The sequence below is a fragment of the Sander vitreus genome, chromosome 2, assembly GCF_031162955.1.
Source record: "Sander vitreus isolate 19-12246 chromosome 2, sanVit1, whole genome shotgun sequence".
In the NCBI taxonomy this organism is placed as follows: domain Eukaryota; kingdom Metazoa; phylum Chordata; class Actinopteri; order Perciformes; family Percidae; genus Sander; species Sander vitreus.
Window position 1 is genome coordinate 11,450,449 of NC_135856.1, and position 144,179 is coordinate 11,594,627.

General features: G+C 41.2%; 5 protein-coding genes across 7 annotated transcripts; 2 read left to right on the forward strand and 3 right to left on the reverse strand.

Moving 5' to 3' along the window:
- Positions 1 to 7,206: 7,206 nt before the first annotated feature.
- On the reverse strand, positions 7,207 to 16,711 carry nherf2 (NHERF family PDZ scaffold protein 2). The gene is made up of 6 exons (XM_078277696.1): positions 16,130 to 16,711; positions 15,495 to 15,812; positions 9,524 to 9,715; positions 8,703 to 8,856; positions 8,401 to 8,621; positions 7,207 to 8,290 (listed from the first exon to the last, which is right to left on the reverse strand). Exons 1-6 carry the CDS (start codon positions 16,334 to 16,336, stop codon positions 8,123 to 8,125), a joined length of 1,260 nt encoding a protein of 419 aa, XP_078133822.1. The 5' UTR covers positions 16,337 to 16,711; the 3' UTR covers positions 7,207 to 8,122.
- A 1,633-nt stretch (positions 16,712 to 18,344) lies between these two features.
- Positions 18,345 to 22,988, reverse strand: nthl1 (nth-like DNA glycosylase 1). Of its 2 annotated transcripts, none has more exons than XM_078277706.1 (6): positions 22,715 to 22,988; positions 20,026 to 20,267; positions 19,769 to 19,939; positions 19,519 to 19,678; positions 19,123 to 19,228; positions 18,345 to 18,887 (listed from the first exon to the last, which is right to left on the reverse strand). In XM_078277706.1, the coding sequence occupies exons 1-6, from the start codon at positions 22,968 to 22,970 to the stop codon at positions 18,581 to 18,583; spliced, it is 1,242 nt and encodes a 413-aa protein (XP_078133832.1). In that variant the 5' UTR covers positions 22,971 to 22,988; the 3' UTR covers positions 18,345 to 18,580. The 2 variants fall into 2 exon arrangements, with proteins under 2 accessions (XP_078133832.1, XP_078133841.1); XM_078277715.1 differs by lacking the exon at positions 22,715 to 22,988 and adding an exon at positions 21,422 to 22,696.
- Positions 22,989 to 23,558: 570 nt separating this feature from the next.
- tsc2 (TSC complex subunit 2) lies at positions 23,559 to 51,406 on the forward strand. Of its 2 annotated transcripts, XM_078277740.1 has the most exons (41): positions 23,559 to 23,739; positions 25,146 to 25,324; positions 25,445 to 25,531; positions 25,626 to 25,736; positions 25,820 to 25,967; positions 26,179 to 26,296; positions 26,404 to 26,452; positions 27,493 to 27,618; positions 27,781 to 27,854; positions 28,203 to 28,329; positions 29,017 to 29,160; positions 29,269 to 29,406; positions 29,512 to 29,615; positions 29,739 to 29,820; positions 30,042 to 30,197; positions 30,374 to 30,493; positions 30,987 to 31,109; positions 31,217 to 31,323; positions 31,422 to 31,587; positions 31,816 to 31,938; positions 32,044 to 32,178; positions 32,373 to 32,562; positions 32,708 to 32,801; positions 32,887 to 32,989; positions 33,689 to 33,783; positions 36,373 to 36,513; positions 39,080 to 39,241; positions 39,363 to 39,521; positions 42,437 to 42,543; positions 43,224 to 43,466; positions 44,322 to 44,570; positions 47,671 to 47,816; positions 48,316 to 48,923; positions 49,392 to 49,470; positions 49,557 to 49,643; positions 49,724 to 49,910; positions 50,043 to 50,182; positions 50,269 to 50,347; positions 50,438 to 50,529; positions 50,610 to 50,708; positions 50,798 to 51,406. In XM_078277740.1, the coding sequence occupies exons 2-41, from the start codon at positions 25,190 to 25,192 to the stop codon at positions 50,963 to 50,965; spliced, it is 5,601 nt and encodes a 1,866-aa protein (XP_078133866.1). In that variant the 5' UTR covers positions 23,559 to 23,739; positions 25,146 to 25,189; the 3' UTR covers positions 50,966 to 51,406. The 2 variants fall into 2 exon arrangements, with proteins under 2 accessions (XP_078133866.1, XP_078133873.1); XM_078277747.1 differs by lacking the exon at positions 36,373 to 36,513.
- Positions 51,407 to 51,505: 99 nt separating this feature from the next.
- On the reverse strand, positions 51,506 to 108,640 carry pkd1a (polycystic kidney disease 1a). Its single transcript, XM_078277728.1, has 56 exons — positions 108,138 to 108,640; positions 97,054 to 97,125; positions 96,857 to 96,925; positions 95,821 to 95,892; positions 94,014 to 94,177; positions 93,229 to 93,479; positions 92,535 to 92,795; positions 92,224 to 92,392; positions 90,034 to 90,211; positions 88,248 to 88,465; positions 86,784 to 86,905; positions 86,521 to 86,671; positions 85,443 to 85,705; positions 84,820 to 85,200; positions 84,088 to 84,564; positions 83,792 to 83,923; positions 82,659 to 82,834; positions 81,292 to 81,422; positions 78,487 to 81,110; positions 77,598 to 77,795; positions 77,195 to 77,494; positions 76,615 to 77,060; positions 76,134 to 76,284; positions 74,359 to 74,511; positions 73,798 to 73,938; positions 72,962 to 73,283; positions 72,562 to 72,778; positions 71,812 to 71,971; positions 71,556 to 71,699; positions 71,261 to 71,405; positions 69,426 to 69,740; positions 69,164 to 69,252; positions 68,670 to 68,988; positions 67,961 to 68,138; positions 67,530 to 67,794; positions 67,252 to 67,447; positions 66,267 to 66,437; positions 66,022 to 66,165; positions 65,722 to 65,929; positions 65,504 to 65,630; positions 65,265 to 65,375; positions 64,952 to 65,001; positions 64,322 to 64,536; positions 64,094 to 64,172; positions 63,815 to 63,930; positions 62,061 to 62,254; positions 61,198 to 61,392; positions 60,925 to 61,064; positions 60,358 to 60,488; positions 59,954 to 60,062; positions 59,685 to 59,810; positions 58,753 to 58,924; positions 58,333 to 58,623; positions 56,671 to 56,805; positions 55,529 to 55,846; positions 51,506 to 55,332 (listed from the first exon to the last, which is right to left on the reverse strand). The coding sequence occupies exons 1-56, from the start codon at positions 108,410 to 108,412 to the stop codon at positions 54,262 to 54,264; spliced, it is 14,028 nt and encodes a 4,675-aa protein (XP_078133854.1). The 5' UTR covers positions 108,413 to 108,640; the 3' UTR covers positions 51,506 to 54,261.
- Positions 108,641 to 118,112: 9,472 nt separating this feature from the next.
- Positions 118,113 to 126,246, forward strand: LOC144535341 (somatostatin-like receptor F_48D10.1). Its single transcript, XM_078277761.1, has 5 exons — positions 118,113 to 118,694; positions 119,753 to 119,893; positions 120,043 to 120,315; positions 120,906 to 121,052; positions 126,046 to 126,246. Exons 1-5 carry the CDS (start codon positions 118,113 to 118,115, stop codon positions 126,244 to 126,246), a joined length of 1,344 nt encoding a protein of 447 aa, XP_078133887.1.
- Positions 126,247 to 144,179: the final 17,933 nt, after the last annotated feature.

Genomic DNA, 144,179 nt, shown 5'->3' on the forward strand with positions numbered 1-144,179 from the left:
TCTCTGGATCTTTTAAATAAATTTTGTCATGCATGCTGAAGACCGGGTGTTAGAGTTGCCAGTCTGTTGTCTTTTGTAAGAAAAAAAAGATTTGGGGTGTATACCTTTTAGAAAATAACCAGGCCTCACAGTTACTGTAATGCTGCATTGTGTAAACCTCCATTAATGACCAACTTAATTCCATACAGGCACACATAAATCCTCAAATTACACATATTTGATATTCCCTTAGTTTTAACTGTAACTTGGAGGCATAAGCATCAGATGGGTTTGCGCTGTACTGATGCACCAAAGAGGCTATCTGTGGACAAAGAAGAGTGAATGTGTGTGTGTGTGTGTGTGAGATTAGACAATGTACATTTTTTACACATGCTCAGCTGCAACTGATTTATCACCTCCATCTGCATTTTAAAATACTGTGTGATGTGACTGTGTTTTATCCCAAAACTGAGCTGCCAGGTCCAGCAGGTCCAGTCATGGGATATCACTGGAAATATGACTGAATCCTGAATGTGCCCAGATCACCTTCACTGGAACTCTGGACTGACTAATAAGCTCATGTTAGAGAAGATGGTCAGAGTACATGCATTTCATACAGAAAGGCTTTGACAGAGTTTCAATATGCAAAGAGCCAAACAGACCTGCTGTCTTTACATGCACATTGTAAAACACTAATTAAACGTAATGGTTTAGTGTTATGGTGGATAAATGTAGAGGGTACAGAACAGAAAAAGTGAACCATCCTGGATTGTCGAACAGATTAGCACAGAACACATATTAACACCACAGATTTCAATAAGGAGAGATCAATTGGAAGATAACAATATATAGGAGGACAGGATTCCCCCGGAGTCTAGACGCTGGTGGTGGTGGAAAAATACATGAATGGAAAGATAGGCCTATAGTAGCATAAAATGGAAGTACTCAACTAATGTACAAGTATGCTACCTCAAAATTGTACTAGTAGGTTACGTGGCCGGGTTGACTCGGTTGGTGAAGCGGGCGCACGTGTGGAGGTGTGTTCCTAGACGCGGAATGTCCGGGGTTCGAGTCCGACCTGGACGATTTTCCTGCATGTCTTCCCCTTTCTCATCTGACTGTCCTTTACATTGAAGGCTGAAATGCCCAGAACAATCTTTAAAAAAAATAGTAGGTTACTTGAGTACTTAATTACATTCCACAACTGGTTACCTGCCGGAAATAAGCAATACAATGCGAATGGAACAGACTGTAAAAATAGGAATGGAATCCGAGAATGGAATATTTGAATTAACTAACGCCATAATGTGACATATTCCTACTACAGAATGTGCGATACAATGAGAATTTAACAGAATTAGTTCATTTCACCAGCAGACTTCAACCTGTGAACCACACATATATTCAGTGTGACAAAACTAAGGAAAGTGGGACAATTCTAACCTCAAGAACAGTTTAAAGTTAGCGAACTGAACCGTCAGTGAAAGCATTAACGTTTACTAGGTAAGTATCTAAACAGATAGCTTTTAACTGATATTTATTTGCAATAACAGATACATTATTATAAATAGGCTTACTGATTAAAACCAGCATTTTAATGTTGGAGATGGTCAATGAGGATACTTTAAGGATACAGTATAACTTACTGTCATTGTAAAATAAACTTTTGGGAGAATGTGCGCAAAATCTTAATCTGCAAAGTAACTTGTAACTAGAACTGGTAAATAAATGAAGTGGAGTAAAAAGTATAACATTTCCCTCTGAGATATGGTGAAGTCAAAATATAAAGTGGCAGAAAATAGAAATATTCAAGTACCTCAAAATTGTACGTAAACACTTAAGTAAAAATACCCTACTTCTTTATACAAGTAAATGTGTGTAGCTGCCTTTAAAACTTACTGAACTAAAGTATAAAAATATAAAAGTAAAAACACTCATAATGCAGATTGGCCCCTTTTAAAGTTTCAATGTTTACATTTTAATTTTGGAGTATTGTTATTGATGCATTAACATGATGCATCTAATGTTGTAGTTGGTCCAGGTCAAATTAGAACAACTGTATATGTTGTTGAGTAGTTAAACCTAAGACAAATCATCACAATTTCTTAACCAATCATATATTTTGTATGTGAATCCATATCTGCAAAGTAACTGTCACATACATGTAGTGAACTACAACATACAATATATCTCTAGTATATAATATATATCTAGTATAATATAATATATAATGTATATATTGTGTGACAGGAGTCGTTCTTCTGGAAGAGTTCAGTGACAACAAGCTGTAGGGAGACGGCACATCTCTGACACCAAAATGGATGTTAGTGCAGAGATAGAGCGTGCTATAGAGGAGATGGAGAGGGGAGAGCTGCTTTCCACTGTCTGGGCGGCCATAGATGAAATATTGGCTGACACACCCAACCCTCCATCTCCTCCTCTTGTCCCTGCTGAGCTGGAACTCAACACCCACCCTCAGCCAGTAGAAAGTCAGGCTGAAGGATATGGTGCGTGTATCCCCATGATGGCAGATTCTCATATGTTTGAGCAGCAAAATCCACTGATGGCTGCTCCCACCATGTACGATGGACTTCTGTGTCAGGGAGACATTATACAGCCAGGTCACCTGTATAGTCAGGCAGGTGCATATAGCCAGGGACAGGTAAGATACTAAGTAAAGGTTAGGGATAGGTATCATTAGGGGTTGATTAATACCTGTAGTGATACAGATGCTTGTCAATGGAGGATGCTTCAAGCTCACTCTGTTGTTCCTTCACACGTGTTCACTGTGAGGCTCTGCTGATCAATAAACTTAATAACTTCCAATTTGTCATGATTCAAAAGTAATAATTAATGAGAGATCAGGGTAGTGAAGCTACCAAGTGACTGTAACTTTGTCCTAGTTCAACAATTTTCTGGATAAGAAACCAGAGAAGAAGAAGATGGCACACATGGTAATGGTGACTTTCCATTTATTGTGATTGTTTCTTGAATTTATTTTTTTAAAGTCTCCTCATTCTCTTACAAGTGATTTGATAAAGATATTTCAATACTCAAGGATGACACACACATGAACAAACACAATCTCTCTGCCCAGTATCATGTTCCTGTGGTGCTCTATATGATTTTTATTGGACAGTCTGATGAAGTAGATTTCCAGTATTGTGTTTTTGTGTTCTGTGTCAGATCACAGTAAATATTGTGTGCTTACATGCATGAACGATGCTCAGATGTGTCTCACATGTTTAGATAAGGCTGTGTGTTTCTGATGTCAGGCCAAGCTTCAGGACACCTTACAGTTAAACTGAATTGCATGATGTATTGAGTGTGTGTATTTCGGCTGATTAACCTCCCCTCTCTCCCCACAGTGTCTGCCGTATCTGTGGCCTGTAGCTGACGTCCCGACAGCAACAGCCGTCAGTCACCCTGCTGCTGCTCCACAGCCAGTAAGACCCTGGTTAACCTCACACACTCTGACTGGGAATTGTTTTCACTTAAAGCATGTAGCAGAATTTTACTTTCCTATGCTTCCCACTTGCTCTCAGTGACTCGAAGATATCATTTAGCATGAATGCATAAATTAGGCCCTTGTTCAGCTGTTTGCGCCGTGGTTACCGGACCTTCTGACCCCTGTGACCCTCAACAGAAACCTGTATGTTGTAATTTCTCCAGATGTGATTTTACTCCACAGATGTCATTCAAACAGTAATTATAATTTAAAGGGAGGACAATCCTGACACCTAGTGGTCATATGACACTATTGCAGCTTGTCTCATCACCTGTTCTGTGTGTCTTTGTGTCTGCAGTGTAACATTTTGCCTGTGGTGAAGCTCTCTGAAGGCCAGAGCCTGCGTTGGGTTGGAGTGTGGTAAGTAACACACACACAAATGCAAACAAACACACACGAGTGTACACAGCTATTGAGCTTTTGTTTGTATCATCACAAACTCTCTTTCTATTATCTAATGTGTTTTTCTGTCTTTATCTGTGTAGGAATGGAGAGATGTTGTACGAGGTCATAGCAGAAGATCATTTTGCTCCTCCTGTCTCTACTGCTCCTCCACTGAACACCTCCAAGTCAAGGTAAGTTTTGGTCAAAATGTACTTTTCTTTTTTTCTGACTTACTCATGATCTGTGGTCATAAACATGGCAGACTCATTATCAAATCACAATCCTCTTATATAGTTATTTTTTCATTTAACAACACCCGCAACAGCCCACGTCTTGTATTATTCTGCTTTCTCTCTAAAATACATCTTTCCTCACACTTTTACACAGTGCTAACATGAGATCTTACTTTGTTTTTTCCCGTAGAAAGAGAAAGTGTGAAAGCCAGCAGGACGAAAACCGTCCGTACATAAAGAAGCCGCCAAATGCCTTTATGCTCTTTATGAAAGAGCAGAGGGTGAATGTTGAGGCTCAATTAAACATCAAAGGCATAAGGAGTGCGGCCGTAAATACAGTCCTGGGACAGAAGGTAAGTGTGTTTGCTCTGTATGTTTGAGACAATTAATCAATGTTTGAAAAAAAAAAAACGATTTCTACAGCCAAGCTTTTAAAAAGTCCTCCAACTCTAAATCTTCACATCTTTACAGTGATTTTTGCTTTTCATGTATTGTCTCATGACACGAGAACAAACCAAACTTTAAAGGAATTTCGGTATTAATGTGTTTAATGCTTGTGTTTGTGCATGTGCACTATCCAGCCTGTTGTTGTGTGTCAGCTGTGTCTTGTCGTCTCTCCACAGTGGAAGTCACTAACAAAAGAAGAGCAGGCCAAATATTACGACAAGGCCGAAGAAGAAAGACGGCTCCACGCCCAGCGATACCCCGAATGGACCACCAGAGATAACTATGTAAGTAAACCCTCATACAGTACATGTTTCTATCACTAAACACTCATTACACTAGAGCTGATGAAACAGTCACTGCAAAGAGATTTTATCAGCTGATATCAGATGTTTGTTTTTGTGTAGGGCAAAAAGAGGAAGAGGCAGAGAAGAGTTAAAGGTAAGACGACATTTCTGTGAAGGGTGATGAAAAAAAAGGTGACAAGGGACAACACTAGCTCATATTTGACTAATTTAAATCACAGATTGTTAAATTACATTGGTTTTACAAACAAGAAATATATATGTTAAATTATAGAAGTGAGGTAAACTAGTTCAAAACTTTGAACATTTACATGAATACAGGAGACTGTGGAGGACAAGCTAGCTTACTTAGACTTTTAAAATGAAGTTAAGGTTCCAATTGTATATTTTATCAGACTTAACATAAATGACACAAAACAACTTCCCCACAAAGTGAAAAATAACACTACGGTGCAGATGGCCCTTGTATTTTCTGCTGAATACTGAATTGTGTATTGTCAAGAAGTTATGACCTTTTCAAATAAATGTCTTTTGATCAAATACTAGTATTAACATGTTGTTTAATGCAGTTTTAAGGAGCAGCAACTTAGTAAGAAGCCTGATCAGTGTTTTTTGTTTGTTTGTGTTGCTGCATCTGCATCTAATCCTGAAGAGGACACTCAACAGGCCAAGAAGCTGTGTGTGACACCAGTGCAGACAGCAGTGATGGAGTCTTCCTCCTCACTGACGGAGGCCCCTCACACAAAGACAAGAATGATGGAGCCACGTGACCTGCAGACAGTCCTTGGGATGGAGGCTCCACAAACGCAGACAGTCTTGGTGCAGCTGCCACACACACAGACTGCCGTGACTGTGCATGTGTGCGACATGTGTCACCTGCCACAGGTGTATGAGGTCAGCCCTGCCTCATGGCTGGATCCTCCAGAAACAGCGTCCACGTCGCTGGCCTCCCCTGGTCCACTGACTCTAACGCAGATGGAGTCCACCCACTCAGAGGATGTCAGAAGACAGGTGTCACCCAGTGACAGCCAGCTTAAGCCACCTTCCTCTCCTCACTGTACAGCTTCAGCTGCCCTTCTCTAGACATCTGCACTCTGGAGCTTAATAAAAAAGAATCTTACACAAACAGAATCACAAACAGTACTTTGACATGTGACAACTAACAGAGCACCACAGAGCGAAACAGTTTTGAAAGCTATTATATTATTGGTTAAACACAGGAAAACAGGATCAAGAAAAAGGAAAAGCAGCCACATGTTTAAACTATTGAACAGTCTACTCTGTATAACGTAATACAGATAAACAGCACCACAACCTACACCCTCCAAAATGATCATAGAGTTAAATCAACACCTCTAAAACAGCTTCAACAAAAACATATTGCAGAAATATTGGAGGACTGTTTGGTATTGTTTTTTTTGTGTGTGTGCACTAAAACCATCTTTCCAAGAACATGGATTCCTTTTCAGACATGACAACATACACAATGTGAATAAGCTATTAGTCTGTCAGAAATCTCCCACGAATCACATATCTGATTCATCTCCAGCACCATAATTACAGGCTTCTGTTACAGTGCACATTATCCTTTCATTACTACCATAATAACATAATAATACCATAATAACCCTGAGGCTTGGGGTAGAGATGGGGCAGAGTGAGTTCAGGAAAATCCTTGAGTTGAGACCTCCTTCCTTCTCTGTCACTGTCTCCATCCCAATATATAACGATATCACCTCTGTATTGAGATAATTGTATAAAGCAAACACCATCACACACAGTGTATAGAGCTTTTGGTCTGGATTGTTTGTGACAGACAAAAATGCTTTTTATATAAACATGTTTGAAAGCAGGCATTGTTTAGAGAGATAAAAAAAAAAGAGGACACAGGAGTTGAAGATAACTGTTTGATTGTGCATGTCCCTGTTTTATTGCTTCTGTAAACTGACATGAACAGGTATTTCCTGTTCTGTAGCCATCCTTATTTGGCCTTTTGTTCACATCTCAATGTACTGTTGCAGTCTGGGAAAGGGATACATTTAAATAATGGTGCTCCTGGTGGCCAAAGATGATTATATGATCTGATATGAACTAAAGTTCATAATGTCTACATTTGCAGGTCACTTGCAAACATGGGCCCAACTCAACAAAACACTAGTCATTGAGAGGGTGCCCACCTGATGACCCTGCAGCTTAAGCAAGTGGCTGGTTAGCTGAAGTAAGTTAGCCTACTATGATAGATTGTAGATATAAGACCAGGTCAAGCCACTGAGTATCTGCTCTTTGCTTTGGTGAGGCAGTTAAAAAGTCTGTTAGGTCAGTTGGTGCTACCAACTGCAGGGCCTAATATCAGCTCAAAACGACATGAGTAGTGGGCTTCCGCTCATCAAACTTATGACACATTCTACGATGTGTTGATAACTGACATTCTACTGTGGCATTTACACATACTTGGAAAGTTTATTTCACATTGTGAGAAGAACCAAGTACATTTGAGAGACACATCCTTAACAACCATCATCCATTAGTCAACAATTTGCTTAAATATTTTCCTTTACAGATATCATTGAAGAGAAGCACTGAGGTGATCCAACATAATACATTTCATAACTCAGCCTCTATACCATTTCCTCTGTATTTACATCTAAAAGTGATATGATACATTAAATTGACAAATGAAAAGTTAATATAACTACTCCAGGATTCAGCTGTGATGAGCTCATTGTAAATTGAAAAGACATTAAACAATTACTTCAAAAAATTAAATCTACCAAAGTTACAACAGTAAGAGTATCTACAGAAAATACGGCCTAAAATCAGTCATGCATATAGGCTGTTACAGACTCATAGTTACTATGGCTCTGAAATGACTATGATTTAATGAAGAGAAACACTGTGTACTGACCAGGCACCATGGGCCTCTCAGTAGATGGTCTGCCAGTCATTAATGCCATTGTTTAATGCAGTGTATTGTAAGATTTCTGACACATCCATAGAATATGTCTTTGTTCTTATAGACACTGTAAAATAAGCATCTAGAAAAATACTATTTGATATCTTTATCTTATTTTTACACAGAGCAGAATTTAGGAATATTACTATGAATGTTACTACCTGCACCTTTTTCCTTTTCACATTACTCTTTCTTTTACCGTGCCTCTGCAACATTGAGGTACAGTACTTAAAATTACAATATGAACTTTGAAGAATCACAATATTATTCTTTGTTCTATGCTGTTCTTCTCTTTTTGTCTTGTTGCATTCTGGGGTCAGAAGCTGCTGAAGATCTCATGTTTCTTATTCCAGTCCATAACAGGTGCTCTCTTCTTGTTGCGGCTGGCTAGGGCCTTTTGTTTAGCCTCAGCGGCTGTGGGACTCAGACGGAGGCCACTGTCCACGAAAGGGTCCGAACCACACCTGTTGTCCTCATTAGGGACCTACAACACACAGAAACGTACATGTTTTATGCACACACACACACACACACACACACACACCAATGTCTAATTTTCTGACTGTTTTGTTTCTCTCCTGCCTCCTCTCTCACCTGGATGCTCATGTCCGAGCTACTGATCTCTGATTGGGTGGTGGAACTTATCGAGGAATGAGATGCTGAGCTCCCATTGACCCAGGATTTTGGAGACGTATTTGTGATCGGGGAGTCTGTCAGCGTGACGTTTATTATTGGTGGATCTGTGGTGGGGAGTTCAGTGGTGGGAGAGGGGGTGGGTGGGGCGCTTTCTGTGACTGATTCATCCAGATGAAGATCTGTGAGAGAGTAAACAGAAACACATGAGACATTTTGTTTGGAGAGTAAAGAGAGTTGTGTATGTGTGTGTACAATTTGACCTTTAACATGGCTGGTATTGGGTGTGATCCCCAGTCTGTGGAAGAGCTTGTCCGTCTCCTGATCGACCACTAGGAGGCGCACTTCCTCACCTCCTGCTCTAATGAGTAGCACCACCTCTGAGTGCTTCAGGCCCTCTATGTTCACTCCATTCACCTGAGACGTCAGAGGACACAGAAACAGTGGAGGAAAGTAAAAATGAAGAGATGCAGGAACAACAGTTGAGAAGCTTAATGAGACAGACAGGAGACGGGGCAGATATTAGGAAGTAGCCATTACACAAGCAGAAGGTACAGTACTTTATGCCTCACACACCAAAAACAGATATCATCTGTGATTTGAGTAGAAGCAAGTTTATTTGCATGAATTCCCTTCCTGCCTCTACATTCTACCTCTACACAACATAAACTGTACACTTCATACTGATGGAAATAGAAACAAAGTCTCACTCATGCAAGCGCACATATCAGAAAGCCTGTGATGTACATGCAGGTGCGCATACATGTCCACATGAAAAGACTGAAACACAAGCCCCTCTTCTACACCTCCATTCAAGATTGTCCCACGTTGTCTTTTCTTCCTTTCCCCCTTAACACCTCTCTCCCACCCACACTAAACCCAGCTAATCTGATCCAATCACACCTAAAATCAGTACAGACCTGATTAATATGGGAAGCAGTTGGCATTGTTTTTCCAAACAGTTGCCTAAAATTGACCTCTGACAAGGGCGCTGCATCGAGCCTGCATATATACTCTGAAAAAGGAGATGGGGGTCATTCTTCTGCCCCATTTATTTCAATGTGTGTGCGTTTTGGTGTGGTACCTCCACAAGTCTGTCTCCAGGCCTGATGTCTGCACTCACAGCGGCTGAGCCGGGGTCCACTGAACGCACAAACTGTCCACCCTTTTTCTTATCGCTGTGCAGGTTGAAGCCGTAGCCGTTCTCCCCCTTCACCAGGTGACACAGACGGGGAAGGAGCTCAACTGCCGACTGTGGTGAGGGCTGCACCTGTAGCTACAATGGGACATAAATGAGAACTTTACAAAAACACGGGGGGAACAAGTCTGTAATTTAGAGTTAAATTTAGTTTATTAGGTACATCTGTACAATCTAGCGACCACGGGGTTTCCATTCATTTCATGATATAAAACTAACAGATCTGAAGCTTGTTTGAATTGTGTAATCTATCACAGTAGACAACAAATGTGCATTCATGTTTTTAATCAAAGTGACATTATCAGTTTGTGCTGTGTGGTAAAGCATTTTAAGTGCAGCTTGATCTGAATAGTCTGCACTGCTTTGTCCTGCAAAGATAATATGAGCATGATAAAACAAAAATCAATGCGGACTTTGTGTTCATTTTGATGGATTACACAACTCGAGCGAGTTTCAAGAGCCTGCAGATTTTCACATTGGACAGAAATGAATGGCTGCTTGTAATAGTATGAAGAAAACATCCAAAAATATAGTGTGTATACAGTAGCATACATTTGAAAATGTTTGGCAAATATGTAAAGGTACTAAAAACATGTAAAGTAACCTGTCTGGTCCTTTAATATATGATCACTTTTTAGTCTGTGGTGATGTTGACTGCATTATACTGAATGTTTTGTCCTCTAATAACAACACCACCACTAATTATGGCCTCAAAAATGACCATAGAGTTTAATCAACACCTCTGTGACAAAGTGTCAACAAAAACCGAACATGAAAAGCTTCACAACAGCTGGAGTTACTGCAGGGCTATTGTGGTGGATTGCACTAGATTGTGCAGGTTAGGGCTGTGCAATAATTCAATATTGCATATCAGCTTTCAGTACAGTCACATCCAGACAATATGATCATATCAAATGATCTCTGTTGTCTGAATCAGTGATTCCAAGCAAATTGTAATTTTAAATAAACTAGTTGTGTATGATGTAATGCACAGTCTTATACTTAATTAGCATACATTTGGCATGAGGTAATATAAAATGACATTGGAAAAAGTTTCTCATTCATTTTGTAATATTGATTTCAGGTGTATTGCCCAGCCCTACCGTAGGTGTACTATGAGCTAAGCAGGAGAAAGTGGCTGCCAGGAGCTGAGCACAGTGGGTTAAGTGGATATGGTTAAGAGACATTAACACCGATTCTGAGCGTAATGGCCAACGACAAGAGCTGACACATTGCATGACTTACCTGCTGACCGGACCTTTGCCTCTACAACATGGTACATGCTGGCTATTTGTGTGTGTGTGTTTGTGTGTGTGTGTTTGTGTGTGTGTGTGTGTGTGTGCGCTCCGTGACATGACCACGTATTAGTCCCTGTCCTGAGGGTAGCCCATGGATAGTGACTGTTTAGTGACACTGCTGTGACCTGACAGATCTTTCTGACCTTTATGCTCGCTCCATCCACACACACACACACACACACACACACACACACACACACACACACAGTGTTGTCCACCATTAGTTACACAATCCACAGGGTTGTATGAATAATACTGTAATATGGAAAAATAAGCCTCACTATTTAAATTTCCCCATTGGGGATCAATAAAGAGTATAAATTAAATAAAAGTATTTTATGTAATCCATACAATCAAGTAGGTTTGAATGTTCTTGATTTCCATACATCTAATATAATTTTCAAGGTTTTAACATTATATAATAAATAAAGATAAACTGTGTATATCATTCCAAATCGTTCCTTTATGTTGGCTTCTTATTTATTAACACAATCCCCACCCCTCCCTCCCCACATAAACATTTGATATGGAAAAATAAAAATGTAAAGATAAGAACAAGTCAATATGTTATCTCAAATGAGTCCAAAACAATATTTTAAGGATTTCACAATTGATTAATGAGAACAGTCACTTTCAGAATTCTTAATGAAGTTTAATATTTCAATAACTGCATGATTATATAGCATAGTATTTGATGCTGTACCCATGTGTTTTGTAAGACTGTTGCAGGGTAGTAATGTGTCTAATGACCAGTCTACATTTAGAACTGATGTTTTATTAAATGGCATAATTTTTATTTATTGGAATAACCACTTTGAAATATCAATTGAAATGAGATTTTTACCTATTATAATAAATATTTTGTCAGTAATAAAGTAAATGAAGTGTATTTTAATATTGTCCATTACATCTACCCAACAAACCAATATATATTTTTTTTTTTAAGATTATTTTTTTGGGCTTTTCCGCCTTTAATTTTTGACAGGACAGCTAGGTTAGAAAGGGGGTAGACATGCATGAAATTGTCACAGGCGGATTTGAACCCTGGGACGTCTGCGTCGAGGCATAAACCTCGAAGCATATGTGCGCCTGCTCCACCACTGATCCAACCCGGCCACCCAACAAAACAATTTTAAAGACATATAAATCTGATCTTTCTTGAATGCTGCATATATTTTGGTGTTTTCACAGAGACGACTGCACATTTGATTTTTGAGTGTATTTATGTCAGATTGTTTTGGATTGATGTTGAGAATGTATTTAATGTATTGTGTGGCTCTAAGATAAAATGATAAAGTAGAGATATTATTTTTTACTATGAAGGACATTATTTGGATAAATACCATGTTTTCATTTGGAATCTTTTAATTCTATTTGGAAAATGTAATATCCATAAAGTAAATGGTATGAAAGAAAACCGAATAGTCACCAATTAAAAAATTACATTAAATTATATTTTGAAACTTTTAAAGGAATAACAAGAAAGCCGTCCAGACTCTAAACATCTACAATGCCTTACGTCTTTAATGTAAATATTATACACCCCTTTTTGTCCATGTTTGTTTCTATGTATTTACTGTATTTCTTATGTTATTAAATATTTTTTTTTTTTAAAAAGGACGAGTGCGAGCCATAGTGATTAAACAGAACACCTTGGTGACAGATCACCATGGTGACAGGTCAGGTCGCTGTGGTCATCATGTCTCCTGCTGGTTTTAAAGGTCTCTGTTTCATTTGTTGGCGTGTTTACTATATTTATCATGTCCCAAATCAATTGCCACACACACACACACACACACACACACACACACACACACACACACACACACACACACACACAATTAGTTAATTTGACTTTTTAAATCCATGTATACAAAACAGAATAACATGGGGGACCTTTGTATTACAGTTTTTGCCGATTGCTTACACACTGAAATCAAAAGTATTACACAATTATCAAAACCTTACACTCAATGAGCAAAACATTGTCCCATATGTGCACCAATGTCAGCCTCACACCTTTTGCTAAACAATACACACAGTGATTTGCAAAACACTAAACACACTTGCATACATTAGACACAGAAGTATGTCATGATGTCACTACCTTGCAATTCCAAAGCACTGACAAATTACTACACCTATGAGCCAATCTGTGAAACACAGCCATCAGGTGCGCAAACACATTTGATTGTTTAATTGTAGACACACCAATCAGGTTTAAGCACTATATAAATGCAGCAAGTAATAACGCTGGTCCATTACGTGGTACCTGCTCGACTCGCTTCGACTCTACTCGCCTTTTTTGGTTTTCCATTACGAAAAAAAGTCCCTGGTTCCTGCTAACAGGTACTTTTTTTTAGTACCACTTCAGTCGAGGTTCCAAGAGAGCTGAGCCGATACCAAAAGGTGACGTGAAAGCGACAGACGGGGGTGTCTTGAACAAACACGCTATCTTTAAATAGTTTAGCCAGCTGTGGGTTTTTTTTTTGCTGCCTCCAGCTTCATTTGAAACTAAATGTGTCTTCTGGCTGTGGCAACAACACACCTTCCACGTTCTGTGTGTGTGTCGCGTTAGGTCACGGCAGTTTCCTGCGGCGCCGCTTGTTTTACAGTTCTGCTGAGGCTCCAAGCAGAGCTTTCGCCGTAGCCTAAGTATACGCACACATGGCCGGCTCGATGCACGCACCAGCGCACAAGTATAAATACCAGGCCACTTACATAGTATACGGCGAAAGCTCTGCGTGGAGCCTCCACAAGCTCAAGTGGCCTGATGTTTATACTTGTGCGTGCGTCAAGCCGGCATATAACGACCAGCCACGCTGAGGCGGTACTAAAATCTGCAATGGAAAACGGACGCACAGTGTGTCGAGTAGAGTTGAGGCGAGTCGAGCAGGTACCATGTAATGGAAAAACGCCATAAGTCTAGTATTTTCTGTACTGTATTTTCAGATTTTTAAAAAACAGTAATTGTAACCTGTACTGGATACAGTATTTTATGTTTGTCTGTTGTTTGCTGAGCTAACAGTGTTATGCACACTACTGTAGTAGTATGAAAATTGGGATTTGTTTTGTTGTTTCTCCATGTTGACTGATTTGGGTATATGGAGAGAAATAAATTATATTTTCCTCAGTCTGCAGCATTGGTCTTGTGTAGGGTTTGGTGAACTTATTCTGTAATTGCACTTTCTCTGTGTACTTCAGTTACAGTACTCTAATCACTGAGAAGTAGAATTGCTAAAAGTGTTTTAGGTTAGCAACAGCAGTGTGTAACTGGTTCAAACAGAACTAAGTCATATGAAACATGTGTTTCATATGGTAACAAAATGTTTCACTAATTCATGTTTTTTATGAATTAGTGTATCGTTTTTGCAAGAGTATTTCATTTAGCAAAGGGTCTGAGGTGTTCTGCTAATTGGGTGTGTGGTTGTGCTAATTGTGTGTAGTGTTTTGAAAAACCGGTCTCGGTTTTCAAAATAATGCTCAAGCAATCGAAAAAAAACCTGTAAGGCAACTCTCAGTGAAGTGAGTATGTGGTTTTCACCTCCACCTAGTGAACACTTTATCACACTCTTTCATTTAAGTCGACTAAACAATAAGTAGCCTACATTCTATAGGTTTTTGCAGGAAACATGATCAGGTGAGCAGGGAAGAATCCTACAGCTGTATGTGTTAACACTCGGTATGCATAAAGGGCCAGCGCTCTTTAAATACAATATGCATTTTAAATGTTCACACACCTTAGAGACAACAGTAGCTTGTAAAGCAGGTGTTTGAAGTTAAAAACGGGACAATAAAACCCACTGTGGCGTAGAGAAGATGAGGAAGCCTTTTAAACCTGCTGTTTTTACACTATCTCTACTCAGTTTTATCCAGTCACTGTTTAATTTCCCTGCAGACTCTTTTTTACAACGTGCATGTGTGTGCTCTCACACTGACTTTACTGCCTAACTTTTGCTGGAAGAAGAGGGATTGTGCAGTGTGTTTTGTGCACATGTGTAGGTATTATATATGTCCAAGACATCCATCTGAATGGAATAATAAATTCAAACCAAAAATAGTGATTCATTTCCTTTAAGCCAGCCAATGTTAACTTGCATAAATGTCTCCACTTTTGTGGCTTCTTCAGTTCATTTGATCAGTTTGTCTCTCCTCATCTGGGCACTTGTGGTTTGTGCAGGAATACCAAAAGCCTGTTTTTTGTTTGTTTTTTTCAGCCCAAAGTCACTAGACTCTTTCAAAAGGCCCTGCTTTGGGACTGAATCCAACCGGCCTAACACCCAAGTGCTCAAGTCAGATTAATGCTAGACAGACATCAGGTTAAAGACTCTACGCTCAGTGTCACACGCACTCTTGACACAGTAACACATTGGCTCTCTGCTGCTAGCCGGAGACACCAACGTACCACTTCAATTTGGACTCCTCTCTCCCTTTATCTTCTATTAAAAACTATGCAGATAATCTATAAAAGCCCTCTAAGTTTTTGACATTTGACTATGTTGTTAGTGTGTGTGAGAGACCCACAGACAAGGGTCTAATGTATTAATGCCCACTCTTACCTCTGTGTCTGTCGCTGTACTTGATGTCAATAAGGATCTCTTGTCATTAACTTGTGTGGCTGTGTGTGTGGACACGTCTGCAGCAGGAGGGGAAAATGAGTGTGTGTGGTTTGGTTTGGGTGACAGGGGTGAGTTCTCTCTGGGTAAGGGAGAGTTAGAAGGGGTGGACCGGGGCGAAGGCTGCGGGGAGAGGGTTCCCATTTCAATGGCCAGGTCCTCGGTGCAGGCCAGTCCACGGCTGCGGAAGTAGTCATCTGTGTCTCTGTCGATCACCAGCAGCCTGGTGCGGTGCTCCACCTCACGGATACGTTCCACCACCTGCAGGGAGGAGAGACGGTAACAGAGAGGAGCTAAAGACACATGGAAGTTATGAAAGTAGTGTGATGTCATTCAGGGCATGTTGTTCACTCTGAACTGACCTGCATATAACATAGTTTGCATAACAAAGACACCCAGTGATTCCCACAAGGCTCACATTGACCCATTTCAGTACACCCCCCCTCAGGCAGGCAAAGGATAAAGTGGTCCAACAGGTATAGAACTCATTGTTTGTACCTCAGAGAGTGTATCTCTTTACCACGCAAGCACTTGTCTGTGATTCTTTAAAACATTCATTTTATTGAGCCATCACTCACTTGATGGTGGCTTTCGTTCTCCACATTCTCCCCGTTCACCTCCACCACCCGGTCTCCTGGTCGCAGCCCGGCCAGATCAGAAGAGGAGCCGGGCTCCACTTTGCGGATGAACTGTCCGCCTTTATTCCTCTCACCGTGCAGGTGAAACCCATAGCCGCGCTCTCCCTTGGTCAGGAAACAGAGCCTGGGTCTCAGCTCGCTCTCCATCCCAACGTGTCAAAAGAACAGGTCAATGTGTCTCAGGAGAATAAACAGGTAATTGTCCCAAGAGCGGTGGGAAGTCTCTGGCTCTTAATCCAATGTACGGCTGCGCGCTCCAGTGACCAAAAGACCATCATCATTTAGCATCCACAACTGTTCTGAGAGCACACATCAAAAACTAGGCTAAAACTAACGAGTGTGTAATCCATCGTGCAAGTGCTAGGGGCGCAAAAATGGTGCGCACGTGTACATAAAATAGAGGCCAAAATCGGCGGACAGGGGCTAAATCCCGTCCATCGGAGGAATAATCCAAGAGATCAGAGATTAGAAAGCTTTTCTCGCACGTAACACTTAATTCTCCTCTCCAACTGGGCGTGTGTCCTCCTGTCCGACCCGGTGAGAGAATAAAGAGGCGTGAACAACAGATGCCACTGTCCACTGCAGCGCACACCTGACGAAGCAGCGCAGCAATGAGGCTGTTGTTAGGAGTTACAGTAAATCAATTATTTGTTTAGTAACTAAATAAAGTTCGCAGCCAAGATGCGTTTTAAATGCGGCCAAGGACATTTGCTCCTGATACAGCCCCTCTAGAGAGGCAGAGGCTTGCCTCGAGTGGTGGATGTGAAACCAGACTGTGTGACCTGAGAATCCTAGAGTCCTTCTGTCCCTGTCTTCACTGGCGATCAATAAAGGGATTTAATGGTTCATGAAATATAAACTCAGGCTTACTTGCATTTACCCATTTGAAAAGGAGTCTATGAACTACTCCAGGACAGCCAAGTTTTAAATTGTTTTATAGACAAGTATTAAATATACTGAAGTATCAAAAGAAAAAGAAAATAATCATAATACAAAGTGGCTGCTGTCTGTGTTATACTAATATATCATTATTATTGATGTAATATGTATGTCAAATCTCAATTTGAAAAGTAAGTAAGCTTTTAAATAAATGCAGAGAAGTGAAAAGTAATAGTAATGTTTCTCTCTGAAATGTAGTAAAGTAGAAGTATAGAATGGAATACCTTAAAGTGGAAGTCGGGGAAAATCCTAAACACTGCTGATGTGCCCATGAGCAACACATATACACAAATATGTAATGATTGCCTCTGGATCCCTCCTGTCAAGTTGCCCATAAGCATTCAGCTGCCAAGTAGCCAACAGTAATTTGTAAGCTCAGTGTATAAATGTACAGTATACATGTGAATGCTCAGTTAGCTCTCCCTTAGTTAAGAACATCATTAAGAATTAAAAACCAACACTAAATAACACAAATAAAAGCTACAGCATGCTGCCAAAAGACAGCGTGGCTAGTAGCGAGACAAACGCGGGTGTAACTATTAACATTAACAAAGGCTTTGTTCCATTTAAGTGTCCCAGTAAGCCATGGCAGTCAGCCAACATGCAAAGACACACCTAATGAGATGCAGTTAATATTGCTATTAATTACACCTGTGGTTTTCCTGCTATGACACACCTTTTAATCTGTAGGGAAGTAACTTACCAAACAAGAAGTTATGTTCTAGTTGTGATGTATTTTAAGCAGTAACCAACAGGCTGGCTGCAACAATTCAATCATGTTTTTATGAATCTAGGCTGTGGTTGAACTAATGTAATTATTGTGTTCCTTCCCAAATTGAATGTCCTATTCATCATGCCTTTAACATGTTTATATCTGCCCTTTCAAATGTCTTAGAGTCGGAAGTGTTTAATAAAGTGCACTGAATGACTAATGTGGAACAACTTATTGCATAGGGTAAGATGTAACCTTAGTTATTAAATTGATAAACACAACCAGCTTTCAAAATTAAGGAATTGAGACTCCTTACTGTCTTTAGTACATTGTATATTTCAGGAAAAGTATTTATAGAGGATAATAAAAGGCTATACATGAGTTTACTGATGATGCACTGACATTTGTCATGGTTATGATCTTGTTATTTTTCCTCCATATGCAACAGACAAACTCCCTCTGCTGGAATCAAAGGCAAACTTGAAACATAACCTTCACATCCAGTTTCTGTACATACATTTTTTTTATTTGGTAATAAAAAAATTAAGCACTAACAAAAATATTTATTCTCATATAAAGTGTAAAAGGTGTCGTTATAGTGTCAAATCAAACTATGATGAAAATATCCTGAACCACATTCACATTAATGTTTAGCTGGGATGCATGTTTTCAGTGTGTGTGCATATAGTTGAACTTTTCTTGTCCAACATTTGGTCACGGCTCAGACAAAAACAACTGAATCAATGTTTAACCTTGCTTTTTAGCCTCCTTCTCTGTGCGGTGGGGGAAACAGGTGCGGGCAGTGGCTCCTTCTTTGTCTTCTCGTGTTTAACAGAAGATTCTTGTTCTGGTTCAGTTTTTGTTGTAAAGGAAGAGGTTGGATTTGGAGACCGTGGGGATCCAGCTTTAGGCCTCTTTGTTGGAGAGATTTTGTGGGTGGATGGACAGCTGTGCTGGTTCAGACACACAGAGCAGAGAGGGTTGACAGGGAGACAAACCTGCTGTCCGAAACCCACGAGAAGCCAGTTGATCTCACTCCACAGCTCCCTACGACAGAGTGAGAGAGGAACATCACAAGCTTACTTTAAACCTGTATTCATAGATTTTGGATTTTCAAGCGTCGCCTTATATATCAGTCAACACATCGTACGTTGAAGAGTTCCTATCAATCCTGATGTGCTGTATGTACCTAGGTCAGACTGGGTGACTCTGATCTTTATAGATTTGTTTGAACATGTTAATCGGGTTGTACGGTTCAGCAATTAATTAGTTATACTGTTACCTGGGTAACCATTCCTCCAGGGCCTTGCGCGTTTCTTCCGGGTTCTTGGTTGGTTTCTTGAGCCAGCCGAGCCGATTAGAGATACGATGCACATGTGTGTCCACGCCTAAGCAAAATAAGTCACAATTTAGCACACACACACATGTACAGATTTGCATTTTTAGAAAACAGTAAATGGTGATGTGGACTAGCCTACATGTTGCAGATTTACATGTCTTCTCGAAGATTTCCATGCAAGCTGTTATTTTTCTATGTTGCAACTTTATCAACCAGACCGAAGCTTGCTGTTCAGTTTTTCAACTATGTGAATTCACGCTGCTCTGTTAGACATCATTTAGGTATTTTATTACGTTTGATTTGTAAGTGATTGTGCATGCTTCAGGAGTGTGTCCCTACCAATGCCGGACACTTGGTCCCAGGCGATGTCCATAGCCAAGTGAGCCATCTTAGGTCCAACTCCTGGAAGGCGAACCAGCCCCTCCACGCTATCTGGGATGTCCCCTCCGAATTCTTTCTGCAGCATGGCCGATGTCAGTTTCAGATACTTCACCTTAGTCTAGAGAAAGGAGGTGCGAAAACCATTCAATAAGATGCAAAACTCGAACAAAGAAGGAGGGTGAGAAGGGTAAAAAGACTTGTGTATTACCCTCCAGAAACCGACAGGGTAGATGAGTTTTCCCAGTGCTTCATCATTAGTAGCGAGTATATTTTCTACAGTGCAGCCGTGAGCTCGGAGCTTCTGCATGGCTGCGGCTGTCACCTGGTCCTTGGTCTGACTGGACAGCATGAGTGAAACCAACACCTGGAAACGTCTCACCTGTTCGGACAGAGAAGACAACTAGTGAATTGTGTAGACATACATGTTTTTTTTTTTTTTTTTTTTTAAATCTCAACCACACTTACATGCGCAGGAGCCTCTGTGTCGTAGCATGTCTTGGCTCCCATGTTATCTACAGGTGCATCACGGCTGCTCCTCATCTCACGGATGCATTCTAACTGTTTCTTCCAGTCGGGAGATTCCCAGTGTTCTATCTTCACCGGCGTAACACTTTCATCCTTGTCATATTCCACTTTTAGCTGTTTCCTCCTGCGGCTATGTGAAGACAACGGTAAAGTGTCCGTTTCTGTTTTTGGATGGCAACTGCCTGAATGAGCACAGGGGAGAGAGAATGAGAAACATTATACCCAGCATAGCAATACAGGAAGAAAAAACACTACATGGCAAAAACTATGTAGACAGACATCTGAACAAAAGTATTGGCATTAATTTGCTGCTATAACAGCCTTTTACCTTTCAGGGAAAGCTATCCACCAAAGCTGCAAAACCGCCGACTTATTGGGACTTTGTCTTATTCACCGTATCCCCCAGAGTTTGATAAGTCCATACATATCCTTCTCATCTCCGTGCCTGTCATAACTCTGTCTGACGCACCCACCTCTAGCCTCGCTTAGCACAGATCCTGGAGATAACCGGCTCCATCTAGCCTACTGATCCCAATACGTTTTTTAAAATTTTTTATTTAACCTTTATTTAACCAGGTAAGCCATTGAGAACGGGTTCTCATTTGCAACGGCGACCTGGCCAAGAAAAGCATAAGCGTGCAGGACAACATATAGTTTCACATTAAATACAATACAGGAATACAAAATACAAAAGGCTACATAAAGTGCAGATTAAGTAGGCATTACAAAAGCCGGTGCAGGTGAGGTGTAAGTAAGACGAAGGATATGCGAAAGTGATATGGTAATAACACAGTATACATGAATAGACAGTCTATAACACTGCTGAGATGTAGTGAAGAGCCAAACAAAACAAAACAAAAACAGTTAGTGCAAATTATGATCTAGTTAGTGGTGTTGAATCAGTTATAACGCAATATATATGAATAGGCAGTCTATGTAAATGCTGAAATGTGGTGAAGAGTCGATATACAGTTAGTGCAAATTGTGGTCTGGTTAGTGATATAGGTCAGTAATAACACAGTTAACTGGAATAGACAGTATATTGATGTTGAATGTAGTGAAAAGTCAATATACAGTTAGCGCAAATAGTGGACTATAGTGAAATAACACGATATGCATGAATAGACAAGTCTATAAAATGCTGAGATTTAGTAAAGAGTCAATATACAGTTGGTGCAAAGTGTGGTCTAAATGATGATGTAGATCAGTAATATCACAGTATACATTAATAGACAGCATATATAAATGCTGAGATGTAGTAAAGAGTCAATATACAGTTAGTGGTGTACAAAAATTGTGTGACAAGAAAGGTTGGAGGAATGACAGTTGAGCATACCTGGGCGGATGAATAGGCTTTTGGGGTGACCAAGGAGATGTAACTGCTAGAGCGTAGGTTGCAGGTGGGTGAAGCTATGGTGACCAGTGAGTGTAGGTACAGCGGGGCTTTGCCTAGCAAGGATTTGTAAATGAGTTGGTACCAGTGAGTTAAGCGACGAGTGTGTAACGAGGGCCAGCCAACTAATGCATAGAGGTTAGAGTGGTCGGTGTTAAGAGGGGCTCTAGTCACGAAATGTATTGCACTATGGTAGATAACATCTAGCTTTTTCAGGAGAGAGTTTGAGGCAGTTCTGTAAATGACATCACTGAAATCGAGAATTGGTAAAATTGTCATTTTCATCAAGGCGAGTTTGGCAGCATGAGTGAAAGAGGCCCTGTTGCGGAATAGGAAACCGATCCTGGACTTAACTTTAGATTGAAGGCGAGTTATGTTGCTGGAAGGAGAGGGAACTGTCTAACCAGACACCTAAGTATTTGTACACTGCCACGTTTTCTAGTTCCAACCCATTGAGCGTGGTAATGCTAATCGTGTGGGCAGCGAACGATTGAAAAGCCTTTGCCAGAGTTTAGCAGTAGTCGGAGGTTTTGGAAGCAGTGCTGAATGGCGTTGAAGCTCTCCTGGAGGTTTGATAGCACAGTATCCAAAGAGGGGCTGGATGTGTACAGGATGGTGTCGTCTGCATATAGGTGGATTTGAGAATTCCCAGCAGCAAGAGCCACATCATTGATGTATAGGGAGAAAAGAGTTGGCCCGAGAATCGAACCTTGTGGCACCTCCGTAGAGAAATCCATAGGAGTCAGACAAGTGACAAAACAACGCCAACATTTTGCTATTTACATGTTGTGATTTGTATAGTCACAGCATGTACAAATAACAAGGTCACATGAGACACAGCCATCTTCTAACCGTATACATACTGGGAACTATTCTCAGAAGGCGAAGCACTGCTACTTCTGCTACATGCAGTGTTGACAACTTAGCGACTTTGTCGCTAGATTTAGCGACTTTTCAGACCCCCTTAGCGACTTTTTTTCAAAAAAGCGACTAGCAACAAATCTGGCGACTTTCTGTAGAGAGTGAAGAGAGTGATTTTCTCGCAGCACCATAGACGCCCCGTGGTCAGGAGCAGAGACTAACAACGGTGCTTGTCAGGTGTTGCGCTAATATTGCCTAAAGCGATGCCTACAGTGCCCCCCTCCACACAATTTGGTCACATTAAGCATGCATGTCCTCTGAAAGGTGACCTGCAGCAGTGTCTGTGTTCAGCTAGTAGCATAACGTAAACATTACCCGTTGAAAAGGGGGCAGAGGAGGGTCTTTGCTCAAAGATCCTCGCCTCCTCCTCCTCCACCTTCACGGCCACAGAGGAAACTGGATCCACACTTCTGTTGGTAAGTTTAGACCTGAGAGAGTCCGCAGGTACACAGCCAGCATTTTGACCACCACTCCGAGTGATAACAGACCTCTGCATGAAATAAGGAGAAGACATAGTAAAACACTGGACTACATAGCCCCTCGTGCTGCTGCTGCAGCGGACTTGAATCATTTAGATTAAGCTAAAGTTGGTTTCTCATTCGAGGTTTATGGTCACGAGGGGACCAGAGAAGTTGAATCCACTTTTTAAATAAATGCATGAAGGAAATAATAATATTAATAATAATAATTTAAAAAAAAATTTGCCCCCTCCCCGCCATGCCAAAAGGATTAAAGAAAATTTAAACTGAAACATTGAAAAAAGATTGTCATTGAAAACATAGAATGCAAAAATATCAATATTGCATATAAAATAGTTTTTAATGCCGGTGTTTAATATTTAATTGTTGTTTATTTTCAGTGCCAGTGCTTCTCTTTACAATGCCAAAACACTGTTCTAGCTTACGGCGTATGACTCCAATGAAGAACTCACTTCAGCACCATGTTATGTTATGGTAAACTTGTAACTTATCACTAGCTACCATTCGAGTAGTAAACGGTTTTACGAAACAGAACAGTTACTATTGTGTAGATGTTTCGCTCTTCATTTGTCATGATATAAACCCAGACTAACGGGCTTTTAGCATAGTTTGGCTTTAGCTTGCTCAGAACTACATTTCCCATCAGCGAAAGTAACAAACGTGTTTTTGTAGGAAGTGCTCCTTTACAGCATTAGTGTGTCATCCGGTTGAGGAGTGGAGGAGGACTGTGAGCCTGGACGAGAACAAGCTTTCAGCAGCAAATACTGAGTTATATCAATGCACAGACGCAGACGGCTCTGTTGGCGGCATATGGACGAAGCTGTGAATCTATGAAACCGAAAGCGACTCATTTACAGTAAGGTGAGAGGATAGGGAGGAGTTGTTTTTAAAGGTACCAGACCTTGAATGCCACAGAGGAACGCTAGCTCATGACAGGGAATGTAACGTAAAGCGTAGCTAACGGTTCTGTAGCGCCATTGTGCATTTCTCCTGATTATACCATGTTTATGTTGTCAAGTGTACACAGATATAATTTGCTCTGGTCGGAGGCTACCTTGCACCGATGTGGTGGTAGTAGTGGTGGTGGTTGTTGTTGTTGTTGTTGTTGTTGTTGTTGTTGTTGTTGTTGTTGTTGTTGTTGTTGTTGTTGTTGTTGAACTAAAACAGAACAGTCGTTGTCTGTCTGCTCACTTCCCCTCCCCCTGACTCTGTCAAGTCCACATGACAGCAGATTGTCCAAACCTGCCCCCCGGGTTTACTTATACATTTACAGACTGGGACTTCAAACTTTACTTCAGCAGTGGGTGGGAGACTTAAAGGGTCTGTTCACGCCCAGGTTTCATAAAAACATACTCCTTTACATCCAGTTGTTGTGTATTCATCCATGCATAGTGTAATAAAAGTTTGTTTTTGAAAATGTAAAGATAGTGTCATGCTGCCACCAACTTTGTCTGGTCCGGTGTCAGAGGCAAGACAATATCCACCACACATAGTAGCCTATAGTATGCAACCCTTTAATGAGAATACACAAATTGAGAGGTAAATAGTTTTTGTGCTGCCACCCGAAAACACCATAAGGAAACACACAAACAGTCGTTGGTTTTTAGAGTGGATCACCTCATCCGAAGTAAAGGCCATTTCTGCAAACAATATTAAAAAATTGAAGCATTAACCTTTACTGAAGAACAGCAGAGGGACAATTTCACACATTAAATGCCACATATTTATGACTGTGTCCATTGTTTAGTCCGGCATCTGCTAATTACATCGATCATGAAACGATGTCTCAAGATCTGCGTGTCTGGTCACCTCAGCTAAACAATGTTTTTTTTAAATCCATAAAAATGGCTTAGGAGACAAAATGTAAATAATGGCAAAATGCCAATATTCATCAAATAGAAAACCTATTTCATCATAGATAAGATACACTTCAATAACATCTTTATTACAACTCCACACTGTCCAAATGTCAAGGAATTTAATTGTTGTTTGTCAACATTTTACCATTGTGCCTCTAGTTTTATTTTATTGTGATGTACAGTGGTAGCGTCTTTTTAAAGGCTCAGTGCAAATTGATTTAACAATTGCAATGGGTTCTGGTTGTTACTGTGACCATATATCTAATTGCTAGCAGGCAAGCCACATCAAGCCACATTTAAAGAATGTCCGGTGCTTTAGTTGGCCTTAAGGTATTAGGTTTTGCATTGTAATAATAATCTAAGCTAACTGATGCAAATGTTCCTAAATGTGTGTTGCTCTTTCTCCAGGCAGCCTTCAGCCTGTTTAGTCTATCACTTCTCCAGGTTGGGCCATGAATAAACAACCCAGCAAGGAGAGTCTTAAGGACAAGGTGAAGGGGATCTTTGGGCTGGGACCCCCACGGCCACCGAGCAAACAGAGTGAAACCAGACCATCCGAGTTTATCATTACGACTGACATCATCAAGGTCTGCAGAAGATACCGAGCATCTGTGCACGTTCATACACACTCAAACTCACCATGCTTTTTTCCACATCATGTTTTGCAAGGTGTCATGGCCTTTCCTCTTCCCCTGGATGTTTTTCAGGAGCTCCAACCGGACTGCGGTCTGAGTAACCGTGTTCGAATGATGAACCACGTCTGTGATCTTGCCAAAACGAAAAAATTTGAGGAGGTGAGTCTGCAACGGGTGTGCTGTTTTTGGTGATGCGGTACATGTAATCTTCTGTGTTTGTCAAAACGTGTGTGTGTGTGTGTGTGTATGTTAGCATGCAGTGGAGGCTGTATGGAAAGCTGTGGAGGACATGCTGACTCCAGAGCAGCCACCTGAGGCCAGACATGCTGTCCTGCAACTGCTGAGGGCCATTATACAGGGACAGGTATATAGACAAACGCAAGCAAATACGAAATGTGAATATAGTTTCTGGCATTTCATAAAGTCCTGTTCACTGTTTATGTGAAGGGTGAGCGGCTCGGCCCTCTGAGAGCCTACTTTTTCAAGGTGATCCGAGACTACCAACCGTGTAACGAGGACCTCTCTGATAGGCTGGAAGTCTTCAAAGCCTTAACCGAGAACGGGAAAGACATCACTTACCTGGAAGAGGACATAGGTAAAACTTAAAAAAAATAAGCTTGTAAACGCTGTGAAAAAAATGGGTTGTATTAGGTTGCATACTAGACTGTTGGGTTTGTTCAAGCTAATATGAAACAACTTTGTAGTTATGTTTGTAGTTGTAACTTGTAAAGGCATGACTGGTCTTTTGCACACCATATTCACGGGTAATGTTTTTTTCTGTTCTTGCGTTTTCTCCTCTCTCCCAGCACGCTTTGTCCTCCTGTGGATGGACATAGGTCTCACCTCCGACTTTCTCCACGTGCTCGTAAACCTGGTGAAGTTCAACAGCTGCTACCTGGACCAAAATGTCTCCATCATGGTCCAGTAAGTTAGAGATACAGCCTGATATACACACTTCTGTTTGTTTGTTTTTATCCCAAAAATGTGGTTGACATACATTTTACATGATTGTTCTGTTGTGCTCTCTGTAGGAAAATCTGTTTCCTGTGCAATAGAACAACATCTTCAACAGATATTGAGGTGGGTATTTGTTCTTTTTTTCTTATTGTTACTTTTAGATTTCTGTTAAACTGAAGCAACTATAACTGCAGTTTAACATTTAATTGTCAACCGAGAAGAACAATCAACACATTCTTCGTTCAAACAGCTAGTTAGCATTCAACAGTACACGCTGAACTTCCCTGCTCAAAAGTTTCTGTTGTTCTGGGGTGCCCTCTAGCTCACCCAGTAAGAGCGTTCGCCCCATGTTGGCTGAGTCCTGCAGCGGCGCACGGTTCAAATTCGACCTGCTGCCCTTTGCTCCGTGTCATCCCCCATCTCTCTTCCCCTTTCATATCTATCCACTTTCAAAAATAAAGGGAAAAGCCCCCAAAAAAATAATCTTAAAAAGGAAAAAAAGTTTCTGTTGGTCACTGATAGTAAGACACATTATTGAGCCAATGAAGTCATCTATATGGTTTAGAGGCTCACAGGTCCAACAAATAATGTGAGTACTTTCTCATTTTTCCTCAAATGTGCAAAATCCGTGGTCCAGACCATTATATACAGTAAATTAGGTAAATGTGAAAAAGGGTTAATAGCCATTCATTTCACCATCGTTGGAAAATAAAAAGTTTGATCTTGGAATAAATTATGAAGAACCTGAAATCAAACATTTTATTCTACTTAAATTGTGTGGACGCAGTGGGCCTTGCTTATCACAATGAATACTGTGTTTGCTCAATGTGTAATTTAAAAGCACCATGTTGCCATAGCAAACTGCGGCACGCAGGGAACAAATCTTATTTTAAATGATCTGTACTTTCCATATGGTTTTATTGTAAACAAACAATGATTACATAAACATAATCAATACTTATTAACTACATAATTAACTATGCCAATCTATTAAAACCTACTCTGTTGCATTTATAAACCTCAGAGTTGTATTGTTTCTGTGTAAAGGTAATGAAGTTTGTTGGTTTGTGTTCAACACTAGTCTCAGTTGAGGTTGGACTGCAGGCCTTTGCATATATTCGATGCTGATCCGCTTTTGATCCGGTTGTGTGTGATGTGTCCAGGTGGCACTACAAGTACTGGATGCAGTGGTGTGTTACAACTGCCTGCCCTCAGACTCTCTCACTGTCTTCATCATCACACTCTGTCGTACTGTCAACGTCAAGGAGTTTTGTGAATCTTGCTGGAAGGTGAGCGAACACACACACAAACACACACACACACACACACACACACACACACACACACACACACACACACACACACACTTTATGCATTATTCATAACCACCTCCTCTGTTCTTCTCTCCTCTTTGTTGTTCCCCCGTGTTGTGCTGCTCTGTGCTTCTGCAGTTGATGAGGAAGGTGTTGGGGACTCACCTCGGCCACAGTGCAATTTATACCATGTGCCGCATAATGGAGGAGAGGTATAGACCTTTTTCATGGCAGACATTTTGACTTGTCATAGTAGGAAAAGCACAGCTGAAATTGATAACCTTAACGATGGCTCAATTCCATCAAGTGTCCCAGTAAGCTATTTCAGTGAGTCAGCATGCACTCAATACCAGGGCCTCTCCTAAGTGGAATGCAGCCATCATTAATGGTTTTGAATACACCTGTGCTTTTCCTACTATGACATGTCAACATGTCTGCCGTGGAAAAAGGTCTATTATCCCTGGTTTAAGCAATTTAAGCATATTTCTGAGCTTGTGGTGTGGGGGGGGGGGGGTTCTCCTGTTATATGTGTCTCTCTAACTACCTGCAACATCCACCAGAGTGTACATGGAGGATGCACCATTGTTGAGAGGAGCTGTATTCTTTGTTGGGATGGCACTGTGGGGCGCACACAGACTCCCCGCCCTCAAAAACACACCTACACTAGTTCTACCATCTTTCTACAAGGTAACGCATACACATACAGTACATGTACTGTACACTGTTCCCAATGTGTGTTGATAGTAAAAGTTAATGTTATCTGGGCCAGAATTGTCTTATTGCTTACATGAAAACAAAACTAATGCATTCTTGGCAAAAAGGCTGTTTTTCTGGTCACTTTGCGCTGTGAAAAACATATATTTAAATGCATGCTGCTTTGCCAGGTACAAAAGTGTGTGGCATAGGTTGGCTCACCCTTTGTTTTATTATAGTGTTAGTCATACTATAGATATTTCCTATCAAGCAGTATCCAATGTGGCTTTATTAGCTGTTCCCCTGTCCCTACTCTGGCATTGCCAGACGAGTCTCCTCAGACCTGTGTCAGTGCTGGAGTATGGTCTGGCTACACCGCTTATCTATTCTAGGATAGGGCTTGTTTGTATTTCTTTAAACAATCTCAACCGTCCTGGGCGGTACAAGCCCCAGATGCAGCAGTGGTGTCCTTCCAAAATAGATAGCAGAGATAGTGGAAGGACATGTGAGAGATTCGCCGGATGTTTTTTGTTTGAGCCGAGATTGAACAACAATGAGTAAAGATACATGAGAAATGACTCAATAGAAGGTAGTCTGAAAAAAACCCCAAGAATATACCTGATACTATAAACGTAATAAATCAATTGTGATGACTGTTGCTGTCTCACCTCTGCCACTCAGGCCATGTCGTGTGCCAATGAGGTGGTGTCCTATGAAATCGTCCTCTCCATCACCAGACTGATCAAGAAGTACGGCAAAGAGCTGCAGGTGGTCACCTGGGACATCCTGCTGGGAATCATAGAGCGACTGCTGCAGCAGATCCAGGTACACACACACACACATACTGCACATGTACACACACACACACACACACACACACACACACAGATTCAAATACCAGTGCTTTTTTTGACCAAGTGGGCTGTCTCACAGACAATAGGCAGTGCGGAGTTGAAGGCCATCGTGTATGAGCTGTTGACCACAGTAGAGGAGCTGTACGAGCAGAATGGATACCACGGCTCCACAGAGAAGTTCTTCATTCTGGTGGAGAAATGTGCTGACAAGAGACCGGTAAGTGCTTTTGAGTTTCCATCCCGTGGTGTCATCCTGTGTTCTCATTTGGTCCTTTTAACATACTGCTTCTTCTATTCTAACTTAATCTTGTTTGTGCGACAGGATGCATCAGTGCTCACCCTCATTTCGTACAGAGCCCAGTCTATCCAGCCAGCCAAGGACGGCTGGATTCAGAGCCTTCACCGCCTCATGGAGAAATTCTTCAGGTAGGACGCACATAAGGAGGACGTTTTATTTGTTAATCACCATCTCGATCCCTGTCTGATCCCATCTCTGCTGTACCATAATCTTCCCTGTCCCTTTTTGTTATCTTACTGACTCTCTGAAAGGAACGAGACTCGCAGCGTGATAAGGATCAAGGTGCTTCATATCCTGTCCTTCGTTCTCAGTACCAACCGACAGCTCTACGAGGTCTGTACGCAGACATACAGGCACACCGGCACATTTGCTTTCATACTAACTTTCAAGTCCGCTGTTGTACACTGATGTGTGGTATTTAATGTGTGGTGAACTTACATCAAAGTTTACCACAAATGAAATGACACACATCAGTGTACCGAATCGATGTATAGGCCAATAAAATTCAACAACATAAAACACTTTCGCTTATTTTCTTCTTTGACTTGTTCCAGGATGAGTTGATTGAAACGGTGGTGATCCCCCAGCTCAGTGGGATAGCTGAAGACCGGGACCTGGCCGTCCGAAAACAGGCCACCCAGCTACTGGTGGACCTCGCTGAGGGCTGCAACACACACCACTTCACCAGCCTGCTGGACATTATTGAGCGGGTACACACATATATTCACGCACGCACGCACGCACGCACGCACGCACGCACGCACGCACGCGCGCACACACACACACACACACACACACACACACACACACTGTCTCACTTTAACCTTATGAGGTCATTTAGTTCGGTCCATTCCATTGAAGTCATTCCTGTGTTTTTTTTCTGTAGGTGTCCAGTCGCTCTTTGGTGTGTTCGGGTTCCCTGGAGGTTTCTGAGAGAGATCCCACAGCAGAGTCTCCTATGGAGGACGTCAGGACTGCTATACTGGGCCTGCTGGAAATCCTGCAGGTACACATGAGGGCTGGATAAAAAAACAAACATTTTCTGATTGTGAAGTTATTTCAGAAAAAGATACAGTTTAAAAGGATCTGAAATTTGAATACTCGATAATGTTCTTATCTCTCACAAACTTAATTTGTTTTGATATTTACAAACGTCTTCAATTGGCCGGCAGCAGAAATAACAATGTATTTTCAGTCATTTTACATAAGCATGTTTACAGATATTAATGCAGTCTGGCTGATAGCTATCTGATGCTGTTTAAGGTCTCTTCATATCAGTAATGTTTGTAGAAATAGCAGAAAAAAATATCTTCACTATTGATTCTGGTAGTATTAACTTCTCTTAAGTTTTATCTTTAACCTAAGACAACCAAGTGCTAAAAGAAATTGCACTAATAACATTTTTACCTGTGTTGCAGTTTTTTTCCCTATGAGTTTTGATGTTTTCTGTGAAGGTAATGAATCTGGTGATTAACCTCCATCTTTTTCTCTCCTCGCAGAGCAAGCTTTACAGCCTACCAGCCAGTCACGCTAGTCGCGTGTATGAGTTGCTTATCAGCCACTTGCAGCTTCACTACAAGAGCAAGTACTGTTCAGCTATCGCCTCCAGTATTAGACTACAGGTAGGGGCAGGATTAATTTTTTCTGTGCACATTTGTGCATCTTTTACTCTTTTGTAACATACATGTATGCTGACCTCCTTTTCTTTCACTTGTGTTCTCTCCTTCAGGTATTTGACTTCTTCCTGATGATGAGAGCGGACTCTCTTCACCGTCTCGGAGTTCCCAACAAAGACGGGGCCATGAGGTTCAGCCCTTACTGCTACTGTGACACAGGGTGAGGACGCACACATCTTATCTGCATCAGTTTTGCTCATAAAAATCCAGTCAACTAAATATTGACAGGACTGTTAATTGGGTCCTTTGTTGTTTTAGAGATCCAGAGAAGCGCGTCAGTGAAAAGAAGCCTGCAGGTTCAACATCTCCTCCTGCTGGCAACACTGCTCCCCCCACTGCTCCTTCCACTTCAACAGCCTCAATACGCTCAGCCTACCTGCCCTACGCACCCGCCTTCAGTGTTCTCCTGCAGTGCCTCAAGATGGTACACACAATTATTGTATCCATCTCACAGATAAGTGGCATACATAGAGTACGTCTGCGTCAAAATGTGTCTGCTGTAAAATACTGAGTATTGCTAACGCTCCAGGCTTTATTTCCCATTTGTAGCAAATTACTTTGCATAGCACACACATACACTTGTAACATATGGTTGCAGTGATTTTCCTGCTATTTTTAAAGATATCAGACATGGTTTATTTTTCTCTTGTAGGAGACCGATTGGAAGGTGCTGAAGCTGGTTCTCGACAAGCTGCCGTGGACGCTGCAGTACAAAGTGCTGCTGCTCACGTCCCCATGCAGCTTGGACCAGCTCTGTTCTACACTCTGCTGCATGGTAGTGCAAATAAAGACAAGCATGCAAATCTATACCTACAAGTCTGGACACGTGAATTTGCTTGCGTACAAATGTCAAAATACATCTTTGTCTGTGTGCTCATAGGTGACGGATCGGCTGATCTCAGAGCGCTTGAAGAAGACCCCAGAGGGATTTTCTCGCACTGATGTTCAGCTGGCAGTGGTTCCTGTCCTCACAGCGATCACCTCCTACCATAACTACCTGGATCAGTCGAGACAGGTACAACCGATTGTCCGTAGAAAGTAATAGTCAACATTTTTAGGATGTTCTTAAGCTTGCATGTCGGGTTTACTGGCTGCCAGAAGATCCACATTTGGTGCTGTTGTCAGTATACCAGCCCCTCCACACAAATACATGGAGGCAGTTATTTCCATGCTGGAATGACGTTCGTTAATTTCCTTTCCCCTGTACAGAGAGAACTTGTTCAGTGCCTCGAGACCGGCCTCATTTACCGCTGTGCCAAGCAGTGTGTGGTAGCTCTTACAATGTGCACGGTGGAGATGCCTGACATCATGATCAAGCTGCTCCCTGCCCTTATCGTCAAGCTCACCCACATCTCTGCAACTGTTGCCATGGCATCTCCTATGCTTGAGTTCCTCTCCAGTGAGCACTGAAAGCTTTTCTGAAAACTCTTTCAATAAAACGTTTCTTTACCATTGTTGAGTGTTCAAGGTCAGTTAGTCCCTTCAAAGTTTTCTGTAAAGAAAGTGTTTGGTCGATGTGTTCTTTCTTCTATTTTGTTTCATAGCTCTGGTGCGCCTGCCCCATCTATATGCCAACTTTGTAGCCGAGCAGTATGTCAGCGTGTTTGCCATCTCTCTACCCTATACTAACCCTTCCAAGTAAGTGCTCACATACACACAACACAAGCATACTCTCAAACGCACAGTCACACTCTGACCTATTTGTTTCTTCCATTCCTATCAGGTTTAACCAGTACATCGTGTCCCTGGCCCACCATGTGATTGCCATGTGGTTCATACGCTGCAGACTCCCGTTCCGCAAGGACTTTGTTCAGTACATCACAAAGGTGTGTGCTGGTTCAACTTCCTTCCTTTGTTGACTTATTTATGACATGCAATTTCTATTTTGAACATCAGACACATGTAAACACACACAAAAACGCATGTGAATACTGAGAAAAAAAAGAAGAGAAACAATGCAGTACTGAGAGAAAGTACAAGAGAATTACTCTCACATGGACATCAATGTGCTCTCAACTCATCCTTGGGCTTTTTTTATAAAAGAAAATTTAACACTTGAGGAAATGGTTCTCTTTTATATGCAGTAACCTTTCTTAATTGTCTCATCCAATCCTGTAAAGGAGGGATTCCAGGCATATTTCAGTTCCTGAGAAAAAATTGTTATCCAGTCATTATCAAATAATACTTTAAATTGAATTAAAGGAGTCTGAGCTGTAGCTTCATATTTAACTGACAGACAGAGTGGTATCAATCTTCTAATCAAATTCTTGGCAAGAAAGTGAATACGTGCATTTAAAAAATGTCAAACTATTGCTGTTAAGTCCCCTGAAAAGTTTAGACAGAATTCAAACTGCAGACCGTTCAAACTGCAGATACACTATCACAGTGAATGCTGTCTATGCAATCATATAACATTTTACATTGAATGAGCCTTTAATCTTTTGACCGTTTTTTGGAGTTGTGGCAGACCCTGTATTGACGTTATCTCTATTTCTTTACATTCACACCTCTGTCTATGTCTTCAGGGTTTGCGCTCCAACGCCCTGCTGCCTTTCGATGACGGTCATGAGCAAAGTTCATTTCGTGCCCGAAGCACCAGCCTCAACGAAAGGCCCAAGAGGTAAAGCATATGTACACACACACACACACACACACACACACACACACACACACACACACACACACACAGCTGCAAGTGCTGACGTACAAACCAACAGCAGCACCAAAAAGCCCGTGTGGCCATTGTTGTGTAAGAGGGTGGGGTTGCCAAGGTAACAGGGGACTCAGCATGACTGGTACTGTGGTGTGATGGTTGCAATGACTCCTCTCAGGTTGCCAGTGTGACCATTAGTTCATTTTATTTATTGTTTGTGCGTTTACATTTTGAAATGTGTTCTTTTTCTGCCACGCTTAGTTTTTAAAATTTTAAATTCACTTCTAGTATTAAATGACATACAGGGGGTGGACAAAATAACACGAACAACACCTATATAATACAATTTTAAGGCAAAAGCCCTATATTCGATAGCCAATTTTTGTTGGCACTCAGGTTTACACACAGGTTGGCACACAGGTTTTCTCCCTGTGGCGGTAATTAAAGCTATAGTGTTTGCGTGGGTGTGCTGTTTTAAGGGATTGTATTATATTGTATATACGGTATGTTTGTGTTATTGTGTCCACCACCTGTGGCATATAAAAGTACATACAGAGTGATAGCATGGGGAAAGAACTACCTGGTTTTCTTTCTCCTGCTGTCACATCTCACCATTTGACTGTTGTTTATGACCACAGTAAATACAGACTTTACATGTGCACAAAGAGAAATACACACTTTTCTCTTTCACACAGAGGTGTAAGGAAGCTTTTCTCAACAAGGCGCCATTCCCATCTGTACATGGTGGGAATGTTTGTCGGTTGTTCGTGTCTTTATCGCCCACCCAACTACCTGCGATAAAAACTTCCAAAGTAACTCATTACAACATAGTCTAGAAGATCAAAAAGAGAAGAAGTGGACTAAACAGAAGTTTAATCAGTAAACTAACTGGGCTGTGTCTGTACCACTCTGTAACAGATGTTTGTTGTGATGCACAGTTTTGCCGCCAACTAAAAAGAGGATGAAGAAGAGATGAAGCCATTTTCCTATTGTTTGGGTGTGACCTATGACGAAAAGACACAAGTGTGGATGCACGTGTTTTTCACATGAAAGCAGTGCTTAAAAAAGATGATGTCTCCCTGTTAAACCAATATTTCCACAGTGCATCACGGTGCACATTTCAAAGATCCAAAATAACTATAAAAAGAAATCAATATAGTTTGAGACCACACTACACTCTCCGGATGGGCCGTTCCCTAAAGAATCTATACTCTCAATAGATAATCTATCTAAATAATCTATATACACTGCTTCCCCATAGTATATCTTATTATTTTTTGGCTTTTTTTGCCCAGAGTTTCACTGTAGCATTTTTATTTATATCCCCTCTCCTCCTCGTTGTAAAATGACATATGCTTACATAGGAAATAGTGGGCGCAGCCTCTTTGTATACGTATTTTTCCCCGTCTTCTCAATCTTGGTCGGGTCCCCTCACCTAATGGTTTAATTTAAAAAAAGAAAAAGAAACTCCTAACACCCTTGCTGTCATTGCAACATTGCAATAGCTTTTCATTGTAACACATAGTGCCTCTGCTAACATCAGTTACTACTGATCTTCCATATAAACCCACTTTCAGTGTTCCATATTGTTACCATCCATCCCGTGATTTGTCCTTGTGCTGCTCATTGCCCACTGTTGGGTTGGAGGGCAGCATATGAATAATATAGCCTCTTCTCTTCTCCTCTCTTCCAAAAGCCTTGATTACCTTTTAAATCGATTGAAGTACCAATAATTACAATAATTAGAGTCTAGTACTTCAATGGCTTCCTCAAAGTATTTAGTCCAGAATTGTTGTGCTCCAACCCTCTGTTTAACCCTGCATTTCATTTTCAGTTGAATGTGATGTTCTTCTGTTTTAACTTCCATTATGTCAGGCCTGTGCTGAGTCCATCCCTACTTTACTTCTCCTGTACTAGTCCTTGGCTTCACTATATACCTGCTGTGTGAAATAATGTTTATTTTGTTGCTCTCCTGAATACGTTCTGTGTATATTTTGTTTTCTGACTAGCAGAAGCTGTTTTACCCTCTGCTGTAGCTTGTCTGTTTTTCCTTTTAAGTTGATGTTTATCCTTTTTTATTTTTTATCCTCTTTTTCTTACTACGCTCTCCTGTAATCTGATTCATAGTGTTCACAGCTGTTAATTTTCACCTTGTTTTTGTTTTCCTTCAATTCTTCATTTGACCCCCTTCCCTGCCTCCTGCGATTGGGTGCTACGTTGTGGTTGTGGTTTTGGGGGGTGGTCGTATCATCCTGGATCCTTCCTACATTGCTCCTGGCCCCTGCCTTCTCTTGGGAACTCTGCCCTCTGACCTTTGTGGCCCTTCCCTCCCTACCCTGACAACACCCCTCTGCGTGACGTGTGCCCTTTGCTCCGGTGCTTGGGTGACAATTCCTGCTGTCTCCTGATACACCTCAATGCACCACACTCTTCCCCCACACTCCCAAACCACCGCCACCCTCACGATGACCCACCCCCTTACTGCCCACCGCCACCATATCGCCAACCCGGGCCCGTTCCCCTCACCGTTCGCCATGGGTACTCATCACCGCCCAGTCTGCGGGCAGCAAAAGTGGCGAAGGCGGCAGCGGCGGTAGCCAATAGCAGCAGCTCTCCAGTTAAAGAGCTGAGGGACCTGTCGGCCATGGATGCTTTCCGTTCCCGCAGCATCAGTGTCTCCGAACACGCGGTCCGCAGGTTAGAGAAGAGCTTTCTGGGTAACCAAACAAAAAAAACAACAACAACCTAAACACTTGTTGCTTCCTCCATGGGATGGCTCATGGGGGTGTAGGGTCATTGTCATGTTGGTCCGTTGGGTGGGCGTTGGGTGGTTTGTTGCCAGGGACACCTGGAGCGGGTGGTGCATGCTGGAGGAAGGTTTGTGTGTCGACCTTTTTGGTTTGTTTTGGGCTGTGATCATACGATTTTATTTTTATGGTTTGCTTTTGCATGCAGTGTTTGCAGAAGACATCGGAAAACATTTGATGTTTTTTTTTTTTTTTTTGATTTTGCTCTAACACAGGTTTTACTTTTATTTTCATTCAATTTTAATTTGTCTTTGACTTTCTTTTTTGTTTTGCTGGGTCTATTGCTATTTTGTTTGGCCTAACAACAAATGAATGGCAGGAGGGACTGGTGCAATGCATGTGTATCCAAAGTGATGGGATCTTATCCTGATTGACAATAACCACAACCTACAACTCTGCCTCCCTACTCCTGGTTGGGGGGGGCACTACTGCTTCCTCGGCCAGTGACAGGGACAACAGCAACACAACAGCTTTGTTTGCTTGCTTGACATAGTTTTATTTTGCTCCACTGACAAACATATACTGTACTGCTATGACCATGGCAATCTCGTAGTGTGGGATTTTAAAACTAGCTGGGCTGATGTGAACTTTCACATGTTTGATTATAGACTCAAATCATTCATATCACCACACATATATAGACCCAAACACTCTCCCCCTGACTTATCTTCACATCATTTATGCTTATCTGTGCTTGGCTGACTTGCTTAAGTGACAGATGTATGATCTAACATTGCAGTTGTCAGAAGTGGCTGCAGTGCCACTACATTGAATATGTCCTACCCCTCCTGTCCAACAGATGGTAGCAAAAGCCCAGAGCTTTAATGTTTAAAAGTTCTATGTTTTTTTTTATTTCAGAGTAAAACATAGAACTTTATCATACCAAACAACTGCAGTGTGTATCTGTTTAACCTGCTTCAACTGCTAAATGGCCGCAAATCAGCTTTTTTGTCTCTTTTGAATGGCTGTTTTCTGGTTGAGACTTGTTTCACTTCAGACAACATGACCATGTTTGAAGGTTTTAGACTTTAAGGTTTAATTACCCTAAACACATTTTGTTTTATTCTTCTTGTTTAGCTGAGTTTGTGTCGTGACACTCATAAATCCATATTGAAAAAAAGCAAAACCTTGAATTCTTATAAATGCCATATCATTCAGCTTTAGTCTGAATTGTGTACTTGCATTGAAATAAAATACAATAGATGGGATTGTGAAAAACAGTATTAAAAAGCAGTGAACACAAGTTCTGTTTGTCGTGAGCAGGTCATGGTCGTGTTGTTTGGAGTACGTGTCCACTAGACAAATTGAAAAATGAATCATTGTCAGTCGACGAATGGTAAGTACAAAATGCCTGGAGAAGTTGTTCATTCACACGCTGGGACTTGGTCTGAGTGAGCTTCTTATGGTGTGCACATATAAACATTTTAATTATATTAGTATAATAGTATATAATATATAACTGTCTTATGTAAACTGGAGATAGTTACAGGGCTGACACAAATAAAACTAAACCTGTTTACCATGATAGATCCACCAAGGACAGATTTGCATTGTTCTTTTTCTATATTCTTTGTTGTCTTCTACCCAATTTGTTACTTTCTTTAACTTTACTGTGGTTCTCTCTATGAGTCTGTGAGGCATTAAAACAATCTGCCTGCCTTGTATACTCCTCACAGTGAGGAACAGAGACATCACAGTTGGGCTCAGTCATCCCAGTGTTGTTTGTTTGTTTGTTTGTAAATTGCTCATTTTGAGTGTGTATACTTTTGAGAAGCGAGCCAGCGTGGCTTTCATTTTGACTAAGTATCTCTCAAGCCCTTATTGACACTGATGTTAGCATCTGTAAAGGTGCTTTTAACCTGATTTGCCTGTAGAGCACGCAGTAATGGTTGATGTGGATACAAAGAGGTGCTACTCATTCTACAGTGAACACTAAAAAAGAGATTTGGCAGCAGCGGAGACATTAGCGGACAGTTAAAAACATTTACTCACGCACAACTTCTACCTGCTGGTTTCTCTGCAGTCTTGTGGCTTACTTAGCATCAAAACATGTTACACCATAGATCCCGTCTGCGTGCTATTCAGATCTTATCTGCATCTAGGGAAATAACCAGTGTGGTATCACAGCTTATGAAGCCACTTGTACCATGTCCCAGTGTGTGTCTGTGATTCGGTGCTGGAGAAAATGTAGTTGTGTTAGTGCATTTGCTTATATACACACATGGAGACATGTGTGCATATAAATGCTTGTGTTGCATGTGATATAGACTTGAAAGTTGTGGTGTGTTTGTGTGGTTTTTGTGACGTTCTTCAGTTCTCTCCGTGTCTCTATATCTAAGCTTGCATGTCTCTGCGTGCACTGATTACATGTTAAAATATATCTGGAGCCTGCGTGCCTCCCTCTTCCTCCTCTGCCCTTCTCGCTGTTTTAACTTTTTCTCCGTTTCCTTCTGTAGGATGCACACCTCAACCACCACCTGCAGTCTGGGCTCTGCCGATGAAAGCGCGGTGACTCAGGCAGACGAGGGGCTGAAGACTGTCCACCTGGAGCTCACAGAGACCTGTCTGGACATGATGGCACGATATGTCTTTTCCAACTTCTCCGCCCTGCCCAAGAGGTGGGCAAGAACTTGTTTTTTGTCTTATCAGTGTGTTTCTATGGTGGTTGGCCCTCCACAACGGTGGTACCGCAGTTGTGAGAGGCTGTAGCAGTCATGAAATGTACCTCTTTTGTCCTAGGTCTCCCATCGCAGAGTTCCTTTTGGCGGGGGGTCGCAGTATGACTTGGCTGGTGGGAAACAAGCTGGTGACCATAACAACCAGCGGAGGGGTCAGAACACAAGCGCTGCTGGGCCTGGACATGGCTGAACGGCTGGGAGGAGGAGGGGAAATGACGAGGTGAAGCATGCTCACACCCACGCAGATAAAAAAAAAAAAATCTTTGAGGCATGCCAAGGTCAGTCTGTCTGTCTGTTGCTTGGTCGGTCCAGACTGAAATGTCTCAACAACTATTGGATGGATTGCGATGAAATCTGGTATAGACATTCATGTTCCCCTAAGAATACATTTTAATGACTTTGGTGATTCCCTGATTTATTATTTAGCACCATCATCAGGTCAACATCTTAATTTGTCCCAACACTTGCAAATACTAATGACATTCATAATAATAGCCAGTAAACATAATAGCCTCAGCTGTACTTTTTTGTTTAGTACTAATTAGCAAAGGTATAATGCTTATCTAAAACTTAGGGAAACGTTGGAGGGTACAGGGACAGTGGAAGAGAGCACACAGGAGACAGTGGAAGAGAGCATACATGAGACAGTGGAAGAGAGCATACAGGAGACAGTAGAAGAGAGCACACAGGAGGGTCTTTGGTGTTTTTTGCCCCCAACGTCTCCTCCCAGGCAGCGCGGAAATGGTTATGTTTAGGGTTAAGGTTAGGGTTAGCTGCCTGGAAGGTGCCGTTGGAGGCAAAAAACACCATCGAGCACACTGGAGACAGTGGAAGAGAGCACACTGGAGACAGTGGAAGAGAGCACACTGGAGACAGTGGAAGAGAGCACACTGGAGACAGTGGAAGAGAGCACACAGGAGACAGTGGAAGAGAGTATATAGGAGACAGTGGGTCAAGAGTCAATGGACAGGACAGGGAAGAGGAAAGCTTTAAGTGGAGCAGCCACTTACAGTTGTACTCAAAAGAGTGGTCAACCAAATGGCCATTTATCACCAAAGGCACTACCAGCTCCTATTACTGGTGCTCTGTTTGCAGACACGAGAATTCATGTGCCCATCAAGGTTTGACTGATGTCAACAGGCATGTTAAAAGCAAAGGGCATCAGGCCAAAGAACAGGCACTTAAGTCAGCAAGGTACCACCTATAAGTTAACTTTGTATGCAGATGATATATTGTTGTACCTATCAGATCAGATTTTGAATATATTGCAAACATTTAGTATTTTCTCTGGTTATAAATTGAACCTAACTAAAAGTGAGTGCTTTCCTATAAATGCCTTGGCCCGGTCTCTTCAGGACTCAGAGTTACCCTTTTGTATGTCCAGAGATGGGTTTAAGTATTTAGGCATTAATTTGACTCAAACCTTTCCTGAGCTATACCATAAAAACTTTACTCCATTAGTAGGTAGATTAAAGATTTTCAGAGATGGAATGCCATTAATTTGTCATTGGTTAATAGGATTAACTGTATTAAAATACATGTTCTCCCTAGATTTCTTTATCTTTTTCAGTGCCTTCCAATTTATCTGCCTATATCATTTTTTCAATCTATTGATAGGTATATAACATCATTTATTTGGGCTGGTAAAGCTCCTAGACTTCAAAAGAGATTCCTTCAGAGACATCGTTCCAACGGAGGCTTGGGTTTGCCAAATTGGGCGGCTAACTGCCAGAAAATACTTTATTGGTGTCAGTCATCAGATATGTTCTGGTGTGAATCTGAAAATAATTCTTTCTTTCAACATCACTCCCAGCTTTAGTAACTTCTAAAATCCCTCTGGCTATTTCAACACATACTTCAAATCCAACGGTCATTAATACCTTATGTATTTGGCAATAATTTAGAAAACATTTGGGTCTCCCTAATTTTTCCATTCAAGCCCCAATTTGCTATAATCATACATTTATTCCAGCTAGAATAGATGCAACTATCCTGGAATGGAAGAGGCAAGGCTTTGTCAGATTTAAAGATTTTTATAAGGATGGTGTATTTGCAAGTTTCAATGACATATGTGAAAAATGTGATCTCTCCTGCTCAAATCATTTTAGATATCTACAGATTCGCCACTTTATTCGTAGTAATAGGACAGATGTTCCAAATGAACCAGATCCTTCTGTTTTGGAGGATATCTTGGAAGTGTCTTCTAATTTAAAGGGGCTTATTTCCAGATATTATGACATCATCACTTCCCATGGTGACAATATTCAGGATAAGATTAGAGCAAAGTGGGATGATGAACTGGGAGAGACAATACCAGATGGTATATAGGAGAAAGCTGTGCGTAGGGTACAATGGGACTACATCCTGTGCTTGTCTAAGCTTAATCCAGTTCAAAGTTTTACATAGGACGCATTTTTCTAAAGTTAAATTGGCAAAAACATTTTCAGGCGTGGATGAAAATTGTAGCAGGTGTCATAGCGCTCCAGCAACCTTGACCCACATATTCTGGTCATGCCCACGCTTGGGGTCTACAAAACGTTATCTGAAGTTATAGAAACAGAATGTGAGCCCAATGTGTATACCTCAATTTTTGGAACAGTGCGGAGCAACCATATAGCGCTTGCTAGGTATAAAGATATATTAGCCATTTCAACTTTGATTGCCAGGCGGCAAATTATTTTACATTGGAAATCCCCACACCCACCGAAAGTATCTGTATGGCTGACTGATCTTATGATGTATCTGAAATTGGAAAATATAAAGTATGCACTTAGAGGGTCCAATGACCTTTTTTTATGGTATCTGGAACCCATTAATAACATATTTCTAAAAACTTAAGTCCCTTCCTGAGATTCCCTAATGAAAATTTGATGGCTGAGGCCTAAAGAAGTTTGCATTATTGTTTTATGTACTACTGGTTTGGTTTATTATTACTGGATTATGTATAAGAGTACAGGTGACTCTAACGCATGTAATCTCACTCCAAACTTTTGATAAAACTTGAGAACCCTGTTGTGAGAATGTTAGCATGCTTACATTAGTATCTAGCTCGAAGCAACACTGTGCCTAAGTACAACCTCACAGTAGATTTCTTGTTGGCTGCTTTGCAATCCTGTCTCTTATCTGGTCCTGCAGGTCAGATCCATCACTACACACCCGAATCACCAAAGAGGCTCCAGCCAAACTGGAGTCACAGTCGAGCCAGCAGCACAACAGACGCATACGGTACCGCTCCATGTCAGGTAATGAATATTCAGCTGCATGGCTTGTAACACTTGGCCTCAGAACTTAGAGCATCCCATGATACACAGCCTTCTCTCTCATTATTAATGGTTTTGTTTTTAAAGAGAACTTTCTAATGTTTGTGGTACAATACTAAAATACCTGAGACTGTGCCTGTGTACTGTCTGTTAGCTCATGCTTTTTTACTGCAACCCACTCTACTCCTGTCTACTGCTGGTACACATCATGTAACTGAAGATTAGTGGCATTATTTATCATTATTCCATATCGAGTCAGAGTTTATTCAAAGGAAAATGGGATGCAAAATTAGACTTTTTGGCTGTGATCTGCCAAGCATTAATGTCTGTCTGTACTTTGTGTGCTTTGGATTTTGTGTCTGTGGATCTGGAATCACATAAGGAATCATAACTAGATCTTGCTGCCTGTGTGTATTTTAAGTATGTCATTCTTTTTGGCGTTGTCAGTCTACCTTAGCGTGAACAGTACATCGCTTGTCCTTGCCGTGTCTCTTTAATTAAAGCCAACCTGTGTGATTTTAAAAAAAAAAAAAAAAAAAAAGAATCTAAATATCTTAAAAGTTGAGGTTTCTGTTTCAAACTGGGTATAATGTGAGGTATGTTTTATACACTCTATGTGAGAAGAGCTGGATGATGACGATGACCTTCCTCTCTTATTCCAGGTGGCCACGCGCTACGTGCCAGTCCCGCTCAAAGTCTCAGTCCTCTGGTGTCCCCCTCTGAGGGGGAGTTGGCTGCTCCGCTCTCTCCCCCCTCTGCTTCTACCCTGGATGGTCTGGGTCCTCCCTCTTCCACCTCAGCCACACCACATGCTCCCCAGCCACTCAAAGACAACCCCAGCCTGGCTGAGTTTGTCCCCATGCTCACACAGGGCTGGGCAGAGATCTTCATACGGAGACCGTCTGGTATGCCAACTGCACGTAACAATAACAACAGCAAATGAACACCAAGAAGATTTTAGTCAGTTAACTACAAATTGACTATAAGTTACAATACGAGAAACTATTTTCTGAAGCACACTATGTGCTTTTATATTGTTTTTTGTACCTTTCAGTGCATCTTTGGGTTTTGTTGCTGGACAATGTGAAAATAAACGTGCAACAACTTGAAACCTTGAAAACATTTTTTTAGTTATTAAATTAAATAAAAAATGTATCAAAACAAAATATCTTTTTTTTTGTACAAAAAAAAATGCTGTGTTTTTCCAGCAGAGAAGTCACAAGCCCTTTTCACACTGCATTCTCTTAGCCCAGGGTTAACCTAAGCCCAGGGCTATACCATTCGCACTGCACTTACTGCACTACTAGCCCTGTGTTAAGTGTTAGTTGGATATGTAACTAATGTTTACATTCTAGAATGATGTTGCTACGTCTTGCTGTTAAAAGCAAGCAGCAACGTACATTCCATTAACACCATTTCACACTGGAAACATTTAGCCCTCAAATCAGCCTAGGGCTAACAGCTCCCTTAGCCTGGGGCTAAATGCAGTGTCAAAAGGGCTACAAATGGTGGATATCTGAGCTTGCTTGAAGACACTGGCAATGGAGATAATGACAACAAAAACAAAACAAAAAATATGACAAAAATAACAAGGCAACTTAATGTTCACTGTGGTGTACCGTCTATCTTGTGCACATTTTATCCCTTTGCAAGTTGATTGTCATACTGTTTTGATGGTTAAGTGAGTGGTTGCCGGGAGGAAAATGATCCCAAAATCTCTGACATGCTTTGTTAAACTTTCTCTCTGTCTGTCGTCACAGGTAACACGAGCTGGCTGATGTGTCTGGAGAACCCACCCAGTCCCTTCTCCTCGGAGCTCGGCAACATGCCGCTGCAGGAGCTCTCCACTGTCCTCATGGCCATGGAGGGTGTGAAGGAGCCTCCTACCCAGACAGCCAGCGCTCCTGCCAGCACTGCTACTCCAGCACCAGCCCCCGTCTCCGAGCCGCTAACCCAAACACACAGCAGCGTCGGAGGCAAGGCAAACCTGATGCAGCGTTCCAACACTGGTGAGTAACAGTCTGAGGAGAGAAACATTAAAAGATCAGAAAGTTTGTGTTATCTTTTCACCTTGCTGGTGTGTGTTGGTGGTTGTAATTGATCAGTGCAGGTCATTTGTCCCTAAGTTTTAGGATTTTGTTACCAGTCCAAAAAACGCAACAGTAGAGCCAGAATATTTAGCTGCAGAACAGAAAATCATATTACTTATAAATGTAATGTTATGCATGAACGCACCCCTCCTGCCCGCATGACTGCCTGTCTTTGGTCCCATTTAAGGGACTGAACTATGTGCCAAATTGCCTGTAAATACTTTATTTGAACCTGAATCAATAGGCCTGCTTGGAATTTCTTAGGTCATTGATCTTCAAAGTAAACTGCTTTTGACATGATTTCTGTTTATCAGTCGAATGTATTTTCTTTGCAGTAGCCTCCTGTTCACTGATGCCCAGTGTCCTGTGCTTTTGTTTGTGTTAGGGGTGCAAGATATATCGACTCAATGTCGTTCTCGCAATATATCGAAAGTGTCGCAATAAGTATGCAATATTTAGTTTATTTCGTGGAGCGCTGCGTCCCGTCTGTTGGCTGCGTGAGCCCACTTGAAACGCTATAATGATCATGTTTCATTGGCCAGTTATCGTGCCACTTGCACATGTTAGTACACGTCAGCGCACGGGTCCACTACGTGACAAACCCTATGGAGCGTACCACGTGTGTGCATATTTCAACAGAGTGACAGTGTGAGTGAAGAAATTGATAGAGACAACAAAACGGAACGAATCAGAGAAGCGAAAGAAAAGTTGTGTCCTGTTCTCTTTATTTATATATTTTATACTGTAGAACCAGTAAAACATGTCCTGTTCTGTAGACATGGTCCTTATTTATTTATTCATGTTGTACCAGTCCAATATGACCGTCAGTTGAAATAAACCTTGTGTTGTAAGAAAACTTGTTTAATTTGTTATGAATCTATTTGGATGCGTTTTCCCGTTAACATTTGTAATTTTACATATGTTTAAAAATATCGAAATGAATATTGATCGCAATATTCATAATCAATATCACATTTTGTCAGTATCGTGCAACCCTAGTTTGTGTTCTCTCTTCCTCTGGGGCTAGTCTGCCTTCAGTTTTTCATCTTCACATTCTCCCCTTTATTTACCCCATCAACTCATCTTTTTTCTTCACTATTTCTTTCACTCTTCTCCCTACCCTCTATCTTTCAATATTTCTTCTTTTCTCACAGCTTTTGAGATTTTTTTTTTCTCTTGTTCTGATTTGTTTGTTTTTATGTGTTTTCATCCTCACCCCCATGCTGGTTTGTGTTTGGCTACGGTGTGTGTCCTCTGGCATCTTGCTGCAGTAAGCGGCTCTCTCTGGTCTCTGGGTCTGGGCTCTGTCCCCCCAGGCCCTCCAGCCCACGGCAGGTTGCACAGGAGCATTTCCTGGGCAGGTACAGTCCACCACATGTGTGCCCCCTCACCTCCCCTCCCAGAAAAGTCCTGGTGTAGTGTGTTTCCTCTCACTTGCGCAATACAGTGGTCTGCAGCACAAACTGGAGGTGACATTTGATCATCACATGTCATTATCTCTTAGCCGATCCAAAGACAGCGATGTTGATTTCCCAATAACATGTTTCAAATTAATATGACATTTTGGGAAATATGCTTATTTGCTTTTTTGACAACAGTTACATGAGAGGATAAAAATCCCTCTCATATCTGTCCGTTAAATATAAAGCTGGAGCCAGCAGCTGGTTACCTTAGCTTAGCATAAAGACTTGGCTTGAAAAAGGGGGAAATAACTAGCTTGGATTTGTCCAAATATAATAAAACAGGGCATCTCTCAAACTCATTAAACACGTTATGGATGTGTTTGTTTAATCCATAAAAAAACTTAAGTGTAAAAACAACATGTGGCAGTTTTAGAATTTTAAGTACCAGACTTTTTCTTGGCCAGGATGCTATGCTATGCTATGCTACGCTAAGCTAACCGTCTCCTGGCTCCAGTTTCATATTTAATGGACAGACTTGAGAGTGGTACCGCTCTTCTCATCAGCGAAAAAGCAAATACCTATAAATCTATCTCTTTATATATAAATAAGATATGATGTGTAGGAGTTTCTTTATCCATTTTTTAACTAGTGCAAAGGACCTGCAGCTTTATACAAAAAAAATGTGCAAGTGAAGGAATTCAGCATTTCTGCTCTACCTATCTTTCTTCTATTAACACGGGGAGGGAGGGTCCTCGCTGAAAACGTGCCTGCACATCAATCAGTCCAATGACACCTAAAGAGGATTTGCTTTTCCTTCTTAATCATTTTCTCTAACTCTCTGTCACTGAAATATACTCCCAGGTTGACCTTTTAACCATAGACCTTCTGATGTTGTCAACAGGAAAGCCCAGACCTCATCCAACTAATATGCTCTGCCTTGCCTCACCGGTATAGACCGGGCGAGGAAGACCTTTTCAGAGCTGCAGTTTTAAGGGGCCAACACTCAAGTGTCAAAGAGACCTGATTGTGTTGCCTTTTGCTTTACGTGTAGGGAGAGTGTTAGTTGGGAGAAACAGGACTTGGTCTGGGCTGCTGTTGAAGTAGCTGCAGTGTGTTCGGGCCGAAATAACCAACAAAACAACCAAACGGATGCATGCGTCTTGATGGAAAAATCAAGTAGATGAACCAGTGATGGATAGATGCTGCCTGCTGCATTGATCTGTCTTTCTCTCTGATCTCACTGTTTGTAGGTTGGATTTACTGCAGGTCATGATCTTAATGTCTGTTCATGTGCACACGTGTGTTTGCCTGACTGCCTTTGAGTTTGTTTGATCAATATTGATACATTCTGTTTCATTTTACCATTGATTCATTTTACTCATGATGTACTTGACTGCATTTAAAATTTAGAGAGAATGTGTGTGTGCAGTGTCAAAATTACTACTGAGAGCTGTGATGGTTGTTGTTGGAGTCCTATACCTGCGTTTATGTCTCTGATTGTGTAACTAATGGTGGACAACGCTGTGTGTGTGTGTGTGTGTGTGTGTGTGTGTGTGTGTGTGTGTGTGTATCCACCCACCTATTACCCACATGGTTGTTGCTGTGTCCTGCTGTAGACTCTGTGGTGGTGCTGGAGGAGGGTTCAGGGCTCACAGCATTCACCCCATCTGATTGGCTAGAGAATGAAGAGTTTGAGCCAATGCCCTCTGATCCCATCTTCATGTCTGAGAACAAGACCCCGCAGCCTGGAACGCTCAGCAGGGTAAGTAGTTTGTGCACTCTATTTTTTATTCTGCACAGAAAACGGTGACCTGGACCTACAGCGAGTAATCAAGATTTCCGTGTGAACTACAGCATGGTAAACAATACAGGCTAATAAACATGAATTCACATGGCTTTTTTTGGCTGTACTGTCTCTAACACTTACAAGCTGTGAAAAGATTCAATTAAGTTTCCACAGCATCTCCACCACCTGTTGTTGTTGTTGTTTTATTATCAGCTGACAAGAGATTCAACTCGCCTACACTCTTTTTAAGCGGGATTCCCCGCTCTTGCTCCTGTGTAATAAGCGGCATACCAGCACAGCCAAATGGAGCACAGCCAGCTTTTTTTTCTGCACTTAAAGAACCATTATGTGTTTGTTGTTTGTTTTAACAATTAGCTTATCTGCTAAAACACACTAAACTCACAGGTATGATCCTTTTTTCAAGTCTTCCCTCTGCTGTTTTAAAATCAACTCTATCAACAACTTTCTCCTACAGTCCTCCTCAACCTCCAGTCAAGATGATGAAAAGTCGACGCTGGAGGAAGTGAGTGAGGGCGCGATTCCCATCGATCAGCCCACTATGGGACCCTCCACCCCAGGCAGCCAGGGGCCCGAACTTCCCTTCCAGACCCACACTCAGACCCAGGGTCATGGACTTAACAAGTCCAGCTCCTCTCCTGAGCTCCAAACCTTACCAGAAGCCGTCTCCAAGGCTGCTATGGAGTCCGAGACTGCGCCAGGAGACACGTCGTGGCCCAGAGCACCTTCAGACGGCAAGCCTCAGCCCCAGCAGCCTCATTTTGAGAAAGAGAAGGTGGAGGGAAGCCCAGAAGAGGATGTTAATGGACTGGGAGATCAGAGTCAAGGGGGTGAAGGCCCAGCTGTAGTGTCATCTCAAAGTGGAGGAGCAAGGATGAGGTTGGAGTTTCCAGCAGCACCGGTACAGCCCGGACCCATCTCCCCCAGCGGAGGCCACCGACCACGGGGTCACACCATCTCTGTGTCAGCCCCCTCCTCCAGGAGGGAGAGGAGGACGGAGAGGGACTCGTACCACAGTCGACCCGGACCCAGCACCACAGAGAAGATCTCTGGACTGAGCCCCAGGTACTCCAATACTGGCACAAAAACTACTGCAGCCTCTGTCGCCTATTTCTGCCAAATAAATGATGCAATTGATGAACCGGTCAATAACCTAATCTCTGCTCTGATCTAAAGTGGCATCCTGCAAGTGAAGAAAATTGTAATCATGTTCTACAACCCATTTGTTGAATTGAAGGATTGTTTGAGAAATTGCAGGTTTGAATCTACAACAGCACTTGAAAATGAAATGAGGTTATAAACTGCTTCCTAAAACCTGGATGGAATATAGTCTATACAGCTCTATATTAGTTCATCATATTTAATTACATTTCTTTATTTGTATACCATGTAGATATTTATGAATACAATGCCTATGAGTCACACGTCTATTATGTGTTTTGAATGCCAACATGTGGGTTATAAGCCTTATTTTTTAATGCTTGTGTTTGTGCCCAACACCTATTTTTCTCTATTTCTTTTTGTCTCCGTTAGCTTTGTCTTCCTCCAGCTGTACCACTCTCCTTTCTTTGGCAACGAAGCTAATAAGCCGCTGCTCCTGCCCAAAACTCAGGTAAGTTGACCTCTCTAGCTGTCCTGATATTTGCTCTAGTGCATTTTACAGTGTCCCAGTGATTACATGTTTATTCTCTGTGATAGGTGATTGACCGTGCTGTGAAGGTTCTGGACCAAATGCCTCCTTATGACACCCATAAGATCGGAGTGGTGTTTGTAGGTGCTGGTCAGGTGAGAATACGAGAACATTGATTGACTTGTCTTAATTGAATGTTACTGTCAGATAATTCCCATATCTCCACTCTCTTCAGGTCAACAATGAGGTCGCCATCCTGTCAAACGAGTACGGTTCGAACCGCTACGCTGCCTTCCTTACAGGCCTGGGCAAATTGATCCATCTGAAAGACTGTGACCCCGACCAGATCTTCCTCGGAGGGCTCGACCAGTATGGAGACGACGGAGAGTTCACCTACTGCTGGCATGACGACATCATGCAGGGTGTGTGTGTGTGTGTGTGTGTGTGTGTGTGTGTGTGTGAGACAGGGAAAAGAGTCACATTGATTGTCATTTAATAATTATTTGTTTTCCACACCCAGTCTGCTTGTCATTAATGAAATCTTGTCCCTTCAGCTATCTTCCACATAGCCACACTAATGCCAAACAAGGAGAGTGACAAGGGCTGCTGCAACAAAAAGCGTCACATTGGCAATGATTTTGTCATGGTGGTGTACAATGACTCTGGAGAGGAGTACAATCTGGGCACCATTAAGGTATACGGACATACACACATACATGTCTGACATTTGCAGTATATATAATGTACTTAACCTATCTCTCGTCCCCCCCCTCATGTTAGGGTCAGTTTAACTTTGTAGAAGTCATTATAAAGCCACTGGATTACGAATGTAACCTGGTCACCCTCCAGTGCCGCAAAGGTGAGCCGATCACTGCGTTTTCTCCAATCTTTTTCTCTGTCACTCTGTGTTTAGTTTGTCTTTTATTCCTTCGCCTGCTCTCTCTTTCAGACCTGGAGGGATTAGTTGACACAACAGTGGCAAAAATCGTTTCAGACCGCAACCTTCCACTCTTAGTCAGACAAATGGCTCTGCATGCAAATGTAAGTCTTCCCCTTATCTCTTCCTCTCACACCTACACACACACACACACACACAATCACTCTTCTTTGTCTATCCACAGATGGCCTCTTTGGTGCATCAGTACAGAGCGAACCCCTCTGATGCTTATGCCTCCAAGTGGTTAGCAAGATTACGACACATTAAGAGGATCAGGACCAGGGTAAGAAAACGCACAAAGAAGTGCTTCTCCTTCATCACTGTCACTACTTTTACTTATATCATCCATCTTGTCTCTCTGCTCTGGCTCAGGCCCAGGAAGACATTCAGTCTCGCGCGACTCCCGGCATCTCTCTGACCCAAGGACACACTCAGCAGAACAAGTCGTTTCAGCAGAGCACTTCAGCACAAAACCAGGAAGCCTCTGGGCAGAGGAAAAGACTTGTATCAACAGTGGATGATTTCACTGATTTTGTTTGATTACATTTCTTGTCCTGGCAAAGATACATACACACACTCACACACTCTCTCTCTCTCTCTCTCTCTCTCTCTCTCTCTCTCTCTCTCTCTCACACTCACACACACACACACACACACACACACACACACACACACACTTTATTTCTGTGTGGAAGAATTTGGGACGACGGTGATTTTGATTTAAACCAACTGGGACTTTGTATTGTAAAACGTATGAGCTTCATGGTAAAATAAAGGCTTATTTTGTGATGAAATATTGATATGTTAAGACAGGAATTTCTGCATATTTTTCGAAATGCTAACGCTTTGCACTTTTTAGGTCTAATCATGATTTTTCTGATGTGCAACATGAGATGAGTAAAGTTGTACAGAACACTACATTTGAGAGCAGGGTGTGTTTGTGAGTAAATATGTGTGGAATAAAAAAGTGAACATGAAAAAGGTTGGAAAGTTGGATTTGTGACCGCTGGATTGCAGACCATAAACCTGGATCAGAGGGCGGGAGAATAACTACTACATATTGATTTTATTACATCTGATTAGTCAGTTATGGCATTCTACTGTCTGTTATTTCTGAATAACAGACCATTGCTATGGATGCAGACTGGAGGACCATTTTAAAATCGATAGTCATTTAAAAAAATCATTCTGTGTAAAACTGATATTTTAAATAACTAGCTGTGCAATATTGCGAGACGATGCAGCACGAGCCGATCATTATTGCGAATTTAACTCTTTCAGGGTGATTCATGATCATTCCACATACTGTCGCAGTTCAATTTGCAATAATGACCTACTCTACATTATCCCTTACTTAGTGTTCAACACCAAAACCATTTCATTATGCACAGTTCAGCTGTCAAACTCTTTATTCGACTTTGTCAAGTGCAAAAGCAGGAGAAGTGCTACAACTGCAAAATACAGATATGAGATACAAAGATGAAATGTTTTCAGAGACAAATTTGTAACCATTTTAAAACAAAATGCATCAAATAAAACAAGAGACAGAAGACAAGAAGGTGGGCTTTGGCACTATCTTGTTGCACACTGTGCACCGACCAGGATTAAGAAGGCCAGTGGAGGTGTTAACTGTCAACTGCTGAGCTTCCTGTGGATTGTAGTTGGCATATTGTGAACAAAGCTTTATATATATATAGCTTTGACTGTAATGCTTCAATTAGATTGGAAAAATGTAAAACTTTGGGATTTGCAACACCAGTGCTTGACCTAATGCATATGCCACTGCAGCACATAAACAATACTGATCATGAAAAGCAAAAATATATACACCACAAAGCACCAATATATACAAAAATGTACACACACAGATGGTCTTTTTCGTTCCTTTTTCTTGAGAGCCTGGAATGTGTGATATCTTATGCAACGTATTGTGCAGGAAAAAGGTGAGATAATGTTTCAAAATAAAATCATTTAGTTAGCATTTTGCTTTATGCTGGTGGGGTTTAATTGGAAGAGACACTCTGCCTGTCAGTACCTATGAAAACAGGGCGCCGACACATAAGTCCCCAGTTTTTGGCTGAGAGAAGAAGGAAGATGAAGTCTAAGGCTGGCATGATTTAACCACAAAATATATAAGTTCCTTTAGATTATTGAAAACACCTATTTTGCCCCCAGTTTTGGTTTTCCTGGTTGTCTTTCCAGGTTAGGGGGGGAAAGGGTGGGTTCCCTGAGATCTGTCCAATGGACACAGGAAGTATGTATGTTAATCAAAATAAGACAAAAAAAACAAACAGGAAAGTTGACAACAAAACTACCAGAGCAGACAAAAGTACACACACGACTGCTAGCTGTGGCTTTAACAACTTGATAATACTTACTAGGATGTTCCAATAATGTGTTAACATTTTAAATGGAATCTAGACACATGAGAGTTAAATATGGCAATGGATATCAGCTCCATTAGGAAATAAAGTGCTAAGTACACAATGAATGAATGAATTACATGGTAAAACTCAAAATGTATACATGACGCATAAGCTTTGGCAACGTTTATGGTTAAACTACAGTATGAGTAAAGATTTCTCTGTTGGTTTGGACACCAAGCTTATTACTTTACACCACAACTCATTAAAAAACAATCAGAACAAAAGTGCTTTTAAATCACAACCATATTGAACACAACATTTTGAAACGATAATCAGACTGGGAGTCAGTTTAGCTTTATGATGGCAGAACTTGTGTAAATGGTCAGTACTGTAAAAGTGAAGGCAACTCCTTCCTGCTTCCTCAACTTCTATCTACAACCATCTTCTCCACTGAGCATCATCTTATCCTTCTTCTTTTCCCCTTCTTGCTAACGCTCCTACGCTACTTTATTCTGCGCTACCACCACTTGCCACACCTCCTCCTTGTCACTACTCGTGGCTTCCACTTATCTTTGTTTCTTTTTTATTTCTCCTTACTTTTCCAGTATGGAGAGGATGGTTATATCTGCACCCTGAAAAACTGGCTGCTGGGATCCCAACAACCGTGTGTGTGTGTGTGTGTGTGTGTGTGTGTGTGTGTGTATGTGTGTATATACAGTATGCTTTTGTTTTCTCTTGTACCTCGGTGGGCTGAAGTGTACGGCACATTAAAATTAGAGCGTCTGTGCCTACAGTGTTATTTCTATGCATGTGTATACCTGCATGTGCGTGTATCTGTGTGTGCCTGCATGCAAAATTGGGTTCATATAACATGACTATTTTCAAACAGGCCACAAGTACCCATGGTGACCGAAATATACAATATAAAAATATGTAGACAGACAACATAACGGAGAAATCGACACAATTTTTCTGATACACAAAAAAAGACTGATTGCATTGTCTGCTTTTAGTTTGTTAAATCCTCAGGTGAGCACGTTCGTGTGCTCCTGTCAGTGACCCCACATGACCTCCAGGGTCACATGGGATTAGGTTTAGTCCGGGGAAATAAGGAAGTATTTCGATGTTGACCTTTACTTTGCTGACTTAGCATCTGGTGACCTGCACCTTGTTTCTGAGAGAACTGAACTGGGATTTGGACGGATCACTGCTTATAAACATGCAAAGTCTTATTTTATTGCTTCCTGTTCATCTTTCATTACCCCAAACCTCTTGTCTCTGTGATTATTCTTGTTTCCATCCTGTGCTTTGTCCTATTACTTTCCCATCCACTTTTTTCTCTCCTTTTCTCTGGGTTTAGAGAGAAGCACCTAGGGGACAAAACCTGCTGCCCCCCGTCTTCCTCTCATCGTTAACCCACCTTTCTTTTGCTCTACCTTTTACTTCTGGCTGTCCCTCTATCCAGAGTCCTCAGGATTTGGGGTGTCCAGGGCTGTGCCTGTCTAGGTTGGGGTGCACCTTGTTTTTAAGGGGTGGGGGTTTGCGTTTTCTCTTGCGTGTAGGAATGGTGGTAGTGTGAGCTGGGTGGTTGAACAGGCTGGAGGAGGGCAGGGCCTCTCTCTCTGTTGGGGGGTCCCAGTCCCGGCTACTGGGCGTAGGGGCAGGTGTAGATGGCAAGGAAGGGGTAGGTGCAGGGGTACATGGAGGTGCGGAGGGTGTTTTGGGCAACGGGACATGGGAAGGGGGAGTGTTTTCTGATGAGACGGGGAGAGAGGAGGTGTCAGAGGCAGATTTATCTGTGACTAGTGGAGGTGGAGGTGCGCTGACTGAAGGTTTGGCTGATGATTGAGGAGCGGGCGTATGTGTAGTGGCAGAGGCTGGTCTGGGCTTTAAAAAGGGAACAGGTGTAGCTACTGGAGTCTTTTTTTGGTTGGCAGCAGTGTTTCCACACTCCTTTAGAAGTTCACTTTTGTCCGTCTTTTTCCCCTTTTTGCTCCCTTTGTGTTTTTCTTTGCCACTCCTTCGTTCTCTCCATCCAGCAGAGTCCTTGTCCTCACCCTTTCCTCTCTGTCCTGCCTCGCTCTTCCCTCCCTGACCACCACCTCCTCTCTCTCTCCCTCTACGCCTCCTCTTCCTCTGGGTTCGCTCCAGTCTACACTCAGTGTGGTACACATCCTCTGTTGCCATAGTGACGCGGTCAAGCTGTTGCAGCAGGGCGTCCAGGGTGGGGAGGAGCCTCCTCAGAGAGGCTTCAGTCTCTGCTCTCTCCCTCCAGCTGGTACTTCCCATCACCACTCCTGGACCGAGGCCCAAACCCAGGCCCAAGCCGAGTCCCAGGCCGATCCCCGGGGCTTCGGTCAGACTGCAGGGGCTGGAGGAGGCCGGGCACCATGAGGCCTCAGAGCCCGCATCAACGCTGTCTGGGGTGGGAGGGGAGTCAGGACCGTCCAGCGGTGGCAAGCACAGGGACTTACAGTCGCTGGTGGTGGACGAACGGGATGGTGGCAGCTCCATTCCCTCAAAACGCACCTTATGACGGAACTAAGAAGAGGATGAAAGAAAACAAAAGGGAAGTTCGTGGATCAGGGGACAGGTGTGGAAGGATTAATGTATATCTTTCTAAATAGTACTAGAGACATAGCCACTAATGGAGTGTCTGCTACCCTTCATATTTTGTCCCTATAAAATCTTTATAAAAATGGGTCCAATGGCTGTAGATATGAAACAGAAAATGTACCTCCTTGGCCCTGCTGAGCCCCATCCACATTTTGAGCCGTCTGAGAAACAGCTCAACCATCTCGTAGTCTTGGAGATCCACAGCTGGACGGTACAGCTCGGCTCGTGCGCGCCGGTAGTTCCTTAGTAAAACAGAGGTGACCAACCACAGCAACACAAGCCGAAGTACAACGAAGCTCGAGTGGAACACAAGCGCAGAGATGATGCTAGAGGGACCGGTAATTGTCCAGCATGATAGCAGACCACGTCCGCCAATGCCCAACAAAGACAGACAGGCAGAGCTCACACTGCCGTAGCTGTCGAATACAGAGTGGAAGAGCTGGAGTGGAGGAGACAGAGGAAGAAACAGTTAAAACCAGCCGATTCCTCGCAGTACTTCACTTATATCACAAAATGGAAACGCCAATAAATAAAAATATGCTTTCATTTGGACAGGGCACAATTATTCTCATTTTTAGGGGAAGCAGCTGCAAAAATCTGCTTCACTGCAATAATCAAAAACTCAGTTTGTGAACCAATAATTAATAACTTAAAGTCAGGTGCCTAGGAGCGCACCTCAAAAACATAATTTAATAATCTTTCTGTACAGTGAGGCCCAAATTTTTCCAGAGCAATGTGTAAAGAGATATTTTGGCCCTAAAGCTGAAAAGTTGATGTTCGCTTCTTGAAATTTCTCAAATCTCTTGCGAAAATAAACCTTAACTCAATTGTTTTGGTGCTTGAAATTAGTTTACAAAAGTCTTGGGTTCACACAAGTAGTGTAATATATAAATGAAATAGTAAATAAATGTCTAAAATGAAATTTCGTAATATCGCTTTTTGAGTAGGAGTGTTGTCAAACATTGCTTGGACTTGCCGGTGAGTCTTTTGTTTTCAGAGGGCAAAATAGTCGTGCGAGAGAAAACTCAGATTGGACAGATAGTCTAGCTAGCTGTCTCAATTTACCCTGCAGAGATCTGAGGAGCAGCTAACCATAGTCCTCAGAAATCCACCGAATTTAAAATTCCAACACAAAGAAAGCGGAAAATACATACATCCGGCGGAATTTCCTGCAGCACCGGAGCAATCCCGGAAGCAGAACGCGAAGGATAAAGACTACCAAGAGAGAAATAGAAAGAACAGAGGATACAGAAAAAGTCTGACCAGGTGTCCTGTGTGTGAGTAAGCCAGCATCAACAGCAGTAATGCCAGGGCGACTCCCAGCAGCTCCCAGACTGAGCGCCGCAGAGCTCTGCCAAACACGGCCCACTCTCTGAGAAACCGCAACTGGTGGGACGCCTGGATGATCAGACACAGAGAGAGAGAGAGAGAGAGAGAACTATAATAAAAGAAAAAATATTTTCTCTTGGTATTAAATCAAATCTTAATAAATATATATATTATTATTATTATAATATATATATATATATATATATATATATATATATATATATACACACACACACTGTGTATTACAACTTGGGCCTTACTTGTATAGTTTGGTCATCACTTCTAGCTGTTTTGATAGCATTGTAGTCTTTACATCATATTTATTTTGCAGTAGCAACTACAGCAAGTACAGTAGGCCAACATTGAACAAGGAAGTCAGTCTTTATTAGGCAACGCTGGGATTATTCTATATTGTTCTTATTGCCACCAAATCCCATGAAAAAAACAAAACCCCCAACCAGTTCCTCTTAAAGACTTCCCCACTCTCTTGTGCCCGCTGTTAGTCTTTAGCATATGTAACTCAAACATGATAAAATAGTGAATTTGTTGGGGACTATTTTCAGCTGCGTATTAATACACATATGGTGCTAGTGAGTATTTATAGCAGCAGGATGGTGTATCTGGGATTGAGTCAAAATAAACTTGAAGGAACACGTCACCCAGTGAAAAGTGTGGTTCATTGATGTGTTTCAATAGATTTTGGACAACAATGGAGCTCTGGCACAGAGGAATATGATATATCAGACTTCTTTACAGCAATGCATTAGAGCTCAGAAATTAAAGGTTTCCTTAAGTAGCGCTATGGAGCACTTTTTCTATGAGTGGGTCCCTGTTTGGTTTGTCTGACAAGGGACACATAAACACATATCCACACACTTGTGCATACGGGTGACGAGATACACATTCCTGCCGATGGTTTCACACGATCCCGCTGATCTGCAGGTAATGTGCCAAGATAGGCAGCAATGTGCCAACAAAGGCAGGTAGTGGTGCGGCATAGCTAACCTATTGTTCATTTTGTGATAAAAGCACCAAAATTGGTACATGTATAGCTCAATATATCTAGAAGAGATCTGGATATTGGGCCACTGCATTAACATTAACATTATAATGACCATAGCAGCCATTTTCCAAAATGTAGTTACTCGCATAGAACACTTTGGTGGTCGATGCTAGATTGAATCTTTTTAGACGCGTCAACGTCAACTTACGTGACTCGTAGCCCGCCCTATCCTGCCTCTGATTGGCTAACCCTGTTATTCTTACCCTAACCCTAACCAATCCCCACTTGTCATGCCTAAACCTAACCACGTCAACATATATAGCGGATCCGATCTAGCATTTAACACGTAAACCAATGCAGGTTTAAACTTTTTGGAAGGAAATGCATTCATGACGTTTGCTAGCCCTCAAAGATACATATAATGCATTTTGGTGAGTAACAATGAATGAAAACATAAACTTTGTTAGTTTTTAAAAAAACTCCACAGGGCACATTTAACTTGGGTCAACATTACAAAAATTAGACAAAAGTTGTATTTTTTTTTTTTTAAATGTTTTTAGTTAGCCCTGCTTTCCTCTGCCTTTCTCTCTTACCTTGAGCACCAGTATGAACAACAGCAAGGCAGACATTTCTGTGTACATCTGACTCTGTCTGGCCAAGGGGTAGAAGTCTGTGAAGGCATCCCGTGGGTGCTTCATGTACGACGCCCACTGCTGCGTGGCCATTGTGCAGCGCCTCAAGTGCAGCCCGCAGACAGACGCTGCCAGAGCCAGTTTGCAGATGCCCAGGAGTCTCCAGGTTGACAGCAAGTACACATAGCCTTCTCGGAGGAAGCCCAAGATCCCCCGCACCAGGAAATACAACACCAGTGCGAGGAGGACAATCTGCAAAACAGGAAACGTTAAACTGGGGAGGTGTCACCAAAGTAACAAAGCCAGGAACAGAGGGAATGATTTGTGCAGCATGGTGGCAGGTCATTTTTGTTTAATGTCAGAGGGGTTGCCAGGGCCTACCATTAGAAGGAGCTGCAGGTCCAGGCCTGTGATTGGCCACAGAGTGATGACAAGGAGGTCAAGGCCGGATTGGGTACGCTCAGAAACTGGAAACTCAAACAGGAAGGAGAAGACAGCCAGGAGGTTTGTGTTGATGTTGTAGAGCGAGAACTCCACAAACACAGCGCGGGTCCTATGAACGAACACACACACACACACACACACACACACACACACACACACACACACACACACACAATTTATAGATAACATCAGGAGTCAAGATAGTTTATAGAGTCACTTCCTGTTTTGGTTACCTCTCTGTTTTGGAACCAACTTTAATAATTTATTTATCTAATTTAAGCTGGGTGTTTCCATCACAGGAAGCTTTATTTCACATGAGAAATAAAAATCACAAGACACAGTTCAATGTGCCGTAAGGGGCCTCCACCACCCACTTCTTATTGACTTTCAGTTACTCCCCTATGAATATTTGCAACCTAATACCAAATGTGGAAATAAAGTTTTTATTTACGCCACTATTTATTATTCTCAGAACAATTGATGACAGCCAGCCCACATTCTCAGCACATTCTTTACTGACTGACTGGTTTGATGATCTCATGTGCAACTTTTTAATGTCTGCAGGCTGTAAGACAAATTGCACTTCAGGGAGAATCAAACTCCAGATTTAAAAAGCCTTGATTATGCATGGTTCTGTTTTATTCCAATCATTGTGAAATTGTGTGCACGAGCCTGATTTCTACTTCCTTACATCTGGCCCCTGGACTTTGGAACGACCTAGTCAGTGAGATCAATGAGCAAAAAATTTTTTATTTAATGTCCGGCAGTGCACTAGGATGTTATTATTCTTAGTTCATGTTGGTGTAACTTTGACTTTAAATGTCTGTGTTTTTCCATTATTTCCAGTCTTTTCTTTCCACATTAGCTACCTGTAGTCAAGCCAGTGCAGCTGCTGCAGCTGCTGTAAGGAGGAAGAGGCCTCCTCCAGGCTTCTGTTCAGCTGCTGGACCACATCTCCACTGTTATACAAGCTCATCTGACCCAGATGCCACGCCCTAGAAAGACGAGTGGGTGGGGACAGAGAGGAGAAAAAAAGAACATATTAAAGAAGAACAGATGTTAAATAGATACTGAATCTGACCCACACGCTAACTTAACACCTGCCTTGTTAAAGTCTGGCTTTCAGTCCTTTTCTTACCCGTTTATATCATTAGCTCTGAAAGCAGTAAAATTCTCAGCGTCTTTGTTTGGAGGTGGAACCCAGCCCTTTCCCCAAATACTGTCTCCTGCCCTGGAATTACCTGCAACTGGAAGAAAAAGCAAGAAGAGTACATTCTATCATGAAAGAGAATGAGTTCAGTAAATAGATGTTGTATGGTATGGTAAATGGTAATAATGATGTCTGCTGGAGTCCCTGTGATGCTAAAAATGTTATGCCGTTGACTCAAGATTACTGAAAGAAAGACACGTGTCTCCAAAAGTGGCTTTCAAAGCTATCATATGTACAGACTCAATAAGTTAGTGAGGTTTTCTGTCTCAGTTTATTTCAATCTTTAGCTCCCACCAAGTTCACAATAAAAGACAGTGACATTTTAATCTCACCCTGCTTGTCACGGATTTGACGGAGCCTCAGCGTGCCGAGTAACACGCTTCCCGTGTCTCTTAAGAGGGTAGAGTCATCCAGTAGGCGTGGCAACAGCGAATCGTTCAGCCACATCAGAACATCAGCTCGGCTAAAAGAAAAAAATTGAGGATTTGCAAAAGAGATATATTCATATGTTGTGCTTGTCATATGTTACAGAGTTGTCAGAATTTGTAATCAACATCTGTTGACAAACAACATCTTCCAGCGTGTTTGTGTAAAGACATAGTAAAGAGACAATTTGGATCTGCTTCATGCCAAACAACAGTTATGGTTAAAGTTTGCTTGAGCTTATGTTTCCCCCTCTTGTTCTCTTTTGGTATGACTACAATAATACACATCCAGTTGCAAGAGCACACAAGAGGAAAAACTGAGGAAATCATTTTGTCATCACTTCATACAAGGCAGATGGTCACCCTGGAAAAATGAGATTTCAATTCATTCTCAACGAAACAAATGAATAAAAGGTTAACAATACAAAAAAAAAGATTCACATTTGTGAATTTTGTGTGTGTATGTGTGTGTACCTGCTGATGTTGTGGTACTCAGGTGTGTGTAGCGCCCGCTGCAGCTGAGTGCGCAGTCTCAGGCTGTGTGTGTCTTTTGCTGAGTCAGAGTAGTTGAGAAGCAAAACCACCAACAGGAAAAACATGTAAACCAGGAAATTCTGAAAATGACAAGCAACAATTCTGTTAACAAACAAGAAATAGAGCTCTAAATATCTCCAACACAGTAAAGATACGAAGACAATCTGCAGCATCATCTCTCTAACCTTGTACGTCTCTCTCTTTCTGACTCACCTTCAGCATGGTGTGCAGCATGTGGACCTTGCGGGCCTGGTGTCGAGCCTGAGACAGAGCGAAGCCCTGTGGCGGTCTCACCCTGGGGACCCGTTGGACCACTCTCTCCACCCGGGGGAACTCAACCAGCACGTCCTGGTCCTCTGGACGCAGGCGAAGCACACACACTGCATAGTAAACTGCCTCACACAACACCTGCGGGACACAGGGCGTGGGGAGCAAAGGAGCTGTTAGGTTTGGAATGTCTTTTAATAGTCAAGAGGTCGTTGAATTTACTCAACCCAAAAGTGAAACTAGGAAATACTCAAGAGAGTGTCAAAACAACTTTTGGATATGTGTAGTATGTGTGTTCCAACTTTTCAGTAACAAAGGAGAAACAGCCTGTTTTTCAGCTTGAAGTCAGGGCGAGTGTTTCAAGGGTACAAAAGCGGGAGGAGAAAGTATTCTTTACATCTGCGTCAAGAGATTTTTTGGCCACATGGAGGCAGCGAAAGAAACTGTAAACACAACACAATAATATCACCTCATAAAGTTATTATAGTGTTTTGTGTGTTGTTGTTTTTGGCCAATATTTAGCTCTATTTTTGGTTTCTACCAACTCCTGAGGGAAATATCTGGACATCCAGCTGCTAAATGCTCCACTATGTTCACCAGCTGCTCGGTCACTTTTAACTGTATGTTGGTTGCTGATGAAAAGGTAGAGTACAGTGTTTCAGAGCTTTGAATTGAGAGTGGTAACCTGAGAACATGGTGCCTCTAGTCACGGCTATCTTTGGCGCGGAGGCATAAAAAACATTTAGCATGATGTGAATTTAGAAATGTGTGAGGTAAACTAGAATTTCTGAGATTAAATGTGTGTGTACCTTAATTGGCTCCAACAGCAGGCAGGAACACAGGAAACTGGCAAAACAGGAGATGAGCCACATCATGGCCACGCTTTGACTGAAGCCGTGACCCGCCCAAATCGAAACGCCACTGGCCAGAGTGATCCCTGCCCAGCTGCCCCACAGGGCGGCACGTCCACACCAGGGAGGAAACCGTCTGGGACGACACACGTCTGCCACAATTGGAGAGGAAAAAAAAATCAACTTTGTATTAGGAAGTACTGACAAAGAAAAGTGAAAGGAAAGGACCAGATGATATGAAGGTCCCATAGTCAAAACAAAGCAGATAGAGACCTTGGAGAGTATACACATTTTTACATATTTAAAAGTTCTCCAAAGTCTATTCAACAAATAAGGTTACTAACAAATCAATCAAGAACATATGTTGCTGTAAGAACTTTGGACACAGTTTTTTTTCTCTGACAACAAAGGACATGTTTTGCTTATTAAACGTTCAGGCAGCAAAATGAAAGCATGATGTACAGTATATACTCTGGTTTCACATAAAAACACAACTATAATAGCTGAGACACTCAGCTGCCAGCACCGGGCTCATTACTGAATAAAAGTAAAACAGTCTTACTTATTACTCATCTTTCTTTTTAAAAAGTAATCATCAAACTTTGCTATTTACCTAAAGAGAGTTACGAGTCTTACACAAAGCACGCAGAGCAACAGCAGAACAGTTTGCAGATAATTAATCTATGAGGAAATAACGTTTGGATGCCCTTCAAATTCTAATTTGAAGATCTTTTACAATGACTGACTGATTTCAGTAACTCTGCAACAAAGTAGTAGGACCACTATCACAAGGAGAAAAAATACCTTTTTTCCATTTTCTGCAGAGCGTTCTTGTCAACCAACTCTAATGAAAACACTACAGACAATACAGTATTTATTTAACAGCTCAAAGGGAGACTTTGGACTTAAAGCTTTAGTGCGTAACTTTTTGATATTAATGGACGTCCGTTACATTCAAGCCATTGCCAAATGAGTTGCTACAAAGCTAATTAAGACTATCAGCTCAACACAACTCTCTCTGTATACGCACTATAGCTTTAAGTTAAAGATAAAAGTAAAAATCTGCAGATTTTACTTCTGGAATAAAAATTATTTATTATATTATACATTTCTACAACTTAGAAATATCTGACTCTAAGTCCAGAAGTCTCTGATCTCTCTCTGAAACATCACTGGTCTGAAGCAACATGCAAAATTATTTTCATTTGATTTAAACATTTGGGAGGATGTTTTTAATCATTTATCAGGGGTGCAAGACACATTCATTTTGTTTCGATATCACTTTCCTTACATCTTTATCACTCTCACATATGTGCAATGTGGTGCCAAGTGACCCATATCATATGTTTTCACTAAACTAGCCAGCAACTGAATTTTTTTCCCCATTACCCCAATTATTTCCAAATAATTAATATTATTTAATCTTAATGATTTCTTTAAAAATTAACAATATGGCAGATTTAAGGTAAGTCCTTGTTTCTGATTAGCTATTCCATCTTTATTTGTAGAACAGCCAATAGGATTGCTCACTCTCTCTGAAATGTCCTGTGATTGGCCAAAGTCTACCTTCATGGGTTAGATTTTTTAAAGCCTAGGAGGAGATGGCAAAGTCTAGTTTTCTGTCAGACCACTTGAATTAAAATATGCTGAAAGATTATTATGGAATCTATTATGGAATCTTTGCCTCCCACAGCTTTAAGTGTAATTCTAACCTGTGTTTGAGGTGAAAGCAGTTTTTGGTGGTTCTCTTCTCACAGATTCTAGAGGAAGAGGCTCATTCAGCTTCTGGAGGAGAATCACTTCAGTCTTGTCTCCGAAAATGCTCGACCTGACCCACACACACACACACACACACACACACACACACACACACACACACACACACACACACACACACACACACACGAAGGAAATAATTATACTCAAGCAAATCCACAAATGTTCCAAGTAAAGCTAGTGAATCCATTGTAATTTATAAAAAGTGAACTTACAGGTCAGCCATCTCACTTTCATCTGCCTGAGGAAAAAAGTTCTGTCCATCTGCCAGGATGTGTTTGATCAGGTCCTCGTCTGTGAGTGAAAAGCAACAGCTTGGACTTCAGTACTCTCATTTGACACAGAAAGTGTAATAATACAACAACAATGCTTTATGTACTCAAAAAAATTTAGTTAAAAAGTGATTTGTGCAACTAGTTTAAAAGTCTTCCTGTTTCGGTTACCTGAGGAGGTGAAATATTTGTTGTGTTGGTCAGTCCCCTCCTCGTCGTCAGGGTTAAAGGTCATGTCGACACCTAGGTGCCTGCTCCCCTGACCCCTCTTCAGCCTGGGCAGCCCTGCCCCATGCCCCGCCCCTCCCACTACAGACACATCACTCAACAGCTCTGGCCAATCCCTGTCCTCCATCTCCTCCTCTGCCATGCCCCAACTCTCCCCACTGAAATACAGAGCGAGAGAGATGTTTGTTAATTAGTGGGACTTCGGAAAATGATTCACTTACGCTAAGGGTTCCTTTTCTGTCTCTCTTAAACCTAACAAAACAATCGTTTCTCAGAGGACAATCTTAAATAACATTAGACTAAGTGCTGAGACAATTATACCTTTTTGAATTTATATTTCTTTTCTGACAAAAGATAAATCGCTTTGTTCATTTGACATTCACAAAAGCCCCAATATAAATTGTATGTTTTATCTTTTCCATCTGTTTTAGAGCACAGTACTTCTTTATGCTCTTTATTCTGCTTTTCTCTCTCATACCGTTAGTGAATTGGCAATTACACTTGGCATTTTTCTTCAAATAAGTAAAGTCATGCATTATCTAAACGTACTGTCATGGCAACGGAATATCTCACCTTTTGGTTGATGGAGTGGGCAAGTCCACGTTGGTTTCTTCTGAGTTGGTCTGAGAGACAGATGAATGATGAATAGATGAATTGAGTGAAAATCAAAGAAAGAGAGAGAGATTAATGATCTCACAAGGGGAAAGCAAAACATGTTTCCTTGCTTGGCTGCACTTTCTTTCACAATCACTAGGCCGGAAAAAACATGTGATCTATACTCATTTTATATTGATTCTATAGTAAAAAAAAAAAAAAATACATAAAAAGGCATCTGAGCTATAATGATTCAATTTTACATCCCAGTCTTTTTCCTATGAGACTTTACCTCGCCATTAAAAAAGAGGAAAGAACTCCCAGCCATGGAGTCGTCCAGGAAGTCATCAATCTCCACCGACTCCTGATCCACTTGTGGTGGCACCTGCTCCACAGACACGCACTAATGTTCACACACGCACACACACACGCACACGCACACACACACAGAAAATATTCAGCTTCATGTTTGGCCTATGGGAGGTACTAAAAACATTGATCGTGTAATAGTTTCGGGTAGGGTTGTGTTACCTTGCTGCGGCTCATTCTGAAGAGCGTGAAGACGAGCAGGTAGAGAGGGTAGACGATCAGACAGGTCACCACGCCCGCAGCCACTGTCTCTCCATTTAATGAAGAAAACCTTGACACGGCCTGCGGGCTGCAACACAGGATTGCATTGAAATGTAGGAACAAATCAGCAGTAGTTGTATTAGTGGACAAAAAAAAAGAAAAGACATTCCTTCCTGTACCTGTATCTCTTGTCTACCACAATGCTGTACCACAGTGTGTTGGCCAATACAATGAGCTGCAGTAACACGGCGCAGCACGTGGCTCTCTGTAGGCGGGTGAACGGACTGCGGGGGGGTCTCTCCCACAGAGACAGCCACAGGTGACTCTCACACAGAGCCCTCTGCAGCTCATACTGCAGACGGCGGGGCAGCTGCAGCACAGCCTCCTCTGGAAACAGGAAGAAGCACGATGGAGTGAACAAAGCGGCATCAATCATCAGTGGATGCTTATTACGGATGATTTGGTTGTAGCTTTCTTACCTGAGGCCTCCACCTCAATCTCCACCTGTCCATCAGTTCTCTCATTGTAGACTGACAGCCACTCATCAACCAGGAAGTAGTGGCTGCTTCCTGTCTGCAAGTCTTTGACCAAGACGTACTGCAGCATCCATGCTGGAGACAGACCTGAGAGAGGGTCAAGAAATGATGGTTACAAGAAATTTGTTCAAATATCAGCTGGTTAAAGTCTGTGTGATTTCAGGTCTCTTTTGTGTGTGAAACAGTACCCTTGTTGTCATGCCAAATTCGTATTTTCCAGATGCTGCCCAGGCTGGTATCCGTGGCAATATGAAAGATGTCGAGAGCGTTGCGCGTGAAAGCTCCTCTGCTGTCGAGATGGCGGTGTCCACTGCGGCACTCACGTCCATACAAACTGATTCCCACATGAGCCGTGGTGCCTGGAGGGACAGAGAGAGGCGCTCACTATATCAACTATTTGTTGTTTTAATGCAGTTTTTGCAGTTCAATTAATTAAGGCACTGACCTGACAACAAATCATTTTCTTATAGAAACTACACTTGATAAAGGAGGGTTGCACAAAAATGTCATGTTCATTCAAGACATGTTATGTCTTGAATGCTCTCTCTCTGTCTCCCTCTACCTCTCTCTAGTTTGTCATGCTTACAATATTTTATTTGAATAACTTGATTTTTAAAATGTGATTTTATATATATATATATATATATTTATGTATAAATAAACAAATGTATAGAGACAGAGCACATTTAAGTCCCACCCACACCGGACGGGAAAACAATTAATTGTTCTCCATTGACTTTATTTTGGATGAAGGTGCCTCCTTGTCAATTCTGTCTGCTAGCAAACAACAGAAAAATGTCTAAACGCTGCTGTGTGGTGGGTGGGATGTACTAACACCAGGGTAAAGAACCCAAACCCCACATTTTTATAAGATGCCAAACTTAAAAACTGTGCTTTTCGGCAGACAAAAGTGGATACAGTATGCAACTTGTGTTGTAGTGGAATGTGGATAAATCAGAAAGCTATGCAGTATTATGATTGCAAGTGCCTTAGATTGCTAACACAACTTTTAAATCAGGGTTGCCTTTGCAAGCCAATACAGTAGTAAGTCACTGTAGGTCTTATATTGTACTATATATATATATATATAAAATCATTTTGAACTGTGCATGGTCCCTGACAAATACACTAATAAACTAAACTAAACTAAAAGTGTCCCCGTCACTAACTCACCTGCCCCTCGACTCCAGCCAGTCTTGACCTGGACCTCGTACTTGAAGAGTCCGTCTTGGCCGCAGAGTGGAACCACACCAGCCCGGCGTAGATCCAGCTGGTCCAACTTGTGCAAGATGGCTGCTGCCACAGCATAGCTTAGTAAACCCAACACACACACCAACAGCACAACCAGGCTTGGTGCACCAGAACGCTCCTGAGGGACAAGAAAAATGGTTTAAAGTGTGTGTTTATCTGGTGCATGTGCACAAAATAGGGTTTGTGTTTGTGATACTGACTGGCACTGTAAAGCTGATGGCATTGGCTGGGACAAAAAGGCCTGCGGCGAAGGCCGTGAGGTGCCTGGTGCGACAAACAGCTCTGCTGGTGTTGGTTTCTGCTAGGGGCACCATGCCATCTGTCCGCCACTGCTTCTCACTCTCACTGAAGTACTGACACAGAGAGGCAAACACCCCGACCTCCAGTCGAACACCTACAGGCTGAGAGCTGGGGCTGCAGGTCGTGCTCACGTTGATAAAGTAGTCCAGAGTGGTGTCGTAAGACCTGAGCAGCACAGGACAGAAGAATTTGGTTGTAATCGAATCGTACAGAAACAAAATCCTAAATTAATTTCTTGGTAATCTGAAAGCTTGACCCTAGGCCCTCAGTTGCCACAAGCAATAGTACATAACAAGTAAACTCCATATTACACGGCAGTGGATGAACTTACTCTGGCGACAGGAAGAAGGTGTATTTCCTGTGGTCGAGATCTTGACCCCTGGTCATGCTCAGTGTGATGCGTTTTTTGTCCGTGCAGTTGAACTCATTGGGTCTTCCATGTGAATGAAGGTAGGCTGTGATGTATGGCTCCTCCATATCCTCTTCTCTTTTGACCTTTTCTCTGGCATCTGGAGAAGGAAAGGAAAAAATAATGAGAAGAATGAATCTGACATATCAAAGTAAAAAAAAATTATAAAAAAATAACTTAATTAGGCCTTTATCAAACCACTTTTAGGAACCACGTTGCATCACCAAATGACAAAACCAGGCAGTTATATAATTCACAAAGTGAGTTCAATGAATTCTGTTTAACCTCTTTGTAATCTCCCTATGTCGCCCATATGATAGCCATATGTTGGCAAACCTATTCAACATAGCCTCTCTCATGGGTGCCAAAACAACACAGAATTGTTCTTTAATGATCCCCGGGAGAAAATTGCAGCATCAGAGCTCCTTGGACACATTACAATGAAAGTGAGAATAATAAAAAAAAAGAGGCAACAAGAGGTCCATCTCTTTTATGATGCAGTCCAACACAACAGCTTTAAAATACCTTACTCACACAACAAAAACTGAACATTGTAAGCTCAACCAATGGGTGTGTTTCTTGTATTGAATACATTACATAATGTACGTAAGTAGTGAACGTGAGAGCTCACCCTCCAGAGAGGTGAAGTTGAGCTGCACAAACAGCCCCGCCTGTCGGTTGTTGTTTCCCGTGCTGACCCTGACAATGACCGAGTCACAGTGTCTGATGTTAACAGCTTCAGCAGTGGGGACCCCTCCGGCACCAGAACCCTCAGGACCTGCTTCTGCTCCGCTACTTCCATTGTTAACAGCAACAGTGATGGCCAGACTGTCGTCCAGTCCGGAGATGGGAATCTGGGTGCCATTTTCAGTCCGGAACTCCATGGATGCCACTTCGGTAGAGACGGTGTAGTTCGCAACGTAGTTGAAGGGGAAGGGGTTAGACTCCACCTGGTGAGGAAAAGAAGGAGGGAGAGAAAATCATGAGAGGAATTAGAGAAAGACAATTTATTTCTGTGAGTGTACTGGTGAGAGACTTTGGGGAACCAGCAGCTTTCATGCTGCCAGGTTTTTTAACAGCGATCCAAAAAGAAGGTTTAACACTAGACTTTTTCCATCATGTTACCTGAAACAATAGCTGCATAATGCTGTTTCCTGCAGCAGCTCTGCCTAGACTGTAGTTGAATGCTCGGGGGATGGAGAACCGCTCGCACTCTGGAAATATAAAAGAGAAGAGGAGAGATGAAGATTAAACAGATATAAACTAGTATGCATGTCTTTCATCACGTTCATAATGTACAACTTCTTATAGATATAGGGGATGGAAATGACCAACTACAGAAACATAACTTTCATCAGTTCATGAGACACTAAATACACAAGCTCACCTGGACTGTTGTTGCCATGGTAGCAGAGCAGGCTCTGGGGGTCTGCTAGTTTTCCTGTGGCAGCAATCTCAGCTCCCCTCAGCACAAGTGGCTCCTCGTTGAGCACACGGCCGTGCATGAGGATTCGCATGAGGACAGAGGACAGGCTGTAAGCCTTGGCCGCCACTCGCAGAGGGTGCGGCTCCAGTGAGGGGGGAGAGGGGTCTAACAGGGGGCCTCCTTGCTCCTCTCCAGAGGAGGAAGAAGAGGAGTTGGAAGGGGCAAGCGGGACATAAGACTGGGATGTTGACTGGCTGACCTGATGGATCAGATCACCTGGAAGGAGGGGGAGGATATGAGATCGGGTTAACAGCTAAGAAAGATATGGTAAGGTAAAAAAAAATATACAAAAAAATAAAAGGGTGGAGAAAACATACACCACAGTTTCAATGTAGTTTGTTTTCTCTCAAGATACCAACCATACATCTTCCAAATAAGGGGACAGAAACTAGAGTGGTGGTGTTAATGAATCAGCCAATCACTGATGGACTTTGCAATTTGATGACTGATCTCCACCATTCAGCCTTTTTTCTGTGTTGAGGTCGGGAAGAAGGAACAAGATACACCAGGCCAGCACTGAGAGGCTCAGGAGGAGCTTTTACCCAAAGGCCACCACGTTTCACACAATGAATGCATTAATTGATTGATTGCTTAATGAAAGATCTACAGAAGATGGTTTTAAATACAGAATACGAAGGCCTTTATGGTAACGAGGTTGACAAAATGATATGGATCCAATAGAACAAGTAGCAGAAATACAATTATATTATGAGCAGGAGTAGCAGTTTTACAGCACAACACTACGTAAATCAACCCATCATGTCTACATTTAATGGTAGCCATTGTTTCTTGGTCTGCTTTTATAAACCAAGGATGCAATTTGGTTATTATAAGCAACACCATTGAGAAAGCATTACCCTCCACTGAGCAATAAACAGGCATGATTATAAGACATGTTGCTAGCTCCCAACTAATGTTACAGTTTACCGTTATTTAGACACAATGGTACTGTTCTGAAAAGATGGAAACGCTCATGCACTTACAGAGATACAGAAACATCCCAGGACATCCTTTTACTTTTATCTTTGCTTAAGATCAGCCCTAACATGTTATGGAGTGCCATGGGGAAACAGTCTTGAGGTGCACCCAGTCATTAAATGGTTTGTTGATTTTCCTGTGAGAGGATTAGTGTCCAAGATTTATGCTAAACTGATGCAAGTATCCATAGGAGAACTCCCAATAGTAAAGAAATGGGAGCGAGAGCTGAGCCCTGAGGGGAACACAATTAATTGGGAGACAGTTTGGGACACTTTCCACTGTTCCAAGAACCCAAATCACCAGTATATCCACTTCAACATATGTCATAGGACATATTGGACTCCTCAGAAGAGATACGTCTCTAAAGTCATTCCCACTCCCTATTGTACGTTCTGTCAACCTGAACAAACAGACTTTCCTGCATATGATCTGGGAGTGTGAACAGGTGCATGTGTTCTGGAATAAAACAACATCAATAATATCTGATGTGATAGGATGTTGAATTCCTACTGACCCGATTGTTTTGTTACTTAATGATGACTCTAAATTTCACCTGCTTGGGAGACAGAGGAAAATTTGGCTAGCCGGCTCAACTGCAACCAAGAAAATGATAGCTCAAAGCTGACTCCTCCCCCCACTCACATCTGACATTACCTGTCACACATTGTGGAATTTGTTTTGTATGTCTGAATGATATAAATGGTGCTAATAAAAAAAATTATCACAAAAAACGAGATACAGAAAGCTTTCTCTCTTACCCATGATGTTTAGGATGTTGTCAGCTATCTCAGTAGGAGTGACTGTGCCCTGCCTGGTGTCAGTTTGCAGTATCTTAAGCATGGACTCCAGTTTGTTCAGAGTGCTGTTCTGACACTCCTCACAGATAAACTCTCGACTCACCGCCTGGAAAACACAAAACTCATAATTTGTTTTGCTTCTTTGACTATCTCCTTCATTTTAGCTTTATTCTTTGTTTTCAATTAAACTTCTTTCTTATGATATTCTGCCCTCTTTCCATTGCTTCCCACCTCGCCCCCCTTCCATCCTGCTCACCGTGCACTGAGCCAAAGCAGCGGAGGTCTGCTGGATGTCGTTAACAGTGGTCAGGTCTAGAGCGGTCAACGCTCTGGTGATGTTGCTGCGGATTCTGACTCTGTGACCACGCTCATTTGGCGCCAACTCCCTGCTCTGCTCATACTGGAAGAAGGTAAATACAGGTATAAGTATGCTTCATGTATTGTCAACTGATGAATAATTTGATAGATAAATGCATTAGAGTAATTGATGTGGGTGGCTAGGCCTCTCCTACCTCATTCAGGACTGTAATAAGAGCCAATGATAACTCTCGCACTCTCTGGGAGTCTCCCTGTTCCAACAACTTTTTCAGTTTGCTGTCTGTCAGCTCAGACAGCCAATGGGGAAGGTTGTTGTAAGCAGGGGGCGGATCTGGCAGCACAACTTTGATGGTCCTGGACACATGCACAAAATAGAAAGTTATAATTATAGTGTTTTTACTTTGCTATATTCGTGTGGACTTGGATGTGTTTCTCCAGTACTGATGGTTTAATAAATCGTGCTAGTCAACCTAGGGCTAACAAATTCACTTACAATAATAGTATGGGATTAAAAAAAATAAATTCTGGCATACATGTACAGTAAAATTAAATAGATCAACATCCAACTTTGGAGAGAAACATATTTTCCTAGCTGCTAGAGCCCATAATAGTAGCGACTGATCAAAGAGATGCTAAATTAACAGTTCAACACACTACAGTATTAGTTGAAATGTCCTACTGTAAGGCACCAAGTCACCACAGAGCTAAACTTTATTAAGCTTTGTGGTGAAATTCATTGGCTTTTCTACTTCGACAGGAAGGCAAGTATCCAACAACAGAACAAAAACCTTGGAGATGGCGGAGATTCATTGTACCGCTCGGAAAAACTTTAGTAATACACAGGCTTCGCTACGGTAGCTTGGGATGTTTGTAGATAAAGGACTGAATCTTAATTGGTCTCACTGCTGCTTTACTGAACCAAACAGCTGAGTAAAATGTAGTACTTGTTGAGTGCAATGATGGCAGCTCCCTGGTGGTCCTCCACTGTGATTAATACAACTACAAGGTGGCCGGCTGAGCTGAAGCCTGGGGGCAGGAAGGCCGAGTGCTCCGGGCTGCTGCCTTTGTACACACAGAAGTCCTCACAGTAGTCATCTCTGCAGCGTGTCACCAGTAAGCTGTAGAGCAAAGGAGTCTCTGAGACCCCTAGATCACTGTAACCTGGAGGCAAGGAAGTGAGAAAGACGACAAACAACATGATCAGTAATGGGCTAAATAGACAGGACAGAAACAAATTTAATAATAATAATAAATAAAAAACAAAACAAAGGGAAAGGATGAGAGTAAAGCAAGCATGTTGTGATTCAGGTGTGTGAGAGCAAGGCCACACGTTCAGCTTCCTACCTGAGCAGTTGAAGTGCACTCGGTCCAACAGTGTGCGTATCCTCCACCTTTCACTGTCTCTGTCCCTGTACTCCACCCCTGTTTCCCCTCCCCCTCTTAGGTGACACTCCCCGCCATCGGGGGGCATGTTGTGGTGCAGAGTGATGGAGGCGGCGCCGTCGCCATCCAGACTGCCGTCGGTCACGTGCAGGGTGAAGTTGTAGGAGTCTTTGTTGCGCAGGACGCCCTTTCGCAGCACCAAATTCATGCCGTGACTTCCTGTGGTGGTGGAGGATGAATCTAGGACCAGAGTCTTGTTCTGCAGCGTCATGGCACTCCAGCGCTGGGAGGCAGAGTGAGAGAGAGAGTTTACTAAAAGCAAGCTACATTTGGTGATAATATAAAATTATTATTATTTTTTTTTTTTAAGGTTTGCCTTAATGTGTTTGATTCAACGCAACACTTAGAAACAGTAGTGACTGGCAGTGCCAATTAAATACATGAATGATTAATCAGAAACCAGGCTAAATAACTGTCCTGGCTTAAGGCTTTTACAGTAGCATGTTTTTTTTCTGGGTCCAGGCCCAGTGACTCAACAAATGTTTTGTCTTTCAAAATGTTTCCCTGTGTTAGTAAGTACCAAACATATTGGCTCTGGCTCCAGTTGTACAATGATCTCATTCTCTCACCCACACACAACACACATCCTATGGAAAGTCTGAATAAAAGAGAGAGGTGGAGCAGCTATTGCTTCTGCGGTGCAGTGACCTCATTTTGCTGTGACACCGAGAGTTCAATTTGAAATGAGTGCTTGTGCCTTTCTGTGTGTGTGTGTGTGTGTGTGTGTGTGTGTTTACCCCACGGTGAAATCCCTGGCAGTTGGTGCAGGTTCCTTTGAGGTAGACATACGAGTTATGGCTGACCTCGTAGATGGACTGAGCCTTACAGGACACACACTCCAGAGACACCATGGGAATATGGCCACTCTGGACGAGCACCTGTGATACACACACACACGCACACGCACACAGTCAGATTTAACAATTCAGGCAGTATATAGGGTGCAGTCACTATGATAAGATTGAACACATTTATCATCAACATTTCCTATATTCTACTATCTTTTATTGTTTAATCTTATGTTGTATTTTATCCCATCAAATAAAAACTGGCAGCAGCTTATCCTGTTGTTGAGCTGAACAAGAGAGAGAGATACCAAAGCTTTTCTTATAGGAGGATATAGAGAACACTGACAACTTGAGATTTGGGAGAAAATGGTGTATTCATTCAAGAGACTGGTTATTGTGATTCTCCAGATTAATCTTGTGACCCATTGTAGGGATCCTAATCCCCAGGTTGGGAACCACTGACTTGAAGGATGCATGTATTCATGTGTGTAGGAGAATGTGTGCACTTACAGTCTGTATGGTGGACTCTGGCGCCATGCCATCTTTGCTGATGGTCAGTCTGAAAGTGTATTCGACTCCCGCCTCCAGCTCGGAGCCGGAGATTCCCAGCACCGGATCGCTGGTGCCCAGGCCGAAGTTCAGACTGGAGCAGTGCTCTGCACCCTGCAAGCAGAAAATGAGAGGGACAAATTGGCCCAAGTTGCATTGCATTTCTCTCTTACTTTACTTTACTGGATTGGGTTACCTAAGAAATCAATAAGAACAGTACAGTTATTCCAAAGGACCTAACACTACAGAAGAGGTCAACACACCCCACTACTCATGAATTGACTCATAGAATTGATTTAAAAAAACAAAATGAGTCTAGTCCAATCCAACTAGGGGAAGGAACAATCACTCTAAGGCAGGGCTTTAAAGTCTTGTTTATAAAGCCCTACATAGCCTAGAACCTTCATATGTGATTATGTGATACATTTGATTTCATTTTCATTTGAACAGCAAACTATGTAAAGACCTATGTTTTAATCTTTTATTTGGGATAATCCTACTTCCTCACTTTGGAGTTTTTAAGTGAGTAAATAAAATATATTCAATAAACAATCACTCTGTTTCTTCACCATAATCACATTGTTACTGATTTCCATTCTTATCTCCATCCAATCTTGTTTGTAAAGATCTTATTGAAATGATGGTGATCAACTAAAAACTCTCACATGTTGTGATAGTTTGTCTACTTCGGAGAAAAGCAAAAAATGCAACATTGTGTAAAAGTGAATGAGTTGATTTCTCTTTTAAAACTCTATCTTCTCTGACGGTCCTTTTACCCAAGGTCAGGAGAGTGTACAACAGTTGATCAACTGAGTTTCTGTCGAATCCTTTTCTCCATCTTTTGTGTCGAGTGCAAAACTGTTTCACGCTTTGTGGTCGGACTGAATGTCCTTCTTTTTCTTTATCAGTAGTGGTACACAGCTGTGAGTGTGTGTAGTATGTGTGCATGTTCTTTATGTCTGTACTGTAATTTTCAGGGTGGGGAGCAAAGCACCAGCTGTGGAATGCTGAATTTATCTCTAAACAATTACATAACCCTTTAAATGCCTGTCTGCTTGGATTTACACACAAACAGACATGCACATGCACAAACTCCTGCAGGACACACCCGTCCTATTGGGTCTTATATTGTGGTCTTCTGCTGCACAGGCAGAATGTGTTGTCATCCAGCCAAGGACGCGGTGAGCGTGAAAAACACTCAATGAATTACACAAGCATGCACGCACGCACGCGTGCATGCTTGTGTAATACAAGCATACATTTAGATATCAACATGTGCCTCAAATATCTATCTAAAAATGGCTTTTCGTTAACCTTGTCATAATTTAAATCAGTACTTCACTGTTGCTGGAAGAATAGTTGTAAATCAATAAAAATATTGTTAATGTTGTAAATATATTCAAGGGAAAACACTGCCAAGTGATAATATAGGGATTAGTGATGAAAAAGTAATGACTATAGTTATGACTATCGGAACATCTTTGTTTTTTAGAGAATCAACAATAACATGATCTGCCTCAATATACACACTAGCAGTAAACCTCTTAAAAATAACAAAACAATCCACATTCATGGTGAGGGCTTGAATGTATATTTGTGGACATTATAGTGTCATGTAAATGGAAACATGGAAAATGTGGAAGTGTGAGCCACAGAAATTTCACCAGAAAATGCTCATCCAACTCGTCTTAAGTTCTAATGTGTGAACGCCACTTTTGTTTAATGGCTTCCCTTACCTTCGAAGTGCTTTGACATTCCCAGTGGTAGTGGAGTAGTGACTGGCTGTCTGGGTCCATGTTGGGATCGTAGGACTGCACTGCACTGAGCTTAAGGTCCTGTGTCCTCGACCACACCCTGTAGGTTCCCCCTTCTATGATGGGCATCAGTCTGACAAGAAAAAAAGGGGTTCAAATGAAAATCAAAAAATCTAACGTGGTAACCCCAGCAAGTTATCAAGTTATTGGTCTACAGATCAACACAGTTAAGATGAAATTACACTTCTGTGGAGATTCCCTTAAACTTCTTTGTGAACCTACGCAGAGAAGGGTGCACACCTCCTGATTGGAAAATGTTCTCTATTTTGTCTTGCCTATCTTGTCATTGTCCAGTCCATTTACACATTATAAATCCAAATTCTTTCAAGTTTGTTTTAATGTATGTAGGGATTTGGATGTACCCCACAGGGAGAGAGAGTCAAAACTGAGTTTCTCCACTGACCTGGTAGCCATGACACTGAGCTGCAGACAGGCGGCCTTCCTTAGCGGCACGCCTTCATAGGACATAGAAAACACCAAGGTATAGTTCCCTGATGCCAGAGCCATCTTTGGCAACGACAGCTGCAGCCGCCGCACATCCACCTCCATTGGCAGCCGAATTACCGGGACAAGCAAAGACTGCGAGGGCTGAGTCACCACCCCAGAGGGAATACTGTGGTCTTTGTCGTTATCACAGGAGGGTGTTGAGAGTATTTGCCAGAGGTACTGAGCTCCGTAGCGTAGGCAGCCTTTCAGGTCCACACTGGCCTCCACCAAAGTGGGCTGGTAGCGCCAGATGGCCAGACGGGGGGCTTGAACCACCTGCACTTCTGGCTCCTCACACTCTAATACACTGATGTTTACCTCCACCTGGGCCAACACCCAGCTCACCAGGTTACTGCAGTTCACCTGGCAGGGAGAAAAACATGGTGAAAAGATGTCAAGCTTTCACATACAGCATCATATTAACAGATCAACAAATAAATAATGGATCGATAAGAGTACATAGAGTACATGGAATAATGTAGTTCTAAGAAACATACTTGGACCAGGTAGTGTCCCGGGTGTCTGTACTCATAACCCGCAGTTGTGGTGTTTGTGTGAACTGAAGTAGAGCCGTCGCCAAAGTCCCACAAGCACTCCACAGGATTAGATCTGGGTATGACATTGGCTATCAGGGTCACCGTCTTATTGATGAAAGTGTCCAGAGGCGATGCATACAGGACAGCCGCTGTCAGCAGGTTCTGCACCAGGATGTGCTTCGTGACGTTCTGAGCATGCAGGGCGTTGATGGCCTTCAGGTAGATGGTCAATAAACCTGGTTCTTCTGGCGTGTAAAATACCTGGGGTTGTGCGATTCATTGAGACACATCACTATTTAACATCTGTTTGCTATATTGTGATATTTAATTATTATTATTAATATTCATAGTTAAGTGATCTGACCTCTTTGCCCAAATGCGACGTCTTATGGAGGTGGTGCAGATCAAAAGTCCACAGGAAATGAACAGGTTTGCCAGTCAGGATGTTGGCCACAAACAATCTCTTTACACCTACAGGGATTGCTGCACAGCTTCCCAGGATGGAAAGTCCACGTACGGGCTCCATCACCTCCACCTGGAGGTGCCGCCTCTTGGAACTCACCTGGATTGTCATATTGCAACAAAATGTGTGCACCGCATTAGTTTGATTACATCATGCTGGCTTTGACATCAGAGTTAATGCCCAAAAGAGAAATGAGAATTCAATTCAAATTTTCTAATTATTTCCTAATTTCTACTTAAAACACTCTACACACCGACTTTAAGTGACAATTTGCTTAAAGGAAGCAGTGAGGTCAAGCATTTGACAGACGACTTGGATGACTAAAGGACGACAACAAACATATCAACAAGCTGCTCAATTAGATGCTACTTGTGTTTACACATGCTTTACTCGTGTCAAGGTCTCTATGAAAAGAGCAGTATGCAGAGAATTTAGGACACTTACAATGATGCCATAGGGTTAAGAATAGTGTCATTGGATTGTCATGTGTAAATGCACCCATATGTCAAGCAGTAATAACAAACTGTATGTGTCAACTTATGTGCAGACTGGCAAAGTAGAACATATAGATATACATAGAAAGTATTTTTTATAAAATCAAGCGGTCCATGTTATACATCTGAGATGTGACAACACTATTTGTACATTTGGAGAAAATGAATGATGCAAAGGAAGGATTTCATTTTATGTGATAGTACTGTTTGTGATGGTTGTTTTTTGTTTTTTTACCATGATCTTATATCTCTTATATATTATCTTAATGTATGCTTTCCATCTCTTTTGACTTTACCTGGTTGTGAGCAGTGAGGTTCACCATGTACGTATCCACCCTGCTGAACGTGTGGACGTAGGTTTGGTCGGGTTGAGGGAAAACAGTGGCATCTCCGCTGATGCTGAGGATGAGGCGAACGTCCGAGCCCGCTGCCATAGATATGGTGAACTCCACCTTCTCACCGACTGCTACAATGTTTTTACTTGCCCTCAGCTCCAACCCCTGAATCTTGTCCTGAACAAAGAACAATCTAGAAACCACTTGCCCGCTGACGTCATTGGTTGCATTCAGAGTAACGATGGCTGTTTTTGCCTCCTGGAAAATCACAGACGTTTTCCTTCCCGTTTCTGTTCTTCCATTCAACAGCCATGTCCACGTCACATTGGTTCCTGTCGGTGCTTTCCCCTCGAGCGAGACGGTGACACCTGTTGCTACGTAACTCTGCGTACTCTGCTCTGTCACATTGGTAGCATTGAATGTTAGCCCAGAAATGACTTCCTGGACACTGACAATCTTTGATTCAACCTCTGAGCTAACTTCATTGAATACCTCCACAGTAACTAGCTTTAGGCCAGGGGTGATGAAGGTGTGGGTCTTCCAGTGCTTGTTCCACTGCAAAGGGTCCCCATTCACAGACCAGCGGTACTGCAGGTCCGAGCCTTCAACACTCAGTACCGTCAGGTTAGTTGGAGCATTGACTGCAACTGGGTTGTCGCTGATCTGCAGGTGCACCCCTCCGGCTGGTTCCAGGAAGTGGATGGTTCTGTTGACGGACAGCTGGCCCAGGAGGTTGGCTGCCCGGAGAAAGATGTTACAAGGGCCTGGTGTGGAGAAATTCACCTCCACCGTTTTCCCGCTTATGTTGAAGCTTGAGCTGAGGGGGTCTAGCTCTCTGGTAAGGTTCCAAGTGAATGTCATGTTGGTTCCTTCCTTTAAACCTGCTTGAAGGTGGAGAACACGGTTTGTAGCAAAGCAGCAACTGTCCAATCCTGTGCCTCCACCTCCTCCGATCTCCTCCTCTGCTAAAATCTGCAGCCCCTCCAGCTCACGTTGGACATACAGGAAGATACTGGCTTGTGCTGTTCCTACGTCGCTCTCCGCTGTCACAATGATGTTAAAAGTGCCAACGGAGCGGAAGGTGTAGAACATGGTGTGGGTCCCTGGAATTGGGGTGCAGCGGTCACACAAGATCCAAGAGAAGCGCACGCCATCTCCCTCCTCCATTTGGGCCTCAAAGTGGACTGAGGCATTAAGAGGGACATTTACCAAACTGGCATTGACGGTCAGTCCGCGGACTGGTGCAAGCACAGCAACAGGTAAAGTAGTGTGATTCCTGCTAACTGTGTTGGCTGCTGTCAGCGTAATATTGTAGTTCCCAGAGGTGTTGTAGGTGTGGAGGATAGTCTGGCCTGTAAGCACATATCCATCTCCAAAGTTCCAGACGTAAGTGACATTGGAAGCCATGGAAGACGTTGTGAAAGTGTATGGTGCTCTAAGGGTCAGGTTATTGTACTTAGTGCCATTATGTTGAATAACAATTGGACCTACAGGCATCAAAACCTCAATCACAACACTGCAGTTACTGGTGGAGATGTTATTGAAGACAATGACTGTCACATTGTAATGACCTGGGTTTTTATACGTTGTCACAACATTCTTATTATTACTGATGAGCACAAGGTGTTCCTCTCTACCAAAGTCCCACTGATAACTGTAGTTAAATTCTGGCTCCGCTCTGGCCTGGAAACTGATCTCTTCCCCAGCAGCGTAGTGGTATTTCTCAAGGGTGAGGCTGATGTTGGTTAATGCTGGCTGCACACACACCCAGTTGAAGAAGTTGGCCTTGTTAACCCCACTGGAGAGAAGCAGAGAGAGGTGGTAGTTCCCACTTGTCAAGTAGGTGTGCGAGACTCTGGGGTTGCCGTGGTGTGTCTCGTTTGGGCTTCCGTCCCCAAAGCTCCATTTATAAATATGAGCCGATGCGTTACCGGACACCCCAGCCTGAAAGTTGATGGGGGTCCGCTCTTGGACACACCCGGACGGCTCCATCTTCACAACTTGGAAGACAAACACCTGCACTGGGAGGATTGTCCAGCCAGAGCTCACAGCGTTCGCGGCTGTCACATTCACTGTGTAGTTGCCTTCTTTGATATACCTGTGTGACACGTGAGGTTCAGATGCTGGGTAGATGGTCCCATCTCCCATGGAGAATGTCCATGTGATGTTATTACCTGATGCAAGCCGTGCCCATACTGTAGTAGGACTGTGAAGCTCTGTAGGTGAGGAGCTTTCAGCTGTTAAATTTTCAATCTCCTCATATACAAACATCTCGGAACAAGCCTTCATAGAACTGATGGTGTTGTTTACTGATACACAGGCATTAAAGACACCACTCTGTGCATAGGTGTGTGCCACGCGGCGACCTTGCAGCGGGGTAGAACTATCTCCAAAGTGCCAGTCATAGTGAATGCCATAGGGTGAGGGCAAAGGGTGAGCCTCAAAATCGGCTGATTTGCCAGTGAGGAGAAGTTGCGGCTCTGTTTGTATATCGACACGAGTGAGGATGCTGTAGACGCTCATGTTGATGCTCTGACTGATGTTCTCATAACGATTGGACACTGACACCAGTGCTGTGTATATTCCTGTACAGGAAGAAGAAGAAAAAGAAGACAGGGTGAGGAAGGAAAAGGAGGTGAAAATAGATTCATATCATTATCGACCAGCTTAGTACATTTTAATCTTCAAAAATTGAAACAAAGTCAAACTTCATTGGCTGCTGCTCCATTAGTCATGCTGCTGATAAGGAGATGGGCGAGGGCATACCTGGCTGAGAGTAAATATAGGTGACGTTGTTGCTTAGAAGGACCTGATTGGGGGAGTCTGGGCAGAGGAGGGAGGGGGCGTAAGGAGGCTTGTATTCAAATTCCTTATATCCGCCGTCACCAAAAGACCATCTGCAGCATAACAGGAAAATGAAAAACCATTAAATGAAGACCTGAAGAGAAATACATGAAACTTAAATGAATAAATGCACTGATAACCATTTCCACACACACACACACACACACACACACACACACACACACACACACACACACACACACACACACACACACACACACACACACACACACACACACACACACAAGCTGGAAAGTGGGAATCTTCTCTGACGAGGCAATAGAGGATTTTTGGACGAGGAGAAGTGGAAACTCAAAACTCAGGAAGCCTCTCTGGACCACAAATGGTGAGAGTGGAAAGAAACTAAGTGAAAGAGTGCACCATAGTTGTGAGGGTGGGAATGTGAAAGAGGGAGGGAGAGAAAAGAGTGAAAGAGAAAGAGTGGAAGAAAAAGGAGGGGGGAGTACAGGGGAAACAGCCGAGCACAAGGGAAAATTCTTGTCAGCAATCTGCTCTAACCACACAGTTGTAAATCCAAGGCTCTGCATGGTATGACTGCTGCAGTGCTATTATGGCGCAGAGAAAGGAGCAAAGAGAAAGACAGAGAGGAAGATAGAGGAGAAGAAAGGAGCAGACAAACACAAACAGACACTGTGTTTTCATTCAGCTGTAAAAATAAAGAGAATTTTTGTTTTAAAGTGCCCATATTATGCTCATTTTCAGATTCATAACTGTATTTAGAGGTTGTACCATAATAGGTTTATGTGGTTTCATTTTAAAAAAACACTATATTTTAGTTGTACTGCACATTGCTGCAGCTCCTCTTTTCACCCTGTGTGTTGAGCTCTCTGTTTTAGCTACAGAGAGAGGCATCTCACTTCTGTTCGATCTTTGTTGGGAGCCGCACATGCGCAGTACCTAGGTAAGGACTACTACCCAGTCAGAAGCAGAGTATGAGGGCGTGCCATGCTAGCAGCTAGGCAAGCATTATAACGTGTGTTACAAAGTGATGCACGTTTGTCACGGAAGTAGAGGCTGGACTACAATAGAGCTGTTTGGAGCAGTTTGTGAACAGTGTTTTCTCTGAAAGATGGTAAGTCCATTTGGGGTGGACCTTGGGCTTTTTCACTTTGTAAACCTATAACGTGAACAAAAATATATATAACACAATAAAGGAAAGGGAAAAAGGCAAAAAGCATAATATGGGCACTTTAAAACACACCACAGAAGATATCTATCTATCTACTGTATCTGTCTATCAGTCTATGATTCTGTCCATCTGTTCATACCGGAAGGTGGCGGCCACAGATAAGTCGAGGAGCACAGAGGTGGTCAGAGTCTGAGTGGAGCCCTGAGGGACCACATCTGGCACACCCTTTACTGTGAGGTTGGCCATGGGCTGCAGCCGGTCCACGGTCACATTGAAATGCTTTGTGAGGGTGTTGACATGGTTCATGGCTGTCACCTGGAAGAAATGCCACATGACCCAGTTAGACAGCCGGTAGTCTCGCTTTGCCAGACCTTCCTCCACAGTGCTGCGGAGGAGGGTCTGGCTAGTCCACATAGCATTCCGGGATGGGAGAAAAACGTGCTCTGGTTTATTGGCATTTCTTTAAACCAATCACAATCGTCTTGGGCGGTGCTAAGCTTAGCGCCGGACGGAGCCCCGGTGCCGCTGCAAAATAGCCTCGGGGAGGAACTTGTCTTGGTGGAACATGTGTACGTTCAAAGGTTGTTTTAGTCGTGCAACAGAAATCTCAGATTGGACAGATAGTCTAGCTAGCTGTCTGGATTTACCCTGCAGAGATCTGAGGAGCAGTTAACCATAGTCCTCAGAAATCCACTGGGGTTTAAAATTCCAACACAAAGAAAGCGGAAGGTAACGGACATCTAGCTGTAAAGAGTGACATCTGGCGGAATTTCCTGTGGCAACGGACCAATCCCGGAAGTGGAACATCGTGTATATAGACTAGACAGCCGGAAAGAAGTTGAAGTATTGTGTCACATTTACAGGATGTTAGCTTTAATTGTGAAACAACACTAAGAGGTGAAAACACATGATGTGACCTATCTAATAGAGCTGAAACTATTAGTCTATTAATGGATACGTCTATCAACAGAAAATGTCTCTGCAACTACTTTGATATTCAGTTAATCCTTTCAGTCATTTTTTTTTCATAAATGTCAATATATGCTAGTTGTGTCTCTATGAAAATAAGTTACTTCAGAAAGAATAAGCTGTTTGAATACGTTACCTTGGGCTTTGGGAAAAAGTAAAAAGGCATTTTTAAAGACCAACAATTATTCAAGGAAATAGTACACAATCGATAGTGGAAATAATTGTTAGTTGCAGACAGTCTCTAGGAACAAAAAAATCAAGTTCTATTTAAGTTCACATAATGTAATGTGAACAGAAACTCACTGTGAGCTTGTAGATGGCAGCGTGCTGGTAAATGACATTGAGGACAGTGTTGTAGTAAGTGAAGTACGGCTTGTCATCCACTGTCCATTTAAATGTGGGATTGGAGCCTTCGAGCACTGATGCTGTGTAGCTCTGAAACACACACAAACATATATGCATAAATATGAATGCATGGCATAAACTTATTTTTGACATGATAAAAAGACAGTACATTGCAGTGTGCATACAGCAATATCAAATATGAAGTTAATACAACTGACAGTGATGTAAAAACATAAGCACAAACACACACTGACCACGACTGACTCCATCAGCACCCTGTGTGCAGGGTGTGGCTGCACCATCAGTTCTCTGAGCGGCTCTTCCAGGTGGACGACCACAGACAGGCTGGCCTCCGTCACATTATTATGGGCCTCCAGCTCCACTTGCACTGGACTCCTCTGCTCCTCCGTCCCCAGGCTCAGATCCAGCACTGCATACAGGTTGGGCTCTGCGGCCTCGACCCCTGAGCTCGGCCCGGGCTGACAGAGTGCTGGGCTGGAAGAAAACTCCTTGGGACAGTCGGACTGGAAGGTCACGCTGCGATAACTGCCACGCCGAGAGGCCTTTGTCAGGTAGCGAGACTGGACGCGGAGCAGCATCTGGGTGTTGTTGGGCTTCAGGTAGACGGTGCCATTCTGGGGAGTGGGGTGGAGGATTGTCAAGCCCAGAGGAGGAACCACACGCAAGTCGCATGATGCAAAGGCTGGGTATGATGGCTCAGCTGAAGTCACCTGGAATTTATCAAATTAAATTGTGTCTCAATTATTTTGTTAATACAACCAATATGGGGCAAAAATGGGGTACAGACAACAAAATAATTATACAGCAAACACTTAATGGATGTTGATTTATTAGCCTGTGTTAACATTGAAAAAACATGCTAAATTATAAGTACATTTTTAAAGAAAAAAAGAGAGACATTAAATATATAAATATAAATATGTCAGATGCATGCTGGGATTTGACATACAGCTTTGATGTCTTACCAGCAGGCTGTAGAGTCCGGGCTGGGGTAGACCAGCAGACAGCTGTGCTCCCTGCAGCTGAGTCTCACTGTGTCCTACATACAGCACCCTGACGGGGCAAACTACTTCATCCAGCCAGCCTCCCTCACCATCCTCCACCAGCGCCTTCACGTCAAGCTCCGGGTCAGGCAGAGGGTCGGCGTCGAGGTCAGCCGAGGTGTCTGTTGACTGTCCGGTGTTGTTGATCCAGAACCACTCTGATTGGTTAAGGGCTAAGACAGATTGTCGCCACAGTGACTGTGGGGAAGATTGGCAGCGAAGAAGCGAGGCGGGGCCAGCGTCGTGCTGCAGGGCGATGACATCACCACGGGAAACCAGGAGGTCCTCCAGTTGATCTTTTACCTGGGAGAAACAGGGATCAGGAGGGTGAAAGTTATGCCTTGTACAGTACAACAGTTCCAATGCCGTAACTGCTTAACCAATCTGGCTCACATACACACACTCACATTAAAGCTGGCAGTCATCAAATATTTGTTCTGACATTACTGCATTTCAAAAGCAAAAACACTAAATACTCCACTTGGAGGCAAAAAGGCTGTGAATTTCCCCATTGTGTGTTTAAAAAAAAAAGTAAATCCTCTCACCAATATGTGTGCAGCTGGTCCTGCTGGTAGAGTGAAGACCACCTCATTCTGTAGGGTGTATCTGGGCCTCAGCGCCCCAGGGGGAAGGTGGTGAGCCTGGGTGCAGTTAGGACAGGAAGATGGCTGGCAGGGACTGGAGAGAGGCAGGCACCGGCGCTGGAAGGGACACCACTGCTCTAGTCGGGTGCAAGAGGGTGGATCACCGCTCCTGGTGTCATTGGGGACACAAACAGCCATCGGGGCACACGCTGGACCTCCACAACCTGAGACACAAGATGTATCTTTATGATGAAGTTGATACATAAAAAAAAATTCTCTCTTTCTTACTCTCTTTAACTGCATTATATCATACAAGCTGATCATAGGTTTTTCTAGGAACATAATTAGTGTACTTGGCCGATGTCCATCTCCATGTAGGGTAAAACTTGCTTTCGGTGTTATTAATAATCCAGTTGTATTATCTCATTATCTTCGCTGTCTCCTCCTCTGCGGCTGTATTCACAAATTCCAAATGAAAGTTTCACAGAAAACGTCTTGTCATGTCATAAACAAACTGCTCGCCTCTCTGCGGACTTCTGTTTCTCACATTTTTTATATGCGTTTGCTCACTGCTCCTCTGTCTATTGCACGTCTCTACTGCTTCGTCTCGGTGGAGAAGTCCAAAAAAACAAACACAGAAAGCATCTCAATGTTTTGTGCCTTGTGCCACACAGTGTTGCAGTTACGTGTCATGTGTCTGGACGAGGACAGGAAGCGTTCAGGAGGGAGGTGACCTTGATTGGTCGGTTATCCTATCCTGTTTTGGAATACTTCTGTCTCTATTCAAACTTTACTTTCATGTTGACCTACCTAACAACTTCAGACAAGGCTTGTCAGTGTGTCTTTGTGTGTGTGTGTGTGTGTGTGTGTGTGTGTGTGTGTGTGTGTGTGCGCACGTGGATGTGTTTGTGTAACTGAAGAGGGGTGGGCTCAGGTGACTTATGTTTTTTTTTAACACCTGCTGATATTCAACAGCAATGTGCGGATGGTTTTACATGCCAAGTCTGTGCACATGAGTGCGTTTCTGTGTTTGACTCACTGGGTAGCAGCAGGTGCAGGCCAGGATAATGACAGTGAGGTCTGTAGGTCTGGAATCGGACGTGGATTTGTAAAATGAGTTCCTGAGTGACAAACTCTAGGGAGGACAGACGACCTGCCTGAACAAAGCTCAGAGCTGGGAACAACAGCACCTGAGTGAAAAAAACGGGAAGAAATGAGAAAAAGAGACAGAATGTTTGATGAAAAGAAAGTTTGAGGACAACAGTACGATGACTGAATAAACAAGCTGAGATTCCTCCTCACCTCTATGCCACTGCTGGGAGGCTGTGGAGTAGAGAGCGGAGCGGGAGGGGTGAGGTGCAAAGTATTATGGGAGGGAAACACAGCCAGGCCCACTGTGTAAATCCCTGCATCTGGAACACGAACTGTGGAGGCAAAAAAAGAATGAAGCCAAGGTGACAAAAGAGGAGGGAGGATTGAGGGGTTTAGAAAGTGTAGAAAGAAAGTTGAGGCAATTTCTCTGCTCACACAAACACTATACACACACAACAACAATATCAAAGACTGGACCAAAGAAACACACACACACACACACACACACACACACACACACACACACACACACACACACACACACACACACACACACACACACACACACACACACTTAATTTCCCACTGTGACACATTGTTTAGAAGGCAGTTTTACACAATCCAGTTTAACTTCTACTCAAGCCACATCTGCATTAAGTGACATGTTACATTAAGAGACTGACACATACTGTACCCCTTGAAAAATAACTAATTAATAACTATCTATTCACTGACAATGCAATGGGTGCAATATAAATGTAACACTGCTGGTTTTTATTTCCTGCTTCGGTATGTGTTCACATTATGTTAAATGTCATGTTATTTTGTCTATATTGAGCAATACTTATTTGGAGGCAACAACGACTCACCAACTCTAACATTTGGATGTAGTAAACACTTCAAAATGGCAGCAATTTGGCTTCAGCAATCAGATGTTCCATTTTTAGTCCATAACAAATATAGATATCCAGCTGCCACATACAGAAGACTTTATGAAGCCTGTATATTTTCTACAGCTTTCAGGGTTTTAAGGCCTGTGGACATTTTAATCGATATAATGTTTTATTCTTTTACAAATGCCGTATATATTATATACAGATAGAAATGATGACAAATGGGAATACTTACATTACAAATATGTATGTCGGTAACAAAACTATTACATTTATCATGTAGAATTGTTTCCATTCATCCCTGACCACCTAGTCTGAAAACACTATTCCTTAGCAGAAACAAATACTTAACAGCAATACTGTATAAAGTATGGAGATGCTTTTCTGTAATATTCAGATGTAACCATACTGCTTAAATTGATGAAATGCTTATTACACAAGGAGCAATTTGTATCAATGCCAAGTGTCCTCAATTATAAATGGTGCTTCAGGGAGCTAATCTTGTAATCTTGTACTTGTGTGAAGGAGGCTGTTTGCCTTTTCTTTTTCTACGCTTCTTTGTGCCAACAAACTCAATTTACATAAAATTGGTAGTGTAGAAGGTTGAAATTCCTTCCTCTTCGCCGAAACCAGTAAGATGCAGAGGGTTTTGGGGAAATTGTATTTGCATTGAAATCTGAGCCTCAGTTTTAATTTCCTTCCTCTGATTACGGGTTTCTAGGCATTTGAATCCCCTATATTGCTGTGTATCAGTGTGTCTGTGTGAACGTATGTAGCCTACCTTGGGGGCTGTACTGGCAGACATAGGCCCGCTTGGCGTTGCATGAGTGTGGTGAACTGGTCTGAGCACCCTGATCGAGGGACACGCACACGTTTCCACGGGAGATCGGGGAACGAGGTGGCAGGCCCTCCTCTCCCTCCTGTGCCTCTGAGCCGTTCACCCAGCGCAGCTTGCCTGGAAGGTCGACATCACTCAAGCCCAGCCACACACCTCGCTCCCTGGGACAGGAATAGACAGGTAACACACAGATTACCACAGCACCTGCCTGACATCTAGCTACGAGGCTGTTAACAGATGGATAATTGGCTCCATCACTTGAAAGGTACACAGAAAGACACAAATACAAACATTATCAAATCTTAGAAAAGAAAAACTCCACATAAAAAAGGAATTAAAAAAGGTACAGTTCCAAGACTGAATGATAAAAAATACACACAACACAAACCTCCATACAAAACATCCAGACTTGAATTGATGTGGATCTCAACAGGTGACATTGAAGTCTGTGAATTATGTATTAACTTGTCTGCAACGATTGCAGGGCAGAGAAAGCATGAAAATGGGCTCTGATTGAACCCCACCGGGATGTCAGAGACAGAATGTCAGATATTTTGTAAATCCCTGAGATTACAACAGATGAATAGGCCCAAAAAAGCAATTTTCTTCCCTGTCTTGTTTACTTTCTTTCTTTCTTTCTTTTTTGGTCAGACTTTTCTGTATTGGCTGACTACTCACATCTGTAAAAATGACATCTGAAGGAGTGGACAGGGGTTACAAAATACAAGCAAAGAAAGAGAACAGGAAAAAAGGGTCTTTGTGGTAAAAGCAAGACCTTAGAAAAAAAAAAAAGCGAGGGGATGAAAAGATGGGATAAGCTTCATCTGCAGCTGTTTTTTTCATCTCTCATCCACTTTGGTCTTTGAGGGAAGGGCTTCCACCTTCACATTAACACACACACACACACACACACACACACACACACACACACACACACACACACACACACACACACAACATGAACTGTGGACTTCTCGTCCCAGGGTGTTAAAGTTACAATGCAGCTATGCTTTTACAGATGTGTTTTTTGCGACCCTCTCCGACCTAAACACCACAACAAACCCAAAAACTTATCAACGAAGCCAAGCCAAATCCAGAGCAGTAAAGAAGCATTACTACAGTGTTTTTTGTGTAAAGAGACTCTAACCATGACTAAGCATGAGTTCACAATCTATTCACATCTGAATACACGCTATACTATGTGGGAAAAAAGAGCAATGTCAGTATTTTACACAGCCAGAGAACAATACAAATGAATGAATAGATGTAAAAAAAAAAAAACGACAAAAGGACAAAAAAACTGAGAAATGAAACAAAGCAGTAAGCTTCAAGGTAGTAGGAAGTTCATAAACAGTCAATGATAAAAAAATGAAAAGTACTACCTTGAAAACAGCCTTGAGTCGAAACAACAGGTGCACACACATAAAAAGTGTCACATTCAATCAAGAAAGCCTTCGCACAGACAGGAGGGGAGGAGCAGGAAAAACACACTTTTCATACCCCCATCCAAACCATGTACTTTGTGATTGTCAGTTCAACATCTGTTTTGAGTATTTGATGTCTGTCACAATGTTTATTTAGCCAAACAAGGATGACACACTGTGTTGCAGAGCTGGCAGGCTATCTGTTCAGTACCTGACAACATGCACTACAATTGCAACCAAAAAAAACATACAGAGAAAAACGTAGAGTCCCCATTTCTGCAGCCCATACAGATAGAAACACTCACTGTGTGACTTTGGGTGCCAGCAGGTTACGTAGCGTATCACTCCTGACTATTGCCAGATCCCCGCCCCGGTCTATACACTGCTGTCGAGCATCTGTCCAGCTCATCTCCCCTGGAACGATCTGGAAACAGTGTGAGGACTCGGCGTGGTACACCCCGTCCTTTGGGCAGTAAGGGGAGGCTGGCAGAGGACAGAAACATTCACATGATTTCTCAGATCTTTTGAAGTCACACTTGCAACATCATGGAAAGAACAATTATGTTATTACTAGAAAAGTGAACTTCAAAAGACAAAAAAAAAAATTGTTTTGAAAAGTCATGATAGGCGGCAAAACTGCTTTGTGCTGGCCGTTCCACTGATTTCCTATGGGGAGGGCGGTGGCGCCCAACTAGGCTCTGCGTTACCCCTGGCGTCGCGCACCGCTCGAATTTGCCGCTTCAACTTTGACCTAGTTGCTGCTGGCCTTTCGAAAGCACAACCAATGAGATAACAGCATACCGTTACCTAGCAACGGGAAATAGCTTTCTTGCCACCCTTGATGACAAATATCTGTGCTGCGCTTTGCTCTCTGTATCATAGCAAATCGCGTATCATGTGTAGGCGGCTCTAAGGTATAGAATTACTGTACAATGCATTCTGACAACACACTTCAGACAATACCATACAGATCATTACAACTCAAGGTGTTCACAAAGCCAGCACTGTTTGTATTTACACTGTTAGACTCTGTACTGCCACTTCAAAAGATATACCAACATTAAGGGACTTCTAATAATTGTAACAAAATGTAAAAAATGAAGAGAAAACATACTGGAAAAGGAGACTTAAAGAAGGAGTCAAAATACTGCATCCACATAAAGGATACATTAAGTTATTCATGTTTTATGAGTACTGAATGTTTATGTGACCTTTTCCTCTAGTGTGTCGGCACCTCCATTTCCATGAAACTATTAAAATGCATAATATTGATATGGGTGGTAGAACACACTGGCTGCTAGTGTAAGCAACAAAATGTGTATTGTGCGTGTCTACTTTTATTGTTTGTAGCTGTTTTGACAAATAAATGTTATTTTATTGTATTAATGATTATGGTAGCCTGACAAGCCCGACTCACATCAAGATGTTGGGTCTGGGAACTCACCATTGGCAGGGCTCAATCTGGGGGGCGGGATAAACAGTTGTCTTTCAAATCCCCTTTACACGCAATAGGATAGCGCTACAACCAACCAGAGCAACGAAGAAGGTAGCCGAGCTAGTTCATAGATTCAACTTTTGCCGTATCCGGTCTGCAAAACTCCGAATACATCTTCCTTTTTTAAGAATGACTTCAGTTTGTTCTTTTCTCAAAGAAAAGCTTAACTCCAAGTCTTCCAGAGTCGCGGCCAAAGCTGATTCGAAAGACCGCTTTTCGCCAACAGCAGCAGCCATGAGCCCGACCACCCGGCTAGAGATTGGTTTTCGCAAGCCAACGGAGAGTTGCTAGACGACCCTGGCTGCAAATTACATTTTCTGCAGCTAGGCGTCTAAATTTCTAGGCTAGGATTATGGACTAACTTTGGTTTGTCTGTAGGAGGAGCTTCCTGTTTTAAAAGGTAGAAGCTCTTCTAGGACAGTTCATTGTTGGAGTTGAAGTTGGTTTGGTACAGCTGCAGGACGCCAGCTGGAAGAAAACACAACTCCAAATGAATGCTAATGCTATGCTAATTACTAGTGTAACAACTACTATAACAAATCATTTATTACAGGTTTATAAAAAGCCAAATCCTGTATTTCTCTCTTCTTTTTGGAATATAATTTCATAATGGAATGTTGATTCATCACTGCCAACCAAGTGATAATTAGGAAGCAATTATTTGAGAAATCCCAAAGAAAAAATAATTAACTCACAATTTACTACCAACCCCAATGATGGATGTGACTGAGCGTTGTTAATAAGACATTTATCCTGTTAGTTTTCCAGATAAAACCCATGGAGAGCCATAGAGCTCCTGTTCAGATTTACAGTAGTAGAGATAGATAGATAGATAGATAGATTTTTATTGATCCCAAAAAATGGAAAAGAGAGCCTGTACTAATTGACTGTTGATTACTATGAGGAGTTTAGAGTCACACATCATTTCTGTGCTGAAAAGTTTATTGACTGTCGATCAGTGTCATTAGCTGCTTCGAGCTTGGGTGTTGGTAAATTTTACCTTTGGCAACTTGGAACCCATCCTTTGAAATCTTCCAGTCTACATCCACGCCAACAGCACCCCAGCTGACAAGCGTGAACTCCAGGCTCTTATTGGCCACAGCAAGAGGTGGACAACGCAGCTCCAGCTTGGGAGGAAGTGTCACGGTCACTTTCCCGCGTGCAGAGACCTGAGCACATGCAAACATGAAAAAAAATATTAAAATCACATTTCATTACATTGAAATAGTGTTAAAAAAAAAAAAAGTTGTTCTTTTTCAATATTATAAAGTGTAAAAATTAAACAATTGTTTCCTATTTTTTCTCTCTCACCTCCTTGTGTCCAGCCCAGGCCATCAAACTGACTGCATAATGTCCCGGAAGTCCGTATTTGTGAGTTGCTGTGGTGACCCCTGTTCCTGTAGTGTTGACCCGAGATGAAAGGTCCCCAAAGTCCCAGGACAGTGTCACCGGAGTGACAGAGGACGCGGTGGAGAAACTGATGCGGTCGTGGACACTTTGCAATGGGAGAGGTTTCAGTGAGACCGCAAAGTCCACCGCAAACACGTCATGAGCCAGAGTCCACCCACATTCCTGTGCATAGAGGAAACGTGTTGTGTATTTAAAAGTCAAATGAAAGTTTCCTGACTGTTAATTGTACAGATGTTTGTGGTTTTTCTATTCTTTTTATAGTTCTAGATAAAAACGTGGTATTAATTAACACTTATGAACTGCTCTGATTGAAAATTGAAAATAAACAAATCTTGATTTTTTTATTTGAGTTTTGGATAACTTCTCTTGAGTTGCTCTGTACAGCGGCCCTGCAGGAAACTGAATCTGAGAGGAAGTCATTCAAGCCACAGAGGGAAGTTGGTAGATTATAGGAAGGTTTAAAGGAAATCCTGAATGTTGTGTTTACAAAAGAAGAAACAAAGCAAGAGGTGGAAGCCACACAAAAGGAGCTCTTTGACATCTGAAGATCTAAAAGGTGCAATAATTACTCTCTGGATCCTTGTGTGCGGCATACCTTCATAACATGGGGGTTTGTACAGGCAGCAGAACACTGAGATTTGCTGATGGAGTTTGGCTCTGAGTTTGTGCTGCAGAGGCATTCGTGCCTCGCCCCCAAGCCACCGTAGCGGTGTGATGCAGCAAAACACACACTGTTACACTGTTCACGTGTGAAGTTTCCGGGCGTGGAGGAAGAGAAGATAACAAGCTCGCTCCGTCCCCCTCCTCCACTGCTGCTGTCCTCAAGACAAGCTGCATAGTTCAGGCCTGCAGAAGAAGGAAAGGTTTTCAGTCGACGCAGTACAAACATAATTTGTCTCATATCTAATTTATAACTTTAATCAGCATCAGACTGATTAAAGATTCTCTGTCCAAACCAGCAAAAAAATCAAAAGAGATCAACTCATGAGCAATTTATTTCTGTGATGTCTGTATTTGTCACCACAAGGATTGCATAAAACGGTGACATTAATTTTGGCCTGGAGTTTATTTTGGATTTGAGTTTCAAAATCCAAAAGCAACTGATGAAGTGGTTCACATTTGTTACGCATTTTCATGGATTTTGGAGTTTGCTAATCATGTCTTTCTTTCAGGATGTCTTTCTTTTCCAGAGTTCAGCTTGTTAGAGAGACTTAATTTTAGGTCCAGGCAGTCACTTAACACTTTTTATTATGGTATACATGAATCTGACAAGGCAGGATGGGTCCACTGGCAAACAGGGAAAGAAGATTAATAAGTTTTTTTATAGTGATTTGTAATTGTAGTGACATGTAACTGAATTAGCATCTATTTGTTTCATACCACAAGTGAGCAGGCTGACATTGAGCAGGGGTTGGTGGCGCAGCTCAGGAGGATGGTTGCAGAGCATGGTGTCCGGGCGTCGAACTCGCACCCCTCTCTCCTGGAGCCAGCTGACCAGTCGGAACAGCTTACAGTCACAATCAAAGGGATTACTGCTCAGGTCACTGAAGGAGAGCAGGACGGGGAGGAAGTGCATCAGTACCGGTAAAACATGACAACACTCACAGAGATTGGGGGTTCATAAAGCTGTACAGTACGTGCTGATGACACGTGAACCATTAAAGCTGAAATTCATTTCTGTCTGCATCATGTTAGTAAATGGTAGGGCTGTGTGATTAATCCAAGTATATTTTCAATCACGATTTTGGCTCCCAACGATTATGAAAACAAGATAATCGAGATAAACCGATTATTGTGCTGCATATCGTTTCACAATGATGTTCTGTTTTTGTCTTGTGTTATAAATCCAGCACACGCCCTTTCCTTCACAATGGTGTGCTTTTGCCCGCTTTTGCTGAGTTACTGACTGGAATATGTTGAACATACGTAGTTTACCAAAATATATATTTAGTAGTTTTCAGTAGGATGTGGAAGTGCACGAATGTTATTTGAATGCATTATTTTTATATTATTAATTTTAAGGTGTACATATTCAATATATCATATATTAACTATTTTATTTATTTAGCTCATTTTTTTTACAATTATAATTTTTTCCAAAGTCAATGTGTAATAGTGTTGAATACTGTAATCGTGATCTCAATACTGAAGAAAATATGATTTTTGCCATAATCGAGCAGCCCTAGCAAATGGTACTTCAAATGATGTTTGAACATGCTACAACAAAATGGCAGAACATTGTAAGTCTTCTGTGATTAGCTAATGAACCAAGCAGTTAACATTTTCAATAATTTGCTATTTGATATAACGTGCTGAAATTTCACAAAACAGTATGAGATGATCTCAATTTTGCAATATAAAAATGAACTTCACGTGGATTTAGGCTGGTCTTAACGTCAAGACATAACGTAACAACACTCAAAAAACACAAACAAAGTTACACATTTCAGCTTTTGCATTAAAATAAAACTCCAACAGAGCTAGGCTAGCTTTTCCCCCTTGCATACAGACTTTTTACTTGGCAGATATGTTGGCTCGTCATAGCAGAAATAGCACAGGTGTTGCTTATAACACTAAAGATGGCTTTACTACATTGACATGTGCTTGGGCACCTGTGCTTTTTCTGCTGTGACGTATCAGAGATTCTGCCATAGCAAAGCTGTGTTCATTAAAATAAACAGCTTTTCTATGGCAGACAAGATAAAGAAACTCAGTGAAAAGAAATATTGAGAGACAAGGGTAAATATATAAAGCAAAAGATGAAGGGAGGAAAAAAAGGCAGTACAGAAAAAACAATAAGATTATGTGACATTAATCTATTGAGCGTAATTGAGCGAAGCTAAACGGACTAGTCAATTACACTCTGCACAAGACGAAAACTTGGGTTTTATCTAAAGATCTGGTAAGGAATAATTAATACACAATACCTCCCACAGTTTAAAATAGAGCTTTATTCATCTTGTGGTTAGGCAAGGCAACTGCTTATTTAAGCATGTGTGATCAGATGTATGTGTTTGAACATATGCTTCTATACTTGTGTGTGTGTGTGTGTGTGTGTGTGTGTGTGTGTGTGTGTGTGTGTGTGTGTGTGTGTGTGTATAAATGTGGTCTAATTACATTTCATTTCTATATTTATTAGTGAGAAAAGGAGATACAGACAGAAAAACAATGAACTATGATTACTTACATTTGAGTTAAATTGCAAAGGTTGTCACATGTTCTTTCTTCTATGGTGGTGATTTGATTGTTACTCAAATCGCTAAATGGAAACAGAAGACACAGATCACGGTTGTCATTAAAACAAGTCTTTAGTCCCTTTTTGGACTGTACTTATGTGTGGCAATTACTATGATACGGTCATTTTGACAAAATCAATGTGGTATGTGAAGCCAATAATTGAGTCATTCTTTTACATTATTATCTGTTTGTAAACTGATGCAGTCACGCAAAATGACTAGATTTGTGTTGATCAAAGAAAAGGACATTTTCACATCCTCTTTTACACAAAAACGACTCATGTAACACAACACAAAACTGAGAAAAACTAAATCCCACACAACTGAAGTGCTGAGTAAGAGACACAGTATCATTCAGACTTTTGATGTTTCTTTCCGCTTTGTTTCTATGCTTCTCTCTTTCTTTATTCCTCTTCTCCCTTTTCCTTCTCCACTCATGATCTCCTTCTCCCTCCCTCTCTCCACTATCCAGTAGGCTACATAATGGGGCCGTTGTGTGGTGGTTTTGGAAGGAACTGATGGAAACCACCAGAGTCCTCTCTCAACACACACACACACACACACACACACACACACACACACACACACACACACACACACACACACACGTTTAAATGCCCATCCAATGGGTGGAAGAAATAAGGTAATGGATGGAGGAAGGGAGAGATGGAGCAAGGGGTGGAGGGAGGTAGTGAGAGCCTGGAGCAGTAAGCTGTAATTGAACTTAATCGTGCTGTGATTGGTGTGTGTGTGTGTGTGTGTGTGTGTGTGTGTGTATATGTGTGTGTGTGTGTGTGTGTGTGTGTGTGTGGATATGTGTGTGAATGCTCTTTGGTCCAACAAGCTTACTCCAGGGATTTCTGCCTACTTAAATCCAGACTAAACCAATCCTTTCTCCATACTGCTTTCTTTTTAATCTTCCTCAATCTCCACTTCTCTCGACCTTGGGTTTACCAGGTCCTCATCTTCTCTAGACTTTGTACTCACAGGATTGACAGCGGCCCACAGCAGAATACTACTCTGGGGACAACATTGATCCTGTTCCCCTGAAGATTCCTTAAAGATAGATACATATGTAGATAAATGCATAGTTAAATAGATCGACAAAGTTGCAGATGGATTGGGTGCAGGTGAAACTATATGAATACACAAACACATAATGCATACACATAGTGCATACTCACAGCTCTCTGAGGCCCGTGAGGCGATCTAGCAGGCTGGTATCAAGAGAGGAGATGTGGTTCTTGGAAAGATCTCTGCGGGAACAAACCAACATGCCCACATTTAAAATGCATAACAGGGCAAGATGATTGCAGGCACACACACTCACAAAGTATCAGATCAGACATACAAATAATTTACCATATAATGTCGTTGTGCAAGTGCTGGGAAATGACATGTAATGATAGCAAAGTAGAGAGAAACTGAAACATTTAGCTCATACAAACGAGTGGTGGAGATGAAAAACACGCGTAGTACACGAAATGTGCATATTTACACACGTAAATATGAAATAGATGTGCCGAAGAACACAATACTAGGGTTGGGCATCGTTTGATTTCGACAATTCTGATTCCAATCCTGATTTTCTGCAATTTGGAGAGCAAACCTCCCTGCCCTTCCATGTGCATGTATGGAAAGCCTTAAGCGGGGAGAGCAGCAGTGCAGTATCCCCATAGGGTACAGAACAGAGCAGCATCAATGACAGAGATACGACATTGATTAAGTCTGACAACATGAATTTAAAAGGAGGAGCTGGGGTGGAGGTGGGTTGCAAGCGCTAGCAGAGATGCAGCAAGGTAGGCTGGGAAAAGCAGTTTAAATAGAGTGCGCTATTTGGAAATCCAATCAAAAGAGGGAATCAGCTGAGCCATCAGCTGGTGTGCTGGCTTAGGAACTGTTAGCTATGAGCTGATATCATAGCTCATAGCTTGACTCTGTGACCTGCCAGAACTTACGCTATGCTTCATTATATCTGCAATAAACTAATACCAGCCAACATATAAGCCTGGCTAATTTATTGGTCCAGCTTTAATGAGTATAGTATACATGCACACATACTGTACACTGCATACACAATGTTACAGGTATGTTGAGCGAGATACCAGTAGATAAAAGGAGTCAGGAAATGAGAAAACTGAATTGGTGGAACTGTGGTGAGTTGCAGAGACAAGGAGAGCAGAGGAGGAAGCAGGACGGAGTCAAGTTAAGTTAAGTGGCTTTGGTCTTCTGTGTGTGTGCATTCGCAGCAAAGCCTCAGCTGCATGTGAGAACGAGACAAAAGGAAGAGAGAAAAAAACAAGGAGCCAGGAGACAAGAAGCCAGGGGCTGTGGGAGGACAAAATGCACTCTGTGTGTGTGTGTGTGTGTGTGTGTGTGTGTGTGTGTGTGTTAGGGACGACAAGATACTGCCGGCCTTGAGTTTGTTCAGTAGACACTAATTTCACAGCAACAATTCATAATCAAAGTCTAAGACAGAAAAAAATGTGTGTTTGAGTGTATGGGAATGTACACTCCTTTCTCTCCTCTCTCTCTTTCTTTCTATGTGTGTGAACAGAGCAGGACGCCCATTCCCAAAAGGAAACATCTGTACATTCCAGACACGCTGTGTAAGAAAGATGGAGGAAAGAGAGAGAGAGAGAGAGAGAGAGAGAGTGAGAGAGACAGAGAGAGAGAGAGAGAGATCTCCTCTGCTAAACCCATCAGTAGATGAAACAGGACAACATTAAGACGCTCCACCCACAAGCTGAACATTCACATATTAGGCTAACACCTCGCCTTTTGTAATACTATTAACATCAACGCCGGTGTCTGTGTGTGTGTGTGTGTGTGTGTGTACAACTCAACTGTAAACACAAACGCTCTTTTTGACCTTATGGGCATCGCTGCATAGACAAGAGTAGATTAAGTAGAGAGAAGGTGTGTGTGTGTGTGTGTCTGAGTGGTGTTGTGTGTATGTGTGTTTAACATGACCATATAATGTGACCTTCACCATGTCTATTAGCAACAGGCTCCCGTTCTCTCAGCTACCTCTGGACACACATGGTTTTACTTACACACACAGTAAAGCCCACTTGAGGTGTGTATAGGCCTACACACACACACACACACACACACACACACACACACACGGTTCTGTTTTACTAACGGTGTGGCCAATGATCTAACCATTCCTTATAAGGCCTGTCTGGTGCCACTTATTCTGAGCTGTAGGATGAGAACACACGCGAACACATGCGCACACGCGCACACACACACACACACACCTCATTGACTACTCTGTGCTCGGGCAGTGGGAATGACAGTGGAGGAGTGGGTATGGGCTCTGGAGAGGAAAAAATAAATCTGAAGAGACAGAGATGGAGGAAATAAAAAAAAAGAAAGCCACTAAAATAGATTTATATCTGTTTGACTTCATCTGTCTTCCCTCTGCACAAAAATGAGAACAAAAAAAGTTTTAAGTTTGGTGATGAAAACTGTGATTTAGGTCTGATCATAGGACAGATTGATATCTCCTGCATCGTGGTGGTGAAGTGGTCCAAGTCCCTGTAAGTGAAGGCCAGCGCTCCACTAACCCACTAAACACAGACTGCTCTGTGGTCGCTTTCATCACCCTCAGCCTCCCTGCCTGATCCCTCTGCCGCTCCTACCCTCCCCCAGTCACTCCTCTCAATTTCTTTCCCCTTTTTTTTCACTCTGCTGCTTTGTTTATGTTTGAAGGCTGGGCAGACCTGTATGAGTCTTACAGGAGAGGGAGCAGGACAAAAGCAAAGGATTATTATAGTAGGTTAAAGATGATGGAGTTAGAGGAGGAGAAGGCAGGTGTGAAGGAAAAGTACAGGATAAACTGGGGGAACCAGCTGTGAGCGACGCAGGCCAGGTCTGGAGAACAATCGCCCCACTGTGGGCTGCCTGTCCCATGGGCGCCTATCCTAGCTCGCCAGCCTCCTCCTGAAGTGGCAATAAGGGACCTCATGCCTGGGCCATAAGTGTGTGTGTGTGTGTGTGTGTGTGTGTGTGTGTGTGTGTGTGTGTGTGTGTGTGTGTGTGTGTGTGTGTGTGTGGGAGGGGGGGAATCTCAGAAGTAGTTGGGTACTTTCCCTACTGAAGGAAGAGAGGGAGCATGAAATTAGGGGAATGGCATGAGGAGTTGGGGAGACGGGGATGTTGATTGAGAGGTTTGGTCTAAAAAGCCTAAAACTTTGCTTCTCTGCCTCTCCTCTCCTCTCCTCTCCTCTCCTGAACATCTTTAGAACATTCTGTCCATTTTTCCAGCTGCTGCTGCCTAGGTCGTCTGGTGTCCAGCTGGCAAGTGAAGGGCAGCTGTGTGCAGCGGTTTAACACACTAACTCAAAGACTGATGCGTACACACACACACTTTTTTTTTCTTCTCCCTACTTGTTTTTATGAAATTGCACACACAAAAACTCTGGGTTTAGGCTTAACTTCGCTAACCCATTAATCTCACTTCGTAGTACAACCCCCTGCTACTTCCACTTGTCTTGTGTTATTTACGACATTGTAGATGCATCTCCCCCACATTGCTGCAATCTACGTTATGTCAAAAGTGTCTCTCACACACACACACACACACACACACACAGGCCTTCTTGCAAAAATTCCTTCTTCAGTCTGCCGTGTAACCACCACCACCTAAATTAGTTAATAATAGAACCAAGACATTTCGGTTACCACCAGTTAAAAATTACTAGTGCCTGGACATACAGACACACACGCGCCCACACACACACACACACACACACACACACGGAGCATGGGAGCTGCCTTGTCTTCTCTCCCTGTTTCTTCCCTCTGGAATGTCTGCGCTTCTGAGAGTGATGTCATTAGTTACTATTGCCACGGTAACACAACAAATTCTCCCTCGCATATGGCTGGTAGATTCAATCTTTCCTTTCCCACTTCATTAAAGCCAGTGTGTGCGTGTGTAGAAGTGGTGGAGGAACCATCTCTGGAGGAGGAGAGGAGCAGAGATTGAAGCCCTCAAAAAGTGGCAGAATATGAGATTGAGTCTTGTCTGTCAGACAGCTGTGAAGCGTCAGTGCAAAGACAAAACTGCTCGCTGTAAATAGACTTGTCTAAAAAAAAACGCATCACCACGCATTCAGTACGTCTGTGTGTGTGTATGCATGTTGCTGCCATGGTTACACCACAAAATTCTCCTGAGCAGGGCGGATATGACCATTAGCATGTGTGAGACCATACGTGTGTTCATGTCACAGTTCATGTAAAGTGTGCACTGCTAAAGACAGATATAGTCTTCAACAACGTAAGGAAAATTAGTTTGGAAACTAAATTATTACTTTCTTTACCAAGTTAATCTCTACACAATGCAACCTCTTTTTCCATTTCCACAAAATCAACTGGAATTGGAAAAACTGTTCATGTAGAAACAGCATGCAGAATCAGTACACATGGAAATGTTGCTGTAACTGTATACAAACTTTTAAAGTTGGGTTATGTTGAGTTAAAATGTACAATTTTCTTTAAAGCCACACAAGAAGCAAATAACTCTAATATCAAACTAATAACCAAATCCCATTAGCTACTCACCAGCTCCTGTACACCTCAGACATTTTGACTTAGTGAACTTTAGTAACTTAGTGGTAACTTTAAGGATGGCATCATAGTTAGCAATTAATGATGTTATTAATTACACCTGTGTTTGAAGGGTCAACATTAAGTTAAAATGTTTTTTATGATCAATTTTTTATTATTTTTATATTTTTGAACACACAACATACAGAACAAACAAATACAATCGAACAGGAACCAAAACCATTTCACTGTATTTTTTTGTGCTCTGGCACCTATACAATATATTTTATCTTAGCAACATTTTTAGTTTTTTTCAAGGGGGGAAATGACTTTGATTGAGTTTATATTCAAGTTAATTAAGATAATATTGCAAACATAGTGTGCTAACATGCTGTACAGTTAGTGAGAAATGAACTGTGAGAGTCCTAAAAGATCAACTGGGCCCTTCTTACACAACGAATGATAGCATGAAAAAAGTAACGTTAACATGCTAGCATATATACATCCCATGCAAGTGCTAAGCAGGTTAGCATGCTATCATTAATGTAACACGGTTTAACACACAGAGGCCCCCCTAACTAAAGCAACGTTAGCATTAAAAAGGTATGCTAACATGCAAAATACATATTAACAAGCTATTAATTTCATGCAAATTGTAAGCATATTAGCGTTAACATTTACATCAAAGCACAGCTGAGACAAAGTACCTGAGGCTAACAAAGTAGCTAAAGCAGCCTAGAGCAAAGACTGATGACAGCTGACTCAAGTATGACAACGCAGAGCTAAGCCTGACATATATAGTTTGTGCTCAAAACAAAATAAAAAACAATCAAGTGTTTCCTCACACGTTTGTTTTCTGGCAACTGCGAAGCACCTATGTGTCTCTTTGCTTTTATGAAAAGTCTTCTCAGCTTGTACTGTAATTCAAAAAGCAAAAAATTTCCTTCGACTCTGACATGGCCTCGGTGTTATTTTTTATTTGACTGACTTAACTGAATTTAATGTGTGTACTGTAGCCTATATACCAAGGGTCAAATGACTGCAGCTATAAGAACCCCACAATCATCAGTATGTTAGAATATTTGTTGTTTTTATAACCTATTGAATAAGGTTACCAAGCTTTTAAAAAGGAAAATAACAGCAATGAAATTGTAGTTTGAAATACTAAGCAATGCATTAAATAACATGTTTTCTATAATGCTATTCTATAAATTCTATTATTCTATTCTATAAATTCTATTACACCAACCCCTTGTCTTCCAGTGTGAACTGAATAAGAGTTCTAAACTGTGTACTTTCAGACAAATGTTGACTGAATTTCTTCATCACCTTTCTTTGTCTACTATCCCAAGTCAGGCATAGCACCACAATAAATGGTGTCACAGCATTCTGCATACTAAACAAAGACTATAGAGATTTTAAAAACCTTAGGGGAATCCACAAGCATTTCCCAAAAGTGACTTCAGAGTTGCATAACTGTCTGTATGAAGTGCTAAGAGATTTTTATGATGTGTGTGGGTTGGAACAGATGGATTGGTGTGTAATAGGAATGCTTTTCTCCAACTGCCCTTTGTAGTATGTTCAAAAATATATACTGTATATACCAGCTGTATGTCTACAATATTTAAATGTGAGGCCAGGTAGGGGCACAGAGGAGATTAGAAGATAATTACTTCAACTTTTTTTTTAGGTCCTTTTCATTGCGTTCTTGCTTCAGTTTTTTATTACTGTCTAATCTTTTAATTCATCATATGAAAATCTGTTGCTTTTCACTGAAAAGAAAACTGTTTAACAAAACAGTTTTGTCATTGTGAACAGCTTTCTGACATTAAACAGAAAACAAGCTTGAAATCCCCTCCAGGCTCACAGAGCATGTGTGCATATTTTAGACCAGACTCCATACAGCAAACTTTAGAGTAGAGTAGTAATATCTCAATATTTCTAAGCCTTGATGAAATAGCCTTTTATAAATCACGAATCAGGATTTTTCTTATAGGAAAAATAATCCTGAGTCTAATTTAGCCTCTGATAAATGCAATAAGATTACACAGACCAGTGAAAACATTGACTTTGAACATTATTAAAAAAACTTTTATTATCTAAAACAATGCACAAACACAAATTTAAAGTCAAAATAATCACGCTCTGCCAAAATAACTACTGCTGTGATAATCTAAATGTCTTCATGCAAAAAAGAAGCGCATGAAAACAAGAAATTCAACAACAAATCCATCGTGCCTTATCCTCTCTCTCACTCTCTACCTCTCTCACGACCAGCGGAGACACATGAAGGTCACATTGCATTGCTGATTTTGATGGAAAAAATGAACATCTGAATTTTGCTTTCCTCATTTTACCACAGAAAATGCCTCTGATGCGTGCGCCTGCCTCTGCTGAAACTGTCAAATGGTGAACTCTACACTAGAAACTAAACTACTAAAGAATTGTTTTGGCAACAAGTTCCCACTATGAGCAAACACACACACAACAAGGTGCAGACCAGTGAAAGCTTCAATGCAAGTCCATCAAAATGAAAACATGGTTTCAAATTCATCAGGGAGACCATTTCCGGCTTCCTTATATACAATAAATTGACCTTGTGATCGATATATCACCATAGACACCATATATGCAAACCATCACAATTATCCTTTCCTTAAAAAGTAGTACTGCATCATACTGGCTTCCTTTCATATATTTTAGGGTTGCACGATATTGACAAAATGTGATATTGCGATATCGATTGTGAATATTGCGATATCGATATTAATTTTAAACATATGTAAAATTACAAAAGTTATAGGAAAAGGCATCAAAATAGATTCATAACAAATTAAACAAGTTTTCTTACAACACAAGGTTTATTTCAACTGACTGTCATATTGGACTGGTACAACATGAATAAATAAATAAGGACCATGTCTACAGAACAGGACATGTTTTACTGGTTGTACAGTATAAAATAAATAAAGTGCTGACGTGCACTAATATGTGCAAGTGGCACGGTAACTGGCCAATGAAACATGATCATTATAGCGTTTCAAGCGGGCTCACACAGCCAACGGACGGGACGCAGTGCTCCACGAAATAAACTAAATATTGCATACTTTTTGCGACACTTTCCATATATTGCGATAACGGTATTGAGTCGATATATCTTGCACCCCTAATCTATTTATCGCAAAACTAAACAAATGAGTAAATAAATGTGCATAAAAAGCATTGAAATCACTACGGCATTCCAGGGTTTCCTGCAGTGTTTATAGTGAAGGCGCCTTGCCTCACTTGAACTAAGGAGCGTTTTGCTACAGTGTCCGGGTTGACGACATGTTTTCTCGAAAAGGTGTGCAACAGGCTTTGAGATACGTCGGTGGGTGTGTCAGAGGTGTTAACCAATCGGCAGTGATGTGCATGCAAATTTGTGGTATTAAAAAAGGTAGTGCACTTGCACACACAACAAGGTGTTCAACACACCACTGTTTCAGTTTAAATAAAAGTTGAACATGCCCCAAGTATTTATTGAGTGAGGTGACTGTTATAACAGTCATTTAGTAACTATGATGATAATGAGGTGAGATCTGAATGCCTATGCTTAATCATGTATCTGCAATGGAGATGAAAACATCTGCATATGAAACAGATATTTGCATATGAACAGAATATGTAAGAGACAGAATAGGATTTTGGCATTGGAAGCATGGTTTTCATTTGTAGTCCGAGTAGTATTGACCGAAATGCAATCTCGGAAACCATCGGCTATTGTGTGACAATTATTTAGCTTTTGATGAGCTGTTTTATTTATTTATCTGCATTCATTTGCACATATCTGTTTATAGAGATTAACCGAAATGTCGTCTGGACCTAAAACACCTCCAAAAAGTTTTGACTCTAAACAATGACTGGCGCACAGTAGAGGTGTGAATCTTCACTGATCTCCCGATTCGATTACGATTATCATGTCAGCGATTTGATTCAATATCTCGATGCATCACGATGCGTCAAATACATTTTTTACTATTAAAGCCATATAGGATATTTAATTCATAGCTTTTCAAGCTTCAAAAACAAAACATTCTGCAGTGCTCTAATACTAAATAAATTGGATACATAAAACTACAGCACTGAGCACATAGCACTTCCTGAATGTGCAAAACATAACAGAATATGTAAACAGAAAGGTTGTAAGGCATACATTAAATTGTAAACAGAAATAATTGATTATGGCCCGGCCGATTATCGATGCAGCATGGTCCATATTCACGATTCGATGCATCAATTATTTGATTAATTTATATAACCTCTAGCGCACTGGCTACAATGGAACCCCCAAAATAGTGGCCCTTGCCCTCACAGGCTAAATCGAACAAAGATTGGAGATGAAACAATTAGTCTATAAGTTAATCAATCAGCAACTATTTTGATCATCAATTAATAGTTTAAGTCATTTTTCAAGCAAAAATGACAAATCGTTTTTGGATCCACCTTCTCCAATGTGTGATTACCTTCCTTGTCTCATTTGATAGTAAATGGAATATCTCTGGACTTTGGACTGTTGGTCAGACAAAACACTCACTTTTGGCGTGTGGTTGTGATGGGCATTTTCCGCTACTTTTGGAATTTTTTCTAGAGAATAATCAACATTTGATGATAATGAAATATCATTCATGTATGTGCGTCATCTCTCAACCCTTCAATGGTATCATGTACATACTGACATTGTGAATGAAAGCAGGACTAGCCAAGTCTGTATGAAGCGAAAGAGTTGCAACTGCATACACACACACACCACTAGCCTATTATTCATTTACAGCATCCCTCCTAGTTGATGTATAAAGACACTTGACACCAATCCTAGTGCAGATCCACGGTTTGTTTACTCCTCCAAAGTCTCAAATTCACACACAACAGTGCCAATAACAAACTGGACTCAAAACACAAAGAGAGAGAAAAAAGTACAATCTAGGACTGGAGGAGGGCATTAATTAACTAATACATTACAGCTTTGAGTTCTGCACTCTCATCTGTCTGCCAGGAGACTTAATTAAAATATCTGATTTTAATTCCATGCTTCTGCTTGGGAGCAGCATACAAGAAGCCAAATTAGTGAGGACAGTAATGTTCACAGTGAGTCACCTCCACATAAGGCTTCCGCTGGTACAGTAGAGCCAAAGAGGTTTATCTAGACTGATGCAATTATCGCTCCAATAGAGTCTGACATGATTAAAGACAGAGCCTGCTGCAGGGTCTGTGTCTAATTAACAGGGCACCTAACAGAGCACCCTTCCTCCCATGTGCAGATATCACTAAATGTCAAGTGCTATTAAGGAAGCCTGTTGAGATGAGGGGAAAAGTTTAAATCCATTCAAAATAATAACAAATATGCACATTGCCTTTCGTTGTGAGGAATTTCAGTTGAAACGCAGTTGTATTTTTTGTTGTTGTATATCCAAAACCTAATTTAAACAATATTCACATGATTTTTTAGTCAAGTCTCTTAAAGTTCCAAAATAATTTGCATTGACTATAGGCCTGGTACATCTCTAACGTAAATAAAAAGGTAGTGTAAGGGGAGATAAATAATTGATAACATATGTCTTCCGTCGGCGCAGAACAGAATGTTCTCGCTGCTGCAGCACCAGAAGCTAAACACTGATCTGCACCGCAAACACCAGGTTCACTTCTCTGGTGACCAACTCCATTTAAACTACCAAAACTGAGACACATAAGAATAACACACACATCAACACACACAGTGTCACTAGCAGTCTGGCCTTTAATAGAAGCCTGTTCCACACCTTTATGCATAGAAAGTCCTACCCATTTGTATTATTATAAATGTTGCATGTTTTTCTTGAAATATAATTTAGAACAACCTGCACTGTTGCACAGTGCAGGTTCAGTGTAAAGTTTTTCAAGGCCACATTATAATTCAATCACCACATACTGTATGTCAGAGTGCTTATGCATGGTTTTGGCTGCAAGAAATTATTCTATTCATTAGTGTCTAATCTGCCAATTATTTTCTCGATTAATCGCCAAATCATTAAAAATGATACACACAATATCTGAAAATTGAGAAAAAATGCATGATCAATTTTCAATGATACACAATGCAGAAAAGCAGTAAATACACACATTTAAGAAGCTGCAAAAATATCCGCCTTTATTTTTTGCTTTACCAGTGACTAAAATGATGAATCGATTATTAAAATAGCTGCTGATTACATTTCTGTCAACTGACCTATGGATTGACCAATTGGTTTTGCTTCTGGCATGACAACAACAAACAAAAAAGCACAAATAAACTCAACTTACATAGGGTAGCCTAAATATTAACTACACTAAAAACTACATTTTTCTTAATTGTAAATGATGCAAAAAAGAGTGATGTGGTGTAAATAAAAAAAAATTGTAAACCAGCCAGTTACTGGTCACCACATGGCAAACAACCATCAATATAAACACAAATTTGTCAAAAGAATAACAAAAAAATAAATAGTGCGCGGAGGAAAAAAAATCTAAAGTAGCCTTTTAGGTTACTTGCTTGCCATGTTATGAGACTTACATGAATATACCCAAGTAGGATCCTTTCAAAATTGTCATTAGAGTAAACTTAAAACTATTCCAACCATTAAAACCTGGTTAAATTGAGTTCATGTACCCTCCACTAGACATCCCTGTCCTCCTCAGCCTGTTTATGCACTTTACTTACAGTACGTTGGTGGCCAGCGGGATGTCTGCCGCTGCTGGGGCCCTCTCCAGCCCGATGTTGGAGCAGTTGACGACGCAGGATGGCTGGGGCCCCGCCAGCGCACAGCTGCAGTTAACGGGACAGGGGCTGCAACTCCTGCCGCCGTCCCCCTGCGGCCCGGAGCCCCATGCCTCCAGGCAGCAGAGCGCCACAAGCAGACTGGAAAAGAAGCTAAACCTCGGGAAGCAGACGCCATGTTTTCGCTTGGATAAAGTCTGTCCATTTCCACAAGGCATAGCTCACTCACATCTCATCGCCTCTGATGTGTAAGTCCTCTCAGTCTGGTAAGGAACTAAATACACAGGACAAAAGCAAACACGCGTCCTTTTTCCACGGCTTTCATGTGAGGAGACACAAAGAGAAGAAGGGATAACCCCTTTGACGCCGTTATCTCCCCTGCGTTTTCTTCTATTCTTCTGGTCGGATTCCCCTCTTCTAAATATCTAACGGAGCTTCTCCCGAATCCTTTCAGGGGAAAAAAAAAGTTTTGGAGAACTTCCTCTCTCCTCCTCTTTCCACATCATGCAGTTCCCTGAGCCGACGCTGCAGGCGCACTGATTTATGTCCCCTCATTCCTTTCTGTATTTCTGAATGTAAATTTAATTAAATGTATACTTTTTATTAATCCCCAGTAGGGAAATTACAATAAAGCACCTAAAACCCTTATATTGTCTTGTATTGAACACAACTTACAAAACGCTTACAAATAAAACAAATAATTACAAAAAGTAAAAATAAAATAAAAAATAATAATAATAATAATATATATATATATATAATTAGTGTTCATATTGAATCAATTACTACTCAATAGTAACCTTTTTGGTTTTCTTTCTATTATTATGGTCATTTTTGGATTAACCCAGTGGGCCCCAAGGCAAAAACTAGCCTCATAGGCCCCTTTGGGCACTCTGATTAATTACATATTTAATGAGGAATATGTAGCATGTAAATTTGACACACTGGTGAGACAGGTATTATTACAAAGTCCCTTTGACATTTGAACTGTCCCAGACATAATTTGCACTTATACAAACCAATTTAGTTAGCAAAACCAACTTACATCCAATGAATATTAATATAATATAATAATGCTTTGCCCAGTTGGTAATCCAGCCTTGCTCAAGGTGCAAGGGTCAGTTTATGAATTCATAAAATCCTATCAATAACAGTACCATTCTAATCAACCAACGCTGATTACAAAAACAACATAACAACAACAAAAAGACCGATTGGTATATGTTGTGGGCTCAAATGTGAAATACTGATGTTTCTCACGGGCTTTATAAAGCTGCTGTTTTTTGTTTTTTTTTGCCAGAAGAGGAGACATATCCAGTTTCCCACAATTGACAGCTCTCCTGACTCCATACATAGGCAGCCTTTTTGTGTTTCTAACAGTAACTGAGGCTGTACAATGTAAATGTGAGTTATTTCCCCCTTTTTTCTACAATAACCAGATAGCATACCTGACAATATTCACTATTTTCATTCCCTTTGCTGTCCTCAGAAGTGCTTACAAAGTGGTGGTGGAGGGTTTTCAGCTGGCCCGTCTATTAATGTTTCTCAGAAAGCCTGTCTCTGGGCGTAAACACAGCATGAGGTTGAGCCAAGCGAAGATGGAATCTTTCTAAATTCAGTTCAAGCACAATCAATTTAATTTCATTTATATTTATGGATGCTTTAGTGGCACAACCACATTACAATTGTGCGAAATCAGTATGTGCATATGTGTCTGTGTTTCATTATCTCTACAGAAGAAGAGCTACATGTCGGTTGATGAAAGTTGTAGCCCCTAACCACAACCTTCACTATGCATTCTAATATATATATATATATATATATATATATATATATATATATATATATATATATATATATAAAATCAAAGTACAAAAAAACATGAATTTGTATCACTATATAGCAGCTACTCTTCATTCATCTTGAGGCAGTGATTGGACAGCTGCTGATATGGCCTCCTTCACCCACAGAGATGTGAAATGTTTCTGAAGTGTAGGAATGACACTGGCCCACTCTGCAATGATTTGTGAAATGACAGTTGTAAAACTTCCTTCACATTTTAGAAACACGTCCCCCTCCCTTTCTCTCTCTGCAGTATTTCCTGAAGCGGTGCAGGGCACGTATTGGAGATGTTTCCTGGGTAGATGACTTGGCCGGGGCCCAGCCATCCTCCCTGCAGGCAGCTGCGGCTCTGCACAAAGAAAAGAAGAGTCCCACAATAACTCTTGTGCTCTCTTATCCTCATTGGCAGCATTTCATTGTAGAGTTCATACTTGCGAAGCAAAATATGTGTGAATGGAAGAGCGGATGGACCAAATGTGAAAAGTAAATAGAAAAAGATAGTGATAGACATCACAGAGAAAATGATACTGACTATTCATAGTGGCTTAAACATTTGTGTCCCTTAATCAGTATAAAAAAAATGATAAAACATGACACCCTAAAATATTTCGTAAGAAAATTAAAGAGTTAAACATTGCCAATGAGTTGTACTTTGATGCCAGTCATGAGGCAGTGCGTCCTGTAGAGTGGACATTTCATTTTGGGATGACACTCACTTCATTTGGTGGCAGGTGTTTGAGAATACAGCTTTACATACTTGCTTATCAGAGAATCTTACCTCGAGCCATGACGGAAGTGCAACATCTCTGAAAGATACAGAGACAGTTTACAGAGGGAGATTTTTTGGGCTTTTACAGTTAACAGGGACAAGGAGGGAGGGAAGTGACACAAAGGTCGAGACAATCCATGTCAAGTTTAATTGCTTGACCCATAATTACAGTTAGCGTCTCAAAGGGCTTCACAAGCCCACATTATTATAAGACACAAAATGACTCATCACATTCAAGCACAGAGAAAAGGGTACTAGACCGTAGACCACTGAGTCACCAGAGTGCTCCCTAAAAAAGGACACATTGATTTTTCTATTACGTTCAGGTTGGAAACATTTTGTTAAATTGAATCAAATAATCTGCCAATCAAGTTCATTTGACAAAATTCTGCTCTTCAAATGACGGATTCTGAACAAAATAAAACAAACAACATACAGCCATGTTAGGCTAACGTTAACATGCAAACATGCTAACAATAACAATGATAACATACTGATGTTTAGCAGGTATAATAGCGCTTAGCACATACTGTTAATCATGTATAATGCAGGTATATGTTCGCTATCTCAGTGTGCTAGCATGATTGCTAATTAACACTAAACACAAAGTACAGTGAAAGTAAAGTTTTACTGAAATGAGTGTAGTTCTGCTGGTATTTCATCATAAACCAAAGTATTGGACAAATACAAATGATGACTAGATGATGGTGCTACTGTAGATGAAAAGGGAATGGACTAAAGTTATTAAAGTTCATCCTGAGAGGGGCATACATATTCCAAATTTCATGGCAATTCATCTATCAATACATTTCACTCCAAAACACAAATGTGAACCTCATAGTGAAGGTCAGGGGACCAACAAAGTTATCAGGATTCATCCTCTGGGGAACATGATGTCTGTACAAACTTTCATGGCAATCCATCCAATTGTTGTTGAGATATTTTAGTGTAGATCAAAGAGGTACACCGACTGACCGACTGACAATGCCATCTCTATAACCACACTGCAGCGTGGCAAATAACAACACAATGAGTTATTGACGTTGTCATTTAACATGTGTATATTTTTGCTATATTATGATATATAACTATACCAGAAACACATTCTTTATAGTATCAGGATATGGATTTTTGTCACTAAGCCTGTATACGTGTTAGTTCATCCTGATCTAACCACATATACAAAGAACAGTGTGTACTGATCATATTTGGCCATTACAGACTAGTTGAGCTGCCCTGCTGAACCACTTCATCCACATGTATGAAATGTAGTATTTGGTATCTGTCTCGCCTGGACTGTTGAAGGTAAAATGAGCTCCTGTTTGGTTATGGGGAGGGTCCTCCAGCCCAGCCAGGAAAACAGCACTTACTGAGGCCTCCGTCTGTGTTATTGTAGGGCTACCGGAAGGGGGGGGGGGGATCTAGAAGGAGAGAGATATGATAGAAACCAGGACAGAGTAAGAAGAAGAAGAAGAAGAAGAAGAAGAAGAATCTGTTAAAAGGAGGTGATTGTGACTGAAAACAGAGATGAAATGCACAACAATGAAAAGAAACTTGTTTTCATCATGTTTTTCTCCTCAGCAGTGACTACACCTGTTTAAACTTCTTTCATTTCACCTCGAGCCAGCGGTCCCCAACTTGGGGATCTAAGACCCGTACTGTACATGTTATCAATTTATGAAATATGATGCAGTGCTAGAGATTAAACTTTCCAAACAAAGTAGTTAAAATGAGCTCCACCAGCTGTAACATAAAAAGGCTGCTTATGTGCTAACGCATTAATAATAACATATGTATATGATATATACTGTATAATAACATTATGTCATTGAATTTTTACTTTTAATGCATTAATGACATTTCACTAATGTTGCAGCTGATAACATGGGGCTTATTTTGTTTTACTACACAGTATATGCTGCTGGGTAGCTTGAGAATTTCAATAAAGGGATCAATAAAGTCTTATCTTAACCTATAATAATACATCATAAAGTATTTGTTTATAACATTTTGTATTATTAATATGAATCAGCAAAGTAACTAAAGTTACGAAATAAATGTAGTGGCGTAAAAAGTACAGTATTTCCTTCTGAATTGTAGTAGAACTATAAAGTAGCAGAAAATGTACCTCAAAACTGTGCTTAAGTACAGTGCTTGAGTAAATGTATCACTTTCCACCGCTGGTCCTTGTATTATTGGCCTTTATTATAAACTAACAAAATATATATCTTTATCTATTAATAGCAACAAGTGAAGTGAATAGAGTGAGAAATAGATAATAGCATCACTTCCTACGTCTCTCTGCACTAGCTGCCATTGTATTTAATCAGCTCCAGATTTACTTCAGCATCCATGTGCAAGAAGATCTAATTATAGTTTCTCCTTGGGTGAAAAAAGGATCTTCATTGAGCTAAATGTATATGTATACCCTATATGTACTGTGTTCAGGTTTTGTGGATTTTATTCCTTTTCTGCTTTTACTGTCACTGCTGCGGGCATGTCCAGACATGTGGAACATTTTTTTTCTCTTTTCCTAATTTTGACACGTTTCACATCAACACAATGCCACAGTTGCATGAGTTTGAAAGAGCCCTGCCAATTGAGCCTGCCAATCAGTGGCTGTGATTTCAGGGTTGTGTTGAGCATTAGTAGTAGTGACGCTGCCACAATTTGCAATTTTGCAAATTTCGCTTTTGTGAAATGGGCTCACAGCCTTTATATCTTTCAGTTATTTTGGGGATTCTGGTCTTGGTAATCTTGAAATTACAAATAGCCAACAATTAAAAATCATATGGTAAAACATAATTTTCAACAGGAATTTTTGTCTCCATTTTCTGGATCATTTATGTGATTTTAGGCTATCATAAACGTGGTTTGCAGCTTCATTACTTGTATTGTATTTAACACTCCATGTAAGTCAGAGAACTCTATATTTTTATTCTTAAGTACACAGCCTTCTACTCGTGCAAACCATCACAATGATAAGACATTACACCATGTGAAAGCTGCAGCATCTAGTCAACATTTCTCAAAAGTGACTGAGAAAAATGTTTTTTGAAAGTTGAACTAACAAAAAAGCTTTTATCGACTTGTTTAAATGTGATCAAATCTGGATTTGGTGAGGTATAAGAGAGGTCAATTATATCACCAGTTTTTTCTTGGTTTTGGTTTTTATAAAAGAGAGAACAAGTAAGAGAAACAGAGTTAATTATTTTAAGAATAACACAGTGAATAACTCTCACAGTACAGTACTACTCTTCACATTTTGGTGTGTTTTATAAGGACACACATTTGTTCTGTCAAGGATTTCTGCATCAACAGTTTGCCCCCTGTGTTTTGTCTACCTAAATAGCAGTACTATTTAGCCTTTAACCAAGCCATAGGCTCTCATCAAAACAACTCTGCATATTTAATTTACATTTTCATTTATATTCGGAGAAGGAAAATATAAAGCTGCTTACCCTCTGTGTTCTGACTGATAATATTTTCTTTCTTTTCTTTCTGGGCAGCCATGTTTTCCGGTTTTTCCTTTTATCTGCCCACAGGACAATAATATCGTTTGACAGGCTGGTAAGGTCAACCCTCGGGCTGTGTGATAGCTTCACTCCAGGGGATTGTTGTGAAGATGGGCATAACCCCCATACCCACCTGACACTCACATATTAACTAAAGACTGTGTGTGTGTGTGACAGGAAGAAAACCTTTTAAGAAGCATTTATAGAATGCAATGTCTTTTGTGATATGATTTAATTAACATTCATTACATTATCTTTGTGCTGTGGACAAATTGGATTATGCAATAATATCACAAACTGAACATAATGTACTATTTTCATTTGTTTATGACCTGCAAGTTTGAGTTCTTTACCTATTACCTGTGCTCTTCTCTATTCTACTGGGCAGGCTTATGGTTTGAACGGGAGTCTGGTGTGGCAGAACAGATTTCAATTTGAATAGTTATGTCAAGGAAAAGACAGCATGCTCGATGTCAGGTTAAAGTACTTTCTGCTAAATTGCCTTTTCTATCACTTGAAGTGGGAAGTCTGTCAGAATGTCATCATGTCCATTGACCTTGCAACTAGATGTAATAGACCCAACCCTCGACATAATCTGCAGTCTTTAACATATTTTCTGTAAATTACCTCGGAATTAGCAACATTGGCAGCTTGGACTCCTTATTCATTGTTTTCTTCCTTTTATATTTTAAATCTATGTAATGGTCTATTCTCAGAGGTCCCAGAAGCCCTTTGTTGCCCAGCCCTGCAGGTATTTGACCAATTTTTAGATGGCCAGTCCCTCAATATATGAAAACACACCAAGGACTGCTTATTTTACCCTCAACTAGTAACCCTTGTCTCTCTGGGATGTAGTGTGATTAAAGGGTCAGAACACTTAAACGCATATCAAGCAACTGCAATATCCCTGGTTTTACTGATAACATATTTTAATATAACAACAGTTAAACCCTTAAACCCAAAATAACTTCAAGAATTCCTACTACATACGTTTTGATAACCATAGTATTTTTCATAACTTTATTGTGTACCAACCAAAATAGGTTTATACAGTCTTTTCACTTATCTGTGGTACAAAAAGCTTGAGCGAATATACAAAAATAGAGCATTTGACAAACATACAAGCACAAAGAAAAACAAAATAACTTCAAATAATAAAAAAACAAACAAAACAAACAAAACAAAAAACAACCATAGTTAACCATAGGTATATGTTATCTCTGTATATACTGCATCCATCTTGCTTTGGCAAATGGCACTGACCAATCACAGTCGAGTAGGGGTGAAACTTACAATGTACATGTAGACATGCAGGTAAACAGTCAGTATGACCAGCAAACTAGAAATGAATGGTTTGAATTGTGTATTGATGCTCGTATACCAACCCTGTTCAGAGAAACAAAGCAAATCCCACATGACATTTATATATAATAGTGCATCATTTCTTTTTTCCATCTGTTTCTGTTTTTTACAAATAATAGATGGATGTTAAATCATTTTATAGTTCAAGGCCATAGAATCTTCTGGCCCTTGTACCAGAAGATCCTCAAGACTCTGAGGCTGAGCTGAGTGATGACGACATAATAGGGGGTCATGATTATCTGCGCAAACAAGCAAAGGTGATTGGGGATCATTCCTTTGAATCTTTGGATGAGGAGGAGATGCCCTCAACAAGCAAATATGCTAAGAAGAAGAAAAAAGGAAAAAAAACACCCTAAAAACAGTCAACATGGAAGAGCCGGATGAAACCCCTAACCCAAGGTTCCTTGGGGGAAGTCCTGTGGTAATGAGCTGTTACTCTGAGAGTGGAATGAGAGGAAGACGAGCACTATTACAGGAGCACTGAACTGCTATTCCTAGGTTTAATCTGAGGCTGGTTCACCTTCTCCTGCCGCTCAGCACAGATACACGCTTGTCCTTTGACAACCTGCTGAATGTAAAAAAGGAAGTGGGATCTTTGGCTTTGGGTAAAAGAGTCAGATCCAAAAAACTAATCTGGAAATTGTTACAGATCCGAGCTCAGCCCTGACACTGAATGGAGGATGAAAATCACAGTGACACAGTTTTGTCTGATTCCTCTGTTTCCTACCTACACATCAGTTTGTTCCTCTCACTGCTATTCTCTCCCTGTCATCCTCCTGCTGGTGTGGTGAGTTGTGGGAATCCTTTTTTTTTTTTACACAGCACAGTTGAGAAGTTGGACATGTCGCCATGGGTAGTTTTTTGTGATTTTGAGAGGGGGAAATACATAAAGGCCCTGTATGTTTTTGACAATACAATTGTGTCATTTAAAGTGTTGGAATTCTATGTAAAAAAATGGTAGTGAAGTTCTTTTGATGAAATAAAATGTACTTGACATGACATGTTTTCTGGTAATTTTACTTTTTTGTACTTTCTTTTTTGTATTTGTAGGTATTAAATTATTAGATAATTGTTACTATACATTTATTATTATGTGTTGGGTACTTTTACCATCAAGCAGCATCTCAACCATTTGGTAGAGGCCTATATTTAAAAAAAAACTGTGGGGTCTGTAAAACATTTTTATTAGTTTTATGTTATTAGTGCCCCAATAACATAAAAATACAAAATAATTATGTTTACATTGGGGTTTTTTTCTTGGAGTGAACATTAAAGGGTTCAAATCTAGTACAAGGAGGTTATCTAATAGGTAGTACATTAGTTGCTTGATTGGTTCTTCTCATGTCATAATCAAACTGAAGAGCCCCACACCACTGAAGCAGTATAATAATCTCTCTCTCTCTCTCTCTCTCTCTCTCTCTCTCTCTCTCTCTCAACACATCGTATCAGAGAAGCAGCAGAGCTTTGTGGGCAGAAAGTTAAAGGGCGAAGGAGAAGCAGGGAGCTGCTGCTGCTGACACATTCTGCTCAGCACCGCGGACAGCGCACGATTGGGAACTCGGACACAAGCTATCCATCGATATTGGAGATTTTTTGGAGAATCAGAAGACAATGATAATGACTGACAATGAGCAGTTTGGTTTAGGGGATCTACTGCTTTTAATTTGATCACAGAAAGACTTGGACTTTCCCCGTTGCTCGCCAAAGTAAGCATGCTCTCTTCTTGCTCTCTGAATAAATCAACACTGTAGTGTATGCGTGATTTAAAAAGACAACTTTGCATTGGTAGTAGGCTACAACAAGTCATTAAGCAAAGAGTTGATATACAATCAGTGCAGACATAACATACATATACAGTATTGCTTGTATTCATAACGCAGGCATTATTAAGAGCTTTTAGTCAAGTCGTGCGCAAAAGCCGTGGCACTGTTCTCAGCGATACTCCCTCTTGAATTATGTCAGATGAATTATGTGTTTGCAGTGTCATGTAGGATGAGACTTTCCGGTGCGTAATTACGGATACGACTCCTTATCAAAAACGTGTTAGTATGTAGCATACAAGGCAACACATCTTTATCTTTGGAGTTCCTCTTGACGCAAGAAGAAGACACAGACAAGGTAGGAGTACCGGCTCTCAGCTGTGGTCAGAGGACCCACCTACATGCTATGAATCACCCTCTATTTCTTGGGCGCACAAACACACACTTCAATTTGAGACACACTAGATTAGATATAGATCAGATAGGTCAAACCACTTTTTCAGGTCTTTTCACCTGATATCTTGAAGTGTGGTGGTTGCTGATTCTCCTCATGTTTCTGTTCCAAAGTAAGCATGGCAGAAGTAAAGTATTTCTTCTAAGTCAGTGAAAACTGGAGGAAGCAAATCTACAGCTGGACTCTGTGGCACCATCTTCTTATCTGAAACCCACAATGGAGCCCCTAGACCAGCCTGACTGGTTTCACCTTGCATCAGACTTCAACTCATCCTCTGCAGCCACTCCCTCATCCTTCTTCCATTCCTACCTCCACCTCTTCAACATCTCCTCCAACCTGTCCACTCAAAGTGTCCCCTTTCAAGGCAGCAGCACTCTGATGACAGCAGTCATCTCCCTCACAGTCTTCATGGTGGGTCTGACTGGTAACACTCTGGCCATCTATGTGGTGCTGCGTTATGCCAAAATGAAGACAGTCACTAATATCTACATCCTGAACCTGGCTGTGGCTGATGAGCTCTACATCATCGGGCTCCCCTTCCTCACCACACAGAACGTGCTCTCCTATTGGCCGTTTGGCTCCTTCCTGTGCCGTGTGGTCATGACGGCAGACTCTATGAACCAGTTCACATCTATTTTCTGCCTGACGGTCATGTCCATCGATCGTTACTTGGCTGTGGTTCATCCAATCCGCAGCACCAAGTGGAGACACCCCCGCGTGGCCAAGGTGGTGAGCACAGCCGTATGGGCCGTGTCCTTTGTGGTGGTCCTGCCTGTGGTCATCTTCTCTGATGTTCAGGTATAAACTGCAGTCCTGGTCACCACCCTTTCTATTTAAATACAAATTAGCTTTAATTAATAGCTGCCTCTGATAAAAAATAAATAGTCATTTTCTACTCAGTCCAGTCAAAAACTCATATAGGATCACCAAACATATTTCCTTAAAGAACTATCAACAATAATGATAACATACAATACATGTCACAAGATCAGAATTAAAGGAATAGTTTGACATTTTGCAAAAAAACACTGAATTCACTTTCTTGCAGAGAATTAGATGAGAGGTTAGCTTAGCTTAGCATTAAACTGGAAATTGTTCCATTGATGTTATTACAGTAAATATGTTAATTTTTTATTTGCTGGAGGATTCAAAACATGTTTATATTTATTCGTGTTTTGTCAAAGTTGTGTTTGTGGTTGCAAGTGTTTTAATTTTAATACAGTCAAAGAAACTGATGTTTGTGATCTATAGAAACCTGCCAAATAGAAAAGTAATGATGAAGGCATATCGTCAAAACATGTCAGTTTGTCATGAACAGTTTTTAGTGGTTAACATTTTAATTCAAAACTGCTCTAAACAATCTTTAACATTTTATCACACACCTCTGTAGTTCTCCCCAGCTGTATGGATCGTTATAGCATCTTAAAGCTCATTGTTTTGTTTTATAGCTCAGAACATTACTGTTTTTGACTCTCGCTGCTCTCTACAACCTGCTGGCAACTGTTACAGTGTAAAACAGAAGTAGGTGGAGAACGTCACTTCTGACAAAGTTGCTTTGTTACTGAACATGCCGTGCTGTACTGCTAAAGACCATTGGTTTAATAAAAACAGGACTTACTTGCTGGTTGTTTGTTGTTGGCCCACGTCTTCCACAATGCAAAATGTGCTTCTTTAAAGCCCATGAAAGCAGATAATGTATTTTGCATTTCTCCAAACATCCCATTTCTGCATAACATAGCTTTGTACTTATAAAACCTGTGGGCCTCAAAGTCCAATGTTTACCTCCCCCTTGTCTGAGCAGATATTTTGGCTGAATTTTTAATTTATTTTACTCAGGTGGTTTCATTTCCTTTTAGGACACATTTAACTCCTGCAACATGAACTGGCCAGAGCCAAAGAACGTGTGGTCAACAGCCTTCATTCTCTACACTGCCACAGTGGGCTTCTTTGGACCGCTGCTCATCATTTGCCTCTGCTACCTACTTATCGTTATCAAGGTCGTTATATGTGTGGGCGTATAAATTCATACTGTAATCTGCACCGACATAATGATTATTTCTGTAATCCTCAACACCCTTCTCCCCCCTTCATTTTCATCATTATCACTCTCATATTTATCCTCTTTACCATCATCATAATGGTGCAGATGAAGTCGTCAGGGGCGCGGGCGGGCTTCACCAAGCGTCGGCGTTCAGAGCGCAAGGTGACACGGATGGTGGTGGTGATCGTGGTGGTGTTTGTGCTCTGCTGGCTGCCGTTCTTCATCATCAACATTGTCAATCTGGTGGTCATTATACCAGAGTCCAGCGCCACTGCTGGCATCTACTTCTTTGCTGTCATTCTATCCTACGCCAACTCCTGTGCCAACCCGGTGCTGTACGGTTTCTTGTCGGACAACTTCAGACAGAGCTTTAGAAAAGTAGGTTGAATGTCCTCTGGGTATAAAAACTGTGTAAAGGCGAAGTTAGAAGTAGTTCAACATTTGGGGAAATACACTTATTTGCTTTCTTGCCAAGAAATGAGACGGGTTTAGATGAGACGTTTGATACCACTGTCAAGATGAAGCTACAGCCAGCCATTTAGCTTAGCTTAGCATGGTTCCATCCAAAGGCAATAAAGTTCACCTTAGTTTTTCAGACAAATGGAACAACACTTATGATAGCGGCGGGGAAGTCAACAAGGGAATGTCGAATTAAATTAAATGCAATTCAATCAATATTCATTACATTTTTTTCTAAAAGACAAAACTTATGTCATTAGAACAATATGAAAGATGCTAAAAGATCAGCAAATAGCGGCTTTACTGTAACTATCTTTAAATGAGACTACAACTTGTAAATTGAGTATACTTTACTGTGTAACAGTGTGTCCAAAATGACTGTGTACAGTCAAATGTTGCCTTATCTTATTACATACGTATGGTCAATGGACCTTTAACACAATGGCTGTTGTCATTCCTGGAGATTTCAGACGTAGTCTCTACAGGTAATTGCTGTTGTGGCCCTGCAGGTGCTGTGTGTAAGGAGTGTGAGGTGCAAGGCCAATGGTGTGGATGATGGCGACCCCAGTGCTCCACGCACTGAGAAAACCACAGCACACGACTGCATCCGTCTCTCCACTCGTAACCAGGCTTACCACGATCCCCAGAGCAGCCAGGTAGTGTGTGTGTCTGTGTGTCTAAATTAAAGCTATAGTGCGTAGTTTCTGTCTGACACCACTGTTGTTGCATCCACATGACACAAGCCTTCCGTGATCGCGCATGCGCCCCTACCCCTCTTCCACGCAGCTGCTAGTAGCCAAGGAGGACACGGAGGATTAAAAAACATGATGGACTCTTCAGAAGAGGTAATTACAGTATCTTCACTCGAGTTGAAGCTGTCCCTGCAAGAAGAATATTAGCAAAGCTGTTAAGACTGAAGGCTTTCAAATGCAAATACAGATAACATATAGTATATTTTACCAGATTATATAGTTGTTTAGATGCTTTAGTTTGTTTGTTTGGCTTGAATGTAACGGACGTTCATTAATATAAAAAAGTTACCCACTAAAGTTTAAATCAACAGCCAGGTTTGAGCAGCTAATTGAAGAAAGATGGTAAATGAACGCTGCTTTAGAGGAAAATTCTGAAGGTGGGAGTGTGTGTCAGAAAGAGGAGGGCGGTCTAGAAAAGACCAATTAGATGATTGACCAATTAGACTTGTACAGAAGCTGTGAGGTGCATTAGACTGTCAGAGTGGCTCTGATGAGACTCTCCCAAAGCTCTTTCAACTGGTTCATGGTGATCAAAACTACAACTTCCTCCAAAAGTCACAGAGTACATACAGAATACAGTTAGTGAGTCAATGCAAAGTCCTCAATTATTGATGTATGGATCTCTGGTTAGTCTTCATGGGACCAGAAATACAATGAAAAATACACACACACACACACACACACACACACACACACACACACACACACACACACACACACACATGCACACACACCGACCAACCCCCAAAAGGTTGGCTGGTTCATGTTCCTGGTCACAAATCATGTCTGTTTTGTCTCAGCGTATCTCTCTCTGTTTATCTTCTCAACCAACAAATATTTCTTGAAACATGTTAGAAAAAGACAGAGGGCCCTATTTTAACGATCTGAAACGCAAGTATCAAACGCCAAACGCAAGTAGCTTTGTGGGCAGATCTCTGGCGCTGTTGCTATTATACCGGCGGGATAAATGACTTTTGCACCCAACGCAAATCTAAAATGGGTTGGTCTGAAGTAGCTACATTACTCATAGGTGTGGTTTGGCCGTAACGTGCAATAAACCAATCACAGCGTTATCTCACATTCCCTTTTAAAGCAGGCGCGCTTGTTCCATGGCGGATTGCTATTATAATGGCGGATTTGCTAGTTGCACGCTCTTAACCCCCAATTTCCACCAACTACAGAACGGCTGCGGATCCGCTCCGGAGTCATTAGGTTTCTATTAAAGTCAACGTGTGTATTTCCACTGACTGCGGAACGGCTGCGTTCCGACTCCGTCCCAGCCTTGACGATCCGCAGCCCTCTGGAGCAGATACGCAGAGCTTCTATTTTTGACAGATACCGGAGAGCTCCGCAGCAATTCAGCACAGGGCAGATTGTGCGGGACAGGAAGTAGAGCACAGAAACAAAATAAAACATCCGGTTAATTTTCAAAATAAAATACACCGTGCTCACAGCAGATCATGTTTCCCTGTACTACACCTTGAAAACGTCATAATGGGCGAAAACAGGCCTGAAACAAACTGTTGTTGGTTTTGTGGTTCTGTTTATAGAAACTACATCCTGTTATATCACGCGATCATGCGTGAATTCGCGAGATCTCGTGGGTCCTCGTGACTTCAGCTGTCAGTCATGGCCGCAGCCATTCCGCAACAAATCAGGACCTGGTGGGTATTGAAGGACGGCGGAGCACGGAGCCGACACGCAGCGGAGCCGAACCGCAGCCGTTCCGCAGTTGGTGGAAATTGCGGGTTATACATCCATGGGCACACGCCAGGAGCGGTTCACAGCCGAGGAGACCAACGTTTGCTATTGATTTTTCTTTTTGACAAAATGTAAATAAATAAAGCTCACTCTCACTGAATCACGAGGTTATGAACTCATGGTGATATATTTGCAATGTTGTCTAACATTTGACCAAGATTACCTCACTATAGACGATGCAGCTCTTCTGTCTCTCCTCTCCCGTGCTGTTGATGGGGCATTTGGGTTAAGTGGCATCAGCACATGCATTTCAACATCACATCTCCTTAAGTCCTCTAATATTTCCTCATTTATGTCATCAACACATCCATGATTCATGGAAATGTTGTGTAAAACAAGGTCATATTTTTCCTTGTATTAATGTATGGTTTGCAGAAATGGGAACTGCTGGGTCCGTGAGATGAGAGAAGCAAAGTGTATGCGCGGTGTGCACACTCTACTTTATGGCCAAGCATGCGTCCTTAAAATAGCATCTGAATAATGCACCACTGACTTTAGAATAGTTTTTTTCTGGTCTGTGGTGGAATTGTTTTCTGAAACTGCAAAATAGCACTAGGGAACGTTTGCGTCGGTGTGCCAGTTTAGCTGGTGATCATGTTAACTGGTGATATTTGCATGAAATCAGTGAATAATGGCCCTTGAGTGCCAGAGGCTCACATTTTCACAAAGTGTTTGCAAGTGAGACAAAATAATGGATATCGCTAAAAACATCACCAGTTTATGTGTAATACATGTCCGTTTAAGCATTATCCACACAAATACGACACATACTGTATGAACGGAAAAAAATAAAAACGAAACAACGCACTAGAGATCTAGCTGGGATTTGAACCTTGGATGTCATGGACAAAAAAAGTTGACAGACTTGCTTCTATGTCACCTATACCACTACATTACACACCACTGAAATTATTTTGTGATTTCTATCTATATATTGGACTTTTAGTCTAAGTTAACACAGGTTAACATATGAGAGAAATATACGCCCATGTTAACTGGAGATATCACAATTTAACATGGGCAAATGCAAGCCTCGAAACAGTAAAGTAGGTCATCTTTAGTAGGTATCTTTGCCTCACATACCAAAATCTAACTGATGTACAACAAACAGGCATGACCCCACTTAACACTTTATTCCATTTTGGGGGTAAAAATGAAACACGTCAGTCATGCGCAAACGTGATGTTTTATCATTGTTGTTGTGGGCCATCTCATACAAAGAATGTGTAGGCCTATCTCAGCACAAACCTGTGCCACAAGTCAACTAATAACTATATTTGTGTTTAATTTCATTAGACCCATATTAGGAATCTGAAACAGCAACATATCTGAATGTTATCAAACTCCCTCAGTACATCGAAGTTTTGTAATCATATACCATAATGACCATTTTGTGTCATCAAAGTAGGCCAACAAATTATGTGTGGGATAAATAAAAGTCAAACTCGGAGAAAATAAACTTCATATTCGTTCTTCACTTCAAATCACTAGACTTTTGCTGCAACTCACTTCATAACTTAACCGAGAATAAGATAACACTAAGAAAACGTGGATCAGCACCTTGCTGCAAAACATTCAATGGCCATATGGTCATAACAATAGTGTATCTATGGCTACCATAAGACAAAAATCGCGATTCTGGGTCGACACAGACATACTATGGGCCTAATGAAATTAAACACAACTATAATCAGTTGACTTGTGGCACAGGTTGAAAGAGACTGTTTGTGCTGAGATAGGCCATCACATTCTTCGTATGAGATGGCCCACAATAACAATGATAAAAGATCATGTTTGTGCATGACTGACGTGTTTCATTTTTACCCCCAAAACGGAATAAAGTGTTAAGTGGGGACATGCCTGTTTGTTGTACATCAGTTAGGTTTTGGTATGTGAGGCAAAGATGACCTACTTTACTGTTTCGAGGCTTGCATTTGCCCATGTTAAATTGTGATATCTCCAGTTAACTAAAGCATTAAATGGGCGTATATTTCTCTCATATGTTAACCTGTTTTAACTTAGACTAAAAGTCTAATATATAGATAGAAATCACAAAATCATTTCAGTGGTGTGTAGTGTAGTGGTATAGATGACATAGAAGCTAGTCCATCGACTCTTTTGGTCACTTCGTGAAAATGTGAGCCGCTGGCATCCGAGGGGCGGAGGCAGAGCAGAACGCAGGGCATGGATATTTGTATTTCATGCAAATATCACCAGTTAACATGATCACCAACTAAACTGGCACACCGGAACACGCCTCCTCTTTTTGCTGAACCGTCCCCGGGAGCGCAAGTTCATTCCCTAATTTACTGACGTGAGTCTGTGGAGGGAAAAATCCGCTGTGCGACGGGTGCAAAATAGAAATGATACATGTGTTGGTGTACAAAGTCAATTGCGCTGGGTGCAAGATAGGGCCCAGAGAGTGACACACAAGAGAGAATGGGGAAGGATTCCAAGGAAAAACAGAAACCGAAAGTTAAAGTTGTAATCCATAGGATTTTAGCCCTGATGGTTTGGTCAAACATGTGGTTACTGTGGTTACAGCACAGTTTAATGGATTACATGCTGTATCCTTTCCTGTGAAGCCCTCATGCGTGAAGACAATTTACAAAAATCCAGTGGGGGAATGGACTCTGCCACTGACAATGAGCACTCATATATTTTATCATTAATGGGGTTTTATTTCACAAAAATATTAAGGATTGTAACTTGACCTTTATTTTCCCTGTATGTCATTGTGCTTTTTTTTTTTAATTACAGTAAGAAATACAGATAGACCTCTCAGCAGCACCTCACACAAACATTAATTAAAATCAGTATATTTATACTGGGGGAATGACAGGAAGTAATGAGGAAAGCGAAGACTGCTGCAAGTTTTAGGTAATTATTGCAAAAAATAACTTATAATAGGCTTGTTATTATTCACTTTTTTTGCAGAACCATATTGTTTCCTTTGTGGAGTTTGGAAACCTCTGCTTTAAACATAAAGTTGAAATAACTTCTCTTACTCTCTCCACCTTTTCCCTCCTCTTGCCTTCATTAACATGCCACCCCTCATTTGTATTACCTTCCCACTGCTTTTGCTGCCTTCTTCCTTTATTCCATGAATCTCGCCCTTTTCTTCCTCTCTCTGAAGATCTCTCCTCACCCCCCAAGCTCGCCTATCTCTCACACAGCAGCAGACCTGCACCGCTCCACCCCTTCATGTCAACCTCCCCCCACTTGCCCAGGAATCGGACCCACCACTACCACAGTAACCTCCACAGCAGCCTCCACGGTAACCTGCATGGTAACCAGCGCTGAACTTCCCTCCGTCGGTGCCCCGACTACGCCCTGACTACGCCCTCCTCTCCAGCATTCATAGCTCCGCAGGAACAGGAGCCAAGGAACGATGAACATCACTGTGTTTTAGGAAGTAAAAAGAGAAGCTGAGGAGGAAAAACATGATATGAGACTACAGAATTGGAAGCAGAGGGGTTTGATTAGCTGATCGAAATAGAAAAAACTGATGTTTTTCTGCAGTTACAATGTAAAAGTCGGCTAGTTTCTGACACACACATGAACACTCATTCTACATGCATTCCAACATTTAGGATCCATTTCAGTGGAACAACCTCATGAATATTTTTCATGTCTCGATGTGTATCTTTACCTGTATGAATCAGCCAGCTGTTCAACAAGCTCCATTTTTCTTTCCATCCAACCATCTGACAAAAGTGCCTTTTCAGCTGCTCTCAGCAATTATGACGGCCCCTTAACAGACACAGGAAGGTTCAGGCCTTCCTTCTCTCACCCTCTATTCTTCTGTTACACACAATGTAAGAATGTATTTTCTTATCAGAACCAAAAAATGCCATTGAGGACACAGTGGAGAAGATTCTCTGCAGGTATATTTACTTTATTTTGGTAAACCGGGCATTACAGGGTTCTCTTTTGCAACCACACGTTGTGATTTCGGCTGAAAAAATGAAAGGTATTTTCAGATAAACACCTCACCTGCTACTGCTTTAATTACTGTAAACAGCTAAACAGCATAATGCACAAATTTAGGGTAAATGTTTCCTGTATTATAGTAAAAAATTGTTTAAAGCTCCCACTTACTTCTGTTCTCTTCACATAATTTAAACGGGTAAATTGTGATTAATGAAGTTGACATTTGTACAGCTTTGTGGGAAAAGTCTGCTGTAATCCTTCTTGAATACTGTTTTTATTTTTCAGAAAATGGAATGCTTGCGGTTTATCAGCTTCTCAGTCACAGGAAATGTGAATCTATCCCTGCTGAGTGTTTTTCTGTAAACATGTAGCCAGCATTGAACACAAAACCCTTAGCCCTCTTTGTATATATATGCCTATTAATTTGTGGTTTTGTGTATTTGCGTGTCTTGTATGCGTGTGCATTTGCGGCTGTTTTGCACATAAACATGTATTCATGTTTTCTCTCTGCAGAACATGTGGTGCTGGTAAATCCAGGGTTTATAGCAGTATATATTGTTGCTTCTGTTAATGTGTGACCATGCTTTGCTCAGCGCCTTGTTTACTGTTTAATAGAAAACATATGCAGTGACTATTTCGGATCAGACTGGCAGCACAGTACCTCTGCCACAACACCCTCCATTAGCCTTTGAAATGCTTATATTGCAAACGTGTTGGCCTGCCAGCTTTTATTAAAAAACGGGTGACAATTTGAACACAGCTTCTCTTTTTGGCCACTTAGCTCACCTAAAGTATTGCTTTATTATTGCTTATGTGAACCGTTTCTGGTCTTTGTATTATATCACCACACAACCAATCCCTTTATAAAATCAGTCATTGTGTTATTCAATACAAGCTGATAAGAACTAAATAATGTTCACATCAATGGAATGAGTTTATGGGACATGTAGTTGTGAGAATGAGTTTAGCTGTGAAAAAATCTCAATGGTCGATGTTTATGCTTTTTCAGCTACTTCTATGTAAAGAAAAAAAGAAAATTAATCTGTGGCACGCAGTGAAAAGAGGCTCATCAGGTGAATGTAAGGACGGGAGGCGATGAGAGAGAAACTTATGGAAGCTGCCCCTGCAAGAAGAATATTAGCAAAGCTGTTAAGACGGAAGGCTTTCAAATGCAAATACAGATAACATATTGTATATTTTACCAGATTATATACAGTTGTTTAGATGCTTCGGTGCTATATGTTTGTTGGGTATTTTGGAATAAAATGGTGTTATAAAAACCACACATTTCTGAACTTCTAAACTTAGTATGTCTGTACATTCCCACATATATTTATACATTCCCATATATCTATATATATATATATATATATATATATATATATATATATATATATATATATATATATATATATATATATCAAAGACTAAGACCATCTAAGGTCAGAAGCTTCAGGATAAATTCATAGGTGAAACTTGGGGTTAAGAATAGTTTATGACATTTATACATTCTCAAGGTAAAGAGTGAATCTCCATCCTCAAGCTTTAGTGCTGTGTCGATTGGTATTTGTTACACCATCATCCTAACTTTATGAACTAATAATTTACTTAAGAGGAGAGGAATAGCAGAAATTGCATCCTTATACTGTGTCATTGTTAGGGTTGTTGAAATTAATCATTGCATCGATGCATCGCAATGTGAACCGAGACGATTCTGCATCGATGCAGTGACAGACCATAACCGATTATTGCCTACTGATGTTACGTATTGATTTTCCGGTCGCTGCTTTTTTTGTTTTTGCCTTTTGTCTGTTGTCTGCTGTGTTCAGACTCCGCTACATTCAGGAAGTGTCTTTATTAAGAGCAGATACAATAAAAAACGGAGTTCATATATATATATCTGACTGCTTGAATTTGTTGATGAAAACCATGTGTAGCAATAAATAATAATATTGAGGAGGTGACGCATCGTGATGTATCATGATATCGAATCGATTCGAAGCATTGATAGGATAATCGTAATCGAATCGAAACGTGAGACCAGTGAAGATTCACACCCCTAGTCATTATCCGATGTTGTGTTTCTTCTTTCACAGAAAGGTCTTTGGAGACGGACAATCTTTGTAATGACCACAGACTTGCATGTCAGGTTGACTCTCCTTCTTTACTTATGTAGCCTCTGCACACAGAAACACAGGCAACTGTGCACAGTCTTAATGGCATTATGTAGTAAAATTAAACATTATTACATGAAATGATTTATGTTATTCAGTCCTCTGAGGCTGACATCACACACATTCATACATACACACTTTCAGAGCAGAACATTGATTTTTTTAAATCTTTGTACACTTCATTATCTCAAACTCACAGCTGTGAGAAGAAAGAGATGAAAGAAAGGCAAGCAGCAGGTAATAATGCTTATTCATAAACCTTTACGGCCTATATCGTGCAACATTGTATCTTATTCAGTGCCCTGCTAAGACGGTTGTTGTGTTCATCTTGTTGCTTTTTTGGAAAATTATATATATTGGGGTTTTCAGAAATAACTCAACAGATACACATACAGTATAGAGGTCTACACACACACACACACACACACACACACACACACACACACACACACACACACACACACACACACACACACACACACACAAAAACCTGCAGCTATGCTGAATATTATGACATTATATTTATACAATACAACATTCTGTTTTTTCAAGTACTCAGCAAACATCTTTGTATGTATTTCTTTTAAAGATATTTAAGAAATTGTCCTCATATTTAAAAATATCCCTTGGTGGCATAACTCAGTTTTTCCATTGCTAAACACTTTGACAGACTTTATGGTCCAACAGACAAGGTGTCTCAGTGCTTTTCCAGGCAGCTGCAATACAGTGTTTCTTTTTATTTGCATAGTCCAAGGATAAATGCCCATGGGCAGACAGGCAACACAATAGAGGTTATTTTTTTTTACTAGGGCTGTCAATCGATTAAAAAATGTAATCTAATTAATTACATACTCTGTGATTAATTAATCGAAATGAATCGCATACATAATTAACGGTGCTTGAACTGATACTTTTTAAGAAAGTAAAAAAAGAAAAGGAAAAAAAAAGAGTACTAAACAACAGTCGTGACATTAAAGAACGGCTTGTTTATTGCTAAGGCCATATGGTCAAAATTAAATGATTTAATAATAATGTATAACAATAACACTAACTTATTTCACTAGTAAATAGCTGTTGAACGACAAAAACAACTACCAGATGGGAAAAGGACATTTACAATAACTTCAAATGCACCACAAGGCTGTAGTTTACCAGTTTCATTGAACATTTGATTGTTACATACCGGTGTTGAATCCTCTACAGTAAAACACAGTCAAACTTTACACCATTTAGCGTTAGCTGTCAGCATTTTAACCGTTTTTAATCCAGCTACTAATCTAGGCTAACGTTAGCTGCTGTCGAGTATAGTGTTAACTAGTGTCATGTGCAGCGGTGTTTGTGTTTTTTACAAGTAAATGTTCCAATTAATGATCCAGGCAGCACATTCTCCTCTCCCTCCTTCATTTTACAGTCCAGTGGTAGCTAGAACGGCTCCAGGTCAAACGTCAATATAGAATGGATTAATCAGTGTTTTTTTTTTTTTAACGCGTTATTTTTTCTCAGATTAATTAATCGAAATTAACGTGTTATTTTGACAGCCCAATTTTTTTTTTTTTTACATAAATCAGGATTATTATTATCAGAATGGTGTAAGGGAGTTATGTAGGCCTATGCACGCATGACCCATTTACAGTAAATTGTATCAGTTTAAATCTGGTGTTGATAGTCTTGGACCTTCAAAATACTTTCCCATGTTCACACAATTTAAGTCACAATATGAGAGAAGTAACAGTAGTATCAATTTACATTTGATATACAATGGACCTTTTTCACAGCAGACATTTTGACTTGTCATAGTAGGAAAAGCACAGCTGAAATTGATAACCTTAACAATGGCTCAATTCCATCAAGTGTCCCAGTAAGCTATTTCAGTGAGTCAGCATGCACTCAATACCAGGAAACTCTCCTAAGTGGAATGCAGCCATCATTAATGGTTTTGAATACACCTGTGCTTTTCCTACTATGACATGTCAACATGTCTGCCGTGAAAAGGGTCTATAGGTGAGTTTATTGTGACGAATCATAAAACGTTTCCCATAAATGTTGAGATTGAAGTTCAAGATTGGATACAATAACAAACAAGCTCACTACAAGGTCCATTTAGAGGCTAATCCAGAGATTTCGGGTCATACAGTATAACACAAGCTTCGTCAAGAGATGGAGTTGCCCTTTTGTCATCGACCCATGTCTGTATTCTTTATCAGCATTAGCTTCAGTGCTAAGTCATGCTATTTATGTAATGATTGCAATATATGCATATGTTGTCTTCTATTTTGTCTACTTGAACTTTTAGTTCTACGGTGTTAATAAACATCTGTAAAGGGAACCGGAGTCTCACTTCCAATCATTGGGCGGCATAGTAGAACACTTCTGCATCGGTGAAGATTCCGAGCGGACGAAAACGAGATAGCTGCAGGCCACATGCGGTGAAGGAGATGCTACTTTGTGAACTGTTTGTGTGAATCCAAGGGGCAAGCGGACAAGGCTACACAAGCAAGCACGTCGAGGAGAGTGTCTTGAAAGTAGCGCAAGTACTTGTTAGCTGCCATTATAGCACACAGACATTTCATTTGTGTTCTTTTTCCTTAAAGTAGCAGTGGACGTTTTTTCTGCAATTGATTATCTAGTAAGAATCCAAGAAACTAAGTAGATAAGTAAATTAACCATTCTCCCAGTTGAATCATTGTTCATACAAGTGAGTTTTCATATTTAGACTGTGCCAAGAGTTTTTTACACTTTGTTAATTGCCTTTTTATTACTCATTTATTGAAGTGTGTTATTATGATACTGTAGTGTTTGATGTGCATTATGCAAAGGTTAAGCTAAGGTAATCAAAGAGATTTATATTTACATTTAATTTCATTTTCAACATTTCATGTTATTTCATATTTGCACACAGTAGAGAACAGAATACATTTTATTCAAATTTCAACACATTTAAAACTTTGTACATTTAATATGTCACACACAAAAGAAAACACTTTTCTTCCAACTGAAGAGGTCACTCTTGGAGACCTTCAAGAAGATAGTGACGCAGAGCAGACTACCCTATCACAGCAAGCTGACGCTGATGAGCAAGTTGAAGACACAGTGCAGGACACACAATCTCAGGTTGGTGCGGATGACACACAACTGCCTCCTGGAATTAGGAGAACTGGACGTACACAAAGGCTCACTGAAAAAGGAAAAGCTCTGTTAGATGACAAATTGAACTCTAAATGTGAGTTTTGTAAAGATGTACAGAAGATGGAAGTATCACATCAATGGCTTAAAACGGTCCATTAAGAATAATGATGCTGATGATCTGATTGATGAGACTGTAAATGCAATCAATACCATCCAAGTTGACATTAACAATACCTACCTCAAAATAAGAGCCATTTCAAGTCCTGAACCTAAAATTCGGAGAATGAATGACACATGCCAGGCATTTACTAGGATTGCAAATACAAATGTTCAACATTTCCTCAGTGGTGATGATTCAGAAAATATATATCTTGGCCTGACGCTAAGTCAGTGTTTGACAGCACAGTGTCTAGTGTTTCCTCAGCTCAAACTGCTAAGTCAAAGGCTTCTTCCAAAGTATCCAGACACTCTTCCATCCTGTCCCTGAATGCAAAACAAGCGGCAGCTGAAGTTGTGGCTACACAAGAGGTGATAAAGATAACAAATGCACAACATCAGCAGAAGGAAGAAATTCAAAGACTTGAGGTGGAAGATCAAATCTTGAATCTTGAATCTTGAATCTTGAAAGCTGAAAGAGAAGCTAAAGAAAGGGAAATTGTAGCAGAGAGTGCTAAAAAAGGAGCTCAGTTCATAGCAGAAAGTGGTGATAGAAAAATGAAGCTGGAAGGGAAAAGAAGAGAAGTAGAACGGCTAGAAGAACTTAAAGGGCATGTTGCAGCTCAAGCAAGACTGCAGGTTTATTCAGAATCTGTCGATCCACCACTTGTACTTAACCCTTTAATGGATCCATTTTTTCCCTCCTATCAAGCACCAGTCTCCCAAGCTCTTCCTGCGCAACAAGCCAAGCCCAGTCAAGTCCATCACCCACATGAGGTCACAGCCACTAAATACCCTCTCCCACATCCTTCCATGTACACCTTATGTTCTGTTCCACAGTCAGCCACATTTTCTCAAGTCCCTGTAAGTCAAGTCATCACCCCAACTGCACTTCCACTCATGCAACAAGCCCCAACCACTCAAGCTTCAGCCACTCAAGCCTTTTTAACCTCTTATGAAGCTTCCAATGACCTTGTGAGAACTCTTGCTGAAGCAATCACAGCTAATCGAGTTCCAATCCCAGAACCTGAAGTTTTCAAAGGAGATCCTCTCAAGTACAATGATTGGAAGCTTTCCTTTTTTACTCTGATTGATCGCAAGAACCTGCTAACTCAAGAAAAGCTCTTCTTTCTACGCAAGTATGTTGGTGGCTCAGCCAAGAGAGCTATTGAAGGCCATTTCCTTGTAGGAACAGAAACAGCTTACCGTGCTGCCTGGGACATACTTGAAGACAGATTTGGTAATCCATTCATAGCTGCCAAGTCATACCGTGACAAGATACATACATGGCATAAAATTGGCCCCAAGGATAGCGAAAATCTTCGTGAGTTTGTTGATTTCCTGAGCAGTGTAGAATCAGCTATGCCATATGTTCAAGGTCTACAAACTCTCAACGACTGTGTGGAAAACCAAAAGATTACTGTCAAGCTCCCGGATTGGTTGAGCTCACGCTGGAATAGAGAAGCCACGATTTATCAAGATGGACACAAAATGTTCCCTGACTTCAGATACTTCGTGAGATTTCTCAACATGGAAGCTCGTCACGAAATCAAAACTTTAGTGCTAAGACTTTCACCACTAATACAAGTGAGAAGACAAGCTTCACATGCATGTTTTGTAAGAAAAAAGGCCATACTCTCCATAGGTGTCACAAGATTATGGAAAAAACAGTTGAAGAAAGAGTTAAGTTTGTACAACTGGAGAAATTATGTTTTGGCTGCCTTAGGATCGGCCATAACTCCAGAGCTTGTACATTCAGGAGTGTGTGTGACTTATGTGGAAAACGCCACCCCACTTGCCTACATCAAGATTGTGGGAAGAAAGACCAAGAACAAGGAGTAAGAATAAAACAAGAAAGGTCAAATGAAAACAAAGGAGACAAGAACCAACAGTCGGAATCAATTGAAATACAGCAAGCTACCTCTAACCGAGTTGTTCAAGAAAAGAGCAGCACTCATACTTCATCAATTGTTCCAGTCTATGTATCCACGACAATGGAACCAAACAAGGAAGTTTTAGTGTATGCTTTACTTGATAGTCAGAGCGACACAACCTTCATCCTGAAGGATGCAGCTCTAACATTGGGTGCCAAGAAAGAACCAGTAAAACTTAAAGTGTCCACGATAACATCAAAAATAGCCAAAAGGGCGCAAGGACTACAGATAAGAGGCATCAGCTCTGACACTAAAATCAAACTCCCAACAACCTATACCAGAGATTACATACCAGCAAACAGATCCCATATACCCACAAGCACAACCGCAAAGTCCTGGCCTCACTTAGAACATTTGGCAGATGAAATGTCTCCTGAGCTTGACTGTGAAGTAGGATTGTTAATCGGCTATAACTGTCCACAAGCCTTACTTCCCAGAGATGTCATCACGGGCAATGAAAACAGCCATATGCACAAAGGTCTGTGTTGGGTTGGAGCATTATCGGCTACAGCAGCACTGAAGTTGATTATGATCATGAGGATGAAATCGGTGTGAGCCACCGTATCATCATAAAGAAAGTTCAGCCAGCTACCAAGCCCTCTACAAAGCTCAAGTCTGAGATCCATTTTGTTTATAGAACTCAAGTCAAGGAAATGATCACTCCAGCAGATATACTCAAGGTCTTTGAGTCAGATTTTACTGAGAAGTTCAGTGAAGAAGTTCTAATATCACAAGAAGATATTAAGTTCTTGGCGAAGCTGAAAGAAGGCATCAAGCGAAAGCCAAATGGGCATTACAAAATGCCATTGCCTTTCAAGGAAGACAGGCCAAGTCTGCCAAACAACAAAGTGTGTGCAGAACATAGACTCAGATGTTTGGAAAAACGTCTTAAGAAAGACAATCAATATCACAAGGATTATGTGGCTTTTATGGAGGACATAATAGCAAGAGGCGATGCTGAAAAGGTTCCACAGCCAGAAGTAACCAACCAGACCACGTGGTATATCCCTCACCATGGGGTTTACCACCCCCAAAAGCCAGGAATGATTCGCGTGGTATTTGATTGCTCAGCTAAGTTTCAGAATACATCACTGAATGAGCATCTACTCACCGGGCCAGACCTTACAAATACCCTTGTAGGGATCTTGTGTCGTTTCCGCAAAGGACAAGTAGCCATCATGTATGATGTGGAACGGCTGTTCCATCAATTTCATGTTGCACCAAGGGACCAAGACTACCTCCGGTTTCTGTGGTGGGAAAGAGGCAATATGGAAGCTCCACCATCAGTGTTCTGCATGAAGGTTCACTTGTTCGGTGCTGCATCGTCACCTGGATGCGCGAACTTTGGGCTCAAACACCTGGCTGCAGAAGGACAAGGCAAGTTTAGTGAAGCTACAGTGAGGTTTATACAGCGCAACTTTTATGTTGACGATGGATTAACAAGTTTGGACAGTGAAGAAGAAGCTATTGAGCTTGTTAGAGAGGCAAGAGAGCCCTGCAACACTGGTAAGCTCCGCACACAAATTCATTACCAACAACAAGAAGGTTCTTGCCACAATCCCAAAGCAAGAACTTGCTGAAGTTGCAGCTGACCTGGACATGGCCTTGGGTGAACACAAGATGGAACGGGCTCTCGGGGTCCAATGGTGCATTAGCTCAGGTAAGTTCCAGTTCAGAGTGAGGGTAAAAGAGCACCAGAAGAGGAGTACTGTCAACAGTGGCCTCAATTTTTGATCCTTGATTTGTGGCACCTGTCATTTTGAAAGGTAAACAGATTCTACAAAGGATGTGCCAAGACAAGGTAGGATGGGATGAGCCACTTCCTGACGACCTCAAGCCGCGTTGGGAAGCATGGCTCCAAGACCTCCATAATCTGTCTTCGGTAGAGATACCACGGCACTACATACCATTGACGGCCAAAGAAGTTCACCATTTTTCCGATGCTAGTGTTTCTGGCTATGGAATGTGTTCTTACCTTAGGGTTATTTCGAAGTCTGGAGAAGTCCATTGCGCTCTTGTTATGGGGAAGGCAAGGGTTGCACCGACGAAGGTAACAACAATCCCAAGGCTGGAACTCTCAGCTGCGGTCGTGTCCACAAGGACAAGTGATCTGCTAAAGAGAGAGATGGAGATCGAAGATCTACAGGAATACTTTTGGACCAATTCCAAGGTCGTCCTTGGTTACATTATTAATGATGAAAGGCGATTTCATGTATTCGTAACCAACCGGATCCAGCAGATCAAATCGAGCACAGAACCAAGTCAGTGGCAATATGTTGCCTCAGAAAATAACCCGGCTGACCATGCTCAAATAAGCCAGTTTACTTAGAAAGGTCCATACATAAAACAGTACTATTGCTTGAGGCTGAATAAGTAGGTTAGCTCTTCAATGACATTGTTTTGTTTATATTTGAGTATTTACATCAATGGTTTACAGGGTTCTGTCAACAATGTTAATTTGTATTGTGAATCACACATTGTGTGATGGTGGGAGTGTAAATGCAGCTGTTTTTTGAATTTATTTTAAAATACGTACCTTTATTTTGACATGAGTAAAAACCGGAAGTAGCGCCTGTTGGCTCCGTAAGCTACACCAGAGACCAAGGCACCTGTAGCGGTGATGTTACCTGCTAGTTTGTTTCTTTATTTTTATTTTTTTTATTATTACTCCATGCTTCGTGGTGTTTGCTACAACTGTGTGTGAGTTGAAGAATCATACTTTTGATTGTGAAGATTGCCTCTGGGGAATGACTCTGCCGTTGGTTGAGAAGCAGGCTAAAGTGGTCAGTATTAGTCTATTCTTTATCAGCATTAGCTTCAGTGCTAAGTCATGCTATTTATGTAATGATTGCAATATATGATGTTGTCTTTTATTTTGTCTACTTGAACTTTTAGTTCTACGGTGTTAATAAACATCTGTAAAAGGAACCGGAGTCTCACTTCCAATCATTGGGCGGCATAGTAGAACACTTATGCATCGGTGAAGACTCCGAGCGGACGAAAACGAGATAGCTGTTCAAATATCTGAGCACTTTAAGGACTTCTCATCCAACAAATAATTGGAAAAAAAATGTCCTCAAAGGGCTTAAGAAAAAACAACAACAACTCAATAACATACTTAATGGACCTTACAGTGATTTTGTTTGCTGTTGTTCCCAAGGTCAAGAATAAACTTACAATCTTAACTTTTATAGCATGGACTAAATGTCCTTAACATCTGAGGATTGTGTGATATTGGTCCGTGTACGTTTTGATAGTTTGTTTTTTCGTTTGAACCACAAAACAAAATAACGAGAAACCATCTGTTTTTCGTTTGTCGTTTCAAACCAAAAACAAAGAAACGGTAAAAAAAGAGACGTTCTCCCGTTTTTGGTTTCTGAATCCAAAAACGAAAAACGACTAAACCAAATTCAAATAACGGTCCGATTTTGTTTTTTTTTAAATTCCTTTTTTCATTTCTCCGTTTGAATATCTACATTAAAAGAAAGACAGGTTAGCCAAGTGACCCGGAAGTAATAGTAAATATGGCCTATAAAAATAAAAGCCAAGCTTTTATAATATGCAGCACTAACTTTATACCAGAGTAACGTTAGAAGAAAAAAAATCAATCAATAAATAGGCTTATATAAACCTGGACCGAAAGAAATATGTTAGCAACAGTAGTTTATTACAGTGATTTAATATCGTGCCTATCCACGTACACATCACCGGTCACGTTTAATGAGCGCATTGTTTGGTTCAATACAGTTGGTAATAGTTAACCTAAGAACTTATTGTGTGTGCAGAGTTGTTACTGTTAGCACTATATTATATAATTAAATTAATATTTAATGTGGTTTCCACCGTAATGGACCAAACTGTTCCCCCTTTCTACCAGCAGGTGGCAGTATTTAAATGACTGACTGTAGCCTATTGTCTTTGGTAACTGTTTTAAATCAAGATTACTGATACAGATGTATTTGTTGTTGTTCATTTCATTTGGTTTTTGATTTCATTTGCAACCTAGTTATCATCATCATCATCATCATCATCATCATCATCATTCACCCCCAGCCCAGCGTTAAACCTGCACGCCCTTCTGTTTTAACCTGATTCTAACACGGCTATCAGCTTCTTAGCAGCTCAGACAACAAACTCACATCAGAAATGTCCTAATGTAGGCTATCTGGCCAAAAGAATGATTTACCAGTGTGCTATATACTGTGTGAATCTTTCTTCTCTATACACATTCCAGTGTGTATAACATACAACACTCCCATTGTGTCATGCAAGTGAAGAGAAGCCATACAAGTCTTAAACATTTATTCAACATATAATAGCACATACATGCTTTCAAAGGCATTGCATGTACAATCTATGGCTGCAGAAAATTTACTGTGAAGCCCTAAGGTAAGAACATTTTACAAGGTCCTCAAAAGAAAGTCCAAAAACATAATTACATTACTAAAAACAGGCTGTCAACGCTGAGTACATCAGCAATAACTGCAACAAAACGTTTCCAGTAACTTTTGAACAGTCCTGCTTATTGACTTGGACGAATCTTTGCCCATTCCTCTGTACAGAACAGCTTCAACTCTTGGATGTTGGTGGGATTCCTCACATGAGCTGCTTGCTTCCTCATCCTTCCACAACATTTCAGTCATTTTAAGGTCAGAACTTTTGACTTGGCCTTTCCAAAACATTCACTTTATTCTTCTTTAAGGTAGGTGGGTAGATTTAGTTTGTCACAATATAACAGGTTATATAGTACAAAGTATAAATTGAGTTTGTAACTCCCTTCTGCTACATAGCAGACAATATACATTAATATAGAAGCAATTATAAAAATGGTAAACAGAAATAAACTATAATCAGTGGAGCAGTGCGGAGGATGAACTAGAGTTTAAGAGTCTGATAACTGGGGGGAAAAAGCTGCTCTGCAGTCTGGTGGTGCGGCAGCAGAAACTTCTATATCTCTTCCCAGAAGGCAGCAGGGTTACTGGACCAGAGAAGACAGCCAACCATGCAGAAGAGGTAGGTGATGATAAAATGCACTCATACATTTCATTCACAGGTCTGAAATATGACAAAATGTTTCCCCCTGTTTTCAATTCCACATCATTATCCATTTTCCCCCCATATTCTCACTCCTGCTCTGCAGGTACTATCGGCCTATACGGAGCACCATATCTGAGGCGAGAGACCCACCACTTCTCACGACTGAGGTGGTCCCGAGAGTAATGGAGACCATGACAAAATATCTGCTGGTTGCACCACAGAGGACAAGACTCTCCCTTACTTGAGTTTCGGCTTTTCAAAATAAAAGCTCGCGTCTGGTCAGCTATGTTTTCGTACGGTGTTTTGGATGTTTTTGAACTAAGCAGTACGGCAATCATGCTAATGAATACAATTATTTTTTCAGCAGATGTCTTAGTTACAACACGATTGGGCTAGCAAAGCAGTTTTGTGTTTATATGTGCGAGCGGGATTTATTCAATTTGGGTAATCCCACGGTCTCTAAAGCTACAGGTCTGGCTGACTAAATAGGGAGGGATCCATCTGCTAGCGATAGGGGCCGAGACTGAGCGAGCTACATGGATAAATATGCACCAAACAAGCCACTTTGAAATGTTGCTCTACTCATGAATACAAAAGTTGAGTGACCCTTCCCCATAGACTAAAAAAAATTGGATGACCCTCCCCTCAACAAAGAATAAAAAGACATGACCCTCCCCTATTTTCCTCCGGTGGTCCATTCCATAAATACAAAACGGTCCCTTAGTTCTGTTTCTTTCTCTCATCTCTTTAATATTGTATGTTAAGCAGCACCTTAACAATTTGTAAAGCTGCTGATTGCATGTTCACACACACCACTGTATAACTATACATTCAGGAAGTTGCACACTATAACTTTGAAATGTATTTCCTTCTAAGTAAAATGAAAATGAAGACAACGCAATACAAAGCTGTTTTTTCAGTTCCTGACAGGCATGGTCAGAACGAAAGGACCGCTGTCCGAGTTGTTTTGCAGGCTCAGTTGGCTTGACCATTAGCTTTTTTTCCTACAAAACATGCTTAAACACCCATATCAGTGGGCATACACAAATCAGGAAAGGCATAGCAACACACTGAATAGCCCCTCCACATACTAACACACTGATACTCTGTTGTGCTCTATGACGCAGTGTGATGTCATGCGGTGACAGAGAGAAGTGAAAGAAAAATGCATGAGAGAGGCAGAGAAATGTAAAATATAAAGAGGCAGAATGTATGAATTTCAACATAAAAAGGGGTGAGACTTACCTGAGACCTATTAGGTCTGAAGGAGAAATGCTCGACCGACAAAGAACTGATGCAATGACCATTTGGTCCTTGGCTCATCGCTGGCTAATAAGACACACACACACACACACACACACACACAAAGTAAGTAATGATTACTTACACTAAGTAAACATGATTTTTAGTTTCGGCCATTTCATTTCAGCCTCTTCTGTATTTCCCGATTGTACTGTGGATCATTCAGTGCAACATTTAACCTGATTCTCATATTACTATAATACGAAATACTGCTTGGTAGATTCATTTATTCATTTTCACATGGTTTTAAGCTACATTTTTGCTCTCCAAATGGCTTAAAATGCACATATTTAGTATTTCATGGGAAATACGGGGATGAATATTATTTTCTATTTACAGTAAACTCTCAATTTACTAATCCTTTATGTTTTCAGTTGCAATCTGGGAGGCTTTGCTCTGTCATCTCTTCCTATTGAAACTGTTTCCATCACTTCCTTTCTTCAGGTCAATGCTCAATTCTCCCCATTGATCAGCTTCTTGTACACCAATTGCTTTTTCTTTCTCCATTTCTTGTACTATCCACGTCTTCAGTCGGCTGTCTAATTTATGCAGGGCAGTTCTCCTGCCACTGAAAGAATAATCGTGAAAAAGTGAAGAGATACTGTGTGTAGAGAGGGGCACAAGGGAACTAAGAGAGTGAGCAGTTGTCAAAGAGGAGACAGAAGTTGAAAATATGTTTCAGTCATCTTGTAATTACACTGGTCCAATTAAATAAGGCCACGCACCATACAGATGTCCTTTGATCATTTAGTTCCACCTTTTCGTCGTAACACACCGTGAAAACTACAAGAAAAATAAACACATAAAATACAATGAGTCAATATACTTCTTTCAGTCATTTTACAGTCTCTTAAGCACGTTTCCTTAAGTAGACGGCCCCACAATGTTAGCGTCACAACAGTACAGAAAGTGCATTAAATGCAAAGAAATTACAACAAATATTAAACACAAATATGACAAGGCTGAAATACAAAAAGCACAATAACCGTGTGCGCCTCTTGGACCGAGCAAAATCTTTGTTTGAGGCCATACATCATTTCTCTGCAGCCATGTTAGCTTTCTCTCGGTATTCCTCTAACCCACAATGCAACAGGTGAGGCCTTCGCTAAACTCTGGTCATTTGACCTTTGACCTCAACATCAAAAATGACATTTATAATAAAGGACAACAAATTTAAACAAAAAAATTAGGGCTGTCAAAATAACGGGTTAATTTCGATTAATTAATCTGAGAAAAAATAACGCGTTAAAAAACTTAACGCAGATTAATCCATTCCATATTGACGTTTGCATACAGATGAAAATCTGGTGCCACTGATATGTCTGCGCTTCTCTCTGATGCTCTGAAACAGATGTTACAGGAAACACAAACCCCGCTGCATGTGACGCTAGTTAACACAATACTCGACAGCAGCTAACATTAGCCTACCGCTAGCTAGTAGCTGGATTAAACACGGTTACAATGCTGACAGCTAACGCTTAACGGTGTAAAGTTTGACTGTGTTTTACTGTAGAGGATTCAACACCGGTATGTAACAATCTGTAGCTGCCGTTGGAGAAACAACACAGACGGTGGAAAAAAAACAAAAAAAAACAACACAGCCAGTGCGTTCATTAAACTGGTAAACTACAGCCTCGTCGTGCATTTGTAGTTATTGTAAATGCCTTTTTCCCATCTGGTTGTTGTTTTTGTCGTTCAACAGCAATTTACTAGTGAAATAAGTTATTGTTACTGTTATACATTATTATTAAATCATTTCATTTTGACCATATGGCCTTAGCAATAAACAAGCCGTTCTTTAATGCCACCAACTGTTGTTTAGAACCCTTTTTTTTTCTTTTCTTTTTTTACTTTCTTAAAAAGTATCGGTTCAGGCACCGTTAATTATGTATGCGATTAATTTTGATTAATTAATCACAGAGTATGTAATTAATTAGATTAAAATATTTAATCGATTGACAACCCTAAAAAAAATATTAAGGTAAAATATTTTAGTACAATTTTAAATCCAACATCCCTTTTTAAACTCTTATTTATTACATTTTTAATGTTTTTAATTACTGTATGAATTCAAACACTAATGAAATTAGCAAAATATAGACTTAAACATGAAAACTCAGTAACACTGTCCCTCAGACAGTTACACATCTCCTGTGGCCTCATTTCCCTTTGGTTCATGACCGTAAACATCCTCCACAGTCATCCTTGATCAATAACAGCTCAATAAATATCTCTCTCACCTGGAATGGTAGAGGCCCTGTTCAGCCAATCAGTGGGATTTTGAAACTGCTCGGCTGCACTGATGAGATGTAGGCTAAAGATTTCCCCAAGATCAGTGGTTTCAGAGATATTGATTGGTTCTCTGGTTCGAATGAAACACAATCGGTGTGGCAGCACCTGGATCATCAGAAAAAACAAATATGGGGGAGTCATTATTCATATCTCCAGTTTTCATCAAAATACACTCAGGGATATATCACATGTCACGGACAGACAAAGTCCTTACTGTCGTCACATCTTTTGTTAAGGCATTGTCACACCAGCATTTAAAATGGTAACATTCAGTGGCAAAATCAGTTCATATCATATAATTCCTATGATGTGTGTATTTGCTCACGGGGGCAAGGTAAACGTGCCAATATTTTGTGTCAAGTTGTACTTTATGGTAAAATTTAAAATGCAAATTGACCAATAGAAAACCGCCTTGACAGTGCTGCAAAACAGAGATCTAGCCGGAGGGTCAAAACAGGAGAGAGCTATTGCAGCTTATTATTTGTGTTCCATCCACTTTTATTTGACCTCCTCTGTTGGAGTATAAACAGACCCACAAAAGAGGCATGGTTTGCCGAGAGTTAAGAAACGATGGTATAAATACGTCTGTAAATGTGAAGTGTGTGAGCTGTCCTGTTAGTGACAACTGCTTGTTCACTTGTTAGGTTCAGGGAAGTTGAGGACCCAAAGGCAGAGTGCAGGCAGGAAAAAGTTTGAGGTGGAACATTTATTAGTCCATAAAACAAAGTACAAATAAACAAAGGGAGTCCTGAAAGCGGCAGGCAAAAACTAATCCAGAGTGAAGAAAATAAAAACAGTGAATCCAAAAAACAAGAGCAGAAAACAAACCAGAAACTTGAGAACAAAGAAAATCCAGGGAGCAAAAAACCAGACACGAACTGACATGCACGAGGAAACACAAAAACACACAATGATCTGACACAGGACAAGGGGAACACAAAGACTAAATACACAGGGTAATGAGGTAACACAAGACAGGTGACACAAGGGCTGGGAAACAGGTGAAACACATTAGGGCTGGGCAGAACAATCAAAAAAGGCGGGAAAACACAAGACATAAAGTAAAACCAGGCTAGACGAGACAGAAAACCAAACTATCAAAATAAAACAGGAAACTGAGCAAAATACAGAACAGAAACAGACTACCAAAATAAGATAAACCACACCAACCCATAACATCACTATCAGTTGCAAACTCTTAGCAAGCTTGTTAGCTCTGACAGCTTTCTTCAATAAATCTTTGTTTTGAATGAAATTACGTAAAATTGTGAGAAGAAAATGCCAGGGAGTAAACAGCACAGTGAAGAGAAATAAGA

Coding starts and splice junctions, on each gene's coding strand:
- LOC144535341 (XM_078277761.1), top strand. CDS start 118,113: ATGGAGCCCCTAGACCAGCCTGACTGGTTTCACCTTGCATCAGACTTC. Junction 119,894..120,042: donor ACCTACTTATCGTTATCAAG/GTCGTTATATGT, acceptor ATAATGGTGCAG/ATGAAGTCGTCAGGGGCGCG. Junction 120,316..120,905: donor TCAGACAGAGCTTTAGAAAA/GTAGGTTGAATG, acceptor GTGGCCCTGCAG/GTGCTGTGTGTAAGGAGTGT.
- tsc2 (XM_078277740.1), top strand. CDS start 25,190: ATGAATAAACAACCCAGCAAGGAGAGTCTTAAGGACAAGGTGAAGGGG. Junction 25,968..26,178: donor TTACCTGGAAGAGGACATAG/GTAAAACTTAAA, acceptor CCTCTCTCCCAG/CACGCTTTGTCCTCCTGTGG. Junction 44,571..47,670: donor GATGCAGCGTTCCAACACTG/GTGAGTAACAGT, acceptor GTCCTGCTGTAG/ACTCTGTGGTGGTGCTGGAG.
- pkd1a (XM_078277728.1), bottom strand. CDS start 108,412: ATGCCTTGTGGAAATGGACAGACTTTATCCAAGCGAAAACATGGCGTC. Junction 72,779..72,961: donor AGTGCACTTCAACTGCTCAG/GTAGGAAGCTGA, acceptor CCTTGCCTCCAG/GTTACAGTGATCTAGGGGTC. Junction 58,925..59,684: donor CTGCACTGGCTTGACTACAG/GTAGCTAATGTG, acceptor GTTCGTTCATAG/GACCCGCGCTGTGTTTGTGG.
- nherf2 (XM_078277696.1), bottom strand. CDS start 16,336: ATGGAGAGCGAGCTGAGACCCAGGCTCTGTTTCCTGACCAAGGGAGAG. Junction 9,716..15,494: donor GTACAGCGACAGACACAGAG/GTAAGAGTGGGC, acceptor GTCCCATTGTAG/CTACAGGTGCAGCCCTCACC. Junction 8,622..8,702: donor CAATACCAGCCATGTTAAAG/GTCAAATTGTAC, acceptor ACTCTCTCACAG/ATCTTCATCTGGATGAATCA.
- nthl1 (XM_078277706.1), bottom strand. CDS start 22,970: ATGATTCAAGTCCGCTGCAGCAGCAGCACGAGGGGCTATGTAGTCCAG. Junction 19,940..20,025: donor ACACAGAGGCTCCTGCGCAT/GTAAGTGTGGTT, acceptor CTGTCCGAACAG/GTGAGACGTTTCCAGGTGTT. Junction 18,888..19,122: donor CTGGAGGAATGGTTACCCAG/GTAACAGTATAA, acceptor ACTCTGTCGTAG/GGAGCTGTGGAGTGAGATCA.